General features: G+C 40.2%; 2 protein-coding genes across 3 annotated transcripts in view; one reads left to right on the top strand and one right to left on the bottom strand.

Annotated features, from left to right (window-relative positions):
* The window catches only part of LOC105931214 (MORN repeat-containing protein 4-like), a 58239-nt gene extending 15457 nt beyond the window's left edge, over window positions 1–42782 (bottom strand). Inside the window, exons 1-2 of one of the 2 annotated variants that reach the window (XM_036136742.1) lie at window positions 42658–42782; window positions 40907–40985 (exon numbers count right to left, since the gene is read on the bottom strand). In XM_036136742.1, the coding sequence (XP_035992635.1) occupies window positions 40907–40973 (67 nt within the window). In that variant the 5' untranslated portion in view covers window positions 40974–40985; window positions 42658–42782. Of the gene's footprint in view, window positions 1–40906; window positions 40986–42652 lie in introns of both variants that reach the window. The other variant, XM_036136741.1, reaches the window with a different exon arrangement.
* Window positions 42783–46478: 3696 nt separating this feature from the next.
* Window positions 46479–143432, top strand: lcor (ligand dependent nuclear receptor corepressor). The gene is made up of 7 exons (XM_012869778.3): window positions 46479–46707; window positions 100672–100737; window positions 113454–113533; window positions 114882–115014; window positions 122133–122597; window positions 128360–128450; window positions 132901–143432. Exons 1-7 carry the CDS (start codon window positions 46611–46613, stop codon window positions 134030–134032), a joined length of 2064 nt encoding a protein of 687 aa, XP_012725232.2. The 5' UTR covers window positions 46479–46610; the 3' UTR covers window positions 134033–143432.
* The last annotated feature ends 747 nt before the right edge of the window (window positions 143433–144179 follow it).

Genomic DNA, 144179 nt, shown 5'->3' with positions numbered 1-144179 from the left:
TCCTGTCAAGCCTGTCAGTATGGTAGATATTTGTCCATTTATGATCTGACCAACCAGTCGTGATCCTGGGATGACGTCGGGCTCTCAGATTGTAATGTCCATCCCATCCTGAAGCTTGGCCAGACTCAGTCTCCTCAGCGTGGGTCTCACCGACCCCTTGAGGCTCCTGTGAGTAGCGAATATCATTCGGCACATCACATAACACGTCACCTGGAGGGAGGTCAAGGCTGGCGTCAGTCTGAGGGGAACCGTCTTCAAGTTCATCGTCCATGTGATCCACCTGTGCAGCTGCACTGGCAGTCTTTTTGCAGCTGGCAGAGTCCCAAGTATGGAAAGGTTGCATGTTCACAACATGGAAAACTCCAGCATCGGCTCCAGTTTCAACATCGATCAGTCTGTAGTTCACGTCGCTGAGTTTCTGACTGACACGGAAGGGGCCTTTGAACAGCGGTGCCAGTTTAGCTGTAAAATTAGCCAAAGCATCCGATCTTGGGTGAGACTTTACTCGAACAAGATCACCAATCCCAAAAGCAGAATCGCGACGTCTCAAGTCGTAGTAGTGTTTCTGTCTTTTGTGGCTGAGATCTAGCGCAGCCCTGGCGTGGTGATGAGCATCCCTGAGGGTGGCTCTCAGAGTCTCTGGATATTGCACATCTGGATCATCCAGTCCATCAGCGCTTGGTTGAATGATTAGGTCGAGAGGCGTGTCCAGCTCACGACCATACAACATCATGGATGGGCTAAGACCCGTGCTGTCATGCGGGGCTGTGCGAAGTGCAAAACAGATTTGTGGGAGAAACCTGTCCCAAGCGGTGTGTTTGTCATTCACATAGGCACGGATAGCTGTTTTAAGTGTCCTGTTCACACGCTCTGTCGCATTTGTTTGCGGGTGATAGGCTGTAGTAAGCCTGTGTGCTGAGCCTAGAGCTGACACAGTGTGCTCAAACAGCTCACTAACAAAAGGAGAGCCTCTGTCCGAAATGAGATAGGTGGGGCTACCATGCCTAGCAAATATTTCACTCAAGAACTTGCTAGCTGCAACCCGAGCGGTGGCCTCTCTAACTGCACACACCTCAATCCACTTAGAAAAATAGTCCACAAACACCAGCAAATAAGCATTTCCTGACTGAGTGCGTGGCAAGGGACCCACAAAGTCCACTCCTGTGTATTCCCAGGGTTTCTTGGGCACAATAGGGACCATGAGACCAGCTTGCTTTTGTTGACTTGGTTTTGTGAGTTGGCATACCGAGCAAGAAGTGACATAGCGTTTGACATCACCTGCCATGCCAGGCCAAAAGAACCTGTGTCGTAGTCTCATTAATGTTTTGGAAACACCCAGGTGGCCAGCAGTGGGGTGGTCATGGAAATAGCTCAGCAGGGTGCCACGAAGAGATGTTGGGGCAAAAAGTTTAAGTTCTTTTAATGGATGTAAACTGCATACAGGCTTTCGGTCCCTGTAATACAGCAAACTGTCATAGACAGTATATTGTTCTTGGCATTCCCTGTCCATTTGAACCGATGAGTCTGATTCAATGTCCCTGAGGAGTGGACCCGTCACAGGGTCGTCCATTTGCAGCTGCCTCACGTGCGAACGATCCGACAATAACACTGGGGGCAAGGAACGGAGGTCCAAACTGCCTATAACAGCATGTTCTGGCAGGATATCAGTGGGCATGTCACTTTGATTTGGCAGGGGATTCCTGGAAAGAGCATCAGGAACTGCATTGTGTTGTCCTGGCTTGTGGACGATTGAAAAGTCAAAGTCTTGCAGTCTCAAAGACCATCTAGCCAGCCGGCCAGAGGGGTTTGGGCGAGACATAAGCCACCTAAGGCTGTTGTGGTCTGTGAAAACAGTCACGTGAAGGCCCTCAACATATGGCCTGAAGTGTTCCAGAGCCCAAATGACGGCCAAACATTCTTTTTCAGGGGTTGAGTATGGTTTTTCAGCCTTGTGTAGAGAACGACTCGCATACGAGACCACAATATCACGGCCTTCTTCATCCTTTTGCATCAAAGCAGCGCCCAGTCCTAGATCACAGGCATCAACATGAACATAGAAGGGCCTAGCAAAGTCCGGGAATCTTAACACAGGGGCTGATGTGATTCGGTCTTTCAAAACATTCATGGCTTGCTGACATTTGTCATCCCAATGAAAAACAGTGTCTTTCTGTGTGAGCTTATGGAGTGGGTCAGCATGCCGGGCATAATCCTTGACAAAGCGCCGATAATAACCAGTCAGTCCCAGGAACTGTCTGACCTGTTTCACTGTGGATGGTGGCTGGAAATCAATGACAGCTTTGATTTTATCATGGTCAGGTTTTATGCCTGCAGGTGTGATGCGATAACCCAAAAATGTAAACTCACTCAGACAGAACTGACACTTTTTCAGTTTTAAGGTGAGGCCAGCTGCTTCCAGTCTGTTCAGGACCTCCTCCAAATCTTTCAAGTGCTGCTCGAATGAGGGAGATGCCACCACGATGTCATCAAGGTACACCGCACATGTTTTGTAGATCAGGCCTGCTAACACAGAATTCATGAGCCTTTGAAAAGTCGCCGGCGCATTGCATAAGCCGAACGGCAGCACACGGAACTGGTAGAGGCCACAGTGAGACACAAAAGCCGTTTTTGGTCGGGACTCCTCCGAAACAGCGACTTGCCAATACCCTCGAGCCAAATCCAGGGTTGAAATGTACTTTCCTCTGGCCAGAAAGTCGAGGGATTCGTCAATTCGTGGTAATGGATAAGAGTCCTTTTGTGTGACTTGGTTTAAACCTCTATAGTCCACACAGAATCTTGGATCAGAACCAGGTCTATTCACAATAACCACTGGAGCAGCCCACGGACTGGTAGAGGGTTCGATTATGTTGTCCTCCAGCATTTGTCGCACTTGATCCTCAATCAGCCGCTTTTTGGTTGGAGATGAGCGATAGGGAGGAAGATTTATGGGCTTCTCGGTTCCGGTATTTATCACATGTTCTGCCATTGAAGTGTGTCCAAGGTGTCCATCAAAAGTGGAGCTGTGGCGGGAAAGAAGATCATATAGATCTGACTTTTGCTTTTCCGCTAGGCTCGCCTCAGCCACTTTCGACTCCATGGTGTCAGACAAAATGTTCAGAGACATAACAGTCTGTTCAACAGGAAACAGTTCAAGGTTGTGTTCCTCATTTTCATCCAAGGCAGGACAGAGACTGTCATCAATAAAAACTGTTCTTGTCGGTATGTGCATGGTTATTGAGGCTCTCATCATAAAATCCATCCCTAATATGAAAGGGGAAGACAGGTTATGGATGATGGCAAAGCGTTGATAAAAACGCTTGTTCATAAAGCCGATACGCAACCAAGCCACACCCTCTGGAAGGCAAGGAGCGTTGTCCGCTAGGCTCACTGGCGGCCCCTGCCACTGACGCACTTTCTGTGGACAAACCCCATTGACATTAATGAGATCTGCACGTACAGCTGAAAGTGAAGCGCCTGTGTCCAGAGTCGCCTCGGTGCAGGTTCCATTAAAGTTCAGCTTAGTTTTAAATGGAGTGTTCCAGGCAGCATCAGACTCATTGTCCTCCACATGACCAAGGAAGTGGAATGTATTTTCAGAAAGGTGAGGCTCAGTTAACGTCTGGAGGGAGGATTGCCTCGACGAAATATCCTCCCCCCCTTGAAGTTTCCCAACGGCCTTTGGGGTGCTGCATCTACAGGTGGGCTGGAGTTTCCATCGTTTGTTTCAGCTCCAGTTGTGTCAAAGGACGTAGTGGGAGTGATCTCATTGTGGAACCGAGTCGACATGTGTTGTTGACTATGGTCCTGATTACAGGCAGGACACGTTTTCGATGTATATCCCGGGCTTGAGCACTTATAACAGCGTGGCTCAGCTCTCTGCTGCTTCCAATGTCTTTTTTGAAGATTCTGGTGGCCATCAGGTCCTAGTACAGCATGCAGTTCATGAGCCCTGAGCAGCAACTCCATCACAGAAGATACAGGCGAGCCATACAAAGCCACCCTGTATTTTTCAAGTGAATGTTTACATATTAATTGAATACGCTCTTTTTCAGGTGGTGGGCTACTTAGCTTATTAAACTCACTCAACATGTGAGCTACAAATGTCGGTAGTGGTTCATCATCTGACTGGACACGGTCAAGTATGCCTCTGAGAATTCTTTCCTGGTTGTCAGTGGGCAGAAAGACTGTTCGGAAAAGTTGGCAGAAGTGCACCCATGAGCCAATGTGTGAACGAAGGGCTTTAAACCACTTACTAGGCTCTTTCGTGAGAAAATGGGGCAACTCATTCAGAATCTGGACATCAGTTAAATTCAGAGTGGACTTGTATGCTGACACAGCCTGTAACCAGTCCTCTGCCTGCACTTCACCATCCCCAGCGAATACTGGTGGTTCCAGCTTGGCGTGATGCAGTGCAGCAGCAATCACTCTTGTGGTGTTGGTTATCTCAGCTGAGTGAGTCTGTAGGAAAGAGCTATGCAGGTCCCTCTGAGTTTCAGGATAAGGGCATGTGTCATTGGAATGCGTCACACTGATATTCACAGGAGGTACGTATGGTGTTGAGGTGGCCACAGGAGCTGCTGGAGACTGTTGTGCAGAAGGTCCACCGGACTCACAGGAATTAACCTTATCCAGATGATTCAGCATTTTCTGTTGCAGGGACAACGTGTTTTGAAGGACATCCCTCAGCTGTTTGACATCATTTTTTAATTCTTGTACCTGCTGACAGAGGTCTGGAGCTCTCTGCTGCGGCGGTGTAAATTGAAGAGAGTCAATATCCATGTCAGAGTCAAAAACAGAAAAATTTGGGTCAAATGCCATTTTTGTTTCTTTAACCTTTATGGTAGAGTCCAAAAAATGATGTAATATTCACATCAAAAACACTCGGACCGTGAACGAAATTGTTTGTGTTCTTTAATGTTCAGTCCGTTTTACTTTTATTTCTATGTCAGCACTGGCAGTAGGGCTCATAGGCCAGAAAATGTCGAAATATAAAATATGATATCTTCGTAAACAGAGAAACAAACGAGCCCACAAGGATGTCTTGCTCCCGCTGCCACCGCTGCGCAGCACGGTCTGTCCGTATCCAACCGCTGGTCAACGAGTCAAAATCCACAAAATAGTCCGTATGACTGAACTCCACTGAACAATAATCCACAAGACTCACCCAGTCCTCAGCAGTTGTGCGTTGGTCTTGTCCTTTAAACACAACCTCTTCAGCAGACTAGCAGGCGCAGAGCTCTCAGGAATTAAATCCGACCGGGACAGCTCATCACGACGTCCAGTGACATGCGGGCAATGAACGCTTCCTGCAATTAACACTGATCACGACGTATTCCGCTCAGAAACTGTATCCACCCCGTAGAAACAGACATCCACAAGGAACTCGTTAGCAAACACCTCTAGTCCAAAGCTGAATCGATATCCTGGAGGGAAAAGGTCCAAAATATGTTCGGGCGCCAATTGTGACGGTGCGGTGGGAGACGGTAGGAGTTAGTAATGGGATTAGCCACTCTAACTCAAAACAGCAGGATGCACTATTAAAGTTTTCCACACCTCTTCTTTATTGTCACTCATAATCTCTACGTACACGGAAGAGACTAGTTCTTACTCTGTCCCTCTTACAAAACAAAGAGAGGGGGAATAGGCGCCCCCTTATGGTGATACCTATTCATAACAAGGAACTAAGCAGTATAATAACTGTTACACCTTCCAGGTCCGGACGTCTTCCTGGAGGTCGACGCGGAGGTGATCCGGGAGCTCCGTCCGGACCTATTTCTGGAATCGATCCCGTTCCCTTCTCTTGGCGTTGAGGCGCATGAATCGCCGCGGGCGTCGGCGGTCCCGTCTCGTCAGGAGAGATTGGAGTCCCCGCCAAGCCCGCCATCCCGCCACCGGAGGAGAAGACGGCGGCCTGTTAACCAGTCCTCCAGCCGTTCTGAGCAGCGATCGGCCGTTGCTTCTCAGCCTTTGCCGGCTGCCCCGTCGGCGTCCTCTGCCGCTTCCTGTTCAGTGGACCGGGGTCCTCCACTTCCCTGTCCGAATCCGCCCACAGCTCCTCCTAGTGGCGCTGTAGAAGCTGATTACAAAGCCTTGGAGGACAAGATAAGGACATTTGCTCCCCTCATTAAACGCCTCAGGGAGGCTCTCTTCAGCCATTATTCGGAGGAGCTGGAGCAGAGATTAAAGGAGGTGGAGGGGCATTATAGGTCAGCCCTCAAAACATTCTACTACCGACCTGAGTCTGTCACCGAGGGACCGGCCAACGCCTCAGCTTCTGGGTCTGTCACCGAGGGACCGGCCGATGCCTCGGCTTCTGGGTCTGTCACCGAGGGACCGGCCGACGCCTCGGCTTCTGGGTCTGTCACCGTGAGTCTGGCCGACGCCTCGGCTCCCGTCAAGCCCTATGAGGGGGTCCTGGAGGACCTGCTTCTTCTGGCCATCGACAAATTGACCCAGGAGGGTCCGTCGCCGACATGCGACGTAGGCACCCAGGAGAGTCCGTCGCCGACCTGCGACGTGGGAACCCAGAGGGGTCCGACGCTGACATCCGACGTGGGAACCCAGGGGGGTCTGTCGCTGACGTCCGACGTGGGAACCCAGAGGGGTCCGTCGCTGACGTCCGATGTGGGAACCCAGAGGGGTCCGTCGCTGACGTCCGACGTGGCAACACAGAGAGGTCCGTCGCTGACATCCGACGTGGCAACACAGAGATGTCCGTCACTGACCGGTGAGGCGGGGTGTCAGGGGGAATTTTCGCTCTTTGGACACCCTGGGTCTCAGAAGAGGGTTCAGCAACCGTGGTCCCCTGGAGACTTTGAGCCTCTCGGTGTTGTGCATAAGCCCAGACCCCTTATTGCCCTCATGGACAGTCAACTATGGGAGAGACTGTATTGGATGTCGCTTTCTGAGACCCTCCAAAAGCTGATCCTGAGGCTTCTGGTCGCTAAGGGTCTGACCTTGACACCTGAAGCCTGTAGCCCGGGGCCTCCTGAAGCCTTTACCCCGGGGCCTCCTGAAGCCGGTAGCCCTGTGGCCTCTGTAGCCTGTAGCCCTGTGCCCTCTGTAGCCTGTGGCCTCTGTAGACTGTAGCCCTGTGGTCTCTGTAGTCGATAGCCCTGTGGCCTCTGTAGTCTGTAGCTCCGTGGCCTCTGTAGTCTGTAGTTCCGTGGCCTCTGTAGTCTGTAGTCCTGTGCCCTCTTTAGCAGCCTGTAGCCAGGCTCCCACCTTAGCTGCCTGTAGTCAGGCTTCCACCTTAGCTGCCTGTAGTCAGGCTCCTACCTTAGTCGCATGTAGCCAGGATCGTTCTTCAGTCGCCCGTAGCCAGGCTCCTTTTTCAGTCGCCTGTAGCCAGGCTCCTTCTTCAGTCGCCTGTAACCAGGCTCCTTTTTCAGTCGCCTGTAGCCAGGCTCCTTCTTCGGTCGCCTGTAGCCAGGCTCCTTCTTCGGTCGCCTGTAGCCAGGCTCCCGCACCGGGAACCAGTGACCAGGCGCCGCCGCCTGTAGCCGTTAACCAGGCATCACCGCCTGTAGCCGTTAACCAGGCGCCGCCGCCTGTGGCCACTAACCAGGCGCCGCCGCCTGTAGCCACTAACCAGGCGCCGCCTCCTTTAGCCTGTAGTCCGGCGCCTCCTTTAGCCTGTAGTCCGGCGCCTCCTTTAGCCTGTAGTCCGGCGCCCTCCTCAGCCTATAGTCTGGGGCCTTCCGTACCCTGTAGTCTGGCACCAGACTCTCTGTTCTAGAGATTGGTTTAGAAGCATTTCAGTTAGTTGGTTTTTGCCCTTCCGAGGGTTGTTTTCTGTTTTGGACTCTTGTTTTGGTTGTTTTTTCTTTTTTCTGACCCTCCTGCCTGTAGCCCCCTCCACCCGCCCGGTCAGACTTTTATTTAGTTTTCTTTGTAGTCTTAGAGACGTTTAAGGGCGTCTAGAATCCGCCCTTGAGGGAGGGGCTCTGTAACGTTCTGTTGTGGTTTAGGTTATTTTCAGTTAGTCAACTTTTCTGTTTTAGGATTTATTTCTGTGTTGTGTTGTTTTGATTTGTGCTTAGTCTGTTTGTAGTCATCTGTTCTTGGTTATTTATGTCAGCTCGTGTCAATTAGTCTTGGTTTTACTTGCTTAGGGTTTTTCTTTATTAGTCTGTATGTTCCTTCTATTGCTTTCACCTGTTTTGGTTAATTAGTTCCGCCCTGTTCTCCTGTTCCGTTCGCCTATTTAAGCCCGCCTTAGTTTTCTGTTTGTTGCCAGGATGTCTTGCTTTGCGTCCACTTACTCCGTCAGTGGTAAGAACAATCCAGCGTTTCTGATCAGTCTGTTTACCTGTCCGTCACCTGTTCTGATCTGTTTCTGTTATTTGAGTCTGCCCAAGATTTTCCTGTTACTTGGATGCCAGCTCCGTACCTTTTTGTTTTTGCCTGGACTACCCATCTTCTTCTTTAATAAATCTTTGGCATCAGCTCCGTGTCTGGCTCTTATAGGATTCCTCCTAGAACGTTACAGTTCTTAAAAGACAGCATCACACCTAGCAACAGGGCCTAACCCACCTCCTCACTAAGATAAACATGTCTGTCGTCTCCTTACTTAGAGTCACTCTCAGCAACGATCTGAATAGCTCTTAAGCTAAAACTCCTAGGTAGAATTTTATAGGCTAAGATAAGAGCTCACTGAGAGGACAGAAAATCTTTGTGAATACGGGCACTGAATTCCAGTGTCATCTCCAGGCAGTGGACTTCAGAAGTGACTTGCTTGTTGGTTGGAATGAGGTGGAGCAGACAATGGTCACAGAGTGCAAGCTACAAGAGGGATGGCGCTGTATGCATCCATTGTGGTGGTCCAGTGTTTTTTTTTCTCTGGCTGGGCAATTAACATGCTGTCTGTATCTGGGTAGCTCATAGGAGAGGTTTGCACTGTTAAAATCGCCAGCAAAGCTATAAGATACACCCCAAAACAAACAACTTGTGGCAATGACAGTGAAAGAAAAAATGTAAATAGTATGAAACACTTCTGCAAGCCACTCAATGTTGATTGTATGATTTATTTATAATTTGTCCAGGATAAAGTTTACATAGCTAGATAAATAAAATAAATAATGTGTTGTACATTTTATTATCTGGCTATATAGGGTTTTACCTTGGATACATTATGGAAAAGGACAAATATAGCTAATGCAATTAACATAGACCTCCAGTATAGCTATGAAGAGAAACACTGAGTTTGTGCTCGAATGGTACAGCCTGTAACAACTCAAGGTTGCTATCTTTTATGAAGCATAAGGCTCACTGAAATTTATCTACACAATTGAGTTTGCCCATTCAAATTGGTCATGGTTTAGTTACAGCATGGCTTGAAGAGGTTATGCGCTGTGATTGTATCCCATGTGTTCATTTTTTTTATTTTCTCTTTTTGAAACTGTCCATTTGCAATAACTGTATCTGCCAGGGTTGGTGATAAATCACAAATGACCGTGAACTTTCGCTGTATGACACAAACAGCTCTTCTTGTGCCATCAAAAGTCTGTGAAACATTATTCACATTTTAAACAACAAGGGATGACAACAGAACATATTAGAAACTCATAAAACAATATCATATTATTTGTTATTTGGGTATTTGGAATGCTGTAAAGTTTTTTTTACAATGTAAAGGCCAATGCAAACAACTGATGGCATGTTGTTTGCGATACAGAAAATAGTCCACAAGCTGAGCAAAAACAACTGCCAACATGTCCATGTCTGGCCATCAAAGCAAGTTCACTCCAAGAGCAGATGCAAGATGCTGAAAGAGGTCTCCAAAATCCCTACAACGTCATCATTGTAACTACAGCAGGCTCTTGCTACCGTTAATGTGAAAGGGGTGCCTTTACAATGAAAAAGAGATTGCACATGTTTAACTTACGTGCTTAAAGGTGCATAGGCACGTTATTTGACTTTTTATTTAATGAAACGTCAGTAGCTCACTGGTTACATAAAAAGTTTTTATGAAAGATTACCAAGTTCCGCTGAAAAATTAGTTATTGTTTTGGCCTTTATAGTTTGTGTTTGCTCAATTTGTTAGTAAATAAAGCCTTTTGTGTTAATTTTTAATAACAGAGGAAGTTTAACAACTGTTGTTGGACTTCTGTGCTCGTCACGGATTGTCCATCACAAACACCATGTTCAAGCATAAGGGTGTCCACATGTGCTCTTGGCACCAGGACATCCTAGGCCGCAGTTCGATGATCGACTTTGTTGTCGTTTCATCTGACCTGCGGCCGCATGTCTTGGACACTCGTGTGAAGAGTGGGGCGGAGCTCTCCACCGACCACTACCTGGTGGTGAGTTGGCTCCGATGGTGGGGGAGGAAGCCGGTCAGACCTGGCAGGCCCAAACGTATTGTGAGGGTTTGCTCGGAACGTCTGGCAGAGTCCCCCATTAGATGGACCTTTAACTCCCACCTCCGGAAGAGCTTTGAACGCGTCCCGAGGGAGGCGGGGGACATTGAGTCCGAGTGGACCATGTTCCCCGCCTCTATTGTTGCAGCTGATGTGTACCGGCAGTCGAAGCGGCGAGCGGCTCGGCTGGTCGCCGAGGCAAAAACTCGGGCGTGGGAAGAGTTTGGAGAGGCCATTGAGGAAGACTTCCGTTCGGCTTCGAAGCGATTCTGGTCCACCATCCGGCGTCTCAGGAGGGGGAAGCAGTGCCGTACCAACACTGTTTACAGTGGGGGTGGTGTGCTGCTGACCTTGACTCGGGATGTTGTGCGTCGATGGGCGGAATACTTCGAAGACCTCCTTAAACCAACCAACACGTCTTCCATTGTGGAAGCAGAGCCTGAGGACTCTGGGTTGGGTTCTCCCATCTCTGGTGCTGAGGTCACCGAGGTTGTTAAAAAGCTCCTCGGTGGCAAGACCCCGGGGGTGAATGAGATTCGCCTTGAGTACCTTAAGGCTCTGGATGTTGTGGGGCTGTGTTGGTTAACGCGGCTCTGCAACATTGCGTGGACATCGGGGGCAGTTCCCCTGGATTGGCAGACTGGGGTGGTGGTCCCCCCTATTTAAAAAGGGGGACCGGAGGGTGTGTTCCAACTACAGAGGAATCACATTCTTAAGCCTCCCTGGTAAGGTCTATTCAGGGGCTCTGGAAAGGAGGGTCCGTCGGATAGTCGAATCTTGGATTCAGGAAGAGCAGTGTGGTTTTCGTCCTGGCCGTGGAACACTGGATCAGCTCTACACCCTCAGCGGGATCCTGGAGGGGGCATGGGAGTTTGCCCAACCAGTCTACATGTGCTTTGTGGATCTGGAGAAGGCATTCGACCGTGTCCCCCGAGGGATCCTGTGGGGGGTACTCTGGGAGTATGGAATACCGGGCCCTTTAATAAGGGCTGTCAGGTCTCTGTATGACCGGTGTCAGAGTCTGGTCCGCATTGCCAGCAGTAAGTCGAACTCGTTTCCGGTGACAGTTGGACTCCGCCAAGGTTGCCCTTTGTCGTCCGATTCCGTTCATAACTTTTATGGACAGAACTTTTTGGTTGCAGCCAAGGTGTTGAGGGGATCCGTTTTGGTGGCCTCTGCTATTCGCGGATGACGTGGTCCTATTGGCTTTATCAAGGCGTGATCTACAGCTGTCACTAGAGCGGTTTGCAGCTGTGTGTGAAGCGACCGGGATGAAAATCAGTGCCTCCAAATCCGAGACCATGGTCTTGAACCGGAAAAGGGTAGAGTGCCTCCTCCGGGTTGGGGAGGATGTGCTGCCTCTAGTGGAGGAGTTCAAGTATCTTGGGGTCTTGTTCACGAATGAGGGGAAGATGGAGCGGGAGATCAACAAGCGGATTGGTGCTGCATCAGCTGTGAAGCGGGTGCTGTACCGATCCATTGTTGTGAAGAGAGAGCTGAGCAAAAAGGCGAAGCTCTCGATTTATCGGTCGGCTACGTTCCTACCCTCATCTATGGTCACGAGTTTTGGGTCGTGACCGAAAGAACGAGATCCCGGACACAAGCGGCCGTAATGAGTTTTCTCCGTAGTGTGTCTGGGCTCTCCTTTAGAGATAGGGTGAGGAGCTCATTCATCCGGGAGGACTCAGAGTAGAGCCGCTGCTGCTCCACGTCGAGAGGAGCTAGTTGAGGTGGCTCGGGCATCTGGTTAGGATGCCTCCCGGACGCCTCCCTGGTGAGGTATTCCGGGCACGTCCCACCGGGAGGAGGCCCAAGGGAAGACCCACGCTGGAGGGACTATGTCTCCCGGCTGGCCTGGGAACGCCTTGGGATTCCTCCTGAGGAGCTGGCCCAAGTGGCTGGGGAGAGGGACGTCTGGGCCTCCCTACTGAAGCTGCTACCCCTGCGACCCGACCCTGGATAAGCGGAAGAAGATGGATGGATGGATGGATGGATGGATGGATGGATGGATGTTTAACACTGTGCATGAACAGCAGCTGATAAAACAAGGAAGCAGCTAACGACTACTAGCATCTCCCAGCGAAACAATGAAGAATGATCCATTATGCAGTGGAAAAAAAGCACAAAAAATATTATTCCAAGAGGGAGAAAACTGGAATGTCGCCGGGAATACAGTATGAATGTTGGTGTTCACTGAAGCTGGAATTAAAGCCGCTGATCACTCAGATGTGACCACAAAGTTGACTGACGTGAGTAAATCTTCTTATATGAGGCTCTTAAAGTTGCTGTAGATCAGTTTATTTAATTAATAACGGTTGGTGTTCGATCACGCCAAGCTGCCACTTTACTGGGAGGCATTGCAGAGGGTCATGCTTGGTCCGGCATTATTTAAAAGTTATTTATTATTTAAGCAAACACTCATTATGATATTTCTGCGATACTGTCGGTAGGTGGCGCAACGTCTGTTTATATCTGCTCATGTTGCCCGGTGCTGGATTCTTATCTAACCTCAAAATACTATCAAAATGGAGGCTTGGTGTATATAGCTTTATATAATCATGATCAAACGTTTTTTTGGTATTTTGTTATAAGCATATAATATGCCTGTATACAGGCTATATACCTTTAATGTACAAGGAAGAAACCTTGGTTTTAAAAAAAATCTTGAAGGGCATAGTGGGATTTCTGGAATAATCTTCTTTTTACAGGTGAGTTGAAAATTAAGTTAGTTGTACACCAGAACAGAGTTTGGTATAAACCAAATACAGCGTTCCAGGAGAACAACCTTACACCCACTGTGAGGTGTAGAGGTGGTAGTGTCATGGTTTGGGAATGCTTTACTGCAGCAAGACTTGGCCATCCATAATAGAATCCACAATGATATCAAATGTATCAGAGGGAGCTTAAGGAGAATGTGAGGTCTTCTGTATAAAGGTTCAAGCTGAAGAAGAACTGGACCCTACAACAAGATAATAACCAAAAACACCCAAGACACCCCACCAACGACTGGCTGAAAGTATGAAAGTAAATTCATGGGCAGACACACTAGGTATTAGGGGTGGGATGTGCTAACTTTTCCACATTGGTGTCATCTGTTGTTTAATGAGTAAACCAATTTAAAAACTATTATTAAATAATAGGCTTTTCTAGAAATTAATAAAAAAGATTTGACATTAATATGCAAACATTTCTAAATAAAGAACTGAACCTTTAATGGTGTCCAAATTCTCCATGTCTGTAGTTGGATACAGTAGATATTAAAAATCCAGAAAAGTATTTTTTATACTTGTGACAAATCAGCCAGAATCAAAGATCCCATTGGAGACTACATTAGAAAGCATCCATTTGTGAGGCAAGCCTTTAAAAAAAACAACCTATGTTCTACAGGTAATGCTGAGTTGAGACTCAGCATTACCTTAAAAAGGTGGATTGCTCCCTCTGGATTCGGGGGCATTCTTTGCATATTTTTTCATATATTTGTAACGGTGTAGGAAACCTTTGCCAAGACAAAAAATTTAAATAGTGATTAAGTGTGTTTAGAACTAAAACTTACCTTTACAAAATTATTATTATTCTCCCCTCCGAGCCCCGGAGGGGAGAATTTTGTAAAATAGAGTCTCCCTGATGTATTTTGGAAGCTTTCAAGACAGGTGATTATTTAAGTCAGAGTGCATGTTTTAAATTGAATAAAAGGCAAAAAAAGAAGTGAATGATCAATTCTTCAAAAACAACCTTTGTTTTTTTTATTATTATTCTTAAAACATAATTTTTTCACATGATGTTATCATCATGTTTTAACAAGGTAAGGTAATCTGCATTTGCATAAAATTTGTTTAATTTGAATTACTAGCACCACATAAAACAGATCAGATTAGGTGAGGTCTATTCATCTTATTGTTATTATTCACAGTTCTGTTCTAAAAACGATCGTAACATTTCTTCACGAACCAAGTCGAATTTTTATGATAAAATACAGGGTTGGAATTTGAAATAAAATTTACATGTTGAATTTATTTCAGTCATATTGCTCTTTCGAAATCTCTTATCTCAGTTTAATTTCACTTGCACTCATCACACACACGATATCATATCATCGGCGAGGATTCTAGAGACGAACACAAAATGCATCCCCTGAAAAACTTTGATAATTTGCTGCTGTAATATTATATTATATGTAATATTATAGATTTTTCAGAATAAAAAGCTAACAGATGTGCATAATCAAAAAATATCAGAAATACAATTATAGAGCATTCAGTATTGTAAGAAAGCCCACGCTGTTTCTGGATAAATACATTACTGTATGAGTTAAGTTCTATTCCGTTTTATGCCTCTTTCCTTGTAAGTTTGTAAGGCTCTCACGGTTTTATTGCACTTTTCGGCATAACACCGGTCTGTGTTTTGATCGGAAAAGTAGCATCTCGGTTGGAACAAGGAACCCAATCACTCGTTAATGTTGCTCTCAGTGGAGACAGATAGAAAGGTGATTTTTGGGATGTATAATCAGGGAAATGTAGGCGGCGGCAAGAGCTGCTATAGACGGCGATTTGCCGCCCTTGACCGGCTACTTTTGACTGCCCTGAATATCAGAGGCACACAGAGTGAAAAAGGGTAATAAGTGATTGAAGCTGTGTGTGAATCCAGGGAATTATTTTAGTGCAACAGTTTCAGGGACAAAAAAGATTATAGTCCGTGGGCCAGAATCTGTAGGACGCTTCCTTAAGAACTTTCGTATGAACTGTCTGGGGGCAACACTGCTACACATAGCAGTGATCTCAAAACACCAATGTTCCCACGTTTTCACGTCCACATTAATAAGTTATAGCCGATAAAAAATCTAAACAGTTGCGCTCCGGTCCAAGAGGTCATGCGATTCGAGTTTTGCTGCTCAGCCAATCAGATCGCTGTATTGTCAGCTGTGTGAGTTCAACCAGTTCATAATGGCTGCGCCTGTAAGATGTTTGTATGCATCCGTTTCCAGACGAAGGAAAAAAACAAAAATAGCATTTTCCTTGCCATGAAGATCTCTGCCAGTTGGCAGAGATCTTCATGGCAAGAAAAAAGAAATAGCCCAGTTCATCCATTGATTCATCCATTCATTTTCTAACATGCTTATCTCCAGCTTTCAATGGGCAAAAGGCGGGGTACAACCTGGACAGGTCGCCAGTCCATCCCAGGGCAGAAATAGCCCAGTGTTTTGCCCAATTTACTGTGATATCACCATGTGTAGCAAATTATCCAAGTTCAAGAAAGTTGCCCCCTGACAGTTCATACAAAAAGTCATTGTACAGATTCTGGCCCACGGCCTACTACTTTAAAAACTACATTTACGTGATGAGGCAGCAGCAGCTGTGGTGAGCCTGTGAGACAGTGCTCAGGAAAGAGGGGAAGAGCTCAGCAGCTGTCACTGCTAGCCAGCTTTACAGCCAGACAGGTTTTTCAAAATAAAGTACATTTTAACGTTTCATGATATTCAAATTAATTTAAAACTCAAATTATGGTTAGTATAAAGTGCACAAATATAGGCTTCATAATATAGGGTAAATATATCTCATATGCTTTACATTGTTTTATCATATTTAAAAAACACTTCTTTCTGAAGGTGTGATGGCTTTTATTTTGCCGTGGTGGTGCACCATGATCAATTACATGTTTTGGCCAGGGGTGCGACCAATACTCCAGAGCGACTTATATATGAAAAATTTACCAGCAGATTCACATTTAATTTACCGGAATAAAACAATTTTACGTGACAGAGTCGCTCTATGTTTTAAAATGGCCACTGGAAATGGAAATGCAATGCTCCATGGGCACTGTAATATGGCGGCCGCCCTATAGGCCATGCTGGTCATAATAACCAATCAGAGAACAGAACATTGGCCATGTATTCCTCACCTCACCCACACCCACCTTACACAGACAGGTGGTGCGATTTATACTGCGGTGCGACTTATAGTCTGGAAAATAAGGTAAATAAGTGCTGGGTTATCCTGGTCATCAGGGCCATTCTATGATAGGGAAGAAAGAACTGGGCCATAAAGCAAAGTTCCAGATTTGATGATCAGTCTATGGATCAGTCCTCAACTATGGACATTATTTATGGATCATGACCAAAACCACGAGATCCCAGACACAAGTAGCCAAAACTAGTTTTCTCCATATGGTGGCTGAACGTAGCCTTAGAGATAGGGTGCTGAGCTCTATCATCTTGGTGAACTTGAAGTAGAGCCACTGCCCTCCTCCATGGACTGCTTAATCATGTTCAGGCTTCTGATATCTCCCATTGGAGGTTTTCTGGTTATGTCTTTTTGGGAGGAAAACCCCAAGGCAGACCCAAAACATGCTGGAGCAATAATATTTGCTTTCTGGCTTGGGATCAAACCGAACAAGCTGTGGAAAAGGATGAATCCTCTTCTGGACCAGCACTGAGGAGGACCTGGTATCTTCCTACAAGAGGAATGGGGTTTAGAAGGAGAGCTCACCAAATCCCATGAAACTGTGAAGAACAGCCTGTCATGTGATCTGTGTGTGTGTGTGTGTGTGTGTGTGTGTGGGGGGGGGGGGGGGGGGGGGGGGGTTGAGTGAGAGTTAAGTGTAGTCCAGGATTTACTGGAGGAGGGTCCTTGGCAAAGGGTGAAACAGGGTAGAGGCCAGTGAGCGGTGTCCATTGCTCCCAGCTAATGGCAAAGTAAATTAGGCATTCCATCTGTCAGGGCTGCTTAAAAAGCTGCTCTCTGCCTAATCTCGGCAGGGTTTTCACGGGAGATTTGGCAAAGAGATCTGGCAGCTTTGCAGTCCATTTTCAAAGTCTTCTTTCCCTGAAACTCTCTCTATACATGCTGGAATATGTCTGCATGTGCACAAGCAGGGCTAAGTATGGATAACAAAGAGGGCCAACAGCATATCAAGTCCAACTCTCCATCATGCAAGAGCTCTGACAAGTGAGCAACAGCCTCTGGCAGACATTTCACGGACTGGATGCTGAAATTTAACAATCTCTGAAGGGTCAATGAAAGCGCTATCGTCGGCCAACAAACGGCATCAGTAGTGTTCTACCAAGCGTGACAACAGCTGTGTCAAATATGAATGGGATTATTGAATATAATAAAATCAAGTGGCAGCAGTTTACAGATCACATTGAGTGTAACAGTTTATTTTTCACTCAAAGCACACATTATTTACAGACTGTTGGAGCTAGGGACAGCCATTTTCTCTTCATCTCCTTGATTTGGTCTCTGTAGGCCAAATTTAATCTGTCTTTCAGCTTCTTTATAACGCCTCTCTCTTAGCTCATGTTGGGTCATGGTCTCTGGCTAATTACGGTTTAGCTGAATTTGTCCGGCTTTTATGTCAATCAATAGCGGTAATGCATAGATGTTAAATGACCGCACAGGCAAAGAACAGTAGTAAATGACTGCTGGCTGTGCCTTGGCTGTTGTGGATGTACCGGTCCAACTTCCTGTAACCTGATAGCCCCTAGGCTTGTCTTAAGCCAGCACTTGACTGAATTATTCATTCGACATGGAAGACCTCTGTCTGACACACACTTACATGTTTGTGTGCAAACAGTGACTTTGCATGCAAAGACACAGAGACATTCTGTGTTTCTGAAAACACCAGGCAAAAAACACACACAAGCTCGCACACAATAACATATTACTGTTTGCAGTGTTAATTCAACATTTCACGCTCAAAAAGAACAGGATGTGTAATCACACATATTTTGGATGTGGCAGAAAATAATAGCTTCTTTGGGAAAAGCAAATTAAGTGCTACAAAATGAAGTCCCGGCAGGATATAAAGGTGTGCGTTTATTTGGAGATACACACAGGGAGCATATTTATGACATTGCTTAGGATTAGAAGATAATTCTCTTGTTGTGTAATATTTTAGCTGTTGAGTAGCCAGAAATGCGACACAGAACTGACACAGAGGCATTTCTTATGTTTTTTTTTATTGAACTTAGCGTTAGAGTACTCAATATAATACAAAACGATTCCACACACAGGCTGTTCAACTTTTCTCACGGCTCTAAAGATATCAGAAATTGTACATGATCAGACAAATATTGGTTATCAAATAAAATAATTCTACACAACATATCACCATAAATGTTGAAGGTGATAGTGGAATTCACCTGTAGAAATACTTTTAGGTGGTTTGGCTTTCCAGAAACTAAGATTTTGTCATTTTAATGACATTTTGGTAGTGAAGTGATGTTTGCTTATTATAATATGATCATCAATCATTCTGAAACAGTGTTTTGGTCCACTTATTTAATTAAACTAATAAAAGAAAAATAATGGAAAAGCTGGTGGGATTGTCCGGTACTCTTCTAAACTTGTTCAGATCTTATTTGGTAGACCGGGACAACTTTGTGGTATTTGGTAATTATGCATCTGACCAAACAAAGATCACATGTCAGGTTTCTTAAGGCCTCAATTGCAGGGCTCTAACATTCAACATCACTCACAATTAAAATATTCTCAGTACCTCAGATTATGCAGAATGTCAATAATTTTTGCAACCACTATGCTAATTACATGCAACTATATATTTATACGTCACCACTAGACCATATTCTACTACAGACACTGGGTCAGCACATAGCCATGTGTGAATGGGTTGCAATTTTACCCAGCTTAATGCAGAAACGGCAAATGTGACTGCATTTAAAAATGCAATTTTAGAAATCAGCTCTTAAATAAAGCTTATACTTAGTATAACTTGGGTTATCCTGGGCTATCACTGTAATTATGCTGCCTTATGCTTAGGCTGCTGGAGGACATCAGGGTCTATTTCTCTCACTCTGCTGAGTTCTCCTATGTTCTCCAGTTTGCATTGTTGAATGTTATTTCAACTTTTAACTTTTTGTTTACTCTGTCTTTTTTATCTTCATAGTAGGTAAACCTGGTCTGCCGTTCTGTTAGTTGTTACACCATCCGGGGGGCATGTCATCTGCCATTACCGTATAACATTGAAAGGATTCCTGGATCAATGTGTGCTTCTGTGCTTGTTATGTCTCTGCTCTGTCTTCTCTAGCCTCCAGTTGGTCGAGGCAGATGAGCATTTATACTGAGCCTGGTTCTGCTGGAGGTTTTCCTCCCTGTTAAAGGGGAGTTTTCCTCTCCACTTTTGCTTCATGCTTGCTCAGTATGAGGGATTGCTGCAAAGCCATAGACAATGCAACGACCCCTGTGGCTCTACTGTCTTTAAGGAGGAGTGAATGCTGCTTGTCAAGACTTGATGCAATCTGCTGGGTTTCCTTAGATAGGAAACTTTTTGACCAATCTGTCTGGATGATTTCATTGAATTTGACTTTGTAAAGTGCCTTGAGATGACATGCTGTGAATTGGCGCTTTATAAATAAAACTGAATTGGATTTAACTGAAATAGACTTGATGAAACTAAAGAGCACAGTCATTATGAAATATGACCGCAACATTAACAACTACGTAAAGTGTATTACTAAATCCTAAAACTATCTTAAAAAACATGGCCTGAATGATGGTTTCCATTATAAACAGGACACAGAAAAACTGGTGCATGTTTTTATTTTTAGTAGGTTGTATCATTGTAATGGTGTCTATTGTTAGTTTAAAAAAAATCAACCAGGACACTGAGCAAGGAGGCAAAATAATCAAATTACACCAGTTCTTCGCTGCATTGGGTCCTTGTTTTTAAAAGGACTGAATTTGTTGGAGAAATTGTGGCTCAGCGGTCCCCAATCATACACACATTTTTTGGTCATGCCCCAAACTTCAAAACTTTTGGGATGAGGTGTACAGAACTATAAACCATATTTTCCCAGGAGTTATACCAAAGGATGTTGCAGTTGCGGTACTAGGTATTATACCAGATGGCTTGCAAGGACGGGCCAAAGCATATCTGTTAAATGTCCTTTTTACAGCTGCCCTGAAATGCATCACAATAAGGTGGATGCAGCTGGAGCCTCCTTCCTACGATTTATGGGTCCAAAAAGTAAGGGAATTGTATAAAATGGAAAAGATAACCTACTCATTAAGACTTCAAAAAAACACTTTTAGCCTGCGCTGGGGACCAGCTGAAGCAATGTTGATGTAAATAAACCCAACAAGTTTGTCTCTTGGCATATGATGTCTAGCTATCCCTCCTAAAGTGTATCCTTGTTTTTGGGTTGTATGAAGATGAACCTACACAATTGTGACTAAGATGTTTATTTTATGGAAAACTTTATACTGTCAACATGTGTGTCATGTGCCTTTAATGAATGGTTGTATCATTGCTCTGCAAAAATAATAAAAGTTTAAGTTCTAAAAAAAAAAGGACTGAATTCAAAATCTTGTTGATGGTCGATGTAGCATCATATGGTAGTGGGCTTAAATGCATTTCAGAGTTGATCAGTTTTAAACCATGCAGAACCCTAAGGTCATCAAAAACCTGGGGCCTCATGTACAGAAGAGTGTCCAGCTTTCATTTTAAAACGGAGAAATCTTGAAACTTGCACCGCACAAATGCATTCAGATGTATGGAAGTGTACATAAAGGTTAACACACCCCTTTCCTTCTTACATGCTTATTTGATTGGAATTTGTAATCCACCGGGATAAATACCTGGGTCAGACATCAAACGATAAAAAATAAGGCAAAGTTTCTCTGCCCCACTATCGTGAGAGAGAAAGAGAGAGAGAGAGAGAGAGAGAGAGAGAGAGAGAGAGAGAGAGAGAGAGAGAGAGAGAGAGAGAGAGAGAGAGAGAGAGAGAGATTTCAGGGGTCCACGGGGTCCGACCTGGGCAAAGCAGGGGTCTGTAAAATTTACGGAGTTAAAATTTACAGCTTTATATGAGATACTTTGCCTCAGCCATGTCAGGGATGAGGAGAACATCTTAATAGTTTCAAAGATTTTTAACCTCAGTGAAATTATTTTTATAGGTTTAATTTCATGTCGACTCCCCCAGCAGGTGGCAGCTGTGTCAGCAGATAGCTGCTGCCTTCTAACACATGGGGTGGATGACAGAAGAGTCCATTTAGTGTGTTTAAATTGAGAGACAGCCTCGGTAAATCTACTAATCTGATGCAGCATGTCTGCATATAGAAAGCTGATTGTGCCCTTTTTCTTTCTTTTTTCTCTTTAGGCATGGTTCATGGTTTGTAAACAGTGAAATCATATTTTGCTCTTTAGTTTTTCTGAACTTCCTCAGAGAAAACCTTCTCATTTCTCCTCGCCCCTTGGCCAGTCACTGAAAAGCAGTGTGTCCTCAGTGTCAGCTCAATTTGACCCTGCTTTTGAGTAGAGCCGGAGGAACCTGGACTGGCCCTGAAAAAAACTGCTTCTGAAACACAGGAAGAGCTGAGTGGTGCGCGGCTAACACGAGCCGGTGGAACTTGGCCTTTAATTTCCCACCAACAACTCAAGCCTCCATCTTCTCTATTTAAATTTGAGATCTCCTTGGAAACCAGCTCACTTCAGATATATTCTCCATTTCAAACCTCCACCAGAATTACCTACCTGTCATCCTCCCTTCCTTGGTAAGTCATCTAGTTCAATCGTTCATTCAGAAGATTCCTCATCATCCTGTCTCCTGCCTCAACTAAACTGTCTTCCCTCTTTCCATAGATGATCCAAATTACCGGAGCCTCCATAACCACTCAATTCCTAACCCAATACAGACCTTTGTATACAGACCTTTATTGTCCACTTAACTTGCTTATTTGATTCTGCGTGTGGTTCAAACTTCCAGGAAACATCACAGTTTCCTATAAAACATCTTGACTTGCCCTATATATAAATACTGCTGTGCAATTCTGATGTAAAATAATAATCTTTTGTAGTCAATTTAGGATAGAAGATGTGGCGTACAGGTGGTCCTTGAATGCACCATCATGGTTAGTCTGCATGTGTTGCAACGCAAAGATTTGTAAAAAATGGCAGCCATGGTTAATGTAGCCTGAAACACAACAATCCTAAAGGATGTAAATGGAAGATGATGTGTTAGGTTGCGTAGCTGTATGACACCATACATTAAAGGTAGATGAGCAAGAAAAAACTATTTGATATTGTATGATTAATCACTCAACCAAAATTCACTCTGATCAATGTGATGTGATACAATGAATTAGGATGTATAAACGGAGCGATTTACACCTAACTAAGTAACTCTTAAATTATTAAAGACTTTATATAAAGCCTAGTATTATACAGTCATAAATCCTATTTTGATGGGCTTTGTTTTAGTTAGGGACCACAAGCAATTTGTAATAATTGCGGAGATTGTCTGTGTTGTTAATCTTGTCTGAATCAGCTATCAGTATTTTGTAAAGTAAGAATTCCCCCTCAAATTATACTATAGCTTGCTGAGCTCAGAGGTTCTGTGATAAAACTAATCCAAATGTGAATAGGCATCTCTGTGATTTGGACAGAAATGGGCGGGATCCCATGCATGATTAGGCGTTTTTTCTTTGCATTTTATTTACTTTTGACAAATGGAGGCTGCATTGGAGTGTTTAGAAAACCTTTGGGCCACGGGCCAGCAACAAGCTACCAGGCCATAACATATGGCGTCAAAAAGAAAAGGCTGAAGAGAAGGAGCAATATCAGATGCAAATGGTGGATCACACCATGCATTTCACTATGCGGTAAGAATCATTTTCTTCTGTTTTGTAGCCTACTGTTATACAGCTGGCTAGTGCTGGTAGTAACACAGCACTGAGCTGAGGCCATAGCCTGTAATGACGTTTTAACATCAACTTTATACAGTGGTTCACATCTTTCCTCATGTCGTTAACGTCTTATCTGGCTATTGCCCATACATTTCAGCAAAATCTCAAATCTTTATAAATGGTGTTATCAAGGCGTTGGTTGTTTGTACCTGTAATTTTTTATTGATTGGTTTTACTGTTCTCTCTGCAGGTGTAGAAGCAGACTCCAAGAATGTTATCTTGTACTCTCTTTTTCCTCTACTATATTTTTGTCACCTTTTTTCCCTTTTAGCATCTTGTTTCATCTTTTTCTCTTCCTTCCTTTCTTTCTCTTTTACTTTTCCAGTTTTGTGTCCATTGAATGTGAAATAATCACAAAATAATATCTAACAAAGCTTTTTTGCATATATAGATCAAATGGAGCACTATGGCGAAAGCACTAATGCTCCATTCCTGAAAGTAAATCTGTTGGGCTCTATTTGGCTTTAAGACAGCGATTCTTCATGCTACACTGCCAGACAGGACACGTAAAACAAAGAAAAAAAGAAAACAAAAAGCAGACCAAGGGAGTTAATTTATTTATTACATGGGGTCCCAGATAATTTAATTTTCCTTTGGGTTAAATAAAGTATTTTTGATTTTGAATTGAATATTGCCTATCCTGTGTGAATAGGACTATATTTAATAAATTAGAATATGGGTTCAAGTGAGGCTCATTTGTCAGATTAAAGGTACTTTTTCAAAATAACAACCTTTAAGCAAGTATTAAGCATACTTTTTATTAAAATTAGTTTTTTTTTTCCATTTTGATGTAATAAAATCTTTGATGTATTTTAATGAAAGCAAAACATTATCATTACTAATAGAAATGATGGCTTTAAAACATCAGTCTGTGAGGAATTCAATCTATATAATGTGTTTACCCTAGTTAATTAGGTTACTGAAACTTTTGATAATATTATATAATATTTGATCATATAATATACGCTGCAGTTTTATTTATTGTATTCCAGTATATTAATAGATATTCTATAGTTGTGGTGTATATTTTACTAATATGCTGTTGTTCATTGTTCAAACCATGCATGCTAGGTTAAATGGTACTCCTAATTGGCTAATCCTACTAGACTCTTAGTTGACCTCGTGACACATTTTGTAAGCCAGCTCCAGAATTGCTTTAGGTGTGTGCGCTTGAGTGAACGGTTGTTTGTCTCTTGTGCCTTTCTTGGCCTTGTAATGGACTGGTGACCTGTTTAGGCTGTGTCTCTCACCTGTTAACTGCTGCTAATGTACGTCATAAAGTTCCATTCATTTTTTAACCTCTTGTACAAATGGCAAAAGATTCAACATGGTTCCCATCATTAGTCTTTGTAGTTGGAGTATAGCAAGTGAATTGAGTTATAAATCAAAGGCTGTCAGACTTGACGTGGATATCTACTATAGTATTTAAAATATGGGAACAAACTTTCCTGATATTTATATATACCTTATTTGTGTGATAGAAATGCTCACAAAGCAAAGCACGAAGGCAATTAAAAGTCTGGGTGGTGGCACTTAAAAGCAGGAATATATTAGTGATTACAGGCAACAATAACTCAAGTGTACGTTCTGGTTGTAAGCGGAAAAAATAGTTTGTCATTGGCTTGTGGGTGGATGTAATTAAAAATATAATCCACAGTGCAGCCCATGACACCCCATACTCAGTTCAAAAAATATGTTTTGGAATATAGTTATTAAAAGCACATTTTAGAAGTCAATTTACTTCCTGTTCAGGGTTTAATCACACAAAATCAGGCTGGGAAATTAGAGCGTAGAAGCCCACAGCTGCAGTTTGCAGAGGACTAACATCTGGGGTCAGATAGGCTGTGGCAGACAGGCAATCATACCGCTGAGCATTTATCTTAAAATACCAGTAAAAATCAAAGTATAGAATCATACTCTGAGGATTGATAGCAAAGAGGATACATTATTGTTTGGTAATGTTAACATGCACGCATACATTAATCTCTCACTAATACAACTTCATTATGTGGTCAAAATAAAAAACATCAATCAATGTATCAACATGAATATGTTCTCTAACTACAACCAGCCATGCTTTATATATCAGAATACTGTTTGAGTGGAGGAAGCACACAGACAAGGCTGGATAAGGTTTTGTTTAGCCAATAGATTTATAGACTGCTAATCTCCTGATGCAGTCATTGGATGAACCTAGGACACCTTATGTATTTGGAGGAATGAATATTTAATATTAATTTTAAGAATGCTTAAGTGTTCAACTAATATCACTAGCAATTAGAACTATTGAATACACCTGTTAAAATGTTTTGTTAAACTAATTTGAAAAATTGCGATTTCTGAATAATAAAGTAGGACACCTCATATTTAGTCCAAGTTAAAGATGCCCATGATTAGAACATCATTACTTAGTTTGGTGTGCTCCTGACTGTTGAAACAGAGTAAGCAACGTGTTGTGAAAGCACATGCTTCTATAATCAGAAAGATACTGCACAAGTTTCCATGACCTCGGAGGAAAAACACAAAGACTGGACTGAAGTTTGCCAGATACAAGGACAACCACTTCTGGAATGGAGTTATTTGGACAGATGGAAAACTGAATGATCTGGACTCCACAACTGAAGACCTGTTTGACATGGACCAAATGTGGCGTTCCAGGAATAGGATTGTGAAGCAAAGAGGTAGACGTGTCAGGGATTGGAAATGCTTTACTGCAGCAAAAGCTGGGGGTCTCATTTATAAAACGTTGCGTAGAATCCATACTAAAAGTATATGCACGGCCAAAAAAATGTTGTACGCTGATAAAAAATTATTTATATATTCAACCATAAATGGTCATTGCAAAGCACCTCATGAATTTTAATATATTGTAAAAATTAGTCAGAAGACCGTTATTTTTTTCATGGTGAAATAGGAACCATAGAGAAAAAGCAAAGAAAAAGTGAAAATAACAGAGAGAGAAGTTCATTAAATGAATAAATCAGAGGTAAAAGCACATATGTTGTCCACATTAAAATAATTTGTTAAAAAGTCAATTTGATTGTTGTTTTACATTTGTGTCTATATATCTAAGTCTGCCAGAAAACTGACAAGCTCAGTAGACTAAATCCTCTAGAGGCACCTTGATATTGGGGCCAGCGCACCAACGTTTGTTTAAATAATGAACACCTGAAATCACTGTATGCATGTCCAACATGCTCTCAGTAGACAGCTGTGGGCCACAAATCCTACGGCCCCAAGCTTGGATTGTCCAATCAAAATACTGGAATTGCACACGTTATGTTTAAATTCTGCCAGGTAGTGTGCGACAATCTAGTGTTGGTTCTCCTTACCGGCTCATTGAAGGATTGATGTGAATCTTTTCTGTTCAATAAATTAACATTATTAGTGAGCCTTTATTTGTAATTTTATGTATAAAAATGTAATTATATTTAGCTTATATAAAATGGCATTTCTAGTGTGGTGGCTTATGCTAATTTATCTGTTTAATTTAAAATTGATCAAAGTCAGGTTGTATGGATCACGAAAAAAATTGTTGCTGCTAATAGGTGTTTAGTTTTGTGCCTCACTTAACTTATCATGAAAGAGAAGCTAGTGGGTACACGTCACCCTGCTGATCATCGGGGAGAGGAGCATTTTTTTTATTTATTTTAAAGGTCCTTATATTGTTATGGGTCACTAGTGCAAGCATGAATAACACTGATAATGCTGACAAAGTCGACTGATAAAGTTGATCTAGGATTAAAGTCCGAAATGCAGTGAAATTGAACAACTGAGAGGAATCATGATATAGTCTGGCTACACATCACCACTTTACCATCTGCATTGCCAATTTCCCTCTCTTCAAAACGAGCGTATGCATGAGTGAGCGTTGCCATGAGGACAGCACATTTTCCCATAACATTTTTTTAGATCCCAAATTTTGTGTGGAAAGCGACATTTCAGGCCCCATTTTGTGAATACGCAAGCTTTATATACAAGGCCCCTGGTTATGATGGAATCTACCATGAATTCTATCTTGTATAAGAGGGGGCTTGAAGAAAATGTGAGACGTGCAAACATAAAATGTTTGAAATCATCATGCAAAAATATGATAGTCAGGCTCCTTCCAGTGGGAAAGGTCCCAAAGGGAGGCACCCAGGGGGCATCCTTAACAAATGTCCAAACCACCTCAAATGGCTGACTGAGGCCTAGTCCAAACGTAGCAGGGTTTTTAAAACAACTAATCTTCCACTCCTACCACGGAGTAGGAGGCTTCGGGGGGCAGTTGGATCTACCACAGCAATTCAATCAGATGATATCTAACGGTTTATTTCAGTGTTCATTTATCACCAAGATTAATGGTAGACATTAAAGTGAAGCTACATGATGGGATAGTTTTATTTAACTTTAATGTGTGACTAGAGCGCCAGAGTTTGTTTGGAAATGAATAATTTGCTCGTTTTTAACATCGATGCCAAGAAAATTGCCTAATTGCCTAAGAGATTAATTTAAAGATTAAAATATTTTATGGAGGATCATTTATAATGTTAATAAAGGAGAGTGACAGCATGAGGCAATAAGGAGGTGTTCAAAGGTGTGTAGACAAGAACAGGGGAGTCAAAATATTTTTACAAGCAACTGAAATGATGATGGAGATTGGGGCTGGACGATATAGAAAAAAAAGCATGTTGATAAAATATAAATCATATTGATCGATATCGATAATTATCAACAAATTCAAAACATATATTTTAAATGCAGCCCTGGCCATTTTATGCTATTGCTTAGTGACCTATTTTTAGATACAGAACACACAAGCACTGAATTCAAACTCAGCCCTTTATTCAACCAACTTTTTACCAAAACTGCAAGTACTTTACAAATGAAAAACAACACGTGCTCTCTGAACTCTTTGAAGGGGGTGGAGCTTGGGGACGGAACATTATTGGGTCTGTGTTTGTGATTGGTTGGGAGAATGAAATATTAACCTACATCAGAGGTCACGGATTAGCCGACCGGAGTCCGGATCCGGACCCACCTGATTTAAAACATTTATATACTACTGCATGTCCAACGACAGTGTCTATCTCAGGGGTTAAAGTTCTCCGTCGCTCCGACGGATTTCCGTCATTTGGAAATTGAGCGCAAAAAGTCCTGTCAAGACTTTTTATTCAAGGTTTTAATCTGAAGCTGCTCTCAACCAATTAAACCTGGCAGAGCCGGGACATTAGCCAATCAGAAAGAGAGTAGGGCGGATCTTTGCAAAGCGAACATTGCCAGTCTGAGGTTAAACTTTTTTGATCAACAATAACAAACCACAAAGTACTAAAACATACCTTAATACAATGAAATATAACTTTATTCAGTTGTATTAAACTCAAGGAGCATCAAACCAAATGTTTTTTATGAGTTTGAGCTTTTATGGTATAAATCATTATAAAGAAATACAATCACATTTAGCCTCATACAACCTAACACACCTCAAAAATGATGGAAACAACCTCAGTCAGATGTAAACTGTAAATATTACTCTGATTTTGTCACATGTTAAGATAAATGAGCATCGGTCTGTGCACTGAGGGGATAATGTGCATGTGAACCACCTAATGGGCTCTTTCATTCTAACTGAAAAAAGGGGGTTGGATCAGCAGATTAATTCCTGTTGTGCAATTAAATGCCATCCATCCAAGGCAAGGCAAGGCAAGGCAAATTTATTTGTATAAATTTGCTTTGCATGATTAAAATACAGGAAGAAAAATAAACAGAATAAAAGCAAGTAGGAATAAAATGTAGAAACAAAATAGAACATGGAAAAATAGAAACTAAAAGCAAACATTAAAAACAGTTGTGTCATGGTTTACACAGTTCTGTTTTTTTCATGTTTGTTTAGTTACATTCTGCCTGCTTTCCTTTGTTGCTCTCTCTCGCCCCCTGTTGCCACTAGCTCTCTCTCTCTCTCCTCAGTTTCTCTCCTAGCTCCTTCTACACACCTGTGCTTAATTAACCCAACCTACCCCTGCCTTTGTTTCCAGCTCCCTTCCTCACAGTATTTAAGCTCCCCTTGTTTCTCCACTCACTGCTGGTATCTCTGTTCTGCTCTCAACACTGCTTTCGCTGGACTACCTTTGCTGCTAATCTTGCTTCGTGTCATCTTGCCTCATCGCTTCCACGTGTTCCACCCCAGGTTTACGTTTTGGTTTTTGCTCCTGAGTTCTCCAGTGTTTTTGTAAGTTTTTGGATTTTTGTTATTAAACTCACTCATAACTGCTCCCTGCCTTGGTCTCTCTGCGTTTGGTCCTACCACCAACCTAACCTCTCAAACATGACAAGTTGGACGACAAAGTTGAACTAATGATGTTTCAGTAAAACAGTTTAACCAGAACAGTCGAAGGCAATCCTAAACAAATGTGTTTTTAATCTTGATTTAAAAGAACTCAGGCTTTCAGCACTTTTACAATTTTTCTGGAAGTTTGTTCCAGATAAGTGGAGCATAGGAACTAAATGCTGCTTCTCTGTGTTTAGTTCGTGTTCTAGGTATGCAGAGTAGGCTGGAGCCAGAAGACCAGAGTGGTCTGGATGGTTGATACACTGATAATAAGTCTGTGATGTATTTAGGTGCTAAGTCATTCAGGGATTTATAGACTAACAGAAGTATTTTAAAGTCTATTCTCTGAGATACAGGAAGCCAGTGTAAGTATCCATCCATTTTCTAATACATCTATCCCTTGCGGGGTCACAAGGGTGTTTGTGCCCATCTCCAGCTGTCAACGGGCAAGAGGCGGGGTACACCCTGGACAGGTTGTCAGTCTATTGCAGGGCTGTAATTAAATGCTTTTAAGTTATTTAATATGTAATCAAGTAACGCTTGGTCTGTCAAATATTTTGCTGTGAACATCAGCCCAATTCGGCTTTAATATTAGGACAATAGGTGAAAGAGGGATTTGAGCTCTTGCATTCTCTAACAGCAAACTGCACACATATGGAGTAAATGAGTGACAACTCTTCAAAAGAATTCTGTCATGATTTAAGTTTTTTTTTTTTTTTTTTTTTTTTACTTTCTGGACTGATTTTTCACTCCATGTTCCACTCCTCCCAGCAACCATTCACCATCCAATCAGCTCAGTCACCTCCCAGCCACCACTCAGCACCATAATCAGCTTCACCTGCTGCAACTAAGTAGTGTCAACTCTGCTCACCTGTCACTCTGCTTACTTATACCGACCTCATCCAACCATTCCCTGCCAGAACATCTCGTCTTGTCCTGCGGCCTGCATGTATTGGTCCCCAACGTATTCTCGTTGTTTTCTGTTTATTTCTGGGACCTGTTCACTCATCTGCAGCTTCTGATCAAGTCTGCTTCAGCATACATCTCATGGTCAAGTCTGATTCTGCGTGCAACTCCTGCTCCTGGTCTAGTCTGGTTCTGTCTACATCACCTGGTCAGCCTACTTCTGTGTGGTCCTCCCCTAGTCAGCCAGTCCTGCCCTGGCTAGCCAGTCCTGCCTGCCTTCCATATCCCTTCTACCTTTTAAAATAAACATTTTGCAAGCAACCTGTGTCCAGCTTGAATATCGGGTTCTCAGATATCAATTCATTATATAATTTATTAAAATATATGTTATGCCATAATAACGCCATGATAAATAATTGATCTCAGATTGAATTCTGAACAGTGGAAGAGTTTAACAAAGGAACTCCACTCGGGCTGCAACATGAGACCCTCAAGGCTTAGACGGCCCTTCTTCTCACCAGGGGTCCTGCTGCTATAAAAACCTTCCTCCCACAGACACAGACCCTCTCTCTCTTCAGCTCTACAGCAGCTCTCTCAGACCACCTCTCCAGGACAAAGCTACCAGCCGTCACCTCCACCCTCCTTTAGACAAAGGAGGAGAGGAAGGCTGGCTGAACCATGAGGCCATACGGCCTCCTCTGATGGGACATCTGAAGGAATGTAGCTGGGCCAGCCAGGCTTGATCACGGCAGAATTAAATGTGCACCTCAACTCTCCTGTTTCCACCAAAACTGTCCGTGTCCGTCAGGAGCTCCACAGGGTCAATATCCACGGCCGGGCTGCTATAGCCAAACCTTTGGTCACTCGTGCCAATGCCAAACGTCGGTTTCAATGGTGCAAGGAGTGCAAATCTTGGGCTCTGGACAATTTGAAACATGTATTGTTCTCTGATGAGTCCACCTTTACTGTTTTCCCCACATCCGGGAGAGTTATGGTGTGGAGAAGCCCCAAAGAAGCGTAGCACCCAGACTGTTGCATGCCCAGAGTGAGGCATGGGGGTGGATCAGTGATGGTTTGGGCTGCCATATCATGGCATTCCCTTGGCCCCATACTTGTGCTAGATGGGCGCGTCACTGCCAAGGACTACCGAACCATTCTGGAGGACCATGTGCATCCAATGGTTCAAACATTGTATCCTGAAGGAGGTGCCGTGTATCAGGATGACAATGCACCAATACACACAGCAAGACTGGTGAAAGATTGGTTTGATGAACATGAAAGTGAAGCTGAACATCCCCCATGGCCTGCACAGTCACCAGATCTAAATATTATTGAGCCACTTTGGGGTGTTTTGGAGGAGCGGGTCAGGAAACATTTTCCTCCACCAGCATCACTTCGTGACCTGGCCACTATCCTGCAAGAAGAATGGCTTAAAATCCCTCTGACCACTGTGCAGGACTTGTATATGTCATTCCCAAGATGAATAGATGCTGTATTGGCCGCAAAAGGAGGCCCTACACCATACTAATAAATTATTGTGGTCTAAAACCAGGTTTTTCAGTTTCATTGTCCAACCCCTGTATATATATATATATATATATATATATATATATATATATATATATATATATATGTATATGTATGTATATATATATGTATATGTATATATATATGTATATGTATATATATATGTATATGTATGTGTATATATATATGTATATGTATGTGTATATATATATATGTATATATGTATGTGTGTATATATATGTATGTATATATGTATGTGTGTATATATATGTATGTATATATATATGTATGTATATATATATATATATACATATATATATATATATACATATACATATATATGTATATATATATATATATATATATATATATATATATATATATATATATATATATATATATATACACAGTATGCAATTTGCAAAAAAAAAACAGAGGGGGGGATCATTTCAAAAGTTAGCTAGCATGTGCTCTTTCAGGTAGCTAGCTAGATCCAGTGGGTCCAGTAGGTTAGACTATTGTTTTTAAACTTGCACCATCTACTGTCGGGACTCTGGAGTGGTTATAAGTTTCCTTTACAAATGTGAAGGACACAAGACATGTATTAATATAAATCCATAATATTCATAACCTGACCCTTGCCAGACGGATGTCGCTCCGTCTAGCTTCCCTCACATCCATCTGGGACATCTCCCATAGAGAGTGATTTCTCCAACCAGTTTTATTGTCTAGCCAATCAGGACGCAGGGCTGGAGTTTCATAGATGTGACGTAGTGGAGAAGCGACCGTGACGAGAGACTGTTTTGATTTAGACAGCAATGGCGGCTCGCATCGAGGAAGCAAGCGTTAACATTGATGCTGCTATTTCTTCTGTGTTGTCCAATCTACCTAATATTGTTTCATTAAAAGAACATCAGAGAACGGCTCTGAAGGCTTTTGTGGGTGGAAACGAGGTTTTCGCCCTTCTCCCGAACGGATTTGGCAAGTTTTGTTTTCCGGGGCGCGGACGTGGTGGACACGTCCGCCACGGGCGGTTAGCGCGAACCATGTTAAGAGGCCTTGAGTCCTCCTAAAATTTTCTTGAATTAAGAAAATGGTAGAGTGGAAAATGGTAGAGTTACAGATGACCAAAAGTTATGTGGGAAGCACACTTGGGTAACAAAGTTAACACCAACGCAACTAGCTTCATGGTCTCCAACAATAACGTTGCTTATTAAGGTTATATGAAAACTCGTGGCATTATCGGATGATTGAATAGTGAACAAAACAAGCGTTATGTTTAAACAAGCTGTAACTATGTTTAACTTGGCTCGTAGCAAGATGTTAGCCTTAGCAGCTAACGGACAACATTCCTCACAATTCAGGTGTGATAATTCCTAGGGTGGACACAATCACATAAATAGCTGCGTAAAGGAAATCAGAAAATCTGGCAAACTACTGGACTTATCACCGATGGGAAGGTGGATGAATGACATGAAATCCACATTTGGTTAATCTGGAGAAAGCAATGCAACTGGGGAAAAACCTAGGCAGCAAAAACAGAGGGAAGTTGACTAATAAACAAAGGGGGCGACTCACAAAAGGATCAAACTGAACCAAAAACTACAAACTAATACAGAAAAAGAATATATCGCAATACACACAATGAACAACACAATAAACAACTAAAAAGTCAACACAGAAAAAACTGAGAACAGACCTCATTAACTTTAATAATCCACAACCCAAACTAATCCATATGAAAAAACAAAGAATCAAAAATGTAAAGACACACCCATCATTCAACAGTAAATATTTTCCATTCACAAAAATTCGTACAGTTGCTGTTAGTCAGGAGAAATCTGCCAGCCTACGCAATGTTCGTACACATCTATGTTCACTGACTCCTGTAAAGCAACGGTAATGTTGTTAAATGTTCTGCCCACTGTTAAACAAAGACCATTAATTGCTGCAGTGTCTCAGTAACAAAACCTTCCTGTTTGCTTGATGTTTTAACATGTGTATTAAGTTTCTGCATGCAATTTAAAGTTTAAATAATTAACTACAACACATGAAATCCTGGCTGTTCCAAACAGGTAGCTATTTGTGAAACTAACACGGCTGTGTGGAACTCAACAAAACAAATCTCAGTGCTGCTGACATAAAAAACACCAGTAATTAAGCATTTTGATGAACTGCCGCCAAACCAGTTTAGCAGTTTTAGCTAATTGTGCACGGAACATATGTTTTTCCCTACAGTATTCAAGCTGCGCAAGTGCCAAACTTTTGTTCTTTGTTTAACCTTACCTCAAAGGTTTTCTCAGTGTTTTAGTCAAAGCGCAAATCTGAGTTCAGGTAGTGTTATATTGTGTCTCCGAAGGCTCTGTGACACCAGATGGTCTCTGTGTGCATGTGCGTGTAGATTAGTTACTGAATTAAGTTTGTCACCTTTTCTTTTTTTACACAGGCTGTTGCTGCTGGTTGCTGTAAAACACAATCTGTTTGTGTGCAAGTGTGGGTTTATTTAAAAGTAGCTCTTCCTATAGGGACTCAGTTAAAGTACATACAGTTTTAGCCCAACTCTCCAGTCTAACATGAAACTCACCTATAATAAAAAGCTGCCATAGTTAACAATGTTTTATCATGTTTACTGGCATCCTCTGTTATCCATTTATTGTAATAGATATCCCTTAGATATCACTTTAGATCAACAGTACAGTAGTAGTCTAATTAAAAAAAAAGTCTGCAGAGATGGGAAAGTGGGACTTAAAATATTAACTCTAAATCTAAAGTAACAATGGCTCAGCTACTGCTATCAAGGTAAACATCAGTTTCATAAAGCAACTGTTTCCAAACCAAAATAATTTCCCTCATAACCCTCCTCAGCTGGCTAAAAGAATGGTGCTACACTTTAAACTCCTACTTATAAAAAAAGGCGTCACTTGTTTGGAAATATTTGTGCTAAAACAAAAAGCCACGATGTGGAAACTAATGGCGTTCCAGACATCTGTGTTTTTCAGGCAATACAGTTTTAAAACTAGAGTTGGTGACCTCTGATTAACCTGGCTTTTAATTAGCAAAAATCAAGTATTGCTTTTATAACTACATATTCTGGGAAAGTATAATAACCTCACAACAAAAATTAAAGCGTTCTCATAACTTGAAATTATCCATTCATTCATCCATCCATCCATCTTCTTCCGCTTATCCGGAGTCGGGTCACGGGGGTAGCAGCTTCAGTAGGGAGGCCCAGACGTCCCTCTCCCCAGCCACTTGAGCCAGCTCCTCCGGGGGAATCCCAAGGTGTTCCCAGGCCATCCGGGAGACATAGTGCCTCCAGCGTGTCATGGGTCTTCCCCTGGGCCTCCTGCTGGTGGGACGTGCCCGGAACACCTCACCAGGGAGGCGTCCAGGAGGCATCCTGACCAGATGCCCGAGCCACCTCAACTGGCTCCTCTCGAAGTGGAGGAGCAGCGGCTCTACTCTGAGTCCTCCCCGGATGACTGAGCTCCTCACCCTATCTCTAAGGGAGAGCCCAGACACACTACGAAGAAAACTCATTTTGGCCACTTGTATACCTGGAAACTCGTTCTTTCGGTCATGAACCAAAGCTCATGACCATAGATGAGGGTAGGAACGTAGATCGACCGGTAAATCGAGAGCTTCGCCTTTTGGCTCAGCTCTCTCTTGACCACAACGGATCGGTACAGCGCTCGCTTCACAGCAGACGCTGCACCAATCCGCCTGTCGATCTCCCGCTCCATCTTCCCCTCATTCGTGAACAAGACCCCAAGATACTTAAACTCCTCCACTCTCACTTCTCTCTCCCTGAGAGGGAAAGAGAGGCATACGTCTTCAAAAGTCTACTTACTGTATATTCAACATTCACACTTTGACCAAGGAACTGGTCATAAAGTATAAATAGACAGATGACAGTTAATTCACAGTTATAAGTCGAGTATTCATTCACTTGCTTCTATATAAAGGTTCTATCAGACATTATGACGTTTTTTTGGCTTTTATAGCCTGATCATGTAAAATGGAGAATTGAGCTAAAAATAAAAATCATTCATTTTAACCCAAATATTAGTTTTGGTCTGTTCTCAAGGTTAAGCCTTGTCACTACCAGCTTCTAAAGCTGTTGTTACAAATGTTCCTTCTGACCGCTCTTGTGTTCCAGTTTAAAATGTTTCTGAAAAAGTGGCTATAAAACAGGCAGTGTCACATCCTCAAGGTTGTGTGCAGGACTTTGTTTTTGTGTACGTTTTCTGACTGCAGGGTGTGGCTGGCACCTGGAGCTCGTTCAGGCCAATTAAGAGAGGCATAAAGATAGTTCTCGCTCCCAGAGTGGAAGAAACTATCCTCTGATCCAGCAGTTCCAACCCTGGTCCTCAGGGAGCCCTGTCCAGTATGTTTTAAATGTATTTCTGTTCCACCTCACCTGATTCAAATGATTGATAGAACTCCTCTGTATAACATCAAGTGCTGCAGAAGTTTCTTAATCACCCATTCATTTAAGTCAGGTGTCTGGCAGCAAGGAGACATCTAAAACTTGCAGGACATGGGTACTTGAGGACCAGGATTGGAAGCAGGTCTCTGCCTCCTTTCTCTCGAAAGTTCCCTCTGAGGAACTTACTGTAATGAGCTGGGAACATGATGTTGACATTCATGGTAATTGCATCAATCAACCTGTGACCAGATCTCAGCTGAGGAGCATGGCTCACCCGCAGCAGGAAGCACACCTGCTTCCAATCTATCTCATCTACTGCTGGGTATATATGGAACTGAGGGTTGCCCATTCTTCTCCTGATGGTCCAGAATTGTTGACAGTGTCAAGCTTTGTTAGCTCAAGCTTTTTTTCTTGTTTAAACGCTTTGATTGCATTTTCCACTCAGTTTACCTCTACGTTCTTGTCCTCTCCAGATATAAACTCCTGCTGAGTTCTGGACTTCTCCAGCTGCTCTCATTGAGACACTTTTTCCCTGGATTCCTTCCTTGCTCCACTATCACCCTTGGCAGCTTCTCTACTTACCTCTGGAATCCCCCTGAAGAATTTCCTTAGCACTTCTTTTGTCACACCTCCCTGGACCCACAGACTGGACTCCTCCACATACCATCCTTCCCTCACCTGCCTGTCCATCCTCCAACAACGCCGAGCTTCACTGTCTTGCTTGTCTCTCTTGGAGTAGGAAAACATTATTCATCAGAAACTACTGCACACACTAAGACCTGTCAACCTCAACCCCTGCGGATATACTCACCTCTTCCCCTGGATTCTCGCCATCACCAACAACAGTAAACTTCCCTCTCATATCAGTCCTCCTCACAGTATTCCAAGCCCTGCTTCCTGTAATTTACCTCTCCTCCACCGTGTCATCCTGGAACCCACTCCCAAGTCAAGAAGAAACATTCCTTTATCTTGCTGTATTAATAATAAATTATTTAAACTGTCTTCCATTGTCTGTAGTTTTTGCTTGCACAAGGGTCTCAATAACAAATGCATGATAGGCAGATGTAAATTTATTAAACTTTCAATCTGAACAATTTAGTAACACTAATGCTGCTCTATTAAAGGCATCTCTTATTCTGAACTCCAGTCCCAGAATTCATAGTGGAATAAAAAGTAAACGAGAACATTAATTTATGACATTGTTTTAAAATTTGCAGTTATAAAACTTCAGTGTAATGCCTTTATTTGGTTGCATTACCAAATAAAGGCATTACCTTTATTTGGTAATAAAGGTAATGGCTTGGAGAAGTGGGAAAAGGTAAGGTGTGATGCGTAACCTGGAAAAAAAAAGTAAGCGTGAATGCTAGGGAAAAACCAAGATCTTGTGCCATGAGGTCTTGCAGAATTAAAACTCCCAGTCTTCCTCATCAATGTAAAGTCTGGATTGTCACGCACTATTCAGATCTTTTCAGCGTGAGACTTTATTGGATGAAAAAAGTCTAAGCTATTCTAAGAAGTTTAGGATATGCCTTAGGCTTGACACCCTGTTGTATACTTTTATTTGAAGTAAAAAAAATTAAGTAGCTCTTGAGTTACCATGTTGCAAGGACTAAGTCGGCTCATAAAGACTGCTGAGGGGCTGGCAGACAACAGAAACAGTGACAGAGAGACAGACAATGTACGGATGATTTGTAAGCACAGTGACAATACCAGAAAGGGCTGACTGTAAGCTGCTAATGTCACTAAACCTGCAACTCAAGTTTTCTATCAACGCCATACTAAAGGGTGATTTCACAGTTTTTAATGAGAGTGCTCTGCATTTGATGTTCAGTTGAAAATGTAAAAAACTAGGCCTGGAAATTAGCCATTTCAAAGACTTCCCAATTATTACATCACAATCGGCACCTAGCAGCTAAGCTTCTACCACTTCATTTTTAAAAGAGGACCCATTTGGTCAGCAGGTTTTATGCGCTGCACAATAGCTGGAGGAAAGGACAAATGTTTTGTTCTCGGCTGCAATAAACAACATGTCCGTGCACATTCTCCCCGTCACAGAGAACTGAGATGTGTGGCTTCATTTCATTTTTGATGGCACTGTCCCAGCCATATTGCCAAAGAAAATGGTGGTTCGTGTAAATCACTTAATGAAGGACTGTTTCTAAAACTGGAACGGCATGATTTACCAAAAGACTTCTATTGAAGAAGGTAACAGAGTGAGCTAGCATGTTGCCCACATCATAACAGCTGTTATGGTAGCTGGTCGAGCTGTAGAGGGCCGAGTTGCAGCTGCCTTTAAAAAGCAAGAAATAAAAAAGCAGAGGACGAGCTGTCACCATCGACGGATCCTTGCTGGTTGCGCAGGTGGGTACACATCTGCTTCTGGGTCTGACTCAGGGTCAAAGATTCACAGCTGTACCATTGTGCATCTGCTAGCAGCCATTTTCGCGTCAATAAAGTGCGAGTGAAAACATTGAGTTGGGGGGGGGGGGTCGGCCAGCTACAGCTTAGCTGCATAAAATAAAAACAGCTCATTCTGAGAGGAACTCAAACTAAGCAAAACTGAGGAGGTGAAATCTCATTATCTGAGAATGATTTTGTGCAAACAATGTAATGAACAAGTTTTGTATTGCCCATAGACCTATCCTAAATATTCAAAAGGAAGCATAATATGGTAGGTCCCCTTTGAATCTAAGGGTGCATTCACACCAGCTCTTTCAGTCCGCTTTAATCTGACTCTGGGTCGTTTGCTTTGGTTCAGTTGGGGAGGTGTGAACTCACCTCAAAACCTAGGTCTTGGCTCGGTTAAACTGAACCCTGGAGCAGTTTGTATACACATGGGAATGCTAAGCAGACCAGAATCCTCTCCAAATGCAGAAAGCGGACTACAGCGCAGGGCAATCTTGGTAAATACAATAGTAATTGAGCAATAATACTAGTGAAGTTGTTCATATATTGTAATTACCTTGCTAGATATCTGTGGAAGCATGACATCAGTTCAGTGAAGCTGTTTGCGCCCTGTTGGCATGCCACTGCCTCATACGGAGCCCTCTCACCCGCCAAGCATAAAATATAAAATTCTCCGAGGTCCCCTGCCTCAGCCCACTGGTGAACTGTTCTTGTCTGGTACACGTGTCAAAGACAGTTAGCAACAACATGGCTAAAATCTGTGGCCGTTCCATTTTGTTTACATTTTCGCAGAAAAGGAAGTTATGCTGCGTTGCTGATCAACCTTTTTCCTTCTGTGGTTCTTGGTGCAGCGCCACCACAGGCGAGGGGATCAACAGGTTTGGTTCATTTGATAAAGTGCTGCGTGAAATCAAACTGCACCAGCTGAAAATTTGCAACTTGGTCCCCAATTGAACCAAGTCTATCAGACCATCAGATGTGAAAAGGACCATAAGCAGGAAGTTCACACCGTGCCCCCCACTAGATTGCAGAGCGTTTCACTCCACCCCAATCAGCCATGTTTGTAGTATGCTGTGGGGCGGTGTAATGAACAACCAAACATTTTGACTTATCCACTTGTAGTTTTGACATCCTTCAGCTTGGACTACAAAAACGCTCCGGGAAATGAAAACGGCAGATTCTCAACATTGGCAAGTCAGAAGTCTTAGACTTAGATTTAGACAACTTTATTGTCATTCTGTACGTACAGAGTGCATTGCCTTGTTTAGCAGATATTGTGATGTAATAATAGAAAACAGACAAAAATTGAACTGCTTGAAAAATATTATCCAAACCCAATATAAAGATATTGCAGCAGCTGGACAGACTACGTTCAACATGTCTGCATTCCTAGAGACTCCAAGGACACAACAAAATGTATTTAAGGGCTATAAAAGGGGATTTTGCCTGATATGTCCCCTTGAAGAGATGCACGAGGAGAAAACAGAACCTAACATCTTTTTAATAACACAACTGTTCAGTAATTCTGGAAAAAAAAGACAGGAGCCCCATGTGACTATGGAGGGGCTGCAGAGATCCACACTCAGATGGGAGAATCTGTTGATAGGACAGTTAAACGTCATGGACTCGACAAATCCAGCTTTAATGGAAGATTGTCAAAAAGTCACTCTTACCATACTCTTATCAAGTTCTGGCTGGAGTTTGAAGTGAGCCACATTTCATGTAGGGCTCACAGCAAACATGTGGAACAAGGCATTATGGTCAAATGTGAACAAAACTGAATTTTCTGGGTTACATACAAAACACTATGTTTGGAGGAAAACTAACATTTCAACCCGAACACATCATCCCCAAGATGAAACATTTAAGTGGCAGCATGATGCTGTGGGGATGCTCAGGACATACATTTATCTAAAAACACACACCTAAACAAGTGCACATGCCTGTATTTGTTAAAATCACTCGTTTTCATAGTGCTGACTCAAGGTCCTCAAATCCAATTTAAAAAGGTCGGTTAATGGAGCACATCCAATGCAAAAAAGTTTAGATGTCTAAAATAAATTGATTTTGCATTAAAAATCTCTAAATGTTCCACATATGTTGCAGCAGATTAAAACTATCTAAATTGAGAACATTATGTGGTACTCACATTAGATTTGGACCCAGATTAGGCAATTTTGTCTTAGTCAGAGAATTACTACATTTTTATTGTTCGTGATGGAGAAATGAAGCCAGTGATGGATGGATGGTGGGGGATGGAGTAGGTGGGTCTTGCCTTCTTTCCACTCTCCATGGTATTCCTCTCCGTTGGAATAAGTGAAGGATCCTCGTGTCAGGGTCATGGGTCCCTCTGTCCACATGTCAACACAAGATAAAAATCATTAGGAGCTTTTTATGTCAAACTTGGACTTTCCCACAGTTACATGCACAAGGCTGGATGCCCTGTTAACACATAAAGGGTTAGTCCTAGTTCTTAGATATGGCTGAGAGCCTTTTGAGCAACCAAACTCAGATTATAACTGCTGGGAACCGTCAAATTCTCACATGTTTCAGCACTATAATTTTCCAAATATGTATTGAACAGTGCATAAAATTATTTTTTATATTGTATTCTATTGTATTCTAAACAGAACATATATTGTAATGAAAGTGAAAGTAGTATTTTGTTCCATAACATTAAAACAGCACTGAGCTGTCACCTTATTTTACTGAAAAAAGAGAAACAACCAGCTGACGCAATCATGATCAACAACAAAAGTAAATCAATCTTTGACTTATGCTGAACCTTCAAAGCAACTTCTGAAATCAAAAGATTTATTTAAATAGAGCGTAAATACTTTTGGTGTACAGAGAATGATGTTTACATCCACTGTATAAGCAGACACATTATCTTTTTGTCTGACATTAAATCAGCCTAAACTTTTCTTGTTTACTTAGGATTCCACAAAATAATTTCTGTTTGGGAAATCCCAGGCAAAGGGGAGAATTACTTTGATCAAATTCTAAAGGTAAAGAATTCCTTCCATTGAAACTGTTTTGGATCAGATGTGTTGGGCATACCTCGATAAGCTACTCAAAATATTTTTGAAGAATTTTAGTCCAACTAGTGTAACTGAGTCAGACTTGTAAGCTACCTTGCTCTCACAGACCGTTTTAACTCTTCAGTTGGACTGAAATCAGGACTTTGATACGACCAAACCATACCTTAAAACTTCAGTATAACTAATTTGATAGTATAATTAGTCATTATCCATTTAGAAGACCCATTGGTGCCCTAGCTTTAACCTTCTGACCGATGTCTTGAGACATATAATGTTCTTTCCACGTGATGCCATCTGTTTTGAGAAGTGCATCTGTCACTCCTGACTTACACACACACACACACACACACACACACACACACACACACACACACGTATTAACTGCACAATAATCTGTTTTATATTTCAAAGCACTTTCTCGCTCTCTCTCTCACACACACACATATCTATATCTATCTATCTATCTATCTATCTATCTATCTATCTATATATATATATATATATATATATATATATATATATATATATATATATATATATATATATATATATATATAAATGAATTAGCGGTTTGTCTGTACAGTCTCAATCCACTATTGATATTTTACATATTTAAGGCCGTTTGCTCTCAAGAGGAGACTCGTGTCACGTACAGTGTGTAAGGGAGAAGTTTTAACAACACAAAATGTGCGTTTGTGTTGAATATCGTTACTGTTGTTTTGCAGTTAGGCAGCAAACATTAAGGCAGCTCAATGGCGAAGAAAGCGTCCAGGGTTCGTTTTTAAGGCCGAATAATAACTGAAATAGCATCAGGGCCGGGGTGAGAACAGAGGGGAGGAGTGCTGGGTATCCCTGAATCTAATGTTGCCACAGTAACGGCGCCCTAATCCCTCTCATCCTGCCGGCATGACGACGGCACTATCCAAAACAGACACACACGCAGCGCGAGGAGGCCTGGAGAAAGAAAATAAATGCTTTACCTGTTTTATTAAAGAGACACCCAGTTCCTTCTTTCTACATCTCTGAAAACAACGCGCGACTTCCTCCGCTCCACTCAGCGACTATTAAGCTTTTTCCCACCTTTGATATTTCCTTCCTAAGTGCCTCAGCTGTGTTCGAAAAACCCCTCGTCTGATTGGCTGTTTCCCCGCTACCTAAGCTCAAGCTAAGCGTTCATTGGTTCCGCTCCAAGGCGACGAAGCCCTCCGCAGTAGACATCTTTGCTGAGGGCAGCGGGTTCAATGACTTAATTAGCCAAAGTGCTTCTCCGTGAAAACGTTTGCCCTTGCCTTTTTGTCTTTCTTTATGTGCCTCCCACCCCCTCTGTTCGGTTATAAAACGGAAGCAAGATTCCCTTAATGATTCTGTGTCATTTCTTGTTTCAATTTGGTGATTAGACCCGCGTTTTCTCTAGTTTTATGGAACAGGATTTATGGGTTACCAAATGCGCTAAAACAGCTGTATTGAGGTGGTGGGGATTTTGCTACACGTAGCAGTGTGGATAGAGCACCAGGAAGGCTTTAATTTAGTGAAACTATCAAGGTGACCCATATGAAACAAAACACAGATGGCCTCATTTCTTCACTCTGGGGGAAACCTCTTAAATCCCCTCACAGTGGGTCACAGCCTAATTCCTGTTTCACAGACTCATGCTTTCTGTCAGTTCCATTGTTCTCCCTGATGTTCTAAGTCTTTCTGGTTTTAGCGTGCTGTCAGCCTTTGTGTATAAAAGGAATGTGGTAAAAAACGAACAAGAGATTAATTTAGCAATAAGCAATCACATAAAATAAAATCACTAAGAGACTCGGTGTGCTGCAAATGCCTTCCTCGTGCTGCCAGTTATAAACAGTGTGTGTGTGTGTGGGGGGGGGGGGGGGGGGTATTTCACATGATGCAAGTGTGCTCAGCAGAAGCAGATATGTTCTGGCATCTGAAAAGGATGGATGCAGTCATAATATCGACATGGTTGAGGAGGGACAGTAGTTTCATTGCCATGTGATGAACACATTACTTATGTTATAAAAATTATGAAAAACATGTAGTTCCCTTATCCATGAATACCTTTTGCAATGTAAAAACATGCTCAGTTTACAAACAACCCAATTTGTTTTGTTTTGATATGATAGATTTTTATTAACCAGGTTTGGTTGTCCCAAATGTAGACAGATCTAACACATTGTTATTTTAACCCAGGGGGTTTGGGTTACAGGTTTAACATATTTGGTTACATTTTCTACCCCAAATACATTAAATAAACATTTTGTATAGTTAAGGGTTTCAAAACTTGGTTTGGAAAAGAACAATCCAAAACCTGAAGTGTTAAGATGGTTGTTATTGACTACACCATGTGTAGGCCCACTAGGTGGTCATAATCTTCCAGTTCCAAGATGGAAAAATAAACTTCAATGTTCCATGAAGTTGTAGTTCTGAGCTGGAAAGTGTGAGATCTGTTAAGATTTGAAGGAAGATACAGAAATAATCAATTTATTAGCAGTTCTGATCGTTGGCCTATGAAAAAAAAATATTATTGAGGTATTGCACAAGAGACTTATCTTGGTGGGTAAAAGCAACAAACTCTGTAAAATCGACAAATGATGTATTTTAATGTTATTAAATTTTAATCCTCTTCATGACCCAAACCTGGGTTAAATTTGGACTGATCCAGTGCTGGGATATTTTAGTGCAGTGTTTTAGTCCAGCATATTCAACTACATTTTCACTTGAAATTTGGGTTTGAAAGGCAAGGTTCTACAAAAATTATTCAGAAAACGTTTGATAAAACCAGCCCAAACTACATGTTAAGATAAAATAATTATTGATTATCCCATTTGAATTCAAAATTCAAAATCTTCAAATTCAAAGGTAAATAGATTGAGAGGAAGGCCTTCTGACAATTCATTTTAAACTGGAAAGTTCATGCTTTCTGTATGCAACCCTGAGTTCAATATGCAATTTGGCTGCAGGTCATTTAAAATCTGATGAAGCAATAACCAATCTATTTGCATTTCAGATGGTTTGTGTCTTAATAAATCAGTTACACACATTTTTACTTAAATTCTATTTATAAGCATGTTCCTTTAGTGTTCAAGTGCATTGACAGCAGAGAAGTAAGTTATCATCTTCTCACATAGTTAGCCAGGTCACGGAGGAGGGTAAGAGGGATTCTGTGAGTGGTACCTCTGCCCAGTTGGCTGTGATTAAATCCCCAAATCTGATTTTGGACTTCTAAAGTAGCTGAAACACAATACAACACTTCTTTATTATTAAATACTGATAAGAAATTAAAAATGAAATATTACAAACAGCATTATCTCAGAATATATGCTTCATAACAAAAGATAAGATCTAACCAACAAATACACTAGGTTTGAAATGGAAATATAACATTTAATTTAGATATAATTTCTAAAATTGTATTAAATTATTTTTTGAACAAAGTCTACTTGTGTTACTGTTTCTTTAAATAATATATATATATATATATATATATATATATATATATATATATATATATATATATATATATATATATTTACTAAAAACCTTCTTTGCTAATAAATCATATCTTGTGAAGCCCCTTGTAAGCTGTTTGTGGAATATGCTGCATTAATATTCTTTATCATTGTCATTGTTATGTTGTCTTATTATTGTAGGATATTTTTTAGACCAGGCCATGAAGGAAAGCAGATGATGGTTTAACTAACCCAAGAATCATTACTAATCAGGTCACTGTAATTTAGTTGCTGAATGTCATAAAATTGCTGAGATTGAGATTATTAATGTTTTCTTACATTGAGATGATTTTTTCTCATTCATTTATATAATGTTGTTTATACTTTATAAATGTTTTTCTCTTCTTAAAAGTCTGTTTTTTTTTACTTTGTCTTGTGAAGCATTTGGCAAGTTCTATTTTTTAAAGGAAGAAGTGTATAAATGAAAGTTATCGTTATTATAAATTATTCTTTTCTGCATCTTGTTATTATTATTATTATTATTATTATTATTATTATTATTATTAGTAGTAGTAGTAGTAGTAGTAATGTTATTAGTATTGTTATTGTAAACAGCATGTGGCTCATTTTTAACATGAGTAGTGGTGACATGATGCTTCTCTTACTCTGAAGTATTTTATGCATTACTGGCCTAGGTGATGTTTTCACTTTCTCTGTTCTCAGATGTTTCATCGTTATTGTTACAGTTAATCTCTTTATTTGGAAAGGTGCAATATAACTATATAACTATAACTATAATACATATATACATAACTATTATATATATATATATATATATATATATATATATATATATATATATATATATATATATATATATATATATATATATATATATATATATATATATATATATAGGAGGAAACAGGAGAAAAATTATTTGTCTCCTGTTTCCCCTAGAGGGTATATAGTTGTGTATGTATGGGTGTGTGTGTGTGTGTGTGTGTGTGTGTGTGTGTGCCAAAAATGAAACCTCTGAGCAGTTTCAAAAACCAATTTTCTCTTCCATAGGTACAGTGTGACCAATCTGTTGATTTAAACAGTGCACATATTATGCGTATTTTAAATCCCCGGCACGGCGCACCCTTGCCCTTTGACACACATAAAGCAGGTTTTAAACGCGACAAAAAAAATTTGGCGCACGGACGCCCATGTGGCGCACGCCTACTCTGTAGCTGTACATTAAAACAAACATCCCGTTAAACCAGCCAATGGCAGCGGATCCTCGCGCAGAGATGCTGTGAGGCGCAGAGGGGAGGGGGAGCCTTAGGTGGGTGGGACAAACAGCGGCATAGAAAGGGGGATGCTGCAGCCCCGTCCTCCTCATATCTCTCTCCACCCAGCCCTAGAATAAAAACCACCGGTGACGTGCGCGCAGAGAAGCACCCAGCAGTATGTGCGCGCCCACGGGAGGGGCCGATAGAAAATGGCGAGTCTGTGCAAAAGGCAGCAATGCACGATAGAGAGGCGCGGCTTTCGGCAGGAACTTGACTCTTGGAGGCACAAACTCATTCACTGTGTAGGTAAGCCCGCTTGGAATAGTGTGGACGCGTGTGTGTGGCTTTGGTGTAGGTGGCCTGAGGCTGCCGGTAACGGTCTTTTTCCCTGGCTTGTCTTAGTTGGAGGCTGTAAAGCTAAGAACCGGTACAGTAATGTCTAAATGGAAAACCTAATGGCTGTCTCTAAAGCGCTTTTCCATTTTTGCCTGGCGCTGTCCGCCTCCCACCGGACCTGTCCAAATATTATGGAGCTGTAAGTTTTCGGTGTCGCCTCAGACCCGCTTCCAGCTGTTTCACCTGCCGACGCTTTGTTTGCGACCGGTTTCATTCCGTCGCGTTGTCTCGTTAAAAGTTGCAACCATTTCTAACTAATATTCCCTCATAGCAGTTTTATTTATTGTAGCTAAGCAGTGCAGGTCACGTGTGCAGATGGAGCTGCGCTTCAGCCAATGGGGTTCGGTGCTGCTGGCCGGCCCGTGCCCGCTCACGCGCGCCCCCGCATAGACTTTTTTGAGAGGGCGGTGCGCTCGCGCTCAGTGTCCAAACATAGGAGGACGCACCCCCCTCCCTCCCTCCTCCTCCCCCCTCTCTCTTTCCCCTTCCCCCTCCTCCTCTGCCCTGGAAATCGGCTTTTGGGAGCGCGCATTGCTGCATTGGTGGAAATGTCAGTGGAATTCATTTTTAGGGGTTAGTGGCCTTTAGGCACGCGCCGGGGACGGCGTGGATGAGAGAGGCCGGTTCGGGTTCGCTTTATTTGGCCAGTACTTGTTGATGGATGCAGTATGAAACTCTGTGGAACAGATATAGTTTCCATCAGGAGAAAAAACAAACAAACAAACAAAACATAAGTGATTAAATAAAAGCATCACTGCAATGGCCAATTAACGAGTGTCAGTCTTTGTCCGGCTGAGTAAATAAGAGCACGGGGGTTTCTCGACCTCTTCCTGCTTCTGCCCTTTAGTTTTTTTTTTTTTTTTTTGAAGGGGGGTGGGGGTAATTTTGGGGGATCACCGCCCTAATCCTCAACCATCTTTCATCCCTCTGTTCCTCCCTACGATCCCACATTCATTATGTATTTTATTAGCTCTATTTAATCCGGTTACAGTGACATTCCCTGATGTTTTGGGAAGATTATCACCTACGCGGGGCACTGATCTAGCTCTCCTGTCTCTTTGCTCCTAATCTCTGGTTTGGGAAGCTGTGCCTCGGCACCTGAGGATGCAGAGTGTGTGTATTTGCTGCTTTGCTCTGCGCTGTTGTTGACATATCTCGTCAACCCACTAATCAGATTTTATTTCTTAGATAATGTTTAAATGGGAAAGAGTGGGGGGAGAGAATTAGATGAAAATGAGAGGGAATCGGTCATCTCTGACCTTTAGAACGGCGTGATCTGCATAAAGCTGTAAAATGTCACAACTGTGTGGAAAAACAAACATTACTTTGGACAACGCTAATATGTGAGCTGGAGTTTAGAAGTGGCCAATTTTCATTTGAACTGTCCTAATCTCTGATCAAGTCAAACTCTGAAAAAGCTCCTTTTCTGTCCTTGTCATTGAATGCATTCAAACACAGAGCTCCCACCGTTTTTGGCCTTTAAATTTATGGGCATTTGTGTTTCATAAAAGACAATAATCTAGTAATGCTTTGATGCATAAATAGGGATGTTCTTTTAATGTATTTTATTTATGTTGTAATTAAAATACTATTTTAGATTTATCAAACCTGGGGTCGTCCCCTGCCTTTATGTGTTACACTCGTTATAGAAAGAAACTGGCAGTATATGAAAGAAAGAAAACCAGAAATCAGGATCTACCAGTACTAAGAGCCTAATCTTTCTTTTATCATTTGTTTTATGACAGGGGCCCCCTAAAGCGCAATTTCCTGTTGGAATTTGGATCCAAATTCATGTTTTTCATGCAAGAGGATCTGAAATGTTTCCGCATATCATGTGGGTCACTGGGTTTCTGTTGAAAGGAGGACTTTAAAAAATGTAGTGCTCACTTTGATCGCCGCATTTGTTGCCTAAAAGGAGCGGCTGATGCAGCCTGTGCAAAAATGTAAATAAATAAATAAATAAATAAATTCTGCCCATTCAGTGGGATCTGGAGTCCCTGTAGGATCTGGGTTGAGGTACAGGATGACATCCGCTACGGCTAAGTGTAGCTCTACTATGACAAACACACTGCAAGGTGGCTATTTTCCTGTAATCCTTACAGTCGTATCAGGATATACCAACACAACAAAGCACGGTAATGAACTCACAGTTGGAAGTTCCAGGCTGTAATAGCTCAGCATGGGAAGCTCAGTTCTGTGCTTGTTGACATTCTCTGGCCTGTCGACTGTTTGGGCCGAGAGCTTCAGCAGCTGCTGCAGGTATCAGTGGTCCGACTGCGGCCTGAGGTGATGTTTGCTTGTTTGTTTGCTTGAGAGCTAATCTGAGGGCTGCATTCGGGAGGCAGATTAAGGATTTAGCCTGATTTGTTGAGCGGAAAGTCCGAGTTTTCTAGATTACTGTAGAGCAGGTTCTGTTCACAGTTTTGGATTTCAGTTCCATCTGTTTTCTAGACTCTTTTTCTGCTGGTGTCTCTGATGAAAAAATACTGTAAGCAGTTTAATTGATATTAAAAGTCAAACTGTCAAATAACTAAAACCATCATTTTAAAAATCAGTAATTATACCAAATTTTAATTTGATTTAACTGTTGATTTTTTTTTTTATTTAACTTTAACCTAAAATACCAAGAAAGCTGCATTTAGATTACAGTAGATAAAAAAAAGAAAAATATCCATCACACCGATAAAATAAACTTACAGAATTTAACCAATTAAACTATTGTACAAATATGAATACAGTATACATTTAATTGTGTAGATTATAATCAATATTTATGGATAAAAATTATGTGACTTTATCAACTAAAAAAAAAACATTTGATAAATTGTTGCCATTTTTCAAAAAGGTATTTTATTAGTAAAACCTCTATCTAATTAATGAAATATGTTTGCTCATCATACTAAGTTAAAACCTTCATTCATAATACAACCCATTTAATCATCTAAGGCTGATTGTTCTCTGCTGGACAGCTGACGGGTAAATTATGTTCCAGTAGGTTGTGACAAAAATAAAATGGCCAAGGTTAGAATTTATGCTTGTTTAAAATGCAAATGATTTGTGCCTTATATTTAATTGTCTCCAAAATCACTTTTTATAGTGCGGTGGTCCGGTGCTGTAATGAACGCCACAAAGGGTGCAGCTCCTATTTTTCCTCCTATTTTTCATGTACAGTTTCCGTGTGTTTCTGTATGTGCGTGCCATTCGTTTCATTTTGAGCCTCTATGTCAGAGAAATGCAGCGACTTAAAGGGAAATCCGCGGCATGTGAACAAACGTGTGCAGGTCTACTTTAACTGGGAACCTTGTTATTAAGAGTGGTGGTGTGTGAGATTGCAGCTTGTCGACACACGGAGCCTTGTCGTCGCTCAGCGCGCTGCACCGATAATAAAGTAGGGCCCATATACCAGAGAAAGGTTAACATTATTAGTTGGTAGCAATTATAGTCAGACTGCTCATTCCTTTGGCACATATTCTGGGTAAGAGAGTGTAGCTAATTTGATTGCTGCAAGGTTGTGGCAGAGCTGGAGAGAGACGGGCTGTGAAGGAGACACAGAGAGGTGTGAGTGTGAGTGGCAGATTGCTTTTTTACTTCCTACACTTCACCAAACACACTACTACTGCCTGGGGTTTGAGTTCATGAGAGCAGCAACAGTTTGGTCTTTCATTGATTAAAGCCTTGAAAAAAAGAGACCATTTTGTCTAGATGCCTAAAAGTTATTAGTCATGACTTGATTACTGATTAGACCACGCTGCTTTGGTATAAGGTAGACAGGATGACCTATTGTCTTTCTTAGGCATGGGTTTATTACTAGTTATAACACATACCAAGGTTTAAAAAAGGTAATAGGGCGCATAGAATAGCTCAGCGCTGCCCCTACCTCACCTATTAGCGCACACTGCCGACTAGCTGGCCGACAGAAGTATTCTGTACTTTTCCCTCGCTTAAAATAAAGTCATATTTGTTTGTGAAAAGCCAAAACCGTCATGATGAGGAGACTGAGGCAGCATCACCCATCACTCTTAAGGTATAACATGGAAATTACATTTGGCAAGTTACAGACAGTAAGTCCGTTAAGCAGAATGATTGCAGGCTGTCGACTGAAGCAGATAACAGAAGCTTGTGATACTCCCAGTGTGTCTGTAAAAAAAGACAGAACCACAAAGAGCTGAGAGGCAACAATCAGGCCTTTTCGGCCTGATGACCATTTCTGGGTTCGTTTGAAGCCTGGCCTGTCAATTCTCATTTTGACTGATTCCAATATTTCCTTTCAATTCAATTCAAATATCATTTATTAATCTGAAAAAAAAAATGAAGTGTACAGAATTTCAAGATTATTCAGTTTTTATGTCCCTAATCCTTGGTGTGAATTTTTATTTTAAAAAGAAAAAAAAAACCTGAATCAAAGTACATGCTGCTTGGCTGATGCCTTTATAGACTAAAAATGTGGTGAGTATTACAGCCATTGTTCATAAAAGAAAAAACATCAGGAGACATTAATTTCCCCCAAAAAACTCTAACTTAATCTATAAAGAAATTTAAAGATTACTTTTGCATATTTATGAGAAAACAATTTGAGAGGATTTACAGAATTTACAAGCAAATACTCATAACCTGCCAGGGTTAAATTTACAATGTTAAGCCTTAGTCAGAAGTCTGCATTTCTTATAAAAAAAAAAACCTCTGAAGTTTACTGAGATTTCAAAGTCAAACATTTGCTACTGGAAATTGGCAGACGTTTTGTAAAGTTGAAGGAGATTTAGGAGATGGTATTTGGAACAGGATCCAAAATCCAGGCCTGAGACGGTGAGGAAGTGGCTGCAACATGGCAGCATTGAGTCTGCTCCTGGCTCGAGTGGTTCTGATACCAGAAAAGAGCCCGGATCTTCTGCTTAAAGTATGGAAAATATCCAGATGTGCGTCTCCTAAATTTACCACCACAACCTTAGAGGACTGCTTTCATTTTCTGTCGCAGATGTCTGACTTTAAAATCTCAGTAAAAAATGTTTTTTTAAACAAATATCTGACTTTAAAATATCAGAAAACATGCAAATAATTTTTTATCTTTAATCATCTAAAATTATTCTTTTTTTTCTGCAAATGAACAGCTTTTCAACATCAGAGAATTTTGAATTTTTTTCTTGTAAAAATGGGAATTCATCTAGAAATTTTAGAAAGTTTTTTTTTGGGCAGAAATATAATCCTTTGTTGCCACTTTATTTTTTCTTTGAGCTACTATGGCCTTAATACTCTGTCGTATAAATGCCATAGCTAAAAACAATCCAGCCAAATTCAGCAATGTTAGATTATTTTAGCAGCATTAGGATCTATTTTTGTTGTTGTTTTTTATTTGAATAAAAGCAGTTAAATCCCTTTAAACTGTCTTTTTTGCATTTTTTTTATTTCAACGCCATGATAGCACAAAGCTGTGGTATTTTTCTTCAGGGTGCTTAAACCGTGAGAATCTCCAGCTGAGCAAAGCCTCATCCCACCATATTCTTCACAAGAATTGCAAGCCCTCAGAAAACAAAATAGCTGTGTGTAGATTACTGCAGCTCTAATTATTACTGTAAAACACGGACAACTAATCATGTTTGTGCAGTTGTTCCAGGTTTGTAGGTCACAGGTCCCGGCCAGCTGGAAGTGCTCATCCCTGTCATGCCGTTACTGCACCGGTGCTCTGAGCTTCCAGTTAATTTCCTTTTGTTTACTGATTAGTGAATTAGTTGGAGGGAATTCAGGCTAATTTTGCAGGTTGAAAGGACAGCGTGGGCTGTAATGAAAGCAAATGCCTCGTCTAATTGTGGCTGAAGCCTAATGTGCAAGATTATCCATTCTGGTCCTGAAGGTCAGTAAATGAACAGATCCTTCTGATTTATTTCTGTTTATCTGCTCATGTATCTGTCGACAGTCCCTCGATTACCCGCTGCGCTCGCCGTTCAATCCTTGTCTCATCAAGTCGACAAAATCCCTCCATCACGCCTCCCTCTCTGAGCAGACAGCTTTTATTTCAGTAATGGACAGATGGACGCCCCGAGAGAGCTGCCAGCTACTTTCTCATCTTGCTAATTCTTTTCAGGGGCTTTCTGAAAAGAAAAACATAAGATGGCACATTTATGTGGAGAGGGTGGGGGGGGGGGGGGAGCGGTCCACCCGTTTGACCAGACCGGATGCCAACACTATAAATCTCTACATACACCTCTTCATTACATATGTACACACACACACACACACACACACACACACACGCACCGTGATCTGTCTCAGGGGGTCGATCCATGCCAGCCCAAAATCAGACAGACTGCTCTCTTTGGGGTGGGTGCGGGGTGTTGATTGCAATCTGGGTAAGAGCACCACTGGCAGTGAGTGAATGTGGACAGAAGGTGTGTGTGTGCAGGCCGCTCACGGAGCACGGGGCTCTCTCACTGCGACGTCCTGCCTCGCGTTCAAGAATGCTAACAGATTCGTCGGTACTGCCAGCAGGACGCACACGTCCGTCGCTCCCATTGCGCTCCGCAGCCTTTTATCCTCCCGTCTGAATGTGTTGCTGGAGATGAAACTCTTTCATCTTGTTTTTGCTGGCTACTAAGAAAGCATGTCTTCTTTAAACTATTTTTGAGAGAACTTGAAGGCATGCTTGCTTCCTAAAAACAACCTTCTGACGTTGTTTTTTTTTCCCCCCTTTTTCTTTTAATCCGCCAAATAAAGCCGGCGCTTTGTTATTTTCTTCCCCTGAGACCATTTGCATGGATCTGTAAACATAAGCTTAGAGGCTAATTATTGTTTGTGACCATCTTTAGCAGAAATCCTAATGCTATAAGAAGATGTGATGTTGTTCTAGTCTTCACAGAGGGCTGGGCACTTATAGAGCAATTAGATAAAGCTGCCCACACTCCCAGATTTACTGCATTTTCTGCAGAGCTTATTCAAAAAGTGGTTCAAATCCAGATAGAGGTGAAAATCAGGGGGGGTCCAGTGTCTCAAAGGCACCTTTTCCTGTTTCTTCTTCAAAAATCAGGTAAATCTGAGGCTTATGAGTGTGATTGAAACTTCAGGTGAACAGTTTCATCATTTATAGACCAAGTCAGACGATTTGGAAGCAGAGTCATGACTAATGGAGACAGTTGCTGCTTACAACTGCACTCGCACTTTCTCGGGTCCCTCTATATTAATCCTGTTCTCACAGATGGAAAGATCAGATGCTTTAAGGTTGCTCTTTCTCTCTGGGTTCTAGCAGTGCACTGGCTTACCAGTATCAAGAAACTGTATACCAATTATTTTTTTAAATAAGGTAAGGTTTCAATGTCATGGAAATTTTCCATCACACAAGTCCTTTTCTCTCGCTAGATAAATTTGGCTGTTTAGAATTACATTGGATCACTAAAAACACCAGACTGTTGTGGTGCTGAAACTAAGATAGAACCACCCAACACCCTCACTATAGTTACACTGTTTTAAAACTACAGTTATTGTCTGTTATTGAGCCAACTACAGGCTAACTACCTGAGCAGACAGCCTGACTAACTGAGCAGCCAATATCAACTTATTATACTAGTGTTACTCTATAAACAGCAGAATGGCAAAAGGGATATTACTCTATACGCAATAAGCTAGAGAAAAAAATAAATAAATTTGGATTGTTTCAGTTGGCAACTGGCTGGTCAAATACAAAAAAATAGGAACAATAAAAAAAATAATCGCTTTCCTCACCATTTAATGCATCAAAACTGAGACCAGTTACCTTTTTAGTTCAATAGATGCATCATCCAAGAACATTTGTTTTACTTCAAAGTAAAGACGTAAAAAAAAGACATTTTTTAGCCCAAAAATAAATGTTGTTGTGTACTTGGAGAATTGCAGAAAATTTGATTGCAGTCTGTCCAGGAGCTGGGTCTTAATAACTAAATTATATCTTTATATTCTTCTTGGGTCATATTTTTCAAGCAATTAGGGGGCAGAGTGTGAAGTGCTTTATTTAAATTTAAAGAGACGGCACCAAAACGAGTTAATCTCTGATGCACCTCAGAACAGGGGTAAACAGGGGGAGTGTGAGTGTAAATTAATGAGGAATTCAGACCAAATCAATGCGGTTCCACTTTATATAGACCCCATTTTTTGATGTGAAAAGGAAGGATTGAAAAGCATGATTTGTCCCCTTTAACAAAACAGACAAATCAGATAAAGGACAGCAACATATTTGATGCATAATGGCGATAATTTCTTGATTTTCTGTTTAGTTCAGAACTACTACCTCTATCACTGAACCTGTAGTGCATTTTTTCCTCAGTTACAGTCCTCAGGAAAAACAACAACAGAATCTGACAAAATCAGAATCAGGAGGTTGACGAAAAGTGGCAACTGGTCTTGGCCTGAAAAGGACTGATTGGTGCATATTTACAATTGATGCATGAAAACGTCTTCTAATTATTTTATTTTATTTTCTATTTCATCTATTTAATCATAAAATCCTTTATAGCAGTAAAAATAGGGCTATTTTTGGCACTACATGTTCCTTTTTATTTTGAATCAAAGCAGTTAGGCAACATATTTTTAATCAAGGTTTTCCTTCTGTGAAAACTCTCTGTTTAATTTGCTGCTCCTGTATTTGATATATATTTAACTTTCTCACTCGCTGTCAGCTGAAACCTTTAACAAGACCGTGTTAGCAGCTTAGTTTGAGCTGCACAGGTGTGTTCAGCCTGCAGTTCCCTTCCCTGAGCCGGTCTGTCCCTTCCTCCTTATTTTGTTACCTGCGGGCAGAGTCTTCTGTTTCCTTAAACTTGGTACACGGTGTCCCGGCCTCAACCCAAAATTTTATGTAAGTGTTCCATTGTGCCTGCCTAAACCTGCGGCTGCATGAATTACCTTTGTTATGAGAGCTACCTGACCTCCTGGGTACAAGTGTGTGGACCCACATGCCATGTTGGCTCACGCACGGTTTGGAGTTTGTTTGGAGTACATACACAATCAGGTAACACACACACACACACACACACACACACACACACACACACACACACACACACACACACACACACACACTCACACACACATTGGACTAGTGAGGGGTGGCGAGGTTTTAGAGCAGCAGGAATGTTTACAGAGACCCGCCTTTGGTGAATTCCTTCTGGCTCTTTAATAGTCGTTGCTTTTGTGTGCAAGGTCACATTTGAGCAATCTGTCTTTGAGAGTTTCTGATTAATGGCACAGACGAACAGAGGTGTGTGCTCTTTGTACTTCAGCCCCTGCGAGAGGAGGAAGGAATCTCAGACATTGAACTTGAGAATGTTGTTTTTTGGAAAGCGAGGACATTTTGTTCCCTCTTCACCTCTTCTAGGAGAGCTGTACAGGGGTCAAGACTCAGGGGTAATCTGCACATGTTATGTGGCTCACCTTAAAGCAAGGCCCTGTGATTTTAATAGGAGGAAAAGCTTTCTCCTCTCCCTCCAAATGAAGCATTAATGGAATTAAAGTGTGTCATTCACATTTAATTAATCCTAAGCAGCACCTTGGTATTGGTGAACAGGAGGAAGCGGCTAATGAGATAATAATGGGCCAGAACAGTTGGTTAAGCAGTAGTAAGCTGTTGTGGTTCACCGTTAAAGGGACAGTCAGCGGGACGCTGCACGTGTTTGCTCCGTCACTAAAGAAATAAGTTTGGTTCTGACTTAGACCCAGATACCTCCACCTCACCTGGTGACTCTATTATTTATTATTTACCTTCTGAGTTTATTCATTTATTGGATCATTAAAACTGGACCCATATGACAAGTGATTGCACTAACTGCATTAGAGTACATGGGGTTATAAAGGTCAGGGACGTGTAAAGTGTAGGTGTGTTTTCTGTGGGTAAGGCTGTGTTGTATGAGGGTGAAGAACTCTGTGTAACCTGATGTGTAAAACCTATTAACATATGCACGTTGTATGTAATGTTAATTGTAATAGAGGTAACTTTAATTAAAAAATCATACCTGTGTTTGCTCTGGCACTGGTTCTAATAATGAATATTAATTAAACAAATTCTTATAGTGAAAATTTTAATCATTGTCAATGTTGAGTGAGTAAAAGTGAGAAAAGTATCACTTTTCTTGATTAAATCTGGGTCGCTTGGTTCCAGACTTGTTTAAAACTAAAAAAAGTTGTTTTTTTCATTCAGTTCTCAAAATAATAAACCATCTGTATTATTATTATTATTATTATTATTATTATTATTATTATTATTATTATTATTATTATTATTATTATTATTATTATTATTATTGTCATCATGTCATCACTTTGATAAACTGACCTTTACCAAAAACAGAATAAATTACTGAAATGTTTATCTTAGATTTCTACGAAACTGATATTAATGGGTTAATTTTGAAATCGTATCTGTTTATTAGGATGCATATTAATTTTTGCCTCTGAATATTGACACTATTATATTTAAAATCCACAGAAGGTTAATTTATTAGATTGTATGTCTATTGATCGTAAATAAAACAAGCTTAGACAAACATATTTTCTAAAATGTATAGGGATGCATTTTTTTTTTTTTTTTTGTCCTGTAAGGTGCCGGCTTGTAGTTCCTTATCCCCTCAAACATATGGCGCATTAAGTCTGGTCAAATCAAGCTGATGCCCTCCTACAAAACTGTTGTCACAACTAAATACTGTAATCAGCTGCTGCCTGTTTCACCACACACTGCTGTCAGTTCTAATACAGCAAAGCCTGTGATTTTAACCCAGCGGTGAATAGATTAATTCACATTCAGATCAAATAAAGGACTAAGCACTTGTTCTTAAGCACTGTTAGACAATAACTGATATCATTATGGAAGCTTCTAACTTATAATGTCGCTGAGATGATGATGATGATGTAGTTTGATGATGTTAAACAAGGTTCTGATGCGGAAAGCTCATTGTGACAATGTATCAGGTATAGCAAGATGCCAGCATCCAGGTGAGTTCTGGGAGATGTAGTTTCCCTTAGCCAGATGAATACTAGTGAGTTGGAATAACAAAAAGAACAAGTCTAAGGACATGAAAGCTGTGTTGCTTTCATGTTTTCATTTTTTTATTTTATGAAACACGCGCACACCTGCTTGGACACATGATGGATGACGTTTGCACAACAAATGACATGGAAACAATAGGCAGTTATTTGCAATTCAAACACTGAAAGGGACCTCATTATGATTTGGCTTTAGACATGAGAGTGCTCATAGAAGGAGAACCTGCCCTGTGGAGGCACACACCTAAAAGCTGGGCCTTTGCTTCTTCAGTTAAACTCCATGGATAAGAAACAAACTACAGCTGAACCTCACTTGTTCCATGTTTCACAATGAGTTTCATTTCAAAATGAAATGTTTATCAGTCAGCACATACACTGACCCCTAGAGATCGGTATCGACCTATCTTAGTGAAAGCATGGATGGATAGATAAAATCAACTCCTGTTAAAATGAGGGTAAGGGAGGTGCAAATTCGGCAAATCAGCAGTAAGGCTTCTATGTGTAAAACTACATTTCATTAGCACTTCATTATCACAGATTTCTTTGTTAAATATGGTTTGACTTAAATGCCTTAAGCTGAAATGTAGAACAGTACACATAAATACTTGCCTCATTTCTAAATAGTGTTTGTATGCATGTCAATACAAAATGTACTGGTCAAACTTGTGTGGAAATCAGCATAAGCCCCAATGAATGTGTTATACCTATAATTAGCTTTTAAAAGCTTGACACTTGAAAATTTTGAAAACTTCATTTACTAAATGTTATTTACAAAATATCATTTAGTAAATGATTTCAATGGATAGCTATCTAGAAGTGTTACTGTCCGTTGATGAAACTACATTCTTTTTTGACATTGCTTGTTTTACAATTAGCTATGGTCATATAATGATTCATTTATTACTGTACTGCTGGAGAGTGGAGGGGCTAAGTGTGTGTTTTCCGCAACTTTGTATACCAATTAGGCAAGATGAAAATGGCTCTTCTGCATTCATTTTTGATGCAAATTAGTATTCTCAAATAATCTATTTTAGCATTGAATATATCCAAAGCTAGAAGTGGAAAAGCTAACAGGAATGGGTATGATCCATGGGGAAACATCCACTGAACATGTCTGCATGTTAGAACTGAAACGGCCGAGGCAGGACTGGAAGAGGAAGGCCTTCTCAACGTCTGTTGCTCACTGTGCCGTCTTTAGCTTTTATGACTGCGAGTTTCCTTTTTGTATGTTTTTTATTTTTGATCTGCCTCTGACATCCTGTCAAGACAAGCACATGGAGAAAATGCTCGAGAGAAAGAGGCTGTAAAAGCCCTGCTGAGAAAGTAGCAGCCTGCTTTCAGTGGCCACTCTCCCACTATCGGCGTCATTTCACTGTCTTCTTTTTTATGGCCTTTATTCCGTCTGGCTGCTACACTCTTTTGAATTTGCCTAAAGATAGTTTGGCAGCAGTGACTTGTGGCGAGGTTCATGACTGGTACCGGCACCGATCTACAAACATATGCCCCCAAAATAAATGCTTACATTTCAATTCTGATCTTAATTTAAACATTTACATGTTTTAAAGCCTTTTAATTATCCTATAATAAAATAATATTTCATGTAAAGTCAGATTACATCTCTTAAAAGTAAAATTTTGGGAGTGGATAGCTCTTTTTTTATTAGAAATTGTGTATGGTCTCGCCTTTATTTGTGTGTAAAGACTATGAGCCTATCCTTCACCGTGAGTATACTTTCATTTTTAAAAATCTGGCTGCTTCAATGGAGATAATCACCAAGGAAGAGAGTTGTCCTATACCGGTCCTAGTCAAAATGTTTTCAGACTTTTCATCGTGGAAAAAATAAGTGGAAATGAAAAATGGAAGGCATGGGAAGGCAGAAAAAGGTGGTGTGTTGCAGCACAGCCAGTCTTTTCAGGTGTACCACTCTGAAAAGAGGAGAACATGCAGCGACGTGCTCCTTTTACCTGTCGTTCCCATGGGGCTCAGCACTGCCCCCTATCAGTGCAGCATGGTACTTTTTGCCTCACTCACGTGCCTTTATGGCCGATTACGAAGACTAAATATGTCACACACATTTCTAATACATTTTAGGTATTCTGTAGAAAATCAGCATGTGTAGTACATGTGTAATCTAACATGTATGTTGGCGATATAAAGACAGCTATGGGCATGCGCCACCTGCCTGCATCACTCTGGCTCCATCTGAATACCCTTGATAATAGCTCCTAGCTCCTGTTCCTTGACCTCTCATGAGGTCAACAGTAAGAACTCTATTGTGGGGAGGAAAGTTCTGAAAATTAACTACAAAGTGCTTATCATTGATTTCCGTGACATAGGATGTACTTATACGTCATGTCACGCGAAGGATTGTGGGATACCTTAAGGGTCCTTAGCACCGGTAAGGGACCTCGCAAGGTTCCTAGGCTAAGCTAGCCATGAGAGAAAGCTTACAGACTCCTTTTTCTAACTCCTTCCTTACTGTCTGCACTATGCAGACAGCACTTATCATGGCGACTGCTGACGCACTTCGCTTTGGCTAAAGAGTCCTTGCTTAATAGGGGTATTGGGATGGACCTTCAGTGTGTACTGTATGGCGCCATTAGAGCTGAGGACACAGCTCCTCACTGCCTCACCTCGCCCTTCTCCCATGTATTTGAACAGGCAGTGCATAATTTCAGCAATTTTTACCATACAAACATGGAAGTCATACTGAAAACTCTTTTTTTGAGCAGTCAAGTGGACAAATTGATTTTATCTTATCAGTGAGACACTGCCTGACCTGCCTCCCCTGACTGCACGTCACTGTTTGGCAGATTATATTCACTTTCATGACTTAAAAAAAAAAAAAAGATTATCATGTGGCCTCATTTAAAAACTTATTCTTGCTTAATCAACAACCAGCCAATGGTAGTGTAATGCTGTTTGGGGCACATCACGGTTATTGTATAAATAGTAAAGCATAGCCAAATAGCCATTCTACCTTTTCAGGCTACAATTGGAGTCAAATAAAAAGCAAAAAAATAAATAAAAAATGAACTCAGGATGTTGGGGAGAGGCAAGCACTTCTAATTTTTCGATATTCACAGTTCCCTTTAGATTGATCCTGATGCTACTTATGAGGCCCTCATCTTTCCTCTAGGCTACTTCAGGCAGGAGATTCTACTAATAAACAAGACATTAGAGCCCAAGCCATCTGTCTCTGAAGGCCTTTCAGACGCTGGCTGTGTTTGTGGCAATAATGACTTCATCAAGCTGTTAAAGCAACGTCATTCAGTCCTACAGACATTGGCGGCTTCTGTGTTAACTCTCCTTACTCTTTTATTCTGATGCGCCTTTTGAAAGTGATGAAAATAATCTGCCTGACAGCAATACATTGTCAGGTATTTTACTAAATACAGGGTCCGTGTTGGCTGACAACATCAATATAACAATTGATGTACAGATGCCAAGTATGAACTTGTGTAAACATTGTAGTGGTGAATGGAGGTGGCTGAAAATCTCCCTTTTCTACATATGCCATCTTTTTGAACATACAGTTTTAAAGTTTTAAGCTGGACTGCAATACATTGTGGTCAGAGATGCACTGATCTGGTTTTCTGACCTGTTGATTCTGAATTTGATCAAAATGTCTATTTTATGCGCGAAAGTTTAAGTCTCTAACTTGTCATTTTTTATAAAGCTCAAAAAAAAAGTAGATGCAGTGACCTGGTTATAGACTGGTAGGAGCTGTTAGTTTTTTCTTGATCTGCAGAATACCAGATTTTCTATTTCTGACATATCCATTAAAAAAGAAAGTCATTCAATATCAAACAAATATTGACATTATAAAACTTTTAAAGGAATCTGTCTCCCTTGAAGGCAGTGTTAGAAAGGGTCATAACACTTGACTGGGCTTGATGATGACATTGAATGCTATAGGTAATGTAAGATATTTGAAATATCTATTGAATATTAATAAATTAGCAACATATTTAACAGAATTGCTAATTATGGCATCTCAAACTGTCTTTATGCAAAGAAAATATAGTAATTAAAAGCCATTCTTTTATATGTTTGTAGGAATAAATGCTTCTCCACAGTGGACGGCTGTATGGATAAAATGAACTGCTGCCTCTGCCAGCTGATTTCACCCAATCATTGCAAATATATGTTATGCCCTAAGGAAGTTGAACAATTTTGTTCCCATGTAAAAGAAAATAAAAATAGCTAATTTTTATTTGTGCTCCTTTTCCAACCAAACTATATTTTGGAAAGTTCTGTATCCGAAGAAACCACTTTAAACTAAATACATCCTTTTATCTTCTAAACAAATGTATATTGTTTAGTTGCTTTGAAGATTGCTGCAGGGGTTCTAAGGGGTTCTAAATAGCTTGTGTCTGTCATCAATGTGTTGATTGTCAAAGATGAAATACTAATAGTCGGCGTATAACTTTTGTTTGTCATCATAACTGAGAGCATTTGAAGAGGATGCAGTCACGCTAAGAGAAAGTTTGAATCTAAAGCTGACAGTTGTATCAATGAGGAGCTACACATTAATAACAGCCAGGGAGTGAAAGTCTATTTAACATTCATTTAAACAATAAATGCCATCTAGATATCCTCCCACTTCTTTGTGCACCTTGCCTTTGCCTTATTAGCTCGGCGGGCACTGATGAATGCAACTGCTGTCCTGCAGGGTCCACTGCAGGTGATTTGTGACAGCCTGTGGGAGGTCAATATATTTCTTTCTCTTTCATAAATAAATAAATAGATAAATAAGCCATCACTCCTGCCAAAACACAGCCTATTCTCTTAGTGTGCTCACCTTCAGTACATCCTGACATTATTCCCCTGAGAAGTAATAATCTCTAACAATGCAAAGAGACATTTTTAGCATTTTTAAACTCAGTAATTCCAACAAACCAGCTGACCAAACACAATCAAATGCTGTATCTGTAAATAATTATTTTAAGTCTGTTTTTCTGTAAATAAACTATACTTTGTGTATATGTGTTTTTCAAATAAATGATTAGAATAAGCTCAAGACATTAGAATGAGATGTACACCAAGAAATGTTTACTGTGCTCTCAAATCCTTTATGAAATCGAGAGAAAGGTAAAAATCTATCTAATAATGACATTTTAACACAGCTGTAATTCTGTTTTGAACAAGAGATGATTAAATGCCTTTCCAATTTATCAAAAATGCTTTTTTTAATTTAAGGCCAGCAGGAAGGTATGAATGCTAACTTAAGCATCATTAGCATCTAACGGTTAGCCAGTCACTATTCTCCATGTTTACAAACAGTTTGTATCCTGTCTGCCAATCATATTTTCTTAATTTTTTTGTTTTTTTCCTACTGGCCCCAAAGCCTCTTTACTAATCTACTACCTCAAGAGCACACAACTACACAAGATCACAACTAAAGAACAATTTCCTTCTCCCTTCAAAATAAGAGTCTTAAACATTGCCAAAGGATGTCACATTTAAAGCTTTGGGGTTCATAAACTGACTCATCGCTGTTTAAGCTTTTTCATTTAGAAATATTGTGTCCGTTTATAATCCTGAGATCTCGTGCACCTCTTTGTTGTGGCGCAGGTTTATTGCCATCATGTTGTCATGTCTACACGAGCATCCTGTTGTCTGCTTGCACAAAAACATTATTATCTGAGATTAGGGCTGTACGATATGGCCAAAACATATATCACAATATATTTCTTAATTTCGGTCAATACAATAGAATTTCAATATTGATATAAACAAATAAAAACCTCAGAAAGACTGCCAAAAAATGCCCACAACAGATGATTATACAAACCTATGACAATTATTTTGCTACATGTATGAAACTCCTCCATTATAATATTTCATTTTTTTTTTGCTTTAAAAAATGAAAGACATAAAAGTACATAAAACCTGGAACGTCAGTAGTCAGTGGAAAAATGCTGTAATCATAGACTGTAATGTTTTTGAAACAACTATTGAAATAGTTAGAAGTTTTCATCTTACTACTTTATTATCTGACAAATGATCCTGCAGGGTGGTGCAGTTGGTTGCACTGTTGCCTTGCAGCATGACTGGCGTCTTTCTGCGTGGGGTTTGCATGTTCTCCCTGTGCATGCGTTGGTTCTCTCCATGTAATTTGGCTTCCTCCCACAGTCCAAAAACATGACTGTTAAGTTAATTGGTTACTCTAAATTGCCCTTACGTATGAGTAGTGGTGGACAAAGTACTTTGTTTCAGTACTTGAGTCAAAGTACAGATCCTACTGGTCAAATATTACTCCAATAAAAGTAAGAGTATTATTTAAGTTCAGGTACTGGAGCAAAAAAAAATTCATTTCTATTGAGTGCAGTTGAGAATAACTGTGAAAATGTTCTGCTATACTGGACAGATCAGTAACCCCAAATGTAAGACGATAATACCGTAGTTTTGTATAGTGCTTTTCTACATGCTCAAAGACACTTTATCATTTGAGGCATTATTTATTCACTCTTGAGTCTTCCACTTGGCGGTTGAGGCATGGCTGCCAACTACGGCCCCTCCAGGGTACCGCAATCACACAGTTGCACTAATACATTCCCACAGGGGCAGGTTTTGCCCAGGGACACAGTGATAGTATGCCCCTGGGCGGGAGTTCAATCCCCTATGTTCCAATACCCCTAAACAAACAAAAAAAGTCCCACTAACTGTATTCAGAGCTCACCTTCTTAGTAAAAAAAGTTTTGAATTGTGTGTAATTTAATATCTGTATCAGCTGCTCTGTTTCTGGCCTCAGGGATTTGCTGGATAACATTGGTGAACAAACAGCATCATGAAAACAAAGAAAGCCAGCAGACAGGCCAGGGAGAAAGTTGTGGAGAGGTTTAAAGTAAAGTAAGTTTATAAAACATTATCTCAACATTTAACCTTTTTTACTTCGTTCCATTTAGTGTTACCACAAGAAGAAATGAACATAAACCTTAGCCCTACATGCCGAACCGTACATGTGGCAGAAAAACAACACTCCACAACAATCCCCCTTAACACACCATCACTGCCCCACAGTGTTGTGGTGGCAGAACACAGACAGGGAAGTTGGTTTGAGCTGATGGGGAGATGGACAGCGCTCTGGAAAGCTTTTCTGAGGCTGTCTAGGTGTGCTCAGTGTATGGCTAAACAGCAAAATTAAAAGATGATTTAATGACAGATTTATTCATTACATTTTTCATAAGAAAAGTTGTTGAACACATGGCTGTTAATGCAGCCTTAGCTGGAGGAACACAACGCTATGGTTGTAATTTTGCTTCACTGTATTAGGAGTGTCATTACAGCTTAGACTTTCCAGCTTACATTTTCATCCTACCTGCAGCAGCAGTTGTTAGTCGTCAGCTCTGGGCATCAAACCAGGCAACCCTTGGGGCTAACTGATGGTTACATAGTACAGTGGAATAGTAAAGTTTAATTTGATGCACCTTAATGCTCACAAGCTTTTCCATCTGGGTTTCACCTAACACTGTACTGAAAACACACACACACGTGTGTATACTGTATGCATGGGCTGCAGGATAAGTGGAGGTGACACGGCTGGTTGTGCTGTGTGAGGGCCGGACTGGCTGGCACAGGTGGGGTTCTCAGCTCTCCTCTGTGTGATTGTGTCACCCTGAATTAAATGTCAAACCCACCAGGTTCTACACACACACACACACACACACACACACACACACACACACACACACACACACACACACACACACACACACACACACACACTTGTGCTCGTGTTCTTTAGCAAAATATGATGAACCACATGAGCACTGTCAGCCATACAGTACGTCTTCAACCGTGGTTGAACTAAATTTATTCACACAGCAGTAATTCACAACAAATGTTTCAAGGTACTTTACTAAAAATTCAATCCAATCACGCAGACAAATTCCAGGTCAAATGCATACATTACAATTTGATCCTAGTTATCAAACAATGCGGTCAAGATCAGCTTATTAATTAAATTGGTTAAAGGTTTTCTATGTAAGGAAGACCCAGCAGGCTGCAACGAGTCATTGACTTGCAGCAATCCCTCCTCCTGGATGAGCATGGAGGCAGTGGGCAGTCACATGCATTGTGTTGTTGACTTTGCAGGGATCCCTCATACCGAGGATGCATGTACTGACAGCGCAGAGAAAAATTCCCCTTTAACAGGAAGAAACCTCCAGCAGAACCAGAACCAGGCTCGTTGTAAACGGCCTTCTGCCATGACACACTGGGGGTTTGAGGAGACAGAGCAGAGACACAATTAAGAAAACATCAGGAGCACTGATCCTGCTGTCTGAATACAGACTATTACACAATGGAATTAAAGATCAGTTTAAAAAACTACTGCTGTGTTCAACTCTGTGGCTTTTCTTATAAACTAGTTAATTAATTAATCCATAAGTATTACTATTTTCATGGGGGTAAACTTTTGGGAATTTGTCTAGATAGCTGCTACATCTTCCCTCAGAATTAGCTGCTCACTGTTTAATTTACTAAACCTGTTTGCTGTAATCCATCATTAATTGTTCAAGAGTAAAGACAACATTAGGCCCATTAGTATTAGGTCAGATACTGACATTACAATGGATCAAGCCAGTCTGTTTTAAATCACGAGAAATGCTACTTTTCTTTGTATTTGTTTCACTTCCGCTCTACCTCTCATCTTTGTAACAACTCTCTGGTTTGAACCTTGCTGGCAATCCTTCCGATCATCTGAATTCCTTCAACTACTTTTCCAATCTTTTTTCTTTTTCTGTGCCTTCTTTTTTTCTCTCTTTTTCTAACGCATGCATTTCTCTTCCTTCATTTTCTCCTTTTTTCATCAGCTCTGTTTTGAAGAATCTCTTGAAACATTTCATTTCATTTCTGCCAAGAGCCACTTATATTCTGCAACTTTTTTTTTTACCCTGCTAGGTAGATTTTCCAACACCCACCTTCGGAATCGTTGCGTGCAAGTCTAGACACACACATCCAGAGTGTGTTGCTGCAGCATCTAAAGATATTTTTCCCTCAGACTTAATTGAGGCGTAGGCAGTAGGTTTTTTTTCTTCCTGTATATTTTCCCTTTTGTAGGTTTTCTTTAAGAGTCGGAGGGTTATAGAAAATTTTAGAACACCTTACATATAGCTTTATTTATTGTTACCACAGTGTTTGAAACACAATTGTCATTGCTCAGTACTTCTCCGACACCACATAAGCATAACATTTAATTACTTTCATGTAGATACAATTTTTTTGTTAATTAATTAATTCACATTTGAAATAAGGCTGCAACATTTGGAGTAAGTTTCATTTTTAAATTTGCTTTGTCTTGCCTGAAAATTATTTTTAAGTGACGTATTCTCCATAGTGCTTTCTCCTGTTAGTAATCAACCGATTGTCTCCTGATCAGTTTTAGGTTGTCAGCTCAACAGATTCAAAACTTTAAACTCCACCTTTTCTTGGTCAGTTAAAAATATAAAAACTAAGAAGTCGAACTACTTTCGGCCAATAAAAGTATCGTCCATCAGCATGTACTTTTGTGCGCTTTTTGTAATTGTATAAAAATCAGGAAAAGCTTATAGCTGCATGCATTTATGTATAAAAGGGGCTCATTATGTAATTCCTTGATCTTTTTTGTTGGATTTAAACTTACAAGCATTATGCCTTGTAATTTCTTGCAAATAGCCTGCTGCACAATTGTTCTATTACGATGATAGCTAAAAAACTAAAGGAATCAGCAGAACAGACCTCTAAGACCTTTTTTTCCTTTTAATAACATGGTTTATATGTTTAACTTCTTAAGTTGGAGTTAAATCCAAGTCCCCCTAATGCAACTTCACCCCTACTTGTCAACTCCACTTGATTTAACCAACTAACTACCACCGAGCAGCAGGTTTGCTTCAACCCCCCCATTCTGCCTCAGTCCTTATACAGGTCACACAGAGATGACAGGAAGGCGCTCCGACCTGCTGCAATAGGGGTTGTGGAATCATCAACAACATCCACACTAGAGAGGGCTGTTCTCAGTACAACCTGGCAGTGCATAAAGGGGCCTCGTCACGTATTCCGACCATAAGAAGAAAACACAAAAAAACATGAATTCAAACAAACTACACGCCTAGCATTTGTCCTGATGGTGTTTACTTCACCCTTTTTGAGCCGGATATCCAATTTACACCGGGCAGAATCAGCAGATATAAGCATTGTTGTGCCATCTGCCGGCAGTACCGTGGAACTATCAGAAAACAAGATGGTGACAACTGACGCAGCTACTGTTCCAGCCAGTATACCGTCCTGCACTGCCTCGCAGTAAAGTGACAGCTCACTGTGATCTAAGACCATCCTGATCTACAGGGTTAGGGTTACTTGACCTATTTCTTTCCACACCTCTGGGTGTTGCTGACCCACTTGGCTCCATCACAGGCATATATACATAGATGTCTTGTTGAACGGTGAATCGCACCTCAACGTCGCCGCCATATTGGAAGTGGCATAGTGGAGAAGATGCCTCATGAATGTGCAGTGTGGATTTGTACCAACCAACTCATTGAACAAACCAGATCTCCTGGTATTACCTTTTATAGGGTTCATATGCTTGTGATAATATTTATTCATTATAACATCATATATATGTCTGTGGGCTCCGTTGCTTTTCCTTGTTTACTTAATATGCGTATGTGGTCACGTGGTCTTGTTATGGTAAATATACACAGAAGCCCTTCATTTACTAACAAATAAAGAAAAAAACAAAATGTTAAATACAGAAATAAAATATATAGCAAGCCAACAGGGTGCCATAACTTTCATATAAAAACCTTTTAGTTACTGGCATTTAAATTCGGAAAGTTGTAATAAGTGACTAGGTCCCTTTAATATTGCAAGACCTCATGGAACTAGATAATGGTTCATCCCTTGCATTCACATTACTCCTTTTTTGCCTAGTTACGCATTACATCCCACTTTGTGACTATGCCCCTTTACGTATGTTGTATTTACAGTTCCTTGCAAAAGTATTCACCCACCCACCCCTGGCATTTTTCATGTGTATATACATCACATAAAATAATATTTAAAAAAAATCTATTATATGTTGGAATCTAACAAAATAGGTAAAAAGCCAAGTTGGGTAAATAGTTTTGCAGGGCACTATAGAAATTGCTGATTGTTATATCATATTGCATTTGATTAAATTTTTACTTTTTGCCTCCCTAGTTAAAAAGGCAAGTGAGAAACTGGTTGACAAGTGGTCGTTAAATAATTATCCTCGCAACCTTTTGCTGTTTGGGCATTTTATCTGTCTCTGCTCTCGTACTGGGACTATAATGAAAGCATTGTGCTGTGTTGCACTCTGGGGAGCTGAAGCCAACTTAAATTTCAGTACACAAGATCAGAACCACAAGGACAAACAATTGTGAATAATGTAAAAGGAATATACCCAGGAAAAATGCTATAACTCAGAGGGGATTAGTGGCCTGTTTCCTGACCTGTCACATTGAGGGGTCTCATTATCATGAGGATGTGTTGTACTGACTGTTTAGCTTTAAATGCTTGTCGGGCTGTGTTGCTTTTAGACAACGATGCACAATCCTTTCTGAATTCCACTTCTGTTGTTTCAGTAAAAAATGAATCTTGTTACTCATCCTACTTTAAGTCCTCTTGCGTGTTTTTGTTTTGAAAAAAACTCACACACTGGCCATATGTTTATTTTGAACAATTAAACTATTTTTGCATAAGGAAATTAAACAACAGGAAACTGTGAAGAGAGATTGATAACATTTCTGCTGTGTTTTTAACAGATGAGCCCAGTAAGGCCCAAACACCAAAAATACCAGTAAATATTTTAGACATGCTGCTGATGCCTTCAGTTATCATAGGTAAAAAATAGCCTGCCAAGATAAGTGGAGTTGGGTTTATCTGTGTCATATAATTTCGCAATGTGGCCGTTTTGGAGGTGGTTAATGAATCGTGAACATTTTTGTGGACTAAGGTGTGCCTCGGCCTATCAGCAGCTCTTTGGACTGTTCCACCTTTAGACTGGAAAAACAAATTGGGAACAAGACTGTTTGAGGAATAGTTCAAGGATAGATATGGCTATATAATCACAGAGGTGGGAGGACTTGAAATGGGAATGCAGTACTGTTTGGGTGCGTGGGCTGTTATGGGTGGAGACACAAAAGAGAATATTTGTGCATATTAGTGATAATATTGTCTTATATTAATGTGAGCTGTTGGAGCTGCACTCTTTTCCCTTTTGTTTACACAGACAAAAACACACTGACGCATACGCACAAACTGGAAGAGTTTGCTGCACCTTTGATTTCTAAAACACAGAAATATTTATGACCGGTTGTTAAAACCCTCTTGGGTACTGTGAGTGTATGTGTGTGTGTGTGTGTGTGTGTGTGTGTGTGTGTGTGTGTGTGTGTGTGTGTGTGTGTGTGTGTGTGTGTGTGTGTGCGCAAATGAGTGTGTGCACTGTGTGCCTGCAATGACATAAACATGTGTTTATTGGAACAGTTCTACTTTGGCCATGCTCACAGAGAGATAACACAATTTGTGAGAATGTGGTGTTATGTGACTTAAATTAGAAATACATGTGTGCGTATTTATATACATATTAAAAAGTGTGTGTGTATGTTTGCATTTAAGTATGTGTATCACACACTAAGCCCACATTATACCCACTGTAGCCCTCAGCTTTAGCTCCAACATGGCCTCTCAGCGTGGGGGACTGCTGTAATAATGTGTGTGTGTGTGTGTGTGTGTGTGTGTTTGTTTGTTAGTGTTTGTGTGTTGGGTGAGCAGGTACAGATTTTTAATTACCTTCCTTTTACATTTCATATATCTTTGTATTTTATTGACAAACCAATAAAGATGTATATTTGACTGCGGCTCCATTCACTCCACTGTTCACTTTCCAAAATCAGGGCAGTGTCTGCCTGCTACATTCTCATGCTCTCCACGTGCAGTGCAGCTCAGGGTGCGAAACAAATATGAAACACTGATATACGTTATTAACAATGTTTGTTTAAAGTACTTTGGCTTTGACTGCCAAATAAAATAAAACAACAATAAGCTGTTGTATGTAACCAACGTAATGCTGCCCTAAAACACACTGTCTGATAGAACAGGGGTTGTGGCTATGCAAACACCCAAGTTAGATAAATCTGCTTGTCTAGGATTTTTAGGATTTTTCATATTTCATGGATCACTGGTAAAGAATGCTCATGTGTTGTTGGCAGGAATTGTTACATACCCAGTCTTTCCTCTTAAGGGACGGGGCCAGCAGCCAGCAATTCATCCTAGAAAAGAAGAATATAGACTTTCATCCTATATAGATTTTAAAGGTGGGGAAGCAAACATGTGACTCCCATCTGGCAAATAACTAAATGGCAGCAATGAATGTACAAGTTAGGACAACAATGTTCACTGCCCTTGGAAAAACAAATGTCTCCCACAATTTCTTTTTCTTTTTAAGAATTGTAACATAAATATAGAAGAACAAAATTCAATTAGTTTTTCTAGCCTTCCTATCTTGAGTGGCTGTATTTATCATCTTATATTAGTAATTAGCAAAGTTAGTCTAGCTAGTACTACTAAAACAGCAGTCTCTCTGTATGTATTCCCTGGAAATTATTGATTCTTAGAGTGGTACCTTTTTAGCTCTAAGGTTTAAAAAGGCTACCAGAATTTTCAATTTCGTTGTATTCCATGACAAGTTTGAAAGCTTAAAAGGGTAAAAACTTTTTAAACTTAAAACTGTTAAGCCTTCCTGTTATTTCAAAACTGTTCTCTCACAGCCTCAATGAACTGTTGACATGTCTCGACATATTGTACAAAATACGGTTTCCTTTTAAATTGTATCTGATACTGAAAATAGCAAAGTTTGAGTCTTTTAAACCAGTAAAAACACCCTCACTGAAGAGTGTTGTTGTCAATGTTTATGTAAGGTACATTTGCTTATCTGAGAAAGATCACCAGTCACAGCCGATCAAGCTACATAACTGGCCTGGTTGGGTCGCAGGGCAATTTCTTTGTGCATTTCTAGTTAAGAGGTGCCACTTGTTGGTACTAAGGTAACATTGGGGGTTCGTCCGGGATAAACTGTCAGTTTCAAGAGACTGTATCACAGAGAATGAGAGTACAAAGATTGTTGTGGCTCTCGCTAACACTGCTAACAAACTTTCACAGTAGTCTTCACTTGGCTAGTATGGAGATACTTCAATGATTTCTTCAAGTTTTAGGTGTGTTGCAATAACAACGCATCATGAAAAGTATTATCACAGTATTGTGGCATTGATAGAACTTTGTCACTTTATAAAGACAAATTAAGAAAAAAATGTCGCTACATTGTGTAGATGAAAACAGAACGGTAAAAAGCAAAAAGCAATTCCTAGATTTTAATCCATAAACATGCTCATTCTTCTTTTCCCAGGATCTCAACTTTCTAACCTAGCCACATCTTTACCATTGAATCTAAATGTCAAAATTTTAAGTGTTAAAATGGATAAACAGTCATTGATCTTTAAGCTTTCGTAGGGACTATTAACCTGAAAGCCATTTTTCTACCCAAGCAACCATGTGTAAAGTTTACTCTAGTTTAACTATGCCTACATCTGTTGAATAACCATTGACATGTATGATATGTAAGTACCGACCAGCTCGATTTTTCCTGCCCTCAAAAATTCTAAAAGCCTTTAAATATTTTCCTAAGAAACCAAACTTTTGGTAACACAATACACTGCGCTACTAAGAAATGAAAAATCTTTCACACAACTTTATATGAATGTAGTCCTATATGCTATGGGAGTGGGTTTCTTTTATTGAGTTATTTTATTCACTTTTCTGTCTCAAATTTAAATCAGCTGTTTTTGCCCATTGTCTAGTCCATGCTGTCCATCCGACTGTAAGTGGCACAACTTCATGTGAAAATCATATGACAAAAAGTTCCCCACCAACCCCCACCCCACCAGCACACAGACTGTCAACACGAAGCATTCAAGTTCTGCACAAACACAGAAACACAACACTCCAAAATATGTCTTTGTTTCATTGGCTCGGGGCCCCTTGACCTCTTGAACTCATTCAGATTTCAACAATCCTCACATCAGTCAGATACAAGGCTGTGTGTGTGAGTGTGTGTGTGTGTCTGTGTATGTGTGTTCTTGCTCTGGACAGTTTCCTTCTAGGGGCTATTGTCTGCTGAAAACATTTTTTCTGTTGCTTTGTTCCACGTTCTTGTGAGCTTGAAGGTGTTTGCTTTTCAGTATGAGTCTATTGTTAGTCCCCTCCCCCGAAAAAGGGCCAACCGCACACATATGTACATCTATGTACATGTATATCTGCGTATTTCAGGTGAACTTCAAAGCTCTAGGTGTTCCACCCAAAATAAACAAGAAATACCTCCTTTTAATAACCATGACATATAAAAATGAAACAGTTAAGTCTAAAATTATACATACTTTTTGTAGATTTAGATTTAAATGCATTTTCTTTTAATCAAGATGTTTGTTTCTGACAGGACATGAGACAGCCATTTCCAGAAAAAAATAATAAGACAATGTACAGGTGGTATATTCTAACATAACAGTGCTGGTCATAAACCTTTCAGGCGCTTCTCAGTAATCAGTGGAAAAGGTCTCTATTGCTTAAAATTGCTGGCCAGCTTTTTAAGAAGTCTAAACTGGAATTTTGATGATTAATCTTTCGCAATGAGCTCCAAAGTCTTTAAGATTAAAAGGTCGCCTTGTCATGACCCTAATCTTTTGCTCCCTCTCCAGGGATATGTTGTACTGTATATGGAGAAATTCTCTGTCAGACTCCATTTTGCACTTTGGACCAATCCAAAATGTTTATATCATCTACAGTCAGTAGAAACATGTTGGTAAAACTAAAACATTACTTTAAATATAAATCTGGTACGGGTATGGATAATTAAGGGCTGTACTGTACACACAGGCTTGATACATTATTATGTACACCCATGGCTAAATATACAATAGTGATTATATTTCATGCCCCTTTACCTGAATGATCAAACCAGTCAGGTTTACAAGACTAGGAGAAAATCCTATGTTTGCACGAACATAGTTGGGTTTAAAGGTTAGACTTGTGTTTTAATCAGTTGCCAAATGTTTCAGATATCTGATCCACCCCTGTTAACAGATTTTATTAGAACTATGTGTTTGACTGAGTTACTAGTTCCTGCACACTGTATTACCTGTTTTCCATTGCACAGTGGAGGTAAACCTGGTTGAAATTTCACAACTGATCAGGTAACAAGACTTTGAATTGATGAATTTCATTGAAGAGCTATAACCAATTTTTTTTTCAGCTCTGCAGTTTTCCTTGTAACCATTCTGGGTTTGATACGCTGTTGTCTTCTTGTTAATCACGTGATAATAAACGTCATATAAATTCCTATCAGTTCTGCTTTTCTACCAAGATGAAAATGAAATGAAAGCCCCTGAACGCGTTCTGTGCTCTGTGAAAGAGCTCCCGGTCTCTCAGGTTGTGTTTGTGTCTGACAGCAGCAACGTCAGGCTGCTGTAATGTGAAGGACCTCTGACCTCAAAGGTTAAGGAGTCAGGGATAATTTCTGTACCCACGAGGAGTGCTGCCGGATTTGCATTCAGGCTCCTCATCATTTTCCCCAGTTGTAATTCTTATTTCAGCAGAAAAGCAGACTAGAAAAAAAATGAATGTATAAATAATTAAATGTAGAGGTCTCTTCTTGCCCTAAACAGTTGTACTTGGACAATAGATTTATCTGCTTAAGCTAAAAGTCTAGTTTTATTTCAACACCCATGAAATGTTCCAGTTCTAGCACTCTCAGGGCAGTGATTCAGGAGAAGCTGGACTGCTCCGTTTTACAATTATTATTTTTTTTGACAATTTAAAGACCGAGGGGTACTTACAGATGGCATAGGAAAGTTTTATGACACGTCATATGCTGTTAGACTGGGTGAGACAACTTGGTGATCGGGAAGAAATGATTTATTTATACATATTTGCACATATTTTTATATATATATATATATATATATATATATATATATATATATATATATATATATATATATATATATATATATATATAGTATGGTTTCTTGGAGATGAATAAAGGCTTAGAGGATTATCTGGATAGAACAGAAGATTAGATACTTAAATTCCTGTTTATGATTTCATTTGATTTTTTTTTTCATTTTTGTTTTACCTTTCTGCCATCTCAAAATCATTTGTTGTTGAACATGTGTTTGAGCATATATATTAATATTGCTTTATTCAAGAGTTACTGTCTCATGTGGCCATTATGTAATGTCTATGTAATGTCATTTAATGGCTCAGCGATGCTTACTGTTTTTCAGATCTTTATCAGTTAATCCTGTTGTTGTCATCCAACAAAATTAGGACACAACTACAGTTTTCTGGAACAAGATGCAATGCAATATGTCACAGTAGCAGAACTCTGTTGTTTTCTTTGTGTTCAACAGTTTTCTTATCCTCTTTGATGTGACTTGAGAAACCAACTGTTACATTTTCAAAGCCTTTCAAAATTTGCTCACACAGTCCCTATGGATTAGAGTTTTTTTTGAATCACCAGGGAAAGTGCCAAAGTAACCTGTGCTGCCCCCTCCCCCATATGTTGCTGCCAACTACAGGTCAGCTAGCTGAAGAGGGTGTCTTGCACTTTTTCTATTTTTCACAAAAAAGCCAAATGTTGGAGGTTTGGTTACAGTGTGAAAGACACAAGGAGTCACAGCAGCAAGCTATGACCTGCATATCTGTTTAGCAGGTGACTGCTGGCTGGCTACCTGAGCAGCTAGCTCAGCTAATTAGCTAATATCGGCTTTTTATGCATGTGTTACTCTACAGCGGCATGGCAAAAACTAAAGATTCAATAACATTTTGTATAATAAGCACTTGAAACTAAAATGCTGCTCTTTTTGTCTTTGGGTTGCACCAAGAAACAGGCTGTTAAACGTAGTTAGACAATTTTCGACTACACTGGTCAGTCAAAATTTCAGAAATGGTCTTTTTGTTCTAATTTTTCTTTACATAATTTTTTGGGTGATAAGCGCATCTGGTTTTTTTTCCTCCTGTTTTTGCTTAAGTATGAGCATAAAATCAAGATAAAAAGGAGTAAATATGTTATATAAATTTACAACTGCAATAATAAAAATGATAGATTATTTTTGTAGCAACATAAATAGTTGTTGCTTTTTTGTTTTAAATATTACCTATTAGATAACGTTAGTTTTAGACAACCACAATAGTGATAGTGTGGGATTTTTCCTCAAGATTTTCATACTGGGCTATGTGTCTTTGGGACATTTTCATTACAAATATCCAAGCCTGGTGTGTTTAAGGTAAATAGGTCCGTTTTCCAAATTTAACACAATATTATTTCCACTGCCTTCCTCTAATCTCTCTGTTGATTATAAACATTTTTCACTCTTATTTACTGCATGCACACGCGTGCGCGCAAACACACACACCACACGCACGCACGCACACAAACACACACACACACACACACACACACACACACGCACACACACACACACGTACAGTATTAGTCAGTCAGCATGAGGCCCCAGTAAAAGCCTGCACAGTGTGTTTATGGTAAGAGGGGGAGGAGACGTCACAGCGGGGCAGTTTCATTTTGAGCTCCATCAGATCCTTTGTGTTTTAACTTTATTTGTCTCTTCTCCTAATGTAGAGTGATATAATGAGCTTCCAGTTTAACTTATCACGCAGTGTGTTGTAAGAGCCGATGGAAAATAGGTCAGAATAGAGGTTTTTACAGCACCATCAGTAATAGAACAAGGCCTGTATTTCAGCCCCATAAGCCTCCTCTGACAGTAGGAGAAGCAGGGACTCAGTTACAGAGCGTAATGTAACATTTATGGAGTGACAGTAAGTACTCTAAGGTGGCTTTCAGTTGTCCTCTCCTGAGATCTCAGTAACGGCTCAACTTTGCTTTCTGAAACTTTGTCCCTTTTTTCCCTTCTGCTGGGATTAAACCACCTTAGTCTCTGTCTTTCTGTAACACTTACGTTGACTGACCCACTTTGTCCCTTATAAGAATCCAGCGTTCATGAGGAGTTATTGGAAGAGTGACAGAGGAAAATGGAAAGGATGTGTTTTGTGTCTGATGCCTTAAAGAAATCTGTTAATGTGAGTTATTTTTTGCGTAGACAAAAACTTTATCCACAAAGACTGAAAAATGGTGGCTTAATCTATAAGCTGCTCCAGACACATTCATATTTGTATAGAAGTGAAATTCTTTTGAAGCGAAATTCAGTCATCTTTGCCAAAGGTTTTGCTAGCTCTGTTAAAAATGTCTCTTTTCTTTTTCAATGTTTAACCCCCAAGAGACTACAGGCACGCTTCATGTGTTAGGACTGAAAAGTTTTCTTCCCTGATCCTTTTCCCTCAAGTTTCGTTCATCCTGAACTTTGGGTCCACTGGCTGAGCAGCAACTCCGCCTCTGGAGCAGCGTTACTCTAAGAAGGGGAGAGAAACTCTGATTGCCAAAAAGAAGTCATTATTTTCAGCAATAAAACTATAAGAAACAATTTTGCCCCATCGATTAATCATTAGAACATATATAGAGATGCTAAAATATCAATTTTGAGGTTCAAATGTGACAAAAGTTAAAAGGATTTTGCTGACATTGCTTCTATGTTCTATTGCTGGTGGAGATACAGGAGGAAGAGCAGATGGGAGATAGCAGTGGGCTCAGACTTAGAGCTCAATGTTCGGGCCATAAACTTCATCATTACACTGCATTTACAGTGAAGCTGACTTATGATCACTTTAACGTTAGAGGAAGTTTGTAACGTTCAGACATATTGCATTAACATGAGAGACACGCCTCAGAAGAGCACACACCACATAAAAAGCAGTAGCAGAGCCTCACTTCTTAAAAAAAATCTGTCAATGATCCACAGGGTTGTGATTGTTTTTATTTGTGCCTCAGAAACAGTGAAAACAGAAAAATATGAGCTGTGGATTGTCTTACTGATTTCAGTGAAGTATAATGGAGAAAGAAATGCAACCTAGATGAAAAGGAACAACCTCCCTATCAGAGCCGTTTTCTGGGGAAGGCTTCTACCCAGATTGTTTGTTTCCACCCTGGTAAATGCAGTGGAAACACAGGAGGGCCGTAAAGGGGCCAGAAAACTGCCCTGTTCCCTGGAAAACAGTCCAGTCTTGGAACCACAGGATCACATAGGCGTCAGATCACTTGAAGTTTTCACTAAGCCATCAAAGAATAAATAGGAAAAGTCATCTGGAGTGCTAGCATCAATTTCATTTGAAAGAGCAGATTTTAAATTCTCCCCAAGTTTGACTTTGGTTGTAATGTAATACCAGAGACTGGATAATGTCAATTAATATACATGAAAATATTCAGAATAGGTCTGTTATTTTTCTTCCAATACATCATTGTTTTCCAAATTTTTTAATGGAAAAAGGAAGTAGTCAAATTATTTGGTACTAACAACTAAATATATCAAAGCGTTTTGCGGGAGATCAGGTCAGGGCTCAATAATCCAAAGCAAGTAGTGGAATGCACAAAATAATAAATACAAAGATGGGTCAGTGATTCCCCCTTTAGCTTACCAAATCAGAGTAAACTCATTTAGCAAAAAGATGGATACATGTTTTTCATCTTATTTTGAATTATATTCTATGATGTACTCAAAAAACCCTCTTTGAATACTATTTAATATATATTCAGATTGACTACATCTGAGTTTTATCTCTTGTTTTGCATTTACACAATTAAAAATCTGAGCATATTTTTTTTTGGGACACAGGAAATAGCTCTTTGGAACTCTATGAATAAAAGGCACTAATGTAGCGCTCTGTATATTTTTACACTTACGTTATTTAAAGAGTGAGGAGTGGAGGGGGGTTGCAAGGCACAGACTCAACAACCAACTATGAACACCTTCCTTCCTAAGGGATGTTTAGAGAGACAGATAAACGTAGCTTGCATAGTTTTGGGCTGCAGGAGGAAGCGGGATAATCTGGAGAAAACCAATGTATGCTTGAGGAAAACATGGAAACTTTATGGCTGGGATCCAAACCCAGGACCTTCATGCTGCAAAGCGACAGAGCTATCAACTGTGCCACAGTTTAGCAAGATCCCAATCATGGCCCAGTTGCTAACATGTCATATTAAAGAAAAAATCAAAAGGATTTCAAACTAGGGCTGGACGATTTAGAAAAAAAAGCATATTGATAAAATAGAAATCATATTGATCTATATCGATAACTAACAAAAAAATTTAAAACATATATTTTAAGTGCAGCCCTGGCTATTTTATGCTGTTGCTTAATGACCAATTTTTAGATAAAAAACAAAACAAAACACTAGGGCTGGATATCGATTGAAATTTCAAGACTAGATTCTGATTCTCAAAATTTAGAATCGATTCTTTTCGTTTCGATTCGATCCGACATCAAATTGGATTCCTGGTATTCAAAACATTTTTTAGCTGTTACCTGAATTTCATGACTGTGTAGTTGATATTGATACTAGTATCATATTAACGTTTAATTGCTAATTAATAAAGTAATGTTAGCTAATGACGCTTGTAAGGACCAAAGCCTCTCCCTGAATGTTGAGACAATAGTTTTCACAGACATGCTGTGGGGCAGAATACCCAAACAGATCCAGGGCAGAAAATAGAGGACACCAGATATCTCTACAGCTGTGATTTCTATTCAATTCAATTAAAAAATACTTTATTAAACCACAAGGAGCACTAAACTCACCTGCCAGATTGGGGTGTGAAGGCTTCTGTGATGGATATTGCGTCCATGCTTCCAACCACTAGGGGGAGCTTGATGCTTTGTTTTGATTTTGTCCTGCTGAAGTCTCAGAGCAGAAGAAGAACTAATAAACAGACTAACACGGCTGTTAAGCTAAAGTCGGTTCTCAGTGTGCTTTACTGATTAATATTACAGCTCCCACATTGTTTGAAGCTTGGTGAAGGAGCGTTCCTGGGTCTGCGTTTGGCATTGATTGGGAAGATGTAATGGCTGTAGTATTAACTTACGTGATAGGCTAGAACGCAAAAGGAAGGAAAACTGTTGCCTGAGCGAAAGTCTGATATAAGCCTGTTTGCTGTAAGGAAAACTGTAATATTGAACTTTTTATTGACCCCTTTTTTCTATTGAACCACACGTCTATCGATTGATATATATTGTTATTGGATTATGGTCCAGCTAGCCCTATTTCTAGCAGCAAAAATAGGCGCAGCCCCCAAATGATTAAGAGTTGAACCAAGTGATTAGTCAGTAAATGTTCATGGACAGAAGCTACTTCTTATGCTTATTCATTGTTATAAACACTGAATTTCTTAGTTTAAAGGCACAATTATTTGATTTTAGTTCTTCTTAACAATCAATGGATCAATTGCGAAAATAATCAGCACATCAATCAGTAATGAGACCACCTCCTGTAGTTCTGCTGAGCCTCTGCACTGACAAATGAAGACATGATCGCTCAAGTGTTGGAGCATTTTGTTTGTCAGCGCGAGGCTCTGACCACATGCGAAGCGCTGTGAGGGAGTGTGTGGCCTTTGTGTGATTAAGGCAGGTGTGTCGCTGGTTATAAAACAAATCGTCTCATCACTGTTCACAAGAAGAGGGGGGTGAGATGGAGCAATATTAAAGAGCTAGTCAAGTCTATTTGGCAGTATCATCAAAAACCGGCTCAATAAACAATTCCAATTTTTAATTGATGAAATCTTCAAAAAATTAGAATTAATGGATAGATTAGTTATGCTTTAATGCTCTATGTTAAATAAACACACTGAGAGAGAAATTAATCTTCTGTCAATTCCTACATATTATTTTTTTTTTTAAAGCGAGTGAAACTATGTTTTTTTGGCTGCAAAAACAACCAAACAACGGCACATGGTGAACTGTGTGAAAAAAGCTAAAGGTTACGCTGCACACTAATCCAAGGTGACAGAGTGGGAATATTAAGAGGAAAACATGGGCTTGGCATATTCAGCATGCAGCCCTTCAGTTTGTTTCTGGGTGGTGGGTGGGGGATGTTGACGTCCTGTTGTGACACCAAAATAACATCATGGATTGATTCTGATTAGACAGCTTTAAGCACATGTCAGTGTGAGAGCCTGACAGTAGGACAACCATGAACGATTCTGCACATTCACACTATTACAATAATAAAACAAAAGATATTGGCAAAAATATATAACTTGGTTTCATTGTATTTATTTAAATTGAGAAATTGAACAACTATGGGTGCTGCTGCTGCAAAAAGGATTGCAGGCAATTATTAATATGATAGTAGTATTATCATAAACCTGTTATCTATGGTATTTATTCATTGTGAACATGTTGGTTTAAAATCAGAGACATTATGTATTTATGTTCTCTTTGTACTGATATTTATTATAAATTGTCAGGTATGCATTTCCAATTTCCAGTTTGAGATAGTTAATCAGACTCAGTTAGATGTTAAATTCAAAGCCAAATGTCAACTGTCTGCTTGTGATATTAAATGATATTTGGATTTTTTATTAAAAAAGGCTCCCAGGGTTGAAAGACTATACAACTATATAGAAGAAACACCTGCTAACGTAACTTTGTTGTTTGATAGAAGATTAAGTCATTCCTACAGTTCCTGGGTTTGATACGCCTGATAAGTTGCCCCTCGATTAGTCAGGTTTAGTGAGGCTTTTTTTTTTTTTTGCCAACATTAGTTTCAAATCAGGGTGACCTTAAAGAGAGAGAGAGAAGGGTGCTGCTTCTTTCATTACAAAGCGCTTATTTTCTGACTTTTGCAACTGAAAGAATCAAAACTGCTGAGATGCTAAAATTAAACTACTTAAGAGAATATGCAGAGTAAAGGAACTTAACCTGTGGAATAAACATTATGAATCAATTACGCTTTAAAAACGTCATCAGAAGCAACATTTCTATGATGCATGTTACTTTTTACCTTTTGTAGCTAAAATTGTGTCTGTTAAATTCAGCCAAATCCATTCCTAAGCATAGGCACACCTGCTGACTGTGTTGACATGTTCACGTTGGTTCATATGATTTACATCTGTTTGAATTAATTATAAAATGCACAGTAGATGAAGCTGCAAAAGATTTAGTTTCTTTCTGTTTGTTGCTCCTGTAAGTAATGGACAAACTGTTTTTCAAACAAATTCCTGGTTAATCTGATGTTGGTCATATCTTAGATTATTATTACCATATCAATATTATTATTATTGGCGGTTCACCTAGATGTTCTGTGATTGCATCAATCTACAGAACCTTGGGAATCAGCTCTGGATTCAGTGGAATAATGCAAGTGTCAAGGCTGTTTGCTCGTTGCAGTTTTTCTGCATTAATCCTCCAAACAGATCAAAATACTTCTAGGGTGTCATAAAGAAGCATAGATAGAGCTAGAAAATACATGAGCTCAGTGAGAATCGTTTGTAATGTCTGTCATTCCTTGTCATTTTGTGTATTTTTGGATATTAGGGACATTTATCAGTCTAACTAACATATCTGGGAGGTCTGCTCTGATTTTTCAGAGCTATTACTTCATATTCAAGAAGTTCCCACAAAATGCCTTTTAAAAAAAAAATTCTTAGACATTTTTAGGGCAGCGGGGATCAAAAGCATCGAGGAGGGATTAAACATGATCGGAACAGTTCTGGGCGGCTGACGTCCTACATCTGTCCCTTCTGCTTGCTGGTGTCTTAAAAACACACACACACAGACACACACTTACTCAGTGTTTAGCGAAGCCCTTGGCTTTTAATCATTGGCATTAAAGGCTTAAAAAAATCCACCCCACCCCTCTTGAGGGGTAGGAGAAGGAGGGGGAAGGGAAGCATGTGGTGGAGGGCATTGAAGCTGAAAAGACCCCCACGATGTGCAGGATGTCTGGGGTCCTGGATATTCTGCACACTGGTAAAGAGACACTGTTTGCTCCTGAATCCGAGTCATTCGGATTCAGGCTCACCTATCAGGGTGGGATTTCATCCCAGTCACAGACCTGAAGGGACTGTTTGGTACGGCGGTGCTCATCAGTATCTGAATGTTTGCTGTGTCTGTCGACTCAGCTGTGTGTGATGCTACAGGGAGTCACCGAGTCTCGTTAGTAATCTGTGTCTTAGTCTGTGTTAGAGCTGCAGATCAGTGATCTCTGAAATGGAGCGTCAGATCAACGGTCCAAACCCATCCAAGTGTCAGGAGGGCCTCAGTGTTGGTGTGAGAGTTCTGCCTTCTGGATTAGGATCTGGCCGTTAATCTGAGCTCTGCTTCCCATTTGGTGTTTATCTTATAAATACTTTTTGGTGCCAAAAATATATTTTTCCTAGAAAAGGGGGATCAACTAATTTCTATTAGTGTGTAAAAGACAGAGTTGTGCGTCTCCAGAATTTTGCTAAGGGATTCCATGTATTCCTCCCAATTTTCTCTTTATGTCCAAAATAGCAAGATTGAAGACATTGCAGAAACGGATGCGGTTGGAAAAACAAATATGTGGGACGGATCCTGAAACTCTATTATACGGTGAAAATGTTCCTCTTTGTTGCGGTTTCAGATCTTTAATTAGTTATTCGGAAATGAGAACAAATGTGCAAAATTCTAATTTCAAGCGTGTGTTTTTTTAGAGCAGCTAACTTGTGACCAGAACATCTGTGGTAGATAATCAGGATGAAAAATCTGACTTGAACTAATGTTTTTGACTCCAAGTCAGTATCTTGTTTGCAGAACAAACATTCCTGTTCAGAAATCTGAGGCGTGTCTCAAAATCTAGGATTTATCCCCTTAAGAACAAGATACTGATTTGTATTTTGAAAAAACAATATACTAAATAAAAATCTAAAATAAGAACATACAACCGTTAAATGACACATTTAGAACATGAACAGTACCTGACCAATACTGCTCCTATACTCAGATTCACCTGAGCACCAGCTGTGAAGGCAATAGATGAATAATTTGAAAAGTTGTAGATTTAGCAGATTCTCACACCGCACAAACCTGGAATTAAGATGTCACAGTATTTACACACAAATAGAAATAACTTGATGGAATTGCTTTTATATTATAGAGAAGAGCAATGATTATATCTACAGCTGCTAAAAATAAACATGTTGATTATTGCAGATGAAAAAAAAAAACGGATCTCTAACATTTATTTCTTGTTATTTTGATTCTCCAAAATACACTTAAGCAAGCATATTGAAACAACATTCCGCTAAATTTCCTTTTCATATGTTTATTTTGCAGAATATTATACCTTTGGATGCTTAGTGCTCTACAGAGCAAGTCAAGCAAGTCATCAGGCCATCTGCTCAGGAGGCCATAGCTCCCCACCAGCAGTTTAAACAGCCCTGCCTCATAACAGGGAGGAGTGAAGCACCTCTATTTTCCAAGCCCTGACTGTCGGTGTTTTTTCCCCAGTTAGAAGTCACCTAAAGCCAAGTGAAAAGTGTCCAAGCCCTCTTTCAGCTTGCTGAATGGCAGTGCACAGCATCAGGTGGGAGGAGGCCAGTGCTGCAAAACTCTGTTTACTTACTTTGTATCTTATTCTATGGTTTCATGGGAATGCTGAACTGGAATATTCTGTGTTGAAACCGTAACTTTCATAGAGCTGCAGACGTTATCACTGTTGGCATGTTGTCGACAGCTTTTGTTCAGTCCCTCTTTCTCTGGCGTCTCTAGTCAACTGAGAAAGCATAATGTTCCCAAACGGCAGACTTTAGTGAGTCTGTGTTCTTCATTCTGCTTTGTTGTGGTATCACTTCCACTTATTCTGTGTTGCACTGAAGCCGTTTTTGTGTAATAGGCCAGTTTGACCGCTGATAGAGAGCATGATGCCGTAATTATGAATCCTGCAGGACACTGCAGCACACATCGCTGACTTCAGCTGAACTAATGAGATTAGATGTCACCCGTGTTTGCTTTCCATCTCGGTCCGGATGTTTCCCATTTGGTAGAACGTCTCATTTGTGTTGTAGATATTTTTGTGGTTAAACAGTAGGGCCATTATACTTGTGCTATCTTGAAATAAACTGTAATTTCGATTATCAAAGCCCCACCTCCCTTTGCCAAGAACTTGATAATAATTACAAGTGGAAGGATGGAGTCGGAGACTCGGCACAATGAGATAATGAAGCAGACAAAGATTTCAGTTTCACAGCCCTTTGATGCTAACAAGGACATTTAGCGTGTGATTGTTGCCTCTTCTTCTATGCACGGCAATAAGCACTTCACACACAAAGCTCCCACATATTAGGGTGCTGAACTGAGAATTGCTACCTGCAGACCCTGAAGTGATCATTGTCATTTTCTCATATTAGTTGCAGCAAAGTGAGTCTTGCCTGTGTACCAAGTAAGTTGCACTTTTGTTGTGCCCTCCACCATCCCCATGCTTTGAAGAGATGTGAAACTAATGCTATATTCGCCCTCTAACCAGACTGTTCATATGGGCATTCTTGTGTCTTTGGTGTACTTGCAAAAGAAAAGGCTTAAATGTTAGATTGGGAGCATTAAGGCTTCCTTTATTTAGTCAATTAGGAGCTGACACAAGGGATAGTCCTGTGGACACCTGATGCAAAGTTCCAATGATCTATTTTCATTCACATTGCCATGGAGAAGATAAAATATTACACATTTTTTTTTATCTCACACAGAGTAACCTGGGTAAATACAAAAATCAGTTTTCAGCTGATTTTATTTTAGTCATTTAAAAGCAACCCCCAAACCAACCAGGCTCTAGTAATTGCCTCTTAAACCTAATAACCCTGGGTGAAAGCAACAGCCACCCAAGGTTTGTAATAATGTGGAATGATCTGACAAAGGATGCAAAATGAAGTGGAAACGGTTTATATGTTGGCTGCAGATGACAGCACCCAGTGGTATGTTTTATTCCTGTGAAGAAAGAGCTACTATAATTGCAATAAGAGCTAGACATTCTGGTCATTTTCTGAAAAGGTTTTACTTTGAAACAGACAAATACGCCCTAATTTCACACATTTTTCCTGATTATTTAATAGAACTGGCAGGGATACCAAACTAAATCTGTCAGGTAACAAGCTGCGGTGACTGCAGGGTTCTGCAGCTGCACGAGAGCTTCTCCTCCCCCCATGTCTTGCTGCACACTGCCAGTCAGCTGGCTGAGAGAAGTTTGCATTTTTATTAACAAGCATACAATTGGAAATATTTTTTACAAGCAGGGACAGTCATGTAATGGGGACTAAAGGAGCACTGGCCATCACTCTTCTTAAGGTAACACCGTTTCAGACAGCCAAACCTGCTTAAACGATAACACATAGCTGAATATGCTTGGTACATTTTTAAACTGACAAACAGTATATATAAGATGAATTTTGATTACTTGCCCAGTTTTCCCTTGAAGCATTCGGCACACATAGGTTGGTTGTATTTAGGTAGATGGACTGAAAACAAATGGGAAAACATGATTCTGTTAGCAAGCGCAGAAGAAGCTGTTTAAATGCTTTCCCGACGAACAGATTTGAAATGATCAGAATGCATTGAAGTGGTGTATGCTTGATGAAACCTTCTTTATTCTTGTTTTATTCTAGGACTATTTGAAATAGAGATGTGTTTAACCTTCTGAGAATACCTAGTCATATAACAGTGTTCAGTACCTGCTGGAGGAGAAGTGCCAACACTTCTGGGAAAGACAAAGCACCATGGAAGCAGGTGCTAGTGACACTGAACACGTGTGTTAGGGGAATAAAGAGGAATATGGTAACTGTGTCCTTGGTGTCTTGCTGCCTCCCGCTGTTGAACAACTGGGTTACAGTTTAGATCAAATCCTTCTAACAATGTTATTATGAGAAAACACCTTCCTTATTCACAAAACACTAAGAACTTGTCTAACAGATCAGCCTGCTTTGTGAACAGTGCTGCTCCATGTAAGCAATCATCTCCTCAATACAAATTGTCATTAATTACAGGTAATTACACAAGCCGTAATTATTTGGTGCCAAAAAACCAAAAGTGTTGCTTGAGGCTCATGGTTGCCGGTTGCCGTGCCAAGTCAACACAGGACTGAACTTGCCTTCTTTGTGCTGTTTGCTCAGTATATGGGACTAAAACAGCATTAAGTATCCATGTTGTCTTTTCCTCCTTGGAAAACCTGGATGTTCCTTCTGCGTTTAGGAGCGGTTGGTGGAGGAGCAGGTTACTTACAGCTTGTAGCTGGGTCAAGTGTGGCATGTTGGTGGAGGCTGAGAGCTTGGTTAACGTCAGATTAAGCGACGAGAACCAGACATCCAGTCAAATTCATGGTCAGAGGCATTTCTTGTTGCAGCCACAAAGACTAATGTTACCAGTAAGTCTCAAACTGCTGCTACTACCTCTGTGCAGTAAAGTAAAGCATCATTTGGAAGTAGTTGTTAAGAATCTCTTCTTTCACATCTCTTCCTCAGCCAGCTGCATGCTTGGAGCTTTTACTCTTCACTTTTTTACTCTGCCTGAAAAGAGCTTAGACATTTTTCTAAACAAATGTACCCCTCACTTCTAAGTAATCCTGTAATTATGTTATTGTTGACTCTTTTTAACATATTTTCTTTCTTGCCAATTTTTTTTTTTTTTTTTTTTTGCAACCTTGTACCATATTGAAAGACGTACGCTGTCTGGTGACAAAGAAAATTTATCAGCTATAGAAATGAGAGACTCTTGGTCCTGAATCAGGGGAGAAGATTGGATGTTTTCCTGTCAACACAGTCAGTTCAAAGGTCTTAAAAGACTTCAGAAGTTAATAAAATGTAATTACATTTCTTTGAAGACGGTAGAGTGAATGGGCCAGTAGAACGTGATGGAGATATTCATGATTTAACCTTCTTGCTTTGTGTTTACATGGTGCATGTGTTAGTGTGTTGTTCTTGTATAGGAGTCCTTCATGATGTTACAGAGAACACATCTAAGACATTGACCTGTTTTAAACCCCATCGAGAAAAATCATTCCCTTTTAATTATTTTGTTAGTTTTTTTTTTTTCAAATCCATTCTAAGGTCCCTTACACAGCAATGATAAGCAGTAAAAGCTTTGTTTGTGGGGACATATGAAAATTTAACATTATGATACATTGACCCAAAAAAACACGGTCTCCCCATATGAAACTCTTGAAAGGTTTTGAGCAAAAAATTTCACAGTGGTCTAATTGCATTCATTTAAAAGAAGAAATACAAAAATGATTTTGCTGCTGCTGCTAAAATGATCACATATTCCGTAAATTAGAAACTATGTCCCACTATTGTACCTCTGCTTTTTATATAATTAGTATAGGAAGACACAATGCCCCTGGAAAATAACTCTCATCCATCGCCTTACAGTAAATTCAACACTAGCATACACAATTCACCAGACAGGCCAGTCTGCCATTGATATTTTGGACTTGTTGGGAAATTCTGCTGCAGTTGCACCACAGCTCTCACACACCATGTGTACCTCTCTATGTGCTACTTCTACAATCAACGCTGAAATTCTGCAACAATGACCCAATAATAAAACCTCCTTTAACACTAAGCTATACAAATGCCTCCCTCACCTATAGGGTTGCGAAATGCTTGAAACTTAAAGTGAAACCGAGGACATTGCTTTGTGTCAGATTATTTTGGGTAATCAACAGAAAGAAATGTCTCGACATGTTTTAGAAGACGGTTTCCTTTTAAAGAGCTCTTTAAATATGGGAGCTGCCACTGAGCTTATTTTTGGACACCTTGTTGACACGTAAAATAGCCTAATTTGAGTCTTTTTTTAAACAAAAACAGCATCCACGCTGAAGAGTGCTGTTTTATTGAAGTGTGGCAGCTGTATGTTAATATTCGAGGTAAGACATCAGCAGGAGGAGAAAAAAAAAAACCTTAAGTGGTTTAAAGCAAGCACAGTAACTTACTGTAGGTGACAGGGAGAACAAAATACTTGCAGTTGCCGTCACCACAAGCGGGAGCACAGAGGATGAAAGGAAACACATTGCCATCCTCCTTCCTGCTCTCCAGCACATAATGAAATAATTAGATAGTTGGATGGCTAATTGGAATGCTTCCCCCTCCCCCTTCCTCCTACTGAGACATTTGTTAGCTGTAGAAATGTAGAGAGGAGAAAGATTCTTTTTAGACTCTGTGGTGGCATCAGCCATCTTCTATGTTGCAGCAGCTTATCTGTAGCTGAGAGGAAGCGGCTAGATAAGCTCAGCAGGAAGGACAGCTCTGTCCTAGGATGTCCCCTCGATCCAGTGCAGGTGCTGGGAGACGGACGGACTCTTGCAAACAATAGCATCACTGATGGACAGTGCCCCCCCACCCACCCAATGCATGAAGCTGCTGCAGAGCTGGAGAGCTCCTTCAGTGACAGACGACTGCATCCTAGATGCTCAAAGGAGCGGTATCGCAGATTCTTCCTCCCAACAGCTGTTAGACTTTATAACCATCACTGCTCCCAACAAATGTTTGCATCCCTACTGGTTTTTGCGCACGTTCAGTTCTTGTAACTAGTCCGTTGATACACGTTGTGCATTTTTAAATGATCCTACACTATTGCTAATTTCATTCAATCTGAGTGTGCTGATTTAAATACCTGCACAGCATTTTGTTCTTATGCTGTACATTTGCCCTTCCTCCACAGTCTCTAATTTCTATAGAGTTTTTTTTTTTTTTTACATTTTTACCCGTAGTCTCTCTGCATGCTTCAACTTGCCTGTCACTGTGCTGCTTTTACACCTGAATCTACCCACTGAGAGACAATAAAGGATATTTCTTTTCTATTCTATTCTTTTCTATTATATTCTATTCAAAGCAGCTTCACTAAAACACACCCAGACCACAGGGAAACAAGGAGCCAAATTTGCTCTTTGCTGTTGGTCGGCTTTTCATATTCGGTCATGCATATAGCACTGCGTTCATGTGTCTGTACGTTAGCAGGGAGGGAGGACTTTACTGTAAACATTCAGCCATTTGTTTGTTGTTGTCAGGGGTAGATTAGTCAGCCAATCAAAGATCTTCGCCGTTTTTTTTTCTTTTTATTATCTTCTCTGTTCCGTTTTCAGAAGCGTGACCGTGTTCACATGAGAGCATTTCTCAAAGGCGAGGACCAACCTTCCAGGTGATACTTGTGATGGGGGGAAATTCTGTCTCACCTTGCTGTGAGAGGGAGACACCTCCACCAGTTTCATGTTTCCCCCCTGATTCTGCAGCATTAACATCCCAGGCGGTGCTGGTGTATGTTACTTGTGGAGATAGGTGCTCGTCTCAGTCTCCTGCCTCAGAATCAACTCACAAGTTTAGGTTGTGTTTCATTTAAATTTGTGTTGCTTTTTCACCACACCTTTTGGCCAATCACGCACATATTTACTCTCTTCATTTTCTCTTCTGTCCTCTTGACTCACGCCCACACATGCATACATACACATACGCTGAATATTACTGTGCCAGAGGTGGTCGTGTCTCTTATTAAACAAGCTGTTGTATTTGTATTTGTTCTTGACAGAAACAGATATTATTCCATTGTTCCACTGAAGTTTGTTTTCCTGCAGGCAGAAGAAAAGGTTTTAGTCGATCTTCCCTCGGCAGACATGTGCGTGAATTGTCCCTCTTTCTTCTTCCTCTTTGAACTAGCTCATTCCAGAAAGATGGAGCACGAGAACCAATGCACAAGACGCTCTTTGTGGATCATCAGTAATTGTTTGGAAATGCTGAAAAAGATTGAATGGTTTAATTGAAAAAACAAAAAACAATAGAGATGCATTGAGCAGAATTCTGTGGCCATCTTCCGATATCTGTTTTTTTCTACAGTTTTTAGAGTTTAGTTTAATCGAATATAAGAGGATACTAAAAACAGCCTATAAACTTTTTTCTCAAGGATTAATTTATTTATTATTCTGTAAAACAGGGTTTTACTATTATTTAAAAACAATCCACATGAGTTTACATGTTATTAATGGTTAACACTACCAGCATCACAACACAGCAGGCTCCATACGTATTTCCATAAAGATATTGATTCTCACCAAAAGGCTTGAAGCATGTCCCAATCCAGCATGTTTCACTCAGCAGAAAAGTGAAAAGAATAAAACAGAGTAACTTTACTGCAACTGCTCAGTCTTCCTGTTATCTGCTGAAAGTCTTGCTCTCTCATTAGCCTGTCTGAAGCTTTCACACGTCTTGACATGCTGTGGAAAATATAGTTTCCATTTTAAATAGCTGCTTACATCTTCAGGCTTCTTCGGGCTTCATTTAATAACTTCTCACTGAAACTTCAAATAACTAACATTTAAGTCTTCATCCAACAGTATTTTCTCACTTCTACCTCCAAGCCTGTTGTCAGTGTCAGCTGGTGGTGCTTAGTATTGTGCATTCACGCAAAAATCGAACAAGCTGAAAATCGGTTCATTCAGTCTTTATCTTTGTCTCTCTTAAAACAATAAGTACACATCAAGTGCGTATAAAGACCCAAAACCATTCCTAACTCTACAAAAAACAGTGGCCCAGGCCGAGACAAAAAAGATGAAAACACGCAGAATTTTACTTGATGCGATGCAATGGCTGAGCATGTAGTGTGTGGGGATTACAGTCTTCACCAAGTGAACAACATAAAAGTCAGCTTAGTCTAACCATCACTAATCCTACATTAACATTTTTATATCCATGAGGATTTTCTTTCACTTTACAAAATTTCATCCAAAAGGCTGCATACATAACAAATAATAAGTCTGACTGCACAAACTAAATCTCCACTGAAGTACTGATGGAAGGTCAAACTGAGTTTTAGATCGTTGTTGCCCTCAGCGGGACATTATCCAGTCAAGCCATAGTTCACATAATCAGTGAAACATGAGAAGATTGTGGTAAATAGTTTTGTTAAATAAAAAGCTGAATAAATTGATTATCGAAAAAAAACAAATCACAAGTCCTAAGTGTAGAACGAATACAGATCTCCTTTTTAGAGTATCTGCTTTTTAATTAGCAGAAAAGTGCCTTATTTGATCGAACATCAGAGATTTCTTATGGGTTTTTTGTGTTTTGAGGGTTTTAGAGTGTGTTTTTTACATCTTCAAAACAAAACACTTGAATTGGTAGCTGCACACTGAATCAGACGACTTTTAATTATAGATTTGTTTATTGCATTTGCAACACCAGACAAAATGGATTTGTCAGGCAGGGGAGACGATTTTAACTCTTTCACAGTAAAATAAGAGAAGACACATGAAGTCCAGCAGCAAAGAGGCACACACACATCCTTGTTTAATGTACATAGTGAGCTCAAAAGTAAGAGCTGCTGAGCCCACAGCCAAAGCAACATAAACATGGCAGCTGAGGAGGACACATGCATAGGTACTGCTGCTATCACATCTGTTTGGTCAGACGCCACGATTTCTTCTTTAAAAGAACAACAAGAAGTGCCTTGAGCAGCTTAAACTTGTAGTGGTTTCTCATGGTGCCTGCGGCTTACATTTTCATTTGATGCCGTGATTGGCTAAAACCATCCTTTGGTAGGCGGGCACTAGGTATCGCTTCGCCCAGTCAGCTCAGAAAGTTCTGCTGAATGTCCAGATGGGAGCAGGTCCAGATTGATAATGTGCAGAATGTAGAGTACTACACATTAACCTGGCCAGGTTAGCTGTTTACACATTTTGCACCTTTCATATTTCATCTGACTTGATATGTGAACACCTGTTGTTACTAAAAATAACAACCAATGAGATCTTCTTCACACATTAACAACTGCCACACCAAAGAGTGCTGTTACAGAGATCTAGTGGGGCTTACATGTGGTGCGTTAACTGATTGGACAAAGCATCAGATACTGAAGTTTCCAATCACCAGTTATGAAGGGCCAAGCTAAAAATTGGTTCATTTCTGGCCACCACATGAGTTCTCTTTGCACCTGTGCTCATTGTATGTGATTCTGTTAGAGGAAGGATAAGGACTCTCACAAGGAAATGTAGAGAAACATCACACAGTCGCTGATATTCTTTGTTGCTCTGCATAGTTATGGTCATTAGTTGCTTAATAATAATATTGTTTTTAACTTCAACATGTTAAAATAACGAAGCTTTAATCAGTAAACCTTTTGTGTTTTACAGTCACATATCTGACAAAGATTTGGGTCCTGCATGGGGGTCTCCTAGGGAATGATTGTGATCACTGACTGGCTGTAATGATGTGTGTGGCTATTAAGTTGAGCTTCTTTAGCTAACAGAGCTTCCTCCACACATGTAGAGCTACCGAAAACATGCACCTAACAAGCTGTTTATTACTTTCCTAATATGAGTGCAGCGTATCTGCTCAGGTCCATCCATTGGTTTCTTTTTGGTGTGCTTGATTTTGTGTACTCCCACTGTTCCTTCAGGCTGAATGAAGCGTTTGTTAGCGACTGGTCTTTACGCTTTATAAAAAGCTTGACAATAGTTTTTGCTGGAATGAAGAACTGATGCATAAAGCTGAACAAATCCGTAAAATGATCAAGATCAGGAACTGTCTGTTGGAATCATGTGCATATTTAAACATTGCAGGATGTTTCTGGGCTTTCTGCTCCTTTGGATCGTGTGTCAAAACGGCAGCCGTAATTATTATCTTGACCATAGCGAGTGATGTTCTCGGACTTTAAAAAGGATGGATCATGCTGTTCTTATCACCGCATTAGGCATACCGTGTTAGTGTCTATGAGTGGAATCCAAATCACAGCAAATATGGACCATTTGTGAAAAACAATAAATTTGTTTGAATTGCTGTTTTAGCGTTTCTGCTTGATGACTGGTCATGAGACGTCGCCCGTGTCATTCCCAATCCATGTCACCTGATGTTGTCTCTCATTGTCTCTGGGGGGATTACGTGTTTTGCTGTGTGTGGAGGTTATAATCAGGGTCAAAGGGGAGAGATTTACAGAGAATAGAGCTGCATGGAATGATGGTGTTTTCACTCAGGCCTCTGGTAATCGAAGAGGCTAATCGGACCTCACTGGTACAGAGCTAAAGAATCTGAGCAGTTACCTAGAACGCTCTATCAAGTTCACTTCAGGTTCATCTTATTTATTTTCTATCCATCAATGGCTTCAGCCACTTGTTTTGAACTGTTTTCCACTTTCCAATTGTATAAATAGGTTGAGTTTGAAAAAGAACATGTCTGCATTTTTTAAAAACTATCTAAAATAACACGGTACATGATGCTGTTTTAGTTTGCATTCTAACACTTTAATAGCATTAAGTCAGATAACGTCATTATTGAACTGAAAGTATATTTTTGTAAATTAATGTTATGTTGTTTGACTGATAGAAATGTTTTAGAAAACTACACATGTACTTAGTTTTTACAACGAGATCAACACGGAGGAGCAGTTTTCTGAATCCGCTGAAGCAAAAGTTAGAAAAAATAGGTGAAGCTGAAATTAATGCAAAATTTGCAACATATTTTGGAACTACTATGCTGATTTCTATAAGAAATCTTGCAGTTTTAAATTTCAGTAAAGGACACATTAAACCTAATGACTTCCAGGAAAATAATAAAAAAACATCAAAGCTCAAGCTGATGGGCTCAGACAAAAAAAATTAAAAAAATCAGTGCTGCATGTTGAAGCTTCAGCGCCTTCACATATTGGAAAAAAAAACTTTGAAGCAGCAGTCGTTTCCTGACACCTGATTCCACGACAGAGGCATGACGGAGCAAAGGGGCTGTTTTATACAGTGTTATTTCTTTACCTTTCTTTTTGTCTCATATTTTAATGTGTTATATCCTTAATTAAACATCATTTATCTGTGCTACATATGTCTTGACAGTGTTTCAGTCTGTAAAGTTTAAGTGTGAATAGGAATCTGTGGAGAAAGTCTGACCCTGAGCCTTGAAGTGTGTAACCATATCTGGATGTTTAATTGGTATCGCTTCTTCCACAATTTTCCAGCTCTCTGTAGCTGTTGACCCCTTGATTCACCTTCCAGTGTTGATTAACCGATCATCACATGTGACTGTACATTTAAACTAAAGTAGTTCTGAAACTACAAACCTCATCTTTGGTAAGCATTAATAGCCCTTTTATTTACATTTTGAAAGAAGTTCAGAGCCTAGGATACGGGTTTCACTAATTATAGTTTAAAGAGGCTGTCGTTAGTGTAGTTGACTAGTCCATAGATTGTTCCTTTTATGCTGGCCTATTTCTAATTTCGAATAAAATGTGTTTTTAAATTGCTCACATATGTTTTTATAAATAAAGGTATGTAGAAGTATTTTACATTTTGAAATAGAGCTGATTAAAAGCAGCGCAGAAGCATTCAAAAACCAAAAGCGTTTTAGTGGAAACAAAGAAGCAGATGTCAACTTTTTAACGGTTTGCCATTCTCTCCTTTCTCCGTCACCCTTCTCTTTCCTTACCAGTCACTGGAAACGCTGCCACACGAACTATCTAAAGGTGGTGGAGACCTCTTCACCTAGAACAGAGTGCCAAGCTTTAGCCACTCATCTTTATTTCTGGGACTCATAATAGCTTAATGTGCAAGCTACTTCACCAGACAAAGTCACATGCTGACAGTGCTAAATGATCGATGAGCAAACTTCATTTAGACTTAAAAATCTATGGCGTTTTGATATCAAGAGATTTCATCCAATGAGGTCTTGATACACTCTTATTGGTCTGATGTCATTAATACCAGAGAAGAAGCATTGATAAAAGCCTTTATTTTTGAAATATTCATGCAGTCGTCTTGCTACTGAACAGTGCTATATAAATAAACGTGGCTTGCCTTGTCTTAATTGCAGCACAGGACACAGTTTATATCTAATGATCTTTTCTGTTTTACTTTCCTCTACTCTGCCCATGTGTTCCCGGGTTCATTGTTCTTCTTTCCTTTATCAGAGACTCCTTTCACTGCTCTAAGAAACTGGGGAGCTGTTTGTTGTCATGTTTACAACTATCTGTCTTTGTCTGCATTTGATCAGCTTCTTCTGAATCAATTTTGCTTCAGCTTGTGCTCCTCAGCAGGCTCTAAAGCAGCTCAACTGAAGAAATTTCTGTTATTATTATTTCTTTTGATCATAAAGGTTTCAGAGGAGTGCCTGCTGGATTTGCCTGAAGCCATGTTCTCACTGAGACCATCTATCTCTTTAAGGATTGGCAGTTTGGTCAAAAGCTCCTGTTTAAGGAGCTCAAAACGTGTTTGAATGAACCAATGTAATGAACTGATGGAGGTACATTTTAGTTTTGAAACTAATTTTTACAGTCACAGACACTGACATGAAATGTATGATTCCTATATAAAGAACTTAACATGCATTAGATTTAGAGTTTGTATTAGTTAAAGCTATATTGTCATTTATTTTAGCATATTCTAACTTTGTCCTTTTGGCTGCACACAGATTAGCTCTCTGTCACGTGATTCCCCACATTTGTGTGTGTGTGTGTGTGTGTGTGTGTGTGTGTGTGTGTGTGTGTACATGTCCTTCCACATTTGTGCAAAAATCATGGGCAATGGTAGAAATTTAATAGGGTGACGCAGTGAATCCTTTGGAGAACAGACCCAGTTCTGGTCCAAATGTATGTGCGCTGTTGCATTGCAACGCTGACAAAATCCCAGATGCCATAATGTGGTCCCCTCTTACCATGTCAAGTGTAAATGCTGTTGGACCCAGAGTGTGTTCACTGACTGACCTACATTTCGGAAGCTTTTTGCCTCTGGCTCAAGAGACTTTGTCATCATTTTGTTATCTCATCCGTCCAATCATGTCCCCCGATCTCACTTGTCCAGTTGCAGCATTATCGTAGTAAAAGAGTCATCTACTGTACCCGAACCAGTGCTTGAAAAGACCTTGTGGCTGACTCTCCCTTTTAGATTTTAACATTTTTATTCGGATCAGCCAAATAGGACTGGCCTATTTAGCTTTGACAGGCAGGGCTGAGGTCTGCCCTAAAACCCCAATTACAACATCTGACATGAAAGAAGAAGAGAGGTAAATCTGTGAAAGTGGATAGTGAGAAAAAATTGGAGGCCTTCGAAAAGTCTTTGAAGCTTTGGTTCTCTTTTATCAAAGCTACCTTTGTTGGTTGCATGAATTTTGCATGTGAAGGTTTAAGGGAATTTGCTATGTAGTCTATGTGTGGGTAGACATTAAGCAGTCCTTCACAAACCTTAGTGTGTGGAGGTGGGGGGTGTTGGGGTACCGCTTTGATTATTTTTAAATCACTGAAATTAGGCCATGTCCACATGAAAAATCAAAGTAACATTCCAGAAATGTCTTTATCCAAATAGAAAAGAGTAAAAGCGAACCAGAGTGTTAGGATATCTATGCCACGCCTGTATATGGGGCCGTAAGGCTACCATGGAAACATACCAGAAACAGACAGAAAGAGGCGGTGCTGGCACCTGAAGGTACCATGATGAGTTGATGACATTGTTTTCTACATGAGAACATCGGCGGCGGGGGTGGGGGTGGGGGTGGGGGTGGGGAAGTATTGTTACAAGATTTTCTTCACTCGGAAAACCTTTTCTGAAATATGTCATGTTGAGTTTCTTAAACTGTGTTTCTATATCAACACAAAGTCAAACGTGTGCATTTTTATCGTATACCATTCCTTTGTGGAAGCCAATGGGCCCTTTATTTATCTTTTAACATAATAGTTAAACAGAATAAGAAATGTGGTTTAAAACAAGGATTTTAACCTTATCAAACAAGCGTTATACTGTACATCTAGGAGGATGGATACAATATGTGATGAACTGAAACCGCAGTTATTCTTACCACCTTTTCTCCTTGCACATATATCGGGTCTTTATTTGGTACATTTGGTTAGTGCCAGGTTGGACCTCTTTTTGCCCTAAGAACAGCACATATATAGTGTCATGGATCCGTTGGCAACACATCTATGACTTGAATCTCCGGTTCGACCATGTGTTGAAGATGCTGGATTAAAATGTTGGGTTGAGAGCTGGTGAATGTGGAGGTCTTTGGAGCCATCACTTAAGTCCCCTTTCTTCTCTGTTCTGCTACTTGGTTTGAACAATTGGCAATAGTCTTCCCCTCAAATAGATGCTTTAATGGGCCTCTTTTTTCCTGCCACAGTGGTTTAGCAGGAAATGTTGATGCGGAGAAATAGTTTATTGTTGGTTAGTGTGGGTGCTTGGGCCGTGTTGCAGCATTGGTGGGGTTCTGGTTGGTGGTCTCTGGTTGTTCTGGTCCAGCTGTAGGCTGCAGGGAATGGGTGGACCCTGGTGAGTGTCCTGCTCCCTTGCCCTTCTTGGGGCTGTCCAATGGGGTTGAATGGCAAGGTGGCACTATCCCCCAACCCCTTCTGAATCCTGGCCGCTGGGTTGGGGGCTTGATCTGTGTCTCTCGCTGTGCCTATCTGGCCTGGGTGCTGCTGCTGCCAAGCTTTGCTGCTGGTCTGCCTTTGTGTCAGCTGTATAGCTACTCTGTGGGGGTGCCTGGTATCTGTCTCCCATGGGTCACTGTGGCCTCGGGGAGCTGAGCCTACCTGCACTTTGCTGTTCTTGGGGTTAAGTGCTGCAAGGTCATTATTCTTCTCACCACTGTAACATTTTCCCAATTCCAGGTGACAGACTAGTTCATACACCAGGTCTACACACACACACACACACACACACACACACACACACACACACACACACACACACACACACACACACACACACACACACATAAAAATGAACAAAAACTTAGGAGGTCATACGTACACAGGTTATATTTTATTAATGCAACCCGTCTATTTTGATACCAGATGTAACTGTGATTTAATGAAGTTGTTCAAGCAATCAGGATCCCAATCCCCAGACACATGTATGCAACCAGCTCTTCTATATGGCATACCTGAAATGCCAAGATGGGGCACATAAAGAAATAACAATAGATAATATAAATAGCACAGGATTCTACTTTGCTGAGAATTTTAGCCATTAGGAAATTCCAAACAGGTCAGTTTTGTAATGAGGGGGGGAAATTCAAGCATTTTCTGTAATCATACACTGCTGATTGACAGCCTATGGCAATATATGGGGGAGGAGCAGATCTATAGTGTACGCGCTATATGAACAAAGAAAAGCCATTTCTTTGAAATCTTTGTTTAGGTACGAGGAAATGTCTCGTGGTTTTAAAGGCTTTTTTTTTTTTTTTTACCTTGGTTCCTCTTATTTACTGCAAAAGTAAATAACATTTTTAATCAAACTAAAAAATATATATTAACAGTGGGTTTGCCTTCAACTAGTTATTGATACCCATTGAAAGCTACAGAAAAGGCAGTCCTTGAGTTTCTGACATCCTACCCGTAGCTTGCGATTAGTGCTGGTGCTTTGGCAGCTGAGCCGCGGAGTGTTTGTTGCTGTCATGAAGCCAACCGCAGCAATTTTATAAGTAAAGAATTAATTTCTGTGCAGGCATCGGTTTCTTCGTGCAATGGCCTCAGGCGTTCACCTTTAACACTCAGAAGTAGTTGCACTTGAACTATATGTAACTTATCTGTGTGTGTGTGCACGCGCGTGCATATGTTCCCCGTTAACCTTTCCATTGCCTGCTTAAAATGCACACACGTTTACGCACACATGTATACAAGCCTTTGTCTCCGCTTCTCCTCTGTCTGCCTCCATTTCCATTTAAAGGAGGATATGGTGGGGGTGGAGAGGAAAGGTGGGGGGAGGGCTCAGGTTGAAAATTACAATATGTATTTATGTTTCGATGTATGCTGTTGCCAAGCAACAGCAGACTGAGGGTATTTACAGTTAATAAAAAGTGAGTGACATTAGCTTGTTGTATTAGAGGTAAAGCACTCATTTGCTTTAAGAGCTGGGGGAAAGATAAGAATGTGTGTGTTTCTACCCGCGTGTTCAGGGCTTTTGTGCTTATTGTGTGTGTATTTGCGTTAAATGATCACGCCTGTAAAAAAAAAAAAAAAAAATCATATAAAGTGTCATGAAAAAAATCTGCCCCAAACAGATTTGTTCTGTGTTTGCTTCTTTGTCACATGTAAATATGTCAGATAATTAGCCAGTTTTTTATCAGACAATTATAACATCAGATTTGTTCATTCAATTAGCTATCAATTTAGCCCTTTATGAAATAGTAATTGTTATCTCTCTTAAATCATAAATTAAGAGTATTTAAACAAATCTTTTGGTCCAGCTTTACTTGTCACAAACAGCTTTGATTACCAATTGACAATATGAAGTAGGTTAAAAGATCTCCAAAACAAGAAATCATGGACCAGATGTGAAACAAAGCCATTTCTAAGGGTTTGGGCCTCCAGGGAATCTACTAATGGACAAAACATGAAGCAATGCTCAACCTGTTGATCAGGTGTGTAAAGCTAACACATCATTTCAGGAAAATGAATATCATGCCCACAGTCAAACATGATGGTGTTAGTGTTGTCTTGTGCAGTTTTGCTGCTTTAGGACCCTAGAGGGCTCGTCATATTTTACAGAATTCGGTCTGTGACCTTATTCTCAAGTGCATTTGGGTTGTATAGCAGGGTGAGATCAAGCACACCAGCAAGTCCAACTCTGAAACAAAAGAGACATTTTGGAATGACCTAGTCAAAGTCCAGACATACATTTAATTGAGATGCTGTGGTAGGACTGTAAACAGGCTGTTCATGCTTGAAAAGTCTCCATTGTGGCTGAATTTAAACTATTCCGCAAAGACAAGTGGGAAATATTCCTCCACAGTGATGTAAACGACTCATCGCCAGTTGCTAAAAAAGCTTGATGGCACTTGTGTAGACTAAAGAGGCAGTTGCTTCTTGACCTAGACCAATTTGCCTTCTAATGATTGAAATCATCATTTACTTCTATATTTACTCAGGTGGTTTTTCACAGCATTGCATTTGTTGGCTTGATAACAAATCTGACAGTTGACATTAAAATCTCATCTTCTCTTTCTGTTGCAGGCTTTGAGAGCATCTTGGAGGGCTTGTTTGGGCCGGGACTAGTCAAGGACATCACTCTTTTCCAAGGTAAAGGCAAACTAACCACAAAAACACAACATTGTTTTTCCAAATCCTAACTCCAGTTTAAATAATAGATAAAGGGAAAGAGATATTTTAATTCAACAGCTAATCAGAGTCCTCTTAGCAATGACCATTATGAACTAATATGGCAGATCAGTGACAACATGTTAATATTTACTAAACTCACTAGCTCATTTCAAGGTGACCCAAGGCATTCTTTTTTTCACAAAACAATTTGAACAAAAAAGGTTAGACTATATAAAATATATGCGTTTATGTTGTTCATTTGAACAAAAATACCCTACGAGAATAACTGAATGGAACAATTAGATTGATCAACCTGAACTCCATAGTTATTTCTGTTATTGTCTAGCTGCCATTTAGCAGCAGGTTGTAGTTATATGACTGGGCTAGAATACGTCCCCATCAGTCCAGAGACGTTAGCTTTCAATCAGTGACTTCCACTGCAGTGTTTAGTCCTGTTTCCTGCTGAGCTTTAAGTGTTTTTCTTTGGTTCGGTTTCTGTGAATATAATCCCCCATTTCCAAATGCGTACCCTCAGAACCTCCTAAAGGTACGTTTACACCGAACACAAACAAGGTGAACGGAGCAGGTTATTTCCATGTTATCCCTATCTAAAGGCACGTTCAGGAGTGTATTAATGGTTCGCAATGCAAACGACACGTTTAGAGAGAAGCAAATGGCACAATTTGGACAAATAGAGCGAAGCAAAACTGCGAATAGAGCAAAGCGACATTTCACTGAACTTTCAACAATCTGAACTTTTCTGTCAATTCGCGTCACATTAATGGCCCTTCTCATCCATTTATTTAAGCCCACAAAATGTTTTTATGCGTTACATATTTAGACAGTACAATTTGGCTATTTCTATTGAGCAATGATGGATTTACTGACAGACGACGCCTGTAATCCGTCCCCCAACGCGGGGCAGCATGTCCTCATACTGAGTCCTGGACAGTCAGAGGTACCACTGGAAGTGACCGTCATCCAGACGCAGCTACAAATGGTGGTACTTGCCAAACCACCAGCATCTCTGGAGAATCTGGTGGACCCAGGGCAGCCGATACCATTGTTTGGCTTTCCACATTAAATACAGCACCGTGACTTGCTCGGTAAAATCTATGTCTGCCACTGTGAGTTGAACAGGCAGGAGGAACTGGCAAGCAGAAAGACGCTCCTCCTATTTGAGGAGGAGGGAATATGGCTGTGCTGGCAGCACGGATTGTTTGCGAGAGAGAGGAGAAATGTCAAGCAACCAACGGCAGGCAATTAACGCAATTAATGTTGTTAGCGTTCGGTGTGAAAGTACCTTAAAAAACAGTATTTAGACTAACTCCTTCCTTCCCTTTCTCTGTAACCTTGTTAACTGAACCTTGTGTGATATTGTTGTTTTTTTTTACTATAATGTTACAATTAAGTTCAGTCCAACTCAGATGTATAACCAATACTCAACAAACATTGTGTCAGGGCACATGACAAGACAAGCAGCTCTGTTTTTATATACAGAAATATACAATCAAACCAATCCATCATATACAGAGAGATTCAAATTCATTTACATATATTAGAATTTGATCCTAGCTATAATACGATACAGACAGTTTAGTTAATTATACCAATTGGTAAATCGTTTTACATCTAAAGAAATGCAGTTGATGGCATTGAGTTCATCTGGAAGAGAAACACAGCTAAACAGATCAGCTGTGAGCCAGTAGTAAAACAGAGGACACCATTAGTGGCAGCAGCAGGTCCTTTTAATGCCTTTGTTCAGGAAGGAGACAGGATTAACACAGAAAGTCAGGCCCAACTGGATAATCAAGTGTCATCACTGACATTTTTTTCATCTGCATCTTTGTTGTTTTACAAGTTAACCTGCAGATGAGACATGGGCCATCACAATAGCTTTGTAGCACACACCAAACCCACAAAGTGTTGCTAAGCAGTTAGTGTTCAGAGGTTTGGATTTAATTGTTTTAAGAAGCTCCACCTGTTATGCATCCATTTTCTCAACTTTTCTGTGATGCTGGGTGGCAGTATCACGGGGGCTGGAGCCTGGCTCTGTCTGTTAGCGGGCGGCTATACCATGGACTGGTCACTAGGACTGAACGCTGAGGGAACTCACTGTAATCAACACAGGAGCTCCTGGTTTGTTTTGGAAATGTCTGCTTTTCAAATAACTACAAATAAAAAAGTTGACCTTACTTCAGTGTCTTGTATTTCAATACTGATATAATTTTGGTCACATCTTTTTAACATTACTTCCATTAAAGTGGGGAATCCGTAGTCTATTAAACTTTAGGCTTAACTCAGGGATCCAGTGCTGTAGGAAACATGCTGTTACACAAGTCCAAACAGAACAACTGTGGGTAATCTCGGGTCACCTTTTTGCCATCTGACAAACCTCTGTTAGGCTGGAGTAAGGAAATAATCTTGATCATCTTTTTTTTTTTCATTCAGTATTCTTTCTCCCTTGTCCTGCTTTTAGAGACAGTTTGAGTGTTTTTTACAAGTCTCCATTCATGCATCTTGCTATGCTTTTGAAAAAGGTGCTGTGGTGGTTTGTGCACTTTTTGAAAACCTCTGTTAAATGGCAGCGAGACGGCTTTTCTGTGTGAACACAAAGAGAGCCTGTACAGGAAAGACGAGTTAATTAAAAAAAATGAAACATTTATCAGATGATTTCATGCTTGGCTGGTCATAGTCAGTGATCGGCTGGTAGAACCTAAAAATGCAATCTGTTGTCCAATCAGTTAATCCACCATACCTAATCAATAATAGGTAACCCTGACAACGACAGTCTGGAAGTTACTCCTTGAGAAGAAAAGTCACCAATATGCAATACCAGCGATGTTCAAGAATGAAAGCAGATGACTTCATGTTCATGCCAGAGGCTGATGTGAAGCTTAGTGTAATTGTGCTAATCTTGCTAAACACTTATATGAGATGCTAAAAGCCATTTAAATAATATCAGTTCTGTAATTATTTTCCTTTTGTTTTGAAATAGTAGTTAAATGGTGTTTAACTGCAGAGCCGTGTAACATTAGCTGCTCTCTGTGACGCCACTGCTGGTGCTTCTACAAAAATGTTCCCAACAGAAAGGCTGCTTAGCACTCCTCTCTCCTGTAACCTGCACACTCTGACAGTGAGTGTGCAGGACATGTTGTTTTATTTCATTAGAAATAGCTTACTTTTGAGACAGTGACATTTACGAGTCACGCAGAAAGTAGAAAAAAAAGAATTATACTATTTTGAGAATTTGTGTCACACAATCAGCAGCCAGAGCATAACAAAATGGGTGATCAGAAATCGGCCACAGCATTTCTGATTGGTGCCTCTAATTTTACCTCCTTTGCAAGTGCCCATTCTGTGGATTCAGTTTTAGGTTTGAAGAGCATCACAAATAAAGCCTTGCGCTGTAGTCTGCCCTTCGTTTGCCTCAAATATTTTTGGGGATTTGCATGCATAGGAAGTCCATTCGTGACAGGGGAAGCTGCAGTATGTGTTATTTAGTCAGCCAAAAGCTCCAAACCAAACATCTTCCTGCAGTGAGTGCTGGTGCAAATCAAATCCATATTTGATTTGCACCACTAAACACCCAGCTTCCTCATCCTGACTTTCTGTCTTTCCCAGAAACAAGGTCAACATGGCGTCCCACAGTCATGTGACCCATCCCCCACCAACTTAAGGCATTTTTAGAATATTTCGGGCATGTCATTTTCACTCATGCATTGCACTTCCACACATGCCCAAACTCCATTAAAGCTGACACATTCTCTGTCTCAGTTCACACACACATTTTTCACACACCCACATCACCCTCAGCACACTGTAATGTATGGGAACTTAACTAACTCCTGATGGTTACAGTAGATACTATCTACAATAAAATGAATGCATATACACCGTCTCTGTATGTCTGATTCTACACCTTCACAGTTCTCCTTTTCATTACCAATACTGGACTACATTTCCAACTCCTTGTCATGGATCTAAACTGTGTAGTGACCTCTCGTGTCACATGCAGAGAAATCCATCACGTCAAACAAAGCGCTCCATGTTCACAAAAACAAGTAGCTGCGACGCTGAGCTGATTAGGTGCATTCACACTAGCTGACTATTGACCAGGACCACACGAGTGTGAAGCCTCATGTAAACACCGTCAATATTTCCTTTACATGGGCAAACTTGCCATGCGCACACAAGAATATGCAGACAATGGAGGAAGCGAGGGGTCAAGCTAGCAGTGGGACTGGAGCTAATTGGTGCCTTCCCAGGGATATTGTAAGTGGCACAACCGCGGGGTTCAAGCACGGCTCACCTGTGACCTTTCCATCACAGCCGCTGACAGAGCTGGAGGACGGAACAAAGAGTAAGCAGTGGCTAAATTATCTGGATATTTCACAGAAAGCTGAGAGGAAATTGCTCTGTAACTGGAGAAAAGCAGACAAGCTATCTGCTGTGTTTTAGACTATGGTATAAATTAAACACAGCACACACACACACACTCAGAGACAGTGGTAAAATGAAGGAGTAGTACTGTCTGTGTTAGTTTTTTGTTGTTGTGTTGTGAGTTTAACTCAAGCTGGTATCAAATGGCAAGATGTTGTATTTAGTTTTCTTATGTTGCCAAGACTTTCAGAAGATTATGATTGAAATAAACACCTGATCCCACCCAGATGAAGAGTGCTCCGTCTGCCGAGACAAAGGAAATGTCTTGCCCTCTAGTGGTGCTTGGTGCATTGCATTAGACTCAGAATTGAATAGAGATGGAGCGTCTAGAATGTTATTGGTTAATCTAATTTAATAAGGTTTAACTATTAAATAAACAACAAATGATTACAAATATAATGTCTTACACAGACTTTAGCATCTTAAACTAGCAACAAGCACAGTCAATATAGTTAGTTTCGAAGTGATGAAACATAGCGCCATTTCTGTTCTCCGTTCAGCCTTCATGGGACGATTTTCAAAGCCTGAGAGACAGAACACAGATCGATAAAAAATCTTAGACATAGTGGGTTTGCTCGTACAATGTGTGGTGTTTGGTCAGACTGCGAGCACGCCACACCCCACACAAACAGATTTTACTCAGGATCATTCAGATGGCAGACGGGATATATGGCAAAACCTCTCAAGAACAAACATAACAAAAACAAAAGGCATTGGTTAACGGGGTGGAGACAGCGCCACCGGGGGGCTTTATGTTTGCTGCATTAGGAATGATGGGGCATTTTTCTCTCTGGGTTTCCCACACCCCACTTTCTTATTGGCTACGCGCCACATTCAACAGGCAGCGTGCTCGTTTGTCCTCAGAGGACACCACACGCTAGGATATCGGGGCAAGACAATCCAACATGTTGAATATCCCTGACCGGGAACGGTCCCGACGTTCCACCGAGTGGACCCGATCACTCTTAGCACACCACACGCGGCAGGATATTCACGTCGAGATCGGTCTTGGAAGGGGAAGAATGGGGAAAAAATCGGGCTAAAAATCCTGCCGTGTGAACCAGCTTTAGGGTGCTTCCTTCATAGCGTCGTCTGTCTGATGTGTAATAGTTTACTACTTAATAGCTCATCTCTAGTCTTCTTTGATTAGCTTCCACATCATAGAGTGGAAGAGCAAGACTTTGTACCGGTTGGTGCGCTGCATTGGGGGAGAAATCGGAAAAAAAGGTTGGATTTTTTAGATAAAAAAAACAATTGGTCACCAGTCAGTAAATTTTCCAGAAATCCTGTGAGATTTTCTAATAATTGCTCTCAGTGACCAGACTAAGTACTGTTTTCCATACAAGGTTATACATTTTTTTTAGCTATTATATGTATCCAAACACTGACAGAACATGTTCATAAACTGATATATAGTCCTGTGTGCCCCACTGATTTAACAAGAAACAAACTACCAAAACTGCAAATAAATGGTTTATTCCTGCATAATTTATATCATTCTATATTCAAGGCAGCTAGACTGGATTTTAAACTTCGTGTTGGAGAGGGACCTCTGACTTTTCAAGTCACAATCCCAGCTTCAAGCACATTCTTGTAGATTTTTTCAGACCTTTGAGTCGAAATGGAACACAACTTAATATCCTACCCTTTTGGAGTTGTGAAGGCTTGTAATTTAGGAGTGGTGAGGTGAACACCACTTCCAGGTGTTCTTGAAGGGGAAATAGGCTCAGTAGAAAGCAAAACAGGACAGTGATGTAGTATTTTCAGTCTGCTGGTAACTTCTTCTTCAACTCCCAATCATATGAACCGTATTCCCTCATGATCGAAGCATTCTTCAAAGACAGCAGGCAGTCATTGTTCTTTGTAGCGTTAAGATCAATTAGCAGATTTTTTTTTTAATGTTTCCATGAGCTGTGTAATCCACCACTGTCATGTGATGGAGTCAGAGTCACCCTCATGTGATGGGTTCCACTTCCCAACAAGTGTTTTAAGCCATCCAGGGGTCTGGTGAAACATTTTCACTATATCATCAACTTGCTGAAAAGGGTGACCGCTTTGAGATGTGAAGTCTTGATCTAACATGTACTCGATGCTCCCATGAAACAGAGACTACGTATTGATTTTTCTCATGTGTTACTGCGTTCTGTTGGTCTTTGTCTCTGCGGAGCTGAGTAAGCTCACTGCTTCCTCCTCGTGTCACACTTCCTTCACTTCTCAGTCCTGCTTTCTCCACATGTCTCCACATGTGGTCTTACACTAAACAGAGCATTTTGGCTCCGTTGTTGCATATTTGCAACATGTCATATGTTAGCAGTCTCTGATTAGGAGGTGCTATCTTGGTGAAATACATGATACATTCCAGGGATGAAGACTCGAGGCAGTGCTCGCCACATTTAATTTCACCCCTGTAGAATATGTTTGAAAAGCCTCATATAAATAAAATTTGATATTGAAATTATACATATTATTTAGAAAAATACCTTTATTCAGAGGAGGACAGTGTCATATCAAGAATCTTTTTTTTTTAATTATCATTGACAGAGGCTTGCACACTAATGTTATCTTTAAATGAAATGTAACTAAAGCATTTTCGATTCTTTTACTACCATAGGTTGAACTGAGTTTCTAAGAACTTTTAATTTGTTTCTGTTTCTCTGAGGTATAAATGTGGTAAGAGTTTGCCAAACACTCTGAGACTTTAACTGGAACTGTGAGCTTTGGTAAGATGAGACTAATGCTGAGCTTCCCAGCAACAAACACTCCAGGCAGCTTGGGCTTGAAATATATGGTGAAGTATCTCATGTCCATTGTTAAATATGGACATGAGATTTGGGATTTAAATATGAGAGGATTTGTTATGCTGTGGGCTTTCTTCTTTTTAAAAGACCCTCAAAACCCTTTTCATGGCATCATGAAGTCTTTGAAGTACCAGGAGTATTTAAATAAAACAAATCTGAAACACTCAGTAAATTAGAAATAGTCTCCCCCTGGTCTTTCAGCAGGATAATGGCCAAAATATGGCAAAATCAACACAGAAATGATTCAGCAAACATAAAATCAATCTACTATGGCCATTGCTTCCTCCAGACCTAAATCCTAAAGAAAATCTGGGGACTGAGCTGAAGAGAAAAGAGCATTCAAGAGGAGCCAGGGCTCTAGTTAATGTAAAGAAATTACACGAAAAGTAATCCCTGTCTCTCTTTATGCTCCACATTTAAAGGATCAATGCAGCCATGTTAGCAAAACTGAGAGTTTACAATATATTTAAAGTGGGCGTACTAATAATTAACAGTGATATAGGTAAAAGCAGAGAATTTCACACCAGAAGTTTCACCCCAGCAAAGGCTAAATGTGAGTGCTGCATGTCTGAACAATAAAGAGAGGAAATGGTTCAGAATGGGCATGCTCCCATAGTTTACATGATGAAAATAGATCAGAAAAGGTCACAATCAAGGGTTACTGATATACTGACACAATGAATCATTGATCAGCAATAATGGCTGTATACCTGGCTGCTTTAAACCTGGCCGCTGGGAATGGATTTTCATGTGCTTTCATGTTGACTAGCAGAACTAGTCAAAGTTGCATAGCTACAGGTGAACATATATAAAAACGGCCCCCCGCATGTCGCAGGGCCTGGGTTTCCGTCTGTACTTCTGCATCAAGCTGACAACAGGTCATTGCGGCCTCTCATAAATGTGGCCTGTCAGCGCAGAGTGGAGTCTTAAAGTGGACTCTTAAATACGCCAAATGAGCATTAATGATCAGTGGTGACGAAAATCTCCCCGCTGTGTTGACAGCATCTGAGGAAAAAAGGAGAAATGAGTGCTGCTAGTCAAGGGCTCGATGCAATCTGCTGGGTTTCCTTAGATAGGAAACTTTTTGACCAATCTGTCTGGACGATTTGATTGAACTGACTTTTGTAAAGTGCCTTGAGATGGCATGTGTTGAGAATCGGTGCTATATAAATAAAACTGAATTGAATTGAAAAGTAAACCACATAGCACTCCAACAGGCCTCACAGATGATATGCAACTGCCAGCTTTGACATGCATGCTACTCCCTGACAAACGCAGTGCAAAGGGAGGCTGTGGTCTATATATAATTCAGTAGGGTTAATAATAATATGAATGATATTTAAAACTTGGTTTATCATTAGTTTACTTTTTAATACCTGGACTAGTTCTAGTTCAGTTTGAGTATCTAGAGTCTAGAATATATTTAGAAAGCACTTTTGGTACTTTTGGACTGCAGGATTCTTTTTTTGTGTTTTGTGTGTGCTCAACAAGAGAACTGCATGAAGGTTTAACCAGCAGAAAAGCTTTTTAAGGGTTCTTTTCTACCTCTTGGAGAACAGGAGATTTTCCTAGCATAAGGGGATTTCTTTGTGTGACGTAGATATACACTGACAGTTTAAAACATAGTAAATAGAGGCATGGGCATAAAACTACAGCCATCATAATAAAAAAAAAGACTTGAACATTTCTAAAGAAACATCAGTGGCTAAGGTCAATGTACTCTTTTGTCAATTTGTATTTCCATTTTGTTAACCGTTGCACAATCAATTTCTTTCTCCTTTTACTTTTTGTATGTTAAGAGATTTTCTGTTACTTCCTCTCTCCATTGGTTGTGATTCCGATCCCTGTTCTGGCCTGTTGACTCCTACTGAACTTGACAGATTTTGACACTTGCTCAACTCAGAATAACCAAAACCTGCTGGTACATAATATGTGTCAGGGTTATGAAGCCACATTGCCTTACAGTAATGCATAACTGGAAACTAGAGCTGTACAATAGACTGAATCATTATCACAATATAAGTGTTTGCAATATTACAACCATAAAGAACTGCTTTGATGCCATGCTAGGTAGACTTTTAGTGTCTTTATGCCTACACAACATAAACATCTTCTTGGCTGGAATATTGAAGCTCATTGAGAGTGATGTGAATATTGTAGAAAGAAAATGAAAAAAAGTTAATTATAATCAGTATCCATATTACAATGTAATGTTTATTATTAACAATTGTATCACAATTCATTATTTTTCTGATATCATCCAGCCATATTTTAATTCTTGGGTTGTTGGTGCTGATGCAAACTTCCCCTTGTGGGCAAGAATTGTTGTATGGTCAGTACAAAACATGCCATGGGAGGCTAGTTAGTTTTTAGTACCTGCAAAAGTCAAAACACCTTTAAAGGTTTTTCCTGAGATTTTTTTCTAGTTTCTATGAGCTCTCTGATTGGTTTGGCACAGATTGTCTGTGGCTTTTGAAACTGTGTAAAATTAGACCCTGATTTTAGGAGTTTGTTTTTGTTATAGCTTTAGTTCTTTAATTACATTATTCTTTTTTATCCAAGAAGTGAAGATCTTTCCTGGAAATTAGTTTAGGTATCTAAACTGTATGGACATTTGTGTTCTCTGGGATTTGATTTCTTGATTTTCTTTGTGTTCTTTTTTAATTCTAGGACAGGCTCTTGTATTTCATCACCTGTAATAGTGTATTTTCCTCTGTCTGCTGCCTGGTTTGTTTCGGTTTCATTATCTGCTCTCTGCTCATAACTGATGTTTATTTGCTTAACACGCCACCTGCAAAGTCTGTATCATTAACACAGGAAGTGGGGGGCTGCTGCCAAACAGCAACCTGCACCCCACCCCTGTGGTGGCTTAATGACATAAACAGGATGGGTGCTTCAGTGTCTGCAAGCTAGAAAATAGCTTGCTTGACATGTTTAAGTGTCAGTGAAATATGAAACATTAAATATTATACTGATATTAAGGAACATTCTTTCACTTTTATAAGCTGTACGCATCCCAGTCAGTAGCCTCTGATGTTGAAAAGAATAATGTTCTTGCTCTATTATCTATTCCTGCTCTTACTGAAACTGCTGCTGTGGAGCGAGATGCTGGTCTTACACCCACCATTCACTCCTTTGCCAGTGGAAAGTCCTGTGGGCCTGATGGATTTGGCATTGAGTTTTGTAAAGATAATATTGATAGTTGCTCTGTATGATAAATTGCTCCTTGGAAAACAGATCTCTTCCCAAATCACTACATTTTACATCTGTCTTCTTCTTTTGGTTTTTAAAGACAGTGATGTGACTAATGTTGCATCTTATTGGCCTTTAAGTTTAATAAATAGTGATTTTTTTCCTAAACCTCTATCCAACAGACTATAAAAAAAACATGTTGGTTCGCTGATTCATCCCGACCAGTCTGCCTTTATTGCCAACAGATTATTTTTTAGTGACACACGCTGATTGTTAATTGGTCTGTAGACCAAGAGAAACCGTCCCTATGCAGCTGCCATCTCGTTGGATGCTCAGCAAGCTTTGGATCAAACAGAAAGAAGGTATATGTTTGCAGAACTTTGTAGATTTATTTTGGTGCAAGATTGAGGGTTTCTCCTAATTGGCCTCTCATTGAGACTTTCTAATCCATCACACTTTGGAAGGCCTCTTCGGCCACTGTTTTGTTCTCAGACTTTAAGCCTTAAATGCATCCCATGAGATCAGATTTCATTCTCCATAACTCTCGTAGGATCCTAAAACACGTAAGAGATGCTGTTGGGATCATGGCATGTCGCTTAACACAGCTTTATGTTGAAACCCTTATTTTCAACCAGGACTGATGGATGAGGTTTTTCCACGCCTGGCGGCAACAGGCGTGTTGGCTGTTGGGGACTTTCACATAGACAATCATTTTCCAATTATAGCTCAGCTACAGTCTCAGCTACCTGCAAGCCATTTCTTCTCTATCCATAAGTTAGAAATTATGTCAAACGCCCTCCTTCAAATGTTCTTGTTATGCCTGTATAACGCACTTTCTATGACGAGTGTACAAGCAATCCATCTACCAAGTACTTAATTTCTAAATTTGTTGACTTATTCCTTCTACCAAGTCACATCAGGGATACTTGGGCTGAAGATCTGGGAGTGGAGATCTCAGATGACCTCTGGGGAAAAGCTCTGAGAGGGATCTAAACATGTTTAGTTAATGTGAGGCACCAACTTTTCCTGTTCAAAGTTATTCAACATCTTCATTTTTCAAAAGCAAAGTGAAAAAAATTATTTCCAGCTGTATCTCCCATATGTGATAAGTGTGGGGATTGTTAAGCTGGTGTATCATTTTTGTAACCTGACTCTTGCCAGATGGATTTAGTTCTACAGAGCTCCACACATCCATCTAGAATTGCTCCATTGAGATGTATTTCAGAAGGAGGGGCTTATCAAAAATCCTTGCATATGATTGTATAGTTCTGTTCATTTAAATGTGATTCTATTGAAAACTCTTTATAAATAAAAATTGAGGATTTGGATAGGTCATGTTTGGGCTCTTAAGACAACGATCTTAAAATTCACAGATGTGGTTCAACTCCAAGTCTCAAAGTTGATGACTGCTGTATTTAATCAAGGGCTGTGATTAAAATAGTGTCTGTTTAGTGCGGCTGCTGTTGTAGGTTTTGATCCTTTGGCTTTCCGAGTCTTCATTCTTAAATAGATCCTGAATTAAAATAGCATGCTGGGATTTCTCTGTCCTTGCCTCAAACACATCATAGATGTGAAGATAAATGCAACCCTATATTTTATTAAAATTACACAAAACATTGTATCAACTGTTGAAAAACACAATAACCTCGGCACTTAGTGGCACCACGTGTAAAGATGTGTAAAGAGCCTTAAAATGAATTTATCTTTTATTGCAGCAGCATCATCTCACGCTGGAAACTCCAGCCTTTACATTTATGCAGTTTGAGAAATATTCTATTTGGGATTTTATTATTATTATTTAATATTTTTATTATTTAATAATAATTCTGAGTGTCGCACTCAGAATTGTTTTCTTAGTGCCAAGGACAAGCCCAACTGATTTTCTTTCACAACTGGAACATTATGAGTTTTGCTATAGTGCTCCGCTTGACATCTAAATGTACTGTATATTAAATACTTTATTAGACATTATTTTGCTATAATTTTAAATGCAACAGACATGGACATGAAAATGAAAGGGATAGGGGTTAGGAGTAGAGAGAGATGGATGAGCGAGTACATGACAACTTTCTGGGATTCTGCTCCTATATCTGCAGAGAGAGAGAGAGAGAGAGAGAGAGCAACAGAGCAAGCAGAAAAAAGTATCAAAGTATTAAGCTAAATCAAAAAGTCAAAATAAAAATAGGCCTTGTTCTTGATATAAGTCAAGCTTGAGTCTGTCATTATTAACCCACTGCTTTTTGTCTTGCATTTTTCATCCAGACTGCGAGCCAGAGGAAGTGTCTGATTGGTCCTTTGATGAGAACTGTCTCTTCTGCTGCTTAAGACGTGAGAAAAACAAGGTAGGCTCATTGATCAGTTAGGTTTTTGCAACACTTACTCATGCTTATTATTGCAGCTACTGTATGTGCAGTACAGGGTGTGATACTTGCTGTGGATTAAGTTTTAGAAATGAGGCTGTAAACAATTACAATAAGCATAACTAAGAGCATTATAACTTAGCTAATACCAAATGAGCATAAACAGTGCTGTGTAAATGCATCTGACAAACTGTCTTCCCACCCATTCCTCAGGGATGTGAACACTGAAATATGAAAGTCTTAAAACTACATTCAGTGTTCCATGAAATCAGAAATATTACATTTTTGCTACATTCCTTTATAAAGAACATGTACAAAAAGGATGATTGGGATGATATTTTTACAAAATCACCTGTAGGTAAAACACCATCCTATAACAGTGTCAGCCTTTATGAAAAGAAAAATTATCCCTTTTAAAATAACTCTGACTTTACACCAAATTGAATTGCCAATTTGCCAATACAGGATATGATATGAGAAGATATAAGAGAAACAATGAGAATATATTTTTTTCTAACTGTCCTGTTGTGATCGGTCATTAATTGATTATATCAGGAGCAGAGGCAGTTTCCCTCTGTTGTGATGTGTGATGCTACAATATAATTATTATTCTGTCTGTCTGTCTGTCTGTCTGTCTGTCTGTCTGTCTGTCTGTCTGTCTCATGCATACAGTATTTAGTGAACACTCCAAATAAGCGTTTAGAAATATCAACATTTGTGGTGGTTAATTTTAATCATCATTTTTGTTGCATCTCTACATATAACATCTTAATTATTATGCTTAAACATAATGTTATCTATAATATTTATTGGTATTTTGACTGAGATACTTAGATATGCTGCACAAAAATTACTTCATTACTTGAAATTCATGAAGGATGGACTAATCTATGTAACACGGCTCATATCACTTGCTAAGGGACTGATATCAGAGCTCTCAGACTCTGCTACATACATTTTTTTTAATATTTGGCATGCTCTAATGTGTGGAGAAAAAAACTGTAAATAATAAGTCTGTTGTGCTTGCCTGTCATGTTACTTGTTTTTTTTCCCTGTACACCTAAGCCGGTGTTTGCCTCAAAGGTCATTTCACCATGTAATTCCATTTTATTTACTGAACAACCTCTTTCCTTCTGTGGTTCTTGGTGCAGCGCCACCACAGGCCAGGGGGTGAACAGGTTGTTCAGGTGCCACATGAAATTGAACTGCACAAACTGAAAATAGTAATAATGTTGCAATTTTTGTCCCAAATCGAACCGAGCCTACCGGACAATCAGGTGTGAAAACGACCTAAGTAATTGGAGTACTTACTCTATGTGTGTTTTTTTAGGAGCACAGCTTGGAAAACGGGGGAGGCGGCCACGTGCTGTCAGAGTGCGAGGACTTCAAACAGGGGCAGTCTCGGATCAGCCGGCTGGAGAGACAGGCCCGAGACTTCCTCAATGCTGTGTTCCACAGAAAAGGTGAGACATCCCCTCCACTTCATTCCCCACCACAGCGCATCTATTCATGGAAATATATAGGACAGCAAAAGTTTTCACAAAACAGTAAAACTTTGATTAACGTCCATGGGAAGATGAAATAGATAAATACTAAAGACTTTCATTAGGCTGAATACATTCCCACCCAGAATGCCAAATGAACCTTAAACTATAAAAATGGAGCGACCATTTTTTTTTCTGGATTGTTTTGACAATGGACAACAGCAGGAAGATTAACTTTGATGCAAGCGAGATAAACTTCAAACAAGACAGGCTTATGATCAGACCATACTACCTCACAGAGCTCTTAATGAAAAACAGGTAAACTGTGAGTTAAAACAAGTACCCAGTCTGTGCTCACACCTTTGTGTAGACACAGAGACAGATTGCACAAGATTAGAAAAGTCAATAATAAAAAAAAAAGTCTTTGCCATTGGCTTATCAGGACAAAACGCGTAAAAATTGAAGTCCCCAACAATAAGATTGTAATCTTATCTTGGCATAATTTCAGCCAGCAGATCGGAAATGTCATTTCTACACTCTTGGAAGGCCTTTAAGAACAGTACAGGGAGCGGTATGAGCGACCTAACTCTACACACAGTTCAAAGCTACGAGGTGATGGTGATTAAGACAGTGGTTTCCATTTATAGTGGATCTTAAAAACAGACGCTAGCTCACCTCCTCTCCCCAACAGTGGCGGGGAGAGGAGGTAAAGATGAAATTATCTGGTAGAGATTCTGTAAAAGCGCTGGACTCACCAGTCCACCGCCATGTCTCAGTTACTCAGAAAAAAAATCCAGAAAATCCTTGGGAGGTGAATAATTCCTGCAAAACAAAGATTTTAAAAGTTAGTGATCTGGCATATACCAACCCAAACCTGGTGGAGATTGGTGCATCAATATCCGGTACTATCTGGGAGACCCAGCACAGCAGGTCCAAGGAGCTGTCACTTTACTGCGAGGCACAACAGGAAGGTCCACTGGTTCTGACAGAATCCATCGCCATCTTGCTTTCTGATAGTTCTGCTGTACTGCTGGCAAATTTCACAACAATGTTTATGTCTGCTGATCGGGCCTGGAGCAAAAATGTACTATCAGGACCAACGATATTGTTTAATTTGAAGATGAATATGTGGTCTTTTAATCATCATATTATGTGACTAGGCCCTATCCATCCATCCATCCATCCATTTTCTGATCCGCTTTATCCCTCATGGGGTCGCGGGGTTGTTGGTGTCTATCTCCAGCGTTCACTGGGCAAGAGGCGGGGTACACCCTGGACAGGTCGCCAGTCTGTTGCAGACTAGGCCCTATTAAAAAGATTATTAATATGGTTACAAATATTGGCCATTTTTACCGGGCTTTAATTTTACAAGAAAGTATATTTGAATAGCTTCAGCAACTATCATTAGACATTTTTGAAAATGTATCATTGAAGTTCTTGTTCTGTTTCCTGTGGTTAGATTGGCAAAACTGTTGCTGAGGCATGCTTTTATTTTAAAAGCAGGTTCATCAGCACAAATGCCGCAATCCTTTGTACTCTGGCAAACTGAAGCGTTCTCTGAGTTATAAAAAATGAAGTTATAAAATAGAGACGTTTAAAAAAACAAAACGGGAATAATGGCCTAGAGATAAAATGTGCCAGGTAAGGTAGGAAATTGAAGTAAAGATTTATTTTTTTCAATTATTGAATAAGTCATTTTATGTTGTTCCATTTATTGGTACTTCCATTACTTTTTTAAATGTATTTATTTGGTGAATAATTCATTGACTAACTTATGTATAAACCTATTTATTTATTTCAGAATTTCATTTCAGTAAGAGAAGGATTGGTCCTCTATAGAAAAGAGAGGTCGTACATGTATGCATGCAACATTCTATGTGTTCAAGACAGAGGGTGTTTCTCTGTCTAAATATAGCATCTCCACAGGTAGTTCTGCCTGTGTGGCTGAAGCAGATTGATTAGGACTTTAAGTGGACCAATATCTGTTTCTGCCATGCTCCTTAGCCTCAGGCCAGAACTTATGTTCTTAGTTAAAAGGAATTAAAACAAACTGCTGTGATAATGTTTATGAAAATGGTAGCATTAGTGTTAACACTGTATACAGTAGTTGCAGCCTACATACAGTAATACCTGATGTGTTTTGCACAAAATCAGTTGTGCTTGTGAAAAATTTAGCTTTAGCAGGTTCTGTTCTGTACTTTTTTCCATTCCTACCCAAAAAATATAAAAACTTGGAATATCCAGATTATTAAGGTGCAATGATACATCCAATTTATGACGCTGTCAACATAAGGTTGTCGAATTGCCAGGAAAACAGACATTGCTCGATTTGTGATTTAACAATTAAAATGGGTTCATAAAGCTCAGTGTTTACTCTCTATTCAGTTGAAGGAGTGAAGCTTCTTTGCTATCAGATATCTGATTACGTTGAGCTTGATTAAAAGAAATATCTGATGCTTTCAGAACATTTAATATGCAGAACATTAAGCAGAAACGAAGCACAACAAACCTCAGGAGGCAGAGCAGAGAAAACAAAACTCACATCGCAAAGCATAATCTGGTGCATTAAGTTTTGTTCTTATTCCTCAAACATAAAAAAAAATGTTTCAGGTTATAAGCCTACCTTTTATACCTTAGAGACAAATGACTTTGCATTTTCCCCTCTTGTAATATAAGTGGGCAAAGCAAAGACCTCCCCAGCATATGCATATAAGATGCAATGGAACCTTCTGCTTCAGACTGACTCCAAGACAGCAGTTCAATTGAAGTTCAAAGCTTGTTGAAACTCAGGCTCTGTCTCTGCAGGGACAGGATTAGGTGTATCTGCAAAGAAATGTTGTTGTTTAGGCATTGCGTAGTCACCAAGACGGTGTACTGGGAGACCAAAAAACATTGTTTTTTTTAAATGGGAACAGAGTGGAACAATTTCAAAATGCTGCTTTCATATTTTCATATGATCATGTCTGTTCTAAAACGATGACATTGTAACTTCACCACTTTCTATAATCCGCATGCACCTCACTCCCAAAAATAACAAAAAAACATGCCACTGTTCAGTGTTGCTAAGGCAAACATTGCCTCTGTTAAGGCTGTTACAGCTGAATCTAAGACTTTAATTATTAATTATATTTAATTATTAATTAATTATTAATTACGTCTTTACAGTTGATGAGTTTCTACACACAAACATTTGGTCTAAAATGATAAAATATTATTCATATTCCTTAAAACAGGCAATAATTGCTCTTTGGATTAGCACCAATAGGGGTTAATAAATCAGAAAGAAATTTTTAATGTTACTGTAACTAACCATAGTTGGCTGTCCTGTTTTTTTCCCAGAGCTTAGAAACCTACAGCTTGATTTTATTAACCAGATGAAATCATTTGGAGAGCAACTTTGACTGTTTGTGAGACAGACTTCCCTTTGATGAGGAATATTAAAATTTCATCTCAGTTAAATTCTTATCTAGACAGAAATCTTTCACTGTAATACTCATAGATGATTGTTAAAAAAGGTAAAAGTAACTATTCTGAGGCAAATTTTTCACTAAGATCTTTGGTCCAAAATGCGACAGCTATGTTTATACTGCTCTGCATGCACAGCAAGTAGGTTTACGTTTTATGACCGTACTTAAAGCTAGACCTTTTTTGGCGTCACCTCCAATGATTCACACAAAATCTTTTTGATGATCTGGACTGTTTTGTGTGTTTAAAGATCTAAGCTTATAGGATAAAGACATTGTGTGGGGGTGCATGCAATTTCAATTAACAAAGATTGAGTATTTGGGGGTAGGGAAGGGGTGGGGGGTATTCATCTTTTTATCCATAAAAAAAATCCATACTAGAATATCTGATTGTAATAGTATAAGGTCTTTCACATCATAACAACAGGAGCATTTTTGTGGTAGTGATTACCCAGTGTGATGTTTTCAGGAAGCACAGAAGTCAGAGAACAGGGGATTATTGAGTCTGTCACAGCAACGTACGGCTATTACACCTGCTGACATGTCTGGGGCACATATTCCAGCTTCCTGACAAACTCACTGTTGGATGATGGTCTAATGAAATATAATTGCTAAAGCTCAGCTGAGGTGAAGAGATTTTACATCAACCGGTAAATGTTGTGCTAGTTAGCACATTTCTAGGAATTGTAGGATGTTCTGATTAATTTTGTTTCATTCATTCAAGAAGTGAACTTCATAATCAGTTGCAAGTACTTCATTAAACCTAATTAGCAAGATAATACATTTTAGATTGAGGACAATAGTCTGAATTCTAATACATTTTGACTATGTCCACTCGAAATGGATATTTTTCAAAATGCAAACTCAACACACTTAACAACAGGACAACTAAAGGGACAGATTGAGGACAAAAAGTTGGGATGTATATGTAAGAATACGTACAAAGTTATTTCCTACAGAAGTGCTTTAGTCAGCGCACACAGTGAGATGAAAATGCTATCTGGCTGTAAAAAACAAAGACACTTGGAAAAATCATTTGAGAACTTCAGCAATAATTTGATGTAACTGGAGGAAGGGTGACTATAGGATTGATAATAGAAAGCATGGTGACAAAGCAGGGGAATGCAAAAAAGGTCTAGATTACAAGCTTTACAAAAACCATTCAGTATAGCCCATTTGATTTTTGGATTATATCTGCAAATCTTCAGGATTACTGTTTTGGGATAATGTCTTATTTAAAGGATTTAGATTTTGACTCACACTCATTAAATTATCCAAATAATTTGTCAAATGGTTAGAAGTGATTTGAGTTGCTAAATTATCTGGGACAACATCAGATTAACATGGCAACAAAGAATTGTTAATAGTGTTGCTGTTTTGCTTGTTGCAAATTAACCAGTGAAATTAATAGCTAGGGTTAACCAAGGGTTTGCTACTTCACAGCAGAGAATAACAGAGACTGAGATTTTTTTTTTTATTAAACCTGTCCTAGCACATGTAGCAAGTGAAAAAATTATATTTTGCCACTTAAGAATTTCAACAACACATATTTTCTCAAACATCCTCCACTGCTACTGAATAAATGCAGTTGTTACTCAAATGACCTGGCTATGATGTTAGTTATGCTACCATATGCAGACACTCTGTCTGCACTGTTGAAGATTTATGTAACTTCAGGTTGCTGTATGTGGCCCCAGCTGATGGCTACTTTCAGTTTAATTAGGAAAAAACGATTTTTGGGGGCTGTTGTTGATTGATTGGTCATAGAACTTTCTACAGGTTATGTAGAAAATTAAAACTATTTTATCAAATACAATTAAATTAATTGTAGCTGAAATACCTTAAATAACACCTGGACATGTTAACATCGGCACACAAACTCTTAAGAGGTGACAGACCCTCCTCTAAGTATGCCTCATTTCTTAACTTTAGACCCTGGATTATGCATTTTAGATACGGCAAAATCTTGTGCTTTCATTTTTTTGGGGTAAAGCTGCATCCTTATAGTCACGTAAAACATGCTGTGGTGTACATAGTAAACCCTTCCTTATTACATAATAGCTGTGTTACAGGTGTGACCGCATAAAATATGTTAAATATTAGCTTATCTCTGTCCTGATTGGTGTTGTGTTTAACCTTGCATGATGATTGAATGGGATTGCGACAGCATCTGAGGGTTTGTAAAGGTAGTAAGGGAACACAAAAGCAGGAAATGCACATCCATGTGGATCCTCATTTACTAGAAATAGAATCCCAGTAAAATTAAAGACTGTGATCTTTAAATCAAGCTTTGCTAAACATGAAATAAAATCATCATAGTTATATGGATTTATATGTATTCAAAGCGCTTGTGAAGAGCAGGGCACAGAGTATAAGAATTATTATTTTTATCCTGACAAAGACACGGTGTACCAGGTCAGGTAAAACAAGAGAGTTGTAATATTCACGCGTAACTCTTTATAAACTGGTTACTGATATATTATACAACTGCAACTCTGTGATATTTTGTGCAACTGAGCAATAGTGTATTGAATCCTAACTAACACAGCATTTGTTCTGTGTACAGTATTGCAATCACAAATGACCACCTGGATGCAGTTGTTGACAGGTTATACCATTTCCGGGGCTATGGGTAAAACTTATCTGGGCAGTTATGTAATTGCCAAGGTAGACGTACTTCCACTGTGTTTTATGTCCACACCTTGTTTACATCTCAATGACTGAGATACTGAAGCTTAGGGGAGTGATGGTAAGGTCATCGGGTTGATGGGACAGGCAGAGAAGAATGAGAACAATGTGGTTTAATCACAATCAATGTCATCATTTCAATTTTAAACACTAATATTTCAAGTACATTATTTTGGGTTTCGTTCCAAGTAACTTATTACAACATCTTTTATATTTGTTTAAATACTTGGTGACCTGAATTTCAAACTATTTTGCTGAAAATAATGCAGTTAAAAATTCATCTGAGTTGAGAATTCCTTAAAAGTTAAAAATAAAACTTTCTCAGTAATAGATTTCTACATTACTGTTGATCCAACAAATTCAGACCAGGATATCTTTAACAAACTGATGACATATCATCAAAAAGCCTCAGCTAATATCTCCACCTACATTGTTAACATTTTCTGACTAAAGTCCCTAAATTTGTAATATATTTAACAGGTCATTTAATTCAAGTAAAATAAGTAAATCCTGTACAGTGCTGTTAGCACACAGTATTTTAAATGTTAGCTTCATCGTTGTTTGCATGTTTAATAATACTAAACATATGTTAGCTCAACTCAAGTTCATATTCATTTCTGTGCACATTTATTCAAGTGTTGCCTGGTGTAGTGACGAAAACAAAACAAAAATGAGAGCTTTTGAAGGAAAGTGGATGGGTACCCATCAGAAAAACTGCAGGCAACCATCTGATGTACACACTGATATCATGGTGCTTTCAGCACGGCCAATAGGCAGGATTAAGAGTGCTTCAGCATGATTTTTGGATTACTGCAGCATAGCATCAGGATTAGATTTTCGGGATGAAATGGGATAAATAAGCAGTCAAACATGCCAACAAATTCCTCGAGGACGGGATGCTGATATGTTTGCTCCTCTGTTTCTTTTTCTTCTCGTGTTCTCCAGACCTCCCAAGTTTCTCTGACCCTCACATTCCTCTAGTGGCTCGTGAGATCATGCAGCGAATGATCCACCAGTTCGCTGCCGAATATACCTCAAAAACTACTCAGGAAGACCTGCCCCTGCCCAACGGCACCATGAAGGACCAAAGCCTGTTGAGAGCGGTGTCTCTGGCGCCAGCCCCAAGCTCCCCGGCTGGGCCCACACCCAGCTCCCCTCCATCGTCTGCCTCCTCCTCTCCGTCCCCAACTCCGGGTGCGGGCTTCAGCCCCAGCTCAGCTGCTATCAACTCAGCGCCCGCCGGCATTCAGAGCAGCAACGGGACGGGAGCCGGCAACAGCGGAGGAGGAGGTACAGCTGCTGCCTCTGCACAGAACCCGGTCCTTAGCAAGCTTCTCATGGCGGACCAGGACGGCCCACTGGACCTCACCATCAGAAAGGCCCAGGCCGATCAGGAGCCCAGCCAGCAGGGTGAGAGCAACTTCACACAAACTTTTTATTTTACTTTAGAATTACCTCTGGTGTCTAAAATTAGGAGTTCTAGTTCAACATCTGCACACATCCAAACTCATTTGGGTTTACCTTTAAGAGTAACAGAAGCAACTGATTCATTTTTACACACATATGTTCAAATCAACACATCAACATATCACTTAAACCCCTAAAAAGTGTTAACTGTTGTCTATGAGGGCTGAAATGGAGCTCTGTGCTCAGAGTGTTTAATCAAACCAAAGCAGCAGGGGGTCTACATTTTGAGCACCACACCGGATTGAGGCTTGCAGCAGCAGCTCTCCCTCTCACCCCTAAACTGCAGTGGGACTGGTCAGAAACTTTAATGCAGGCTTTTTGGAATCTGCTTAGAGGAAGGCTCCTGGATTTATTTATTTTTTACAAAAAAGATGTCGGCATTTGCTATACTTCTCTTTGTACATCTCTCTCTCACACACACGCAAGCAAGTTCAGGGCCACATTTTGAAGATTTCCGACTCAGATTATCCTCTAATTGTCCACACACTGGATTTCTTCAACAAAAATATTCAGAGGTAAAATAAGGCTTTGTTATACCTGAGGGGCTTATTAACCCATCTCAGGTGTGTGCTTGCTGCTCATTATTGTAACCAAAATAAACAGATCTACCAATCTCTCTTTTCATCTTTTATACCATATATTAGTCATTTTTTGTCCCGATATTTAAGCATGGGCATTTAACCCATGGTTTGCTGACAAGCTTTCATGCTAGCATGTTTTCTCAGCTTTGAAATTATTCACTCACTATTTGTTTATTAACATATTTCAGTGATGTTCAATGAATCCTGCTTGCACCAGACTTCCAGAAAAAAGACCTTGTGTTACTTTATAAATGAAGTACTTTGCTTTGTCAAGAAAATGTCATGATTGGTGTTTCAGCTGCCATCTCTGCAACTTTCTCCTGTGCAGAAATCTGTCTGATGAGCCAAACCTGAAGATACAGAGAGGAGGCTGCAGCAGCCAATACAGTCTCGGGGCTACCTGCATACCCAACATTATTAAACTAGTGAAACGCTGTAAAGCTATTTCTTTTTACTTAATTAGTTGCATCTACAACAGTATATTTTTGCATATTTAAATTAATGTAAATTTCTGCCAGAACATTTTTGTCTGATTCCCAATGATTGAGATATATCAATAAATGAGACCCATCCTAACTGCACACTTTTGAAGAAGACAATCAACCCTGCTTAACTGTAGTTCTACAGGATTTTCTCTGTATTTGTGGTTAAAGTAAGAACATCCTGATGCAAAAACAGGGATAAACTGCTGTTGGAACACACGGCTGGCTTTTAGATTCTGACTGATTTCTGTTGCTGAGACCATTACCAATATTTAACATTTAGGGTTGCTGATATTTTAGGTAAATATGGTTCTTGTTATCCAACTATTTTATATCTGTCATTCCCAGTTTTGTGATCTGTAAAAGCATATTGGTGCTTTCCTTCACATGATACTTATGGAGCAGTGAGCAGAAGTAAGCTGGGTGAAGTAGTAGCTTCTTTTTTATTCTGCTTCAGTGGTGATCTGGTGGATCTAGCTGCACAACATTAGATCATTGCGATTTTTCTTCTTCTTATTATTATTGCCTTTCTTTCTTTCATCTGTGCTTCCATCCCTCTGTGACCTTTATTATTTTAGGAATAAAATTTTTATTTAGGAAAACTCAGAGTTAAAGTAACGGTTTATATTCTCATTAACAAGGAATAGTTCATTTGTGAAAGCAATAATTCACTTTATTATAGAGAAACACCTGCTCTTAGTTCTGTTGTCTCCATCGCCTTTTTAAAGACAACCATATCTCAAGGCAGCATCTGCTGCCTTGAGACTCTATCCGACTGGCTAAACATTACATTAGCACACAATAGCATGTTCATAACACTATAATATCTATTAGCCAACCATTATTTGACTCCAAACAGTTTGATGGGAATGTTGCACTCAGTGATGTTGCAGTGACGATATATTTGTGATGTGGTGTGCAGCCTCAGCTCCTATAATTAAACAAACACAAAAAAGTTAAGCACTCAGAAGGAATGCGCTTCCTTTTCAGTCAGAGTATATTCACATATACCTGTGAATGTGTAGCAGACAGACAGAGTGAAGATAAATGAGCATATTGGCTTTTTTTGGCTGTGCCAAATAATCATAATCTTTTAAGAAAACGCAGGCCAAAAAATCACCCTATTACTCCGAACATATTCTTTTTCTCGTGCTGATGGAGATTTTTGGACATAGTACCATGTGTGGGTCTGACCCACAGCACTTTGTTAGTCTACAAGCACCGTTGTGTCATACTTGCCCTAGGAACTGCAGAACATGATTGTTTTTGTTTTTGTTTTTAGCAGTCTACAGTATATATAGATGGTAGACGTTATATAAAAACTAGCCAAATACGGATAGGATTATGACTTCAGTTTACAGAAGTGCATGTCTGCGCTGTATGGGACAGCATTAACTCTGTGCAACAAACCTTATTCCCCCCAACTGTCTGTTACCACGCTGTAACAGTGTATCATTACAACTCACACTCATAAGGCTTATAAGGAGTGCCTCATCTGCATGTTGAATGTCCACACACATGGTCAGATTAATTTTTGTGCTGCAAAGGAGACCACTCTTTATTTTAATATCACCTAATGTTGCTGGGCAGATTAGTGAGGTAGTCCATGCCCGGTGCCCATATGGGGCTGTCCAGGTCAGAGGGGGTCAAAAAGTCAGCAGCTCCTCAGGGATTAGACTCTGTTCATGAACTCATCCCTACACACCAGATGTTTCCAGTCTGCTTTCAAAACAGATAACTTTTTTTTTATTTATCTTTGCATTTCTTCTCCTTCACAAAAACAAATTGTGAGAATTTTCCCACTTTTGGCACGTTAAACAATATAAGCAGAGTGTGTAGTTTTAATTGTTACATTTAATACATTTTATGGGGTGGTTTTCCTCCTAATCATCTTCAGATTTAGTCAAGAAAAGCACACAAAAAGCAGAATGAGATGTCCTCTGAAATATGAAGCAACCAATCCAGTGCAAACATTCCTAATTCCCTCACTGGTGAGAAGATTCGAATTAAAAGGGGAAAAACTTTGAGTGATCCTGCTTTCGTGTATGCGTGGTCACCTTACATGTGTCAAAAACTTTATCGCAAACAAGATTTTGCACACATTTTGTGGCTGTGTTACCAAGACTTCATTGTGACAGACAGCCCACTCGATGCAAAGCTGAGGATTTCTTTCCTGCCCTTTAACTCCTTAAACGGGAACAGGTAGCTCCATATGCCGATGCACAAACAGATAAGGCCGTTGCTAAAGTCGCTAATGAACTGGATGCAGATTCTCTAATGAGCTGCGCAAACAGATTGACAGCAGCGATGTCTCACCGTGGAGGTCAGTTTTAAAAATGCTTAATGCAAGGAGAGCACAGCACGAATGATCTAAGTATTTACAGCCTCCTGTGGAACACAACGAAGAGTGGTGCTTTTACATGAAATTAAAAAGAAACTAACCCTGAAAAATACCTCTGCAATGAGGTTCTTAAATACCCGTCAGGAACATGGTATGGTTGCCATAGTGACCGCCTTCCTGCAGGTACATCAAATTGTGATTGCACTCTAAAACATTGTATAGGAAGGCTTTAAACATGGCTGATGAAAATCAGGAGGAGTCAAGCGGGTCTGAAGGGGAAAACAAGCATAATGTGAAAAGGGGAACAGTGCTGCAGAATAAATAGACTAGGTGTTAGCAGAAGCTGTTAACACACTGACATCAGATGGAGGATTAGTTCTTACTGAAAAGCTTTGGATTTCGGTTTATTTCGTACATTTAGTCTTTTATAAATTTCTGGTGTGTTTTGAGGCACACTTGGGTTCCAATAAAACCTTAGGCCTATGAATTAACAATAATTAGTTCATTTGTGAAAGCATTAATTCACTTTATTATAGAGAAACACCTGCTCTTAGTTCTGTTGTCTCCATCGCCTTTTTAAAGACAACCATATTTTTTAACTTAGCACAACATATGATACACTTGCAATTATGTGACCAAATTACATGCATAACACTTGTCATCTATGTTTTGGAGGAGGGAGTGGTGTAGCCGGACATATTACCGATGTCTGGACTAAGATTAGCGCCACCACCACTGTAGAGCTGATCTTTCTTTAGCATCTTATATTAGTGATCAGCACAGTTAGCATTAATAGAACAGCAGTCTCTATGTGTATTCCTAAGTGAATATAAACCGTTACTTTAACTCTGAGTTTTCCTAAAGCAGAGGCCCCCAGCCCTGGTACCTAGGACTCACTGCCCTGCAGGTTTTAGGTGTTGTCCTGCTGCTACGCACCTAGTCTAAGTAAATGGGTCATTAAAAGGCTTATGCAGCACACGGAGCAGGTGATGTAATCATTTGAATCAGCTGTGCTGGAGGAGAAGCACATTTAAAACATGCAAGACAGCAAGTTCTGAGGACTACTTTACTAAAAGCTGCCAACATTTCCAAATCCAGCATTTTCCATAACAGACTCAGGCTGAGAGCTCAAAATGACACAAAGAAACTTTGAATGGGCCAGGATGAGATTCTGATCATTCCCTTATGTCGAGTACAAATGACACAGTTTTAAGGTATCATAGTATTAACAAACTGTTTAAAAGAAAAAAAAAACATGATCGCTTTTGTTTATTTATTACAGAGCAGCATCTATTAGATGTCTACAAGCGCTTACTGACCAGAATAGTATATCTTGTTATTCCCATTTTTACACAGGGAGTATAAGAAGCTAATGTTAGCTGGTTAATAAGTTGGGCTTTCTGATTAGCCTGTAGTCTGCTCATAGCCAACCGACTGTATTCTTAATATAGCATCATGTTAAGAGCTATGAGTATTTTGCTATAAACCGGTGGAAATATTTGAAAACAGGGCTAATCGTGGTGTCGCTGTGGGCTCTGGAAAGTGCTTGCTATCATGGGGGGGTTGGATGGGTAGGTGGGGGGGTGCGGCTCGAAGGAGGGGCACAACGTAGTGTGCATCGAGTTAATAGTGTTAGCTATTTTGATTAGGAGGCCTTCTCCCAGACGGGAGCTTTACTCACCGTTTTATGTCGCTCTCAAACATGGATGCATTTAAAATTAACACACCATGCTTAGCCTGGCGGGGGGTGGGGGGGCTTATAATATTACAGCAGTAGGTGATTGGAGAGCCAACACTACGTTGCTCATTGCTTTATAAAGCTCAGGTAATTTCTGTCCCTCCAGCGGCTTCTCTGGTGTCTCCAATTAAAACGTCCTTTGAACCACATGAACATCACGAGAGAACATTTTAGTGGTTTTAAAATTGCAATATTTTGAAGCCTTGGTATACCCACAGAGGTTTTTTTTTCCCTCTAAGCAGAGCTGTTCCAACAAGGTTCTTGGTGATCAAAAAAAAACAAGCTAGCTGTTAATCACATTCCCTTATTCACACACACATGCTGTTAGCCAACCATTTGTTTCATGACACGCTGATGAGATCATCAGGAGCACTGTGGGATTCAGTCTCTTGCCTTTTTCAACATGTGGAGGGTCATGTCAAACAGTTCTTGGGTGGAACTGAAATCTGCTGTCTGGAGGATAATCCTCAGTCAGGCCAGTGTTTTCTGACTCCATGTAGCTACCTGATTAGACTTTCAGTGTTTGTTAACCTTTTTTTCCTGTCATTTGTTTTGTCCCTAAGATGGTGTCTTGGACCTCTCCACCAAGAAGAACAACAGCAGAGGAAGCCTCAAAACTTTACAAGGCTTCACCCTTGCTCCTGGGGACAAAGGGTAAGATTGGTCAGAAGAAGCACAAGGCGCAGCTCACGCTTTGAATAAAATAGTAGAAATTACGATAGAAGCAGATGTAAATCGCTAGTAAAAACTGCATACAGCACTAAGATGTGGTGTTCTATTTCCGTTCCCTCAATATTATAGGACACATTCTTTTTAAATTATAAATTAGAGTGACTGTGGGACAGTGGGTAGAGTGGTTGCATGCGATCCAAAAGTTGTAAGATTCTCTTCAGCTTACCAGTGTGGTTGGGTGAATGTGGTTCTGGAGCTCTGAGTGGTCGGTGTGACTAACATCTGATAGAGAGGTAAGATGTTTCTGGCCATCTCTCAGCACAGGTCCTGTATCAGCACACTTCCCTTATTCAAAACAGAGTCAGATGGCGCCAGCGTGTGCGTGTAAGTTAATCAACCATTATTACGCGACACAAAATGAGAGATTAAAAAGCCAGCAAACCTCTGAAGAGTTGTCAGCTTTTTGGACAGGCGCCCTGGCACTGGGTGTTGGAGACATATTTTCACTCTGTTTTATCACAGAAGCCTGTGTGGCTATTTGGCCCGAGGTGATGATGTCATACTTGAATCAGATTCAGATCTGTATCCATTTGTCAAACTACATTCAGGCTGCTTGTTTCCCTACAAGAAAACACTGATTTCACAGCCTGACAAAGTGGCTGATGAATGATCCGCTGCAGCTTAATGTTGTCAGATGGGATGTAAGGACCTGGATCACTCAGCTAAATGTATCATTGTCAGGGCATGGTGACCGTTTTAAAGTTCTGCTCTGAGCTGAATCATTCTGATCTTGTCTCATTTTGATAGAGCTTTTTAGTACCAATAAAAGCTGCATTCTCAGAACTCATGGATGCATCCCTGCATCAACAGTTTAACGTTACTGGGGCCCTAACCCTACCTTTTAATATTGTACTTCACAGTTAATATGCTGCAGATCAATGCATAAGTAATGTTTAGGTAGCAACAGCAGATGTGTTTATGCAGAGGTAATTAGAATTCAGAAACCCACCCACACCTACCCCTCGCCCCAGAGTTGGAGTTCAACAGCTGTACGGATTGACAAATCATGGCTTTCTCTTTTCCGAAAAGCAATCAGTGCCTCTGCCTTTATTGACAATTTCCTGCGTTGCTTCCCGTTAATTTATTGATGCGCACGCTCTGCCTCGAAGCCATGTTGGAGCCAGTGGCCACCATACTCGCTTTTTGCATCAAGAGGGAATAAACAATCAACACTAATTGCAGCTGCCATTTTCAGAAATACTTTAGATCTTTAGGTCAAATATGGATCAGGAAAAGGGTCGATTGAAAGAGCATATGCGGGTATAGGAAATCTTCCTCCTATGGTGTCAGCTAGACGCCTTTGTTCTAGAAATAAAAACCTAAACAGAATCTGGACTAAGATTTCATCTTGACCTTTTAATTAACAAGGGTCCCAGACAGTTACGTATGTAAGCAGGTGGTTCTTTCCAGAGAAAGGTACATACCAGACAAAGAAAAGTGTTAGTGCCATAAATGCACTGTTAAGGTCATTTAATTAATTAACCAGAGCAATCAGTCTAGCAAATGTAGCCAAAGACCTAAGTCATGGAAGCTGCAGTCAACCTGGTGCTTTGGAAGATGTTTTAGTTTCTTTCTTTGGTTTACTAAGGACTGTAAAAATGACTGTTTAAAATAGCTGCCAAATTATGTGTGTGCATCTAGCAGCATCTCAAGTGAGGAATAAAAATGAGTAGTAGAAATAGGATGCAATACAATTCAATTGAATAATACATGAGATTTCAGCATGTTTATGGCTAGCTATCTGTCTAATTCATAAAAATAATTAACTAAATAGAAAAATGAACTTAAATGCTATGATTCAGGTACATGTGTCGAAAATGGTTTGTTCATATGTACAATCCGGAAGTAGGAACAGACAGAACGGAAATACTTGGGTTGGAATGGGGCACATTGGCTAAAGATGCAACCTGACTCACAGCCCCCCACAAGCAATTGCCTGGTGTATAAACCTTTTAGAAGTTTATCGTCAACAATAGTAAAAGCAAAGAGGCTGCAAATGCCCAGAGCACCCAGGAGCCCTGAAATCCACAGGTTCAGAGCGTTCCACCCAGTGAGGAATTAACCAATCATGTACCATTAACCAGAATAGGAAGATGTAACAACTATTCTACATTATGTTAAAAGAAGACTCCAGGAGAGATATGAACTAATATCTTATCTGCTTAGAATCTTTCTTGAAAAATCCTAAACTATCCTTTTGGACCTAAGCCCAAAAATACCAGATTATCGTTTAATGCAGCAGCTAGATGCCTCTATGCTGACTGAAAAAGGCTCATATTAACCCTATACTGTTTTCAACAAGCCTGAGATGGCCCACAGTGATAAGCTGCATTAAACCTCCTTCTGTGTACTCCCCACACAGCAGTCAATGACATTGTAGTTTCACATAATATGTCTCCAGTAGAGAGGTCCCTGAAGGTCCATCCCTCATATGCCGTCCATGCTCTTTCCTGTGATTATGAACCTATGGGAGTACCTTTCAAGAGCTTTTCAACTGTTGCTATAGTTACTTAGCAGAAGACGCATTGACTGCTTTAGGTCCAGTAAAGGCACTTGACATCTGAACATGTTTCAGACATATGCAAATCGGAAGTTCAAGATGCCTGCCGATCCGTGTGATTTGTAGTAAAGGCATAAGAATATCCATTTAGTCATACAGTTTGTTAATCCAACATGGGGGGGTGGGGGGGTCTTAAGAATTGAAATATAAAGTATACAATGCCTTGCAAAGCTGAGCATTTTCCTAAATGGTCATGTTACAACCGCAACCGTCGATGTATTTCATTGAGATTTATAGTATTTGACCAACACCAAGTAGTTCTTAACTGTCTAGTGGAAGGAAAAGGTTTTAATGTTTTACAAAAAAAAAGAAAAGTAAAATTTCTTGCAATATCATTCTGAAGTCACTATGGCCTCACGCCACTCGGACATGTGAGCCCTGCTGATTGCCAAAGCCAAATGCTGCGTAGCTACTGTGCAGGGTGATGATTGCCTAGGATAGACTGGCTTTGTTTAGTCTCACGGCAAGTCCACTGTCGAGCATTAGGGGAGAGCCGTAAAGCGGGAGAATTAGAAACAGGGCAGACAGGCTGGCAGCCAGACCGCGGGGTGTGATTACTTTCCATCTATGTGATCTCTGCTCTGTTTCTCAATAAAAGCGCTGGAACTTCATCACTCCACCGTTTCCTTATTCAATAACTCTAGGAAGTTAGCTATTGTTTAGAATTCCTACCACATCATGCATACATATTAAACCATCTTTGTTAGGATACCCATGAATTAAATGCACTTCCTGCTTTTAATCTCATCCACAACACCAGGGCAGGCAGTGGACTAGAAGACTGCAATCAAGTGCCAGGCCCTTTTTTATGTGGCATGTCCCTTAACACTTTCCAACAACACAATATTCTTAATAAAAATACTGCTTCAATCTACTGTTTTAAGAATTAGGACTAGAGATGCAGGGTATCAAAAAACACAACACCCCAAGCTATAAACATCTAACAGCTCCGTTCGATCCATCATCCAAAACAAATGCCAGGTACGGCATACTTGCAAGCTCACCAAGACATGACATTTCTCTTTAAGTGAGAGGCCAGACAAGTAGAGAATTAATGTTACAGGCAGCCCAGAGGTCTTTTTTGTCTCTGGAGGAGCTGCAGAGTTTCACAGGTGGGGAGTCAACAGAACAAGTCTTAGTCCTACACTTCTCAAATCTGGTCTTTATGAAGAAGTGGTGAGGAGAATGTCATTGCTGAAAGGAAGCCATATGTTTGTAGTTTGCCACAAGTCATACTAGTTACATAGCAAAACTTTGGAGGAAGGTGCTTTGATCAGATGTTTCTAAAACTGCAATTGTTTGCCTACACCTAAAACTGTGTGTGATGGAAAACATCTTCATGCTGAACACAACAGCTCAGCGAAAATGTAAGAAAGGGGAGCTAGTCAGATTACATGGAAAGATGGATGGCACTAAACACAGGGTAACCATGGAAGAATACCCCATTGTGGGGCAATAAATGTATTTCTATTCTAAGGGGCTATACATGACTTGAGACTGTATTGCAGGTTTACCTTCCAGCTGGACAACAACATCAACATACAGTCAGAGCTACAATGTGGTTCTGACTGCATCAAAGCAGTTTTATGTTGTAAAAAAGGCCCAGTTAAGATCAGACCTAAACCTAATTGGCAATCAATAAGGGTTACAAATTGGCATTCATATTTTGCTAAGAATAGGCAGACCTTATAGAAACACACCCAAAAAGAATTGCAGCATAATAACAATGGCATAAAATCCCAATAAATTACATTGAAGGTTTCACTGTTGGTCTTACCATGTTCTGAAATGTTCTTGTTCTTCTCCATCCAGACATTTGCTCAAGGCAGAACGTACCCTGTCAGAAGTTGAGGAAGACGATGGCCTACTGCAAAAAAGTTTGCAAGATGGACTGAGGGAGAGCTACATCAACTCCAACTCCTTCAAGCCGCCACTGGCCCGCTCTCTTCGCATCAAGGAGGAGCTTCTTAGCCAGAAGCACCGTCTCTTGAGTCAGCCCGCAGCTCTTTCTCTGGCCAATCTAGAGTCAGCCGGCTTGCTTAATCATGGGCAGTCCCACTCCTTACTCAGCCAAAAGGGCTCCTCTTCTCTCTGGGAAAGCAAGGCCCACCTCGAAAGCCTGATGAAGCTAAAGCAGGCTGGTGGAGCTCTAAGCGACCTCAAAGACCTGCCTACATTCCTGGAAAATCACCACCACAGCCACCATGGAGCCTTCTCATATAAGAGTTCTCTCCACCACCACAATCAAGTGTCAAAGGCTCAGCATCACCCTAACGAGGCCAAGAGAGAGCAGGGCCACTCACCGCCCGTCGACCTAAAGATCCCACAGGTACGGGGAATGGATCTTTCCTGGGACTCCCATGCCTCTGAGCTGTATGGTTATGGAGCCATGGGTGTGGGGACAGGTGGACATGGCGAGAACAGTTTGAGCCGGAAGCTGAGAGCCATCTTACCCAAACAGAACCGGCGGGGTGGAAGTCTTGGAAGCCTGCTGGATGGGGCCGCTGATTACTGGAACTCTGACATAGACAGTTCCACTTCCGGACCAGCATATTCCATCTCTGATGTGGAAGTGGACCCAAGCTCCAAGCAGCCAAGGAAGAAGAGGGGCCGTTATCGGCAGTACAACAGCGAGATTCTGGAGGAAGCCATAGCAGTAGTGATGAGCGGGAAGATGAGCGTGTCCAAGGCACAGAACATGTATGGAATCCCACACAGTACCCTAGAGTACAAGGTAAAGGAGCGCATGGGAACCCTGAAGAACCCCCCAAAGAAGAAGCTCAAGCTGATGATGAAGATGGAAGCAGGAGGCCAGGATTTCCCAGTGGAGACGGAAAACGCACCCATGACAACCCCCCGAGATGAAAGCCTGGCACTAGCTGCTGCTGAGCTCAAGGAAAATGCAAAGGAGAAGACTGATGACGATTCAAAACCAATTGACTAAACAACCCACACATGTAAACCTCAGTCACGTGACTTCTGTCATTTCAAACATGGATGGGGCTTTCTTTTGTGCCAATTTACTTTGCAGTATCTAGGTGAGCACAAATGGTTTGAGGAGGATTCCTAAAAAAAAACAAACTGCTGAGAAACATCTAATCGGATACTTTTTAACCTACAGCGCCTTGCAGGCGCTGACCAAGCATTTGTTTAGCTTTTATATCCAAAGCTTAACAAATGCAAATAAGGACAGTAGTTAAATGACAATTAATGAAAATTCTTTAAGCATGCTGATAATCCCCAGCCCCCAAACCCCAACCTCTCCTCTTTTCTGAACTTTACACACAGATCTGTTGCTGCTTATAAATGGAGTTTGGGCTTTGGATTAATTTTATTCTGGGGAACAAAAGAATGTTCAAATGAAAAAAAAAAATTATCTGACAAATTGGACCCTTTACCTCTCCCCTCTCTCATAGAGAATTTGCTGAAATTGGTAAGTGAACTGTTTCTTACATTTGAAGCCAACTGTAGGACTGAATCATCCCATTATTTCCTCACATGGGTTCCAGATCAAACCCATTCTCCTCTTGCCAGGTAGCCATGATGCTTTAACTGCAAACGTTTTCTTTCCTCCTTAAAAATATAATCTCTGTGCAGACGAAAGCAACATTAACCCGTCCTCTTGTGAGCAAGAGAAGACACACAAAAGTCATTCAGGGATGCATGTTTGTGAGTTTCGTGGACACTACTGACTTCTGTAATCAACTCCTTTTCTTCTCTCTTTTCTTTTCATTTGGTTTGCTTTCTTTTGCACTACACTTTGGGTCTGGCGCTTACAGACCACGTTACCTCGGCATTGTTGCCCATGCATCATGCACTTATTATGGTCTGTCTCTGAAGCCCAGTCGCAACTTTGCAACGGGTCAGAGGTGCACATCGCCTTTGAATGCTGATTCATATTCAGAGGCAGGACGCTCTGAATTCACCCTCATCGTTTTTTTTTGTTTTTTTTTTGTTGTTGTTGTTTTTTTCTCGCCAAGGGACAACATGAAGGGTACTCTGATTATGGATCAGCCGTTTTTAGGGCGGGATGCTACCTCATGGACCTCCTTCAGTCTGACACTGCTGATCCTGGAAAAAGGTCGCCCTTCAGAAACGGTGACCAAAGGGAGCTCGACACCCTCATGGAAGACAATGGCCTTTTAGGATCAGAATGTGAAACTGTGCTGCTATTCAGTTCATCATCTTGACTCCTACAAAGGCTTTAGCTGGCCCAGGCTGAACCATTTGAACTTGTCTTAGCTAATTTCAGCATATTACTAATGTGTGTGTGTTTTTTTTTTTCTAATCAGACTAAGCAGAAGCAGTTTAGTTGAGAAGTTTTAATAGAAATGCCTCCCCCTCAGACTTCAAAGACAGTTTAAAGGCAGTTATGTATGAAACAATGTGCATTTATTGAGCGTTGCTTTCTTTTGGGGGTGGTGGGTGGGTAATATGCAGTGGGAGGGATTAGCTGTTAGGTGGGGGGAGAGGCAGATTTTAATATATTTTAAGTTATTGTGACTGACTGATGTAAAAGCCAATCCATGATTCTGGGTGTTTTTGTTTTCTCTCCTCATTTTTAACTCAGGGTAACTGAGACAGAAGACATGGGATACTAATACAGTGATTTCTTGTTGGACCTATAGCAGACAGAGAGGAGGACAAGACAGGCCTCTCACTAATTATTTCTTTTTGATTACTATGGCGGTGCCATTATAGAATAGACCTGCTACTGAAACATAGAAAAAGAACAGGAAAAATACACGAACGCTGGGTTTGTGAATCAAACTTATTGCGCTGAACTAAAATAGCACTTTTTCCAAGGAAGAATAAAACAAGTTTGAGGTTATGCATGTAGTGTAGCTCTTCTGTAAGAGAGATGGAGCAGAGAGGGATGAGCAGGGCAGAGAGACAGACGAAAAAGCTTTAGTGTGAGACGACTTTCCAAAAGTTGCAGCCCGAACCCAAACAAACTCCTTCTTTCTGCTTCGATTACCTCTGCGCTGAAAGAGGGGGAAAAAAAGAGTGGAAAAAGTTGGAGACCTGGAACAAGTTTGTTTTTGTGTAGCTTCTCATAGATTTTCCACCTCTTCTTGAAATGTTGCTCTTTGCTCTTGACACTGCCTGTTGTTCGCCCAGTCTGTGAGACTTTCAACACGACAACCAGGACTCTCTCCTCAGATGATTCACTCCTTTGCAAATGTATGTTGTTATTTATTTGATTTTAATATGATTATTCTCTTAAAATGGCATGCACGGCTGTTTTTTGTTTTGTTTTTTTGGCTGAGTTTTGTGTTAAACATTATTATTGTTAGAGCAATGACTAATTGCCACCCCCCTTACCCCAATGTGGTTATTGGTTTTCCACATTGGGCCTTTGTTGTTTAAACAGTTAGATAATGATCCTTGGGGTCATCCTGCATCAAATGCATCCCACACTGAACAATGCAAAGCGTTGAAAGTGTCTAAAAGGCCGCTGCATACATCCAGTTGGAGCCGGCGAAAGACAATGCACTGATCTGAAAACACGCTTAACGCCCTAGAGCTGGTGGTGAAGCGCTCCCTATCAACGCGCAGCAGCTCTACTGGCCAGCTGTGAGGGTTAGTGTCAGGACACAAAATTGATGTTGGACTCTTGCCTTTGTTAAAAGAAAATGGAGGGGAATCATCATTTAAATCTTCTTGTTAGCCACTTTCATGTAATGCATGTAAAGCATAAAGCAGATGTGAAGAATCAGCAGAATTGGCATTAAATGCACAGATTTGCATGAACAAATTCAACCAGCACTTAGAGTAAATTCCCCTGAGAGGGGCAATGCCCTCCAAAGCCCATTTTACACTGATCTACAAATAATCTTTTTTCCTTCACCCCTACTTGTCATTGGGTGTTTACTGTTATTTTTGTTCTTAATGCCATCATTTTGTACCAACCAGTCATTTCTGTTTGGTCTGTTCAGCCGGATCATATCTACTGAGGTGCATGCCATTTCAGGTATATATTTATTTTCTAATTTTGTTTGTGTTATTTTGAGTGTGTACGGTTAACAAATCCACCTGTCCAAAAAAAGCCCCTCTTTAAAGTAAGTCCCAGCACATACTATTTCAAAAAGAGACCTTGCATGTCGGTTTTCATGCAAATATACCAAGAATGTAGTGAAAGACAGGAATCTCTCAGACTCACCAATGACACCTCATTTTTTGTTAGACTGTTGTTGTTTTTTTTTATTCTTCTGCTCATATCAGTTTTTTATGCTGCTTTCATCTGCATTCGAAACACTCCAACAGTAGCCTTGGTACTGTATATGTCTCAGGATTTAGCCCATAGGTTGGGCAGCAATATTTGTCAGTCAGAAAAAGGCACAACCTTAACTACCTACACTTTGTTTACGGACATGTACAACAGACGGATGGCAGATTAAACGTGTGGAAACCAGGCCTTCCAGAGCACTTTCACCTTTGTGGGGTTTGCAGGTTCACAGTCATAAGTGAGTTCCTCTTACCATGATATATGTTTCTCTCAATGAGCCCTTTCCCAAAGGTTAACGAAGACATAGTGAGTCAAGACACCTTTGACCTGACAGTGGGAAAAAAATGGCTTTTTCTCCTCTGTCAACTGACTTGGGAAGAACTCGTTGTCACTTCCTGGTTTGAAACTCACCTACAATACAGGCAGTGGATTTTTTTAAAAAGTACCTGTCCCTTTCGCGACACTTTCCAGCAACACATTAGATCGGCCGGTACGTCTGTCTGTGCACCATAAGTGTTAAAAGGTGGCACTGACAACAACCCCGTTTGGTGTGGTTGTTGTTACTGAGACTCAAAATGTGCGACTTTTCGTATCAGTGACACGTTTAAAATGAAGACGGAGGAAACCCGCTTTTTTTACTTCAGGCTGCCACTGTCCCTGGAGGATTTTTATTATATTTATAGATTTTCAGGGGAACCTTATATTGTTTTTTTTTATAGATTTTAAAGATAAATTGAAATTGGCTAAAATCGTTTTTTTTAAAAGTCAATGCTTTAAAAAAAATTGCAATCAGAAACGTTCCATAATGTCTGATGTCATCATGGAGAGCCGTGTGGAACAAAATTGGCAATATACTATTTTCCTGCAGGCATCGAGGGTCAGTTGTACATCCTATACTAACTCCTCAAATGATTGACTTAGCAGAGCTAGGGATCAGAACAACTTCCATCCATCTATTTTTTCCCCTCCTGGTCCAGGTGGTGGTGGGGGGCTGGTACCTGTCTCCAGCTGCTTGTCACTATCTATCGTGTACATGCTGCAAACCTCTCACCCCGAGGGAAACGCTTCTGCTTTTCTGTTTAATTTGTCACCCGTCTGTAAACCTGAGAAGCAGAGCCGAGTGCTATACCTCATTCACTGAACTCCTGCTCCTTTCTGTGCCTCGTACTGAATCCTTTACCTGGGTGCTTAGCAAGGCGATAACTGATACTCTGGGAAATATACCGTTCCTCTTCCTTTTCTGACTGTGTTCTTCTTTTCTGTTCTTGCTCTCCTCTCATGAAGGGAGGAGGGCGATGCTTCAAATATCTGACTGACCAATATGTGCCCCCAACACCTTACAGAAAACACCAGGATCACAATTTTTTTCTTTGTCTGTTAGGATTTCTAAGATGTGCTTATGTTGTTAGCTAGGGTTGAAAAAAAAAAAAAAGACAGAACAATCTTTAATTTGGTTTCACTGTGGAGGCAGTGAGACAGTTTGGAACCACCCTGCTCTGAGTGAGAATAGAGAACCACGTCCACTGAGGGTGTTTTATTCCCTCCTAAGTTTATCGGTCGTTAGATGTAACATAAGTCCAGGTTGAAACCTGACAGGACACAGTTTTGCACTTTTTATTGTCTCACACCAAAAGAGACCCAGAGGGGGTATTGGGGGACAGGTGGACAGGTTAATCTTCCGTTATCATATTTCTTTTTGAAGAAAAACAAAGCATCCAAACCCTTATACAGCATTCCAGAAAACCTTAATATGATGGATTTGATGTACTTCAGAAAATGTATGAATTTATTTGATTTCTTTTTTTTTTTTTATCTTCGGGTATGACGATAATTTTCTCTCCTTTTCGGCTTGTTTTTTTTTCTGAGACTTTCACTGCATGAGAAAAGAAAAGAAAGAAAAGAACAATGTTAAGCAGCAACTACTGTAACCTCACTAAGTGGACCCCACATTCTGTCCCAGACTGGTGCAAAATGAGGGGGCCTACTCTGAAAGAAAAACACTTTTATGTGACATGTGTATGATTGCTATGCTCCTCTCTGCAGAGAGGCTTCCTCTGTTTTTGCTCATTTATTCCTCAGGTCTGGCCACTTAAAGCAGCTGATTGTATATTAGAAACACACACAAAAAGAATCAGGACTTTTAGTACGGCTTGTTTCCAGATTTTTAGGCCTAACAAACAGAAAGCATTTTCGATAAGTGCTTTTTCTTGACGTTATTGTTCGTACTCTTCTTACTCCTTGTGGCGTATGATTTGCTTTATTTTCCTACAAACAAAGAAGATAGATCTTTTCGAATGCCAGAAGCCAGGTTTTACGAATATGATGCCGTGTTCTCTTTAGCACATACAGCCGAGGGAGAGCAGAACGCACACACGCACACCAGTAGAGACAAGATGCACCTAGAGCAACACACACTCTCCCTCCTCATCAGGTAACCACAATTTGTGTGGGCGGGTTATATGTATAATTATGAAGCTGAGGCTGCCACGTCTCTGTCAGAAGCAGGTGGGTGTGTTATGTCCACGACATGCAGAACATCACTGCTGCTGGCTGGTTCTGATCAAACACTCTGGGACACTGCAGGTATTGCCTCTGTGAAATTCTTCTTAATTTTCTATCCTTTCTGTCCCGTCTTAATGACCCCTCTTTCTCTTCTCTGTTTTGTCTCAAGCTTTGAACTGTCTATCCTGATTTTAACCCATTGCCATTTCCCTTTATGCATGATGGTAGTCAACGATATAAGGACAGGAAAGCATGTTTCATTGTCTTCCTGCCATGAACAATTCATAATTTTAATTAGGAGTAAAAGCGATGTCCGTTTTAAAATAGTAAAGCAGGTGTTTTTCTACATTTAAACAAGGAGAAAATGGCTAGAGGTGCCATTGTAAACTACATTTAGTATTTCTGTTAGTGATTAGCACAGTTAGCTCTGCTAGCTTGGCAGAAAGAGCATTTCCAAACGCAGCAATTTCCAGAGGTTCAAAGCTGATAAAGAACAAACGGATTAACCTAGCTGTACTCCATTCAGCCTTCCTGTTATCTGCAGAAAGTCGGACTCTCTCTCACTTGTAGCCTCAATAAAGCACACGTCATAGAAAAGGCTGCTCCATTTAACATAACGTCTCACATCTCTGTTTTTCCAACTGGGTGAAACTAGCTGTTAACTAGCCAGCTTTCATTCTTGTTCTTCTTCACGCAGTAAAAACATCCACACTGAAGAGTGTTTCTGTCTTCATGACCTGGTATAGCATTGGTATAGTGCATTTACTGATTGGACAAACATCAGAGTTGTGAGTTTGTGGTCAGCGAGTTGCCAGTCAGGTCTGATGGTGCTAAAAATCTTCAAATTCCAGGTGCCAGCCAATATTATCTGTGCAATTTAAAGTTTTTATTAGAGGTGAAAAACAAAAGTAATATTCATAGTGAGAAAGAGAAAAACTCAGTCATTGTAGTAAAACGCACAAAACTGATGTGGGCAACAAGATTTACAATTTGTCAGCAGACAGATGTTCTGCTCTAAAATTAACAAAGCCACAGATTGTTTTTTTAAATGATGATGCGTCTTATTTGTTTTATTGAATATTGGAGAGAAAATAGCTGCTGGTAAAAAAGGAGGTGGTTTATTATTTTTCATTAGTCCTGGAATAAAAAGGCAATTGTGCACAATGGTTGAAGATTTGTCTTGCAAATCATGTTAGAAATATGACAACGGTAGAATGCAAGCACTTGCTCTTTAAAAACATATGACCTAAAATTCAGTAAAAGAAAATGTAAAAAGTCATGTGCAATAATCATATTTAACACGAGTCTAGAGTTGCGTTTCTCGCCATATGTAAGAAGCAACACAATGCTTTTCCTCACATTTGTCAAAGCAGGACTAACCGTTCTGTCCATCTTTGCATCTCCTGTATTGTAGAGTAACTTCTGTAAATGTCAAAGCGTTAGGAACAGACATGAAAAGCAGTCACTTTGTAACTGTCTGGCTCAGAGAGCAGAACTGGGTACGGATCTTAAAGGCCAGACCCGCCTCTAAAGTGATGCTGATCTGCAGGATCTCCACTTTCTATTGTTTGAAATGAAAAAGCAAAGGAGCTTCCTGACGGCAGTTCAGAGTTATTTCATCTAGAAAATAAAAGCTAATCTTAAAAAAACTCTGCCGTCACCACTCACTCTGACTCAGAATTATTAATTCATGTCTTAAAGTGTATCATCCGAAGTGTTGCTGAGGATTAGCTTACCAACCACTTCTTGAAATTACCGACACTTCGTCTCCAAAGCCAAATGTCACGTCGGATTTGCTTTGGTTTTAAATTTGTGGTCCTCCTGTGATTATGTGTCAGTGTGACAGGTTCCACAGACGGACGTTTCTCACAGTAGCTCCTGTCACCCCCAGCAAGCCTGCAGAGCTGGCGTACGTCTGGCCCCTCTGAAAGCCCTTCACAGATGGCAGCCGCACAGAGCTGCGGATACAGGCTCCAGTCTGAGGAGGTGGATGAGATCTGAGGTAGAGATAAAGGCTGCCATCCCCACCCCCATGCCACACTCAGTCCACCAGGCTCCTAAACAAAATACTCAGAGAGGACTTTGGCACAGAGCTCTGGTGTGACAAAAACTGCTTCTATAGATCTGGGGGAACAGAAAATATCAAAGCGACATGGGTTTAAAGGAAAACATTGAAAATGCAACCTAAAGGAACTCCATGTTTACCCTGTGAGTCGCCATGACGATCTTGCAGTATTGTTCCCTGGTGGAGGTGTGTCTGGCCCTTTTAGTACCACATACGGGGACCAGCTGCTCTCATGAAGCTCTGAACGCCCAACCCAGCTCTGTTCTCAGACCTTATTTCCTGTATTTGGACATGCACGTGATGCTGAGGCTGACCAACTGCTTGCAGAAAAATCAGAATTTAAAGTAGTATGATAACCTTGCCTGAAAATGTTAAAGTAATGTAACTTAATGAAGAACGTCATCAAGCTGCTTTTATTTCTAGCAGAAAATAAATTGTTCCATAAATAATAGAAACAATCTAACATCAATTGTTTATTATGAAGAAATCATAAAGTTATACAATTGAGGATATATAGCCTTAAACAAGAATGTTGAATGAAGACATTCTTCCCTTGCTTTCTTCTCTCTGCTTGTTTGTTTTCACAGAGGCCCTGCCTTGCTCCCCCAGCAGTGGGAGTACTGGGGGGAGATCATTATCCTGTATAATTCTGCCATGAAGAAACTGTTGCTAAGTGTTTGAGTCTTGTTGCATGTCTCTGATCTCCTGTTATGAACGTTCAGGGTAATGATCTCCGCCTTCATTTTTGATTCATGTTTTTAAAGGACAAAAAGAACCAGCCAGTATGCAGGGGTTTTTGTGTTATTGAAATTCCTGATTATTCCTGACTAACCTAATGTTCTGTCCACCTGTTTGTTTGTTTTTCAGTTATTTTAACTGTATAAGTAAATTTGTGGTGTATTTTAAGGCGATGTACCTTCTCTGTTACCTTTAACTTGTGAAGTCTACACTACATGCAGATACTCACATCAGCTGGCGTATTTATAGTTGAGCTGCAAAGCAACACTGGCTTCTGAGTGAGATCGATAGGCAGGTCAGACAGAGCAGCGCTGGCTGGGCAGATATGGAAGTTCAGTGTACAGACAGGAAGTTTGGCAGGTGAGAAGAATGCTCTCAGACAAGTACGAAACATTAAATGTCATGCAGGCAATTGCTCCTGCAGGAACAACTCACAAAGTTTTGATTCTTGTTTTTTCTTGTTCTTATCGACTGGTTCTGTACGTTATTTTCAGCCAAATACTTTTTTCAGTGCTTTATGAACAGCAAGGATTGTAAATCTGAATAACTCTTTCCAGGGGAGGCCCATGCAGAGCTTACTTGACGGCCCACCTTGTCATTTTTTTTTCTTTCCTCTAGAGATTTTACGTAGATGACTCGGACTGTTGCCTTCCCAAACGTTGAAATCAAGCGGAGCTGCTCGGGCGTCGAGCTCTCTCCGCAGAGTCCGCAGAGGGGAAAGTAACACTGTGTGTTTGTTTGTTCTTACTTTCAGTCTTTGATGATATTATCCATCCTGCTGTTTCGTTTTTGGTTGTGCAAAAATGTAAAGAAAAAAAAACTTACAACACAGAATACCTCAGAAAAGAAATCCATGTAACCTTGACGACCCTTATATATTGTCCGATACCGGCCATCTCCTTATTATCCCCCCCCGACCATATCTGATTTTCTTTGTTTTCACCATACCAAAAAAAAAAAGCCATACCAGAAAGCAATGGAAGGAGTTTCCACCGCTTCTTTTTCCACTTTGGTTTCACGTCCTAATCTGTGTTCTGGTCTTAGTGCTGGAAATATTCCTGCTGTGGGATCTTCTGCAGCCCAGCCTTTGGATGCTTTGGATGGCTGCAGTCTCTGAACAGAGGCCCTGGTGCGTGGCTCTGCCGGGGCTCCATGGGGGCTGTCCTCTCTTCAGAGTGGGTCTGCTAGTACTATGAAGGCCAACATGGAGAACACTTGAAGTCGCACATCTCCCACCTTTCTCCTTTTGTATACTTCTTCATCTATCCTTCATCTTTATTAAAAACTGAATGTAAAAAAATACATAAACACTACAAACCTCTAATTTACCTATACATATTTAAGAATAAAAATACTCTATATGTGCACATAGAAATACCTATACAAGCCCCTCATAGACACAAACGCAAATGCATATGTATATATAAAATCTCTTATGTCAGATACTTTTATCTTGAAAAGGAAAAGGATGGGCCTTTTCCATCGACGATTCAGGGAAACAATACAGAAGTCAAGTGCAGAATGTTGGGTTAAATATCTCCCGCTCTGTCGCTTTTG

The sequence above is a fragment of the Fundulus heteroclitus genome, chromosome 5 (genome assembly GCF_011125445.2).
Source record: "Fundulus heteroclitus isolate FHET01 chromosome 5, MU-UCD_Fhet_4.1, whole genome shotgun sequence".
NCBI classification, from domain to species: Eukaryota; Metazoa; Chordata; class Actinopteri; order Cyprinodontiformes; family Fundulidae; genus Fundulus; species Fundulus heteroclitus.
Note: the sequence above shows the minus strand (reverse complement) of the source record. Positions and strands in the feature narration are given on the sequence as shown.

Excerpts from the sequence above, each read along its gene's own strand:
- lcor (XM_012869778.3), top strand. The coding sequence starts at position 46,611 with ATGGCGAGTCTGTGCAAAAGGCAGCAATGCACGATAGAGAGGCGCGGC. Across the intron at positions 100,738-113,453 it reads GGACATCACTCTTTTCCAAG|ACTGCGAGCCAGAGGAAGTG; the intron begins GTAAAGGCAAAC and ends TTTTTCATCCAG. Across the intron at positions 115,015-122,132 it reads TGCTGTGTTCCACAGAAAAG|ACCTCCCAAGTTTCTCTGAC; the intron begins GTGAGACATCCC and ends CGTGTTCTCCAG.